The sequence below is a fragment of the Watersipora subatra genome, chromosome 1 (genome assembly GCF_963576615.1).
Source record: "Watersipora subatra chromosome 1, tzWatSuba1.1, whole genome shotgun sequence".
In the NCBI taxonomy this organism is placed as follows: domain Eukaryota; kingdom Metazoa; phylum Bryozoa; class Gymnolaemata; order Cheilostomatida; family Watersiporidae; genus Watersipora; species Watersipora subatra.
The window spans coordinates 28,577,851-28,720,895 of NC_088708.1; the positions used below are offsets into that span (position 1 = coordinate 28,577,851).

A 143,045-nucleotide genomic window follows, 5' to 3' on the forward strand; every position below is an offset into this window, starting at 1 on the left:
GGTTGCACTGGGGCACTTTTATTAAAGCTTTTTATTCTCATTTATACATGTTGCTCAGTTGATTATGTCATCGCATGATTTTGGTCTATGCCAACAGTGTCAATAATGGCATGACATTCCAAGCCTATCTTTTTTCTTTGGAATATACAACTAGTTCTACAATTTTAATATTCAATTTTTTTTCGTCTGTGGAGCTCTCCTAGCATCGTTTGTTTTTACTAATCAATTTTGAAGGTCTTAGTTTACCTCGAGATGCTGTGAATTGTTCAAAATGGATTTATTGATCAATTGCTATTTTGATGACGAGTTGAATTACAGAGAAACCATAATAAGAGGAAATAGGAACATGAAGAGCTTCTGCTAATAAAATTAACAAGCTAGAAATATAGTGGGAAAGATGAAAAGTTATGATTAGGTATTCAAATAATCATGAAAAACTAGCTTCCAGCTTGTAATATTGGCATACCTGATCATTCAACGATTGACTTATTGCAAAAACCCGTTTTCAACTCCTATGTAAAGATAAATCCTCTGGAATATACTGTTTTCATATCAAATGCTTATAAAATTTGAAAAATGCCTGTTCCACTTAAGAAAATTAAAATGCTAGTATAGTTTTTTAATTAACTCTGATGTAATCAATTTTACTAAGTCGTCGTTATTTGCCGTATGTAGTGGGTAGAGTTAATTGACTTAATACACCAATATAGACTGTAAAGAATCGAGCAAAAGGTCTTGGTACTTGGTAAGTTTAGAAAGTCAGTTGATACGAATTATTTTCTATGAATGCCTTTTGCATGATATATTTTAAAGGCCTTAATCTACAACTTTCATGGCTTAGGTGTTTATGACTGATTATTTGTGCATGCTATGAATTTGTGTTATGCTGTAGTTTGTGCAAATGCATATCTGTCAGTTTCTTCTGTTTAGGCGCATTCCAGCAGTTTTTAGGGCATTTAGCGACAGTGGCTACTCTCTTCATTCACTCAATCATCTGGATGGTCAATCTATTAATATTCAATAAGAGTTTCTAAAATGGGCTTAGTTGCTATTCTTCATCTTACTAAGCCACTTAAACCCTTCATCAGGTTTAAAGTTTTTTGCCTGCTGTCATGTACATTGGGCACGTTTAACTACGCTAGCTTAAACCGGTAAGAAAATCTAGTCTGCTCTACAATCTATAGACTGTTTAGTTGGCTTTATTTATCGGTTTGTCGGAGTTGAGTCGTGCATTTAAAAGTAACAATACTCAAACAGATTTTTGTATGTTGTTTTCTGCATCTGCTGTGATATTTCTATGCTGTCATATAATGCATTGTCAATGGCCCTTCCTCATACACGAGCTGCCATAATCCTTCTTTATTGCAGATGTGCCAACACTATTTTGTTTTCCCTCCTGTCTACGTATGACTGATCCCGACGCTAAACTAATGGAAGGAAATAAAGAAGTCAGTAAAAAGTTTTTTGTTTTTGCTAGCGCAATGCAACACAGGCATGTTTGGGTGTCAAATATATATTGTTATATATATTTAAAATATATATAACAATTGTTATATATATTTGAACTATATATAATAATTTCAGAATATAACAATATATGCAGAATTTCATGTATAGTCCTCACTAAGCATTTTATATGATGAGTGTTACACACCTTTTGTGTAATATGAAACTTTTGGTAATTTTTATGTTTGGTCAAGTTTTAATAAATTTACAAAATTTATTATAAAGGTATATAGATATATTAAATTCTGTATTATTCTTTATCAACATGTTGTTATAGGACAATCAGTCAGTGGCGACAACACAGTCCAGACAATCACAATGTTTATCAACATCGTCATCTCTCTCCGCTTGCCAACCTCTCAATACCCTGGCTGCCTCGTCGGCGCTTACAAAGATAAAATGGCATATTCCTACGCCGAAGCAAGTCGGACATATTCCGGAAGCATTAAACCGACATAATGCTGTGTCGACTTTAGATTTTGATAATAGAAAACCTGTTTCTTCAACAAGTCAAGTCTCTACAGCTAGTCCCAGCCCTGCAGTCGCCTCAACAATCTCTACAGGTATATTTGACTTTGTGCAATTTTGGTACAGCTATTTTGTCATTTATGTGTTTATCATTCTGTTTTTAGTGATGTCGCCAACTTCAACTGGAATATATACGTATTTTTAGTCTGCGCTCCCTCGACAAAGGTTGCTGCCAGTGTGATGAGTACAAGTACCTGTTCGACGATGTCTGGAGCAGCCAAGATAGGTGCTTCATACGGTTATTCAAGCAGCAGCTCTAGCGATTCATCGGACGATTCTAGCAGTGATGATGGACAACCTACAGCACGCAATTCTGGCAAACTTGTCATCAATCTTGATGGAGGATCGGTAATTTCTTTCATATTATTTAATTGCTTTTTAAACCGGTCATAGAAATGCAAAATTTATGGTTATACCATTAGTTACATGTATTGGGAATTTACATTAGGTGTCATAATTTTACGATTACAAAAGAGGCCGTTTGTATGCTCACAGGAGCTCAGATATAATGCATATTCCTTATTCTTTCAGCTACCAAAGCAACTGATGATGCGATGCAGAGTACGGCTCACACATTTGACGTATGCGACTATCGTCAAACTGGTATCTAGTCAATCGATCGAGGAGTACTTATGCGATCACTCTGGCTCTTTTACAAACTACCCATTGACAACTAACACTGTAAAGGAGTCACATGCTCGCCCATGTTCTAAAAGGCGGCTGAATGTGTTTTTCTCGAAACCAGCCAATAAGCACCACAACAGTAATTTAATCATGGGTACCTTACAGAGGTATAGAAACTGTAGAGTGCTTTTGTCCGACTGCTGGAAGGGCAAGCCATTGCCTTCGTATCTGAATACATTTACTGACACTTCTCACGAAGAAGAATTAGACTCTAAGTCTAAGAAATCAAAAAAGAAGAAGAAAAAGATGACCAAGGTACGCTCAAAGACAATACTTCGCATTAAGTGTTCAATGATGCCTCCATATACTGTTAACTGATGTCTTTGCATGCCAGTGCATTTTGATTGGTTTTTCTCATTTTGCAGGTAAAAGTTGAGGTTGATGATGAGAGTTCAAAATTGAGTCAAGTGAAAAGTCGAAGATCAAAGCCTAAAGAAGAGAGAAAACGAATTATAATGGAGGATTCATCAGACGAAGATGAAGTTTTATTTCCATCACCTCGGAAAGGGTTGAAACGATCATCAGAGGAGAGAAATCTGAATAGACATTCCCGTCATGACAAGGTACTCTTGGAATCATTCATACTGGCATGCCAGTCTGAATTTACTGTAGTATTTCTAACATCATTTTATTAAAAGTATGACTCGAGGTAGCTAGCCTATAAGGAGGTGACAACTAGATTGGCAAGAGGGTATGACTAACCTAGCAGGAGGTGACAACTAGTCTAGTGAGAGGTGATAACTAGATTAGCACTAGGTGATACTACATTAACAAGAGGTGACGACTAGCATAGCAAAACGTGATAACGCTTTGCAAGAGTTATGTTCTCAATATCATGGAGAGGGACAATTTGTATATTTCTCGGGAAGCAGAAAAATAACTGCTGAAGTTGTCAACCAACTGAATAGTAACCTTATGGCATATTACTGTTATGCTTTTTTGGCAACTTACCGGTTTCAGAAAGCATTTATAGAGTCTTTGATATGTATTCTTTACTATTATAATGCAAACACTGATCATCTGTCGATGTTGCAGTTATGTATGTTGCATTGTGGGAAACTCTCCGTTTACTGTTCTTGTAGTCAAAGTATGACAGGAGAATTATAACAATTTCATAGAGTAATAGCTTTTTCATGCTTAAACTCATGTCAAATACAATTATAGATTTGTCTCCTTTGGTTCGTTCCATATGCGATGAAGTGTTGACAAGCTGATGACTACATACAGTGGTGTGCATAAACTTGGAATCACGTTGTTTTGTTCACTCTATATCGAATGGATCTTCCATTTGCTTTCTATTTTCCCGCCAATTATGATGCCATGCCAGATATTATATATCAATCTGATCAGCAGAAGATGTGCTTTCAAACAATGCATTGATTGATTCAACACAATCATTTCTGAGTGATTTATATTAATCCTATTAAACAGATCAGCAATTTTATTTGCTCAGAAAGTTGGTAAACAGCATGCCTCGACGGTGTCAAATGGTGATCAAGAACAAGGGCTGGCCAATAAAATACTAATGCTCAGCTCAAGACACCTTACTAGTCCTTCTGAAGACCAACAATAACCCAACGGCCCTTTTCAGGGCCACCAATTTGTATAAAAGAGTTTGTTTGTATCCTATTTTATCAATTTTCACTAACAACATTCATAGCCTTGCAATAAGTCTGCCTTTCGGTAGATCCACCCCCAGCGATAAAAATCTGAGAATATTTTTGAATATTTAGCATCATCTTGTTCTTCAGAATTTTCCCTTTCAAATGATATATATATTGATGGGGTTGAGGCACTTAACTCCAAAGAATTTCTTAGACAACAGCATATAAACATACATATTTGAAGATTTAACTGGTGATTCCAAGTTTATGCACACCACTGTATCTAATTTGTAATACACAATGTATATGTCGGTATATCACGAAAGTTTGAAAATTTGGGCTGCTATCCTAGTGTTAATGCAGTGAAAAGTAGGCGGCTCTACGTGTGCTGTTTTTATTGTACCTGAATAGGCTTTAATTAACAAAACAAAAATCTAATGAGCATTTAGCTCTACTGATTTTGAGCTATTGCAATAGCAATATGATATATATATTTATCAATATTCATAATAATAAACAGTAGACTTAGGCATGCAATAGACCTAAATTCCCCAGCAGTACAAAATTAAAAAATTGAGTCTGGATAACATAGCCCCTATTATATCAGTCGTAAAAGCTCATTTCCCACTTGAACAAGATCGGTTCAGCCAGGATTTTGAAAAATCCCTGACCAAAATACTAATGGTGTAACGTTTTCATTGTTGTAGTCAGTAAAAGTATTTAGATCATCCATACTCTAACCATATAAATTGACAGTTGGCTACATAACGATAACAAAAACAATTTGTGTTTGCCATCAATCTACCCAATTGTTCAAGCAACAACATTTCATGAAACACTTAACCCCGAATTTAAACGAAGCTGCCAAACCCATGATTAGCTTGGCAAAAATAGTCCAGTGTCACACCTCATTTCATGAACAAACATGCTTAATTCAACAAACTCAAATTAAGTGAATTTTTTTCTACCACAAAATGCTAGTTCAATTTTACTTAAAAAATAATCCGTTTAGTAAAGGATCGAAATCGGTAAGGCCATGTCAGCATTTATCATAATATTAATAATCTTCATAATAATACTGGTTTAAAAATTTTCCTTTATAATTGCAAAGGTTTGATAATAAGTGAAGTTACAGAAGCTACATAATAACTTGAAATATAAACTAAAGACTTTCTGCTAATGCAATTAACAGGCTAGAGATATAGCAGGAGAGATGGAACGTATTTAAATACCCAAGCAAAATGTAACTCCAAATTTGTAATACTGGTAGACTTTGCCATTCAGAGATTTAATCCCTGCAAAAGCGCTAATTTTCAAATCCTGATTAAGGATAAATCCTCTTGGATGTACTGTTTTTATATAAAATGATTCTAAAATTTGACAAATACTTCTTCTATTTGGGTCGGTGCAATCAGTTTTAAATTTTATGAGTTTGCTAGGGAGGATTATAATCAGCTTCGCAATCTCAATACAATCTTATGCACAAACAGTTTTTTTATTGTGAAAGGATACAAATACGGTAAATACATGCACATATATAATAAATTGTGAGTTTTTATCTGTGTGATAATCTCTGGCGATTAATTACTGCTAGAATGAAACAACGTTCTGTGACTTGACCTATCACAGCTTTCATATTTATACATTGAGTTTCACATGTTTTCATTTGTGTTATCATACAATGATTTTTGTTTGAGCACGACTTTTCTTTTCTCTGAATATAAAAAAATATATATGGCAAGCATTGAAAAAGCGTTTTAGACACTTCATAATATGCTGATTTTATATCCTGATTTAGATTTTCTGCTCATAGACCACTTTTGAGCCATGATTTATGTGAACACTGCAAACTACATTTTCAAGGCTGAGTACACAATATTTCATGTCAGCGTTTGCAAAAACGAGTTGTTCATAGTTTCAGCTTGAGTTTGTTTTTGTAATAGTTAAATCATATATATACTTTTATTGGGCAGCTTATAATATTTTTTATAGAAATAATGTTTTACTTAGGGTCTTACACCAAACACTAAATAACTAAGAAGGTAATGTCGTGTCCCGCCATCAACGCAAAAAAAACAAAAATTTATACGAGGAAGACTTCAAACTACTCAGCTTCTGTATAACAATAAATTTTGCTGACTTTTTGATACTGTGATAGGATATAATATACTTTGTAATTGTAAACAGCGGCATATAACATTCTTCAATTGCATATTAATGTTGGCTAAGGAAGTAAGGATTTTTTTAAAACTAATTTGGGGTTTATCATAAACAATGTTCTAAAAGTACTAGCGAGGATGAATAAACTGTGTGGCAAAACTGCTAGTTGATTGTTGATTTACATAGCAATAATAATAACAGTAATGATAATAATCCTCATCAGTCATTGAACTATGTTATTTCTCACGCTCAAAAATCCCAAATGATTTAAAAATTACCTCATAACAATTTGCTCGGGATTAAAACATTTGTCCTGTACCACATTTCACAAAATACATAGACTTTGCCAGTAGGGTAAAAGTCATCTCCTTTCAGGTTTGATAAGTGTTAAATAAATCTTGTGTTGTGAGACATAGCAGGCGAGTCATCCCATGCGAGTCATCGCATAGACACGCATATATGCATTACCGATTATTTTATTTGTTTTGTTTTAATTTCCACCTTGCGTAAATACTAAATAGTGTAAGTTTGAAAGTTGGCTTTGTCCCACCAAATATTTGTCTGCTTTCTGTAGCTCTTTAACGATTTGTGTATGTGTTTTCTATATTATGACTATATATGTATATTATTAATATACATTTTGTTTATTCATAATGTTAAGTTTTTTAATATTGATACACATTTTAATTGTTTACTTTGACCTCAATAGGTTAAAGAATTGGCTGACAAAAAAGGCAAGTCAAATATTGATGTGCCGAAGGAGGAGTCCAAATCCAAGAGCATTTCCAGTGTATACCCTTGGACAGAAGCAATCATGACAGCCGGTTTGCCTAAAATTCCCAAAATCAAAAAGGTAATTTCATGTAGAATAGTATTCTCTTTATATTTTTGTTAAAGCTTACCAAGATGTTTAGCTAATTTAAATTTTAACATTGTTACTTACTCAAGCCATTTTATCTATGGGTTGTCTGCAAATCGTTTGAATAGCATTTGTAGTTATTTTGCTAGTGAATTTATTGAACACCTTTATAGGTAAAAAAAGTCGTTTTTTAAAGTCAATTTTTAAAGTTTGCTTGCTCTTAAATATTTGTTTAAAACTCGCTATTGTAAAATAAGTTTTCTTAATTTTGATTAGGCAACAGCAGGAGGTTATGTACCTCCATCACCGCAGCAAATGGACTCAAATTTCAGACAGGTTGAAAACCCTTACCAAAGACTGCAAAAACGAGAAGCGCGTCGAAGAGAATTTGAAAAGATGGCAGCTATGAAATATGGTGTTCAAAGCAGCCAAGACTCAGCTGGCGTTCCAACTTCTGTTGATGGAACTTCTCATCCCGTTTCAACTTCACTCAACAGTAGTGTAGAATCACATAATGCTCAAGTAGCCCAGGTGGTTCAAGCTCCGTCTAATGTTCATCCTTCGCATAATCAATTTTCACATGGTAATTCCCAAGTTTCACATGGAGTAAATCCATCAGTTAGTATTCACTCACGACATGGCCATCAGCCAAACCTGACTACTCAAGTTGCGCCCAGTGAAAGCATAGCTCACACCAATGTACACAACAATAAACTAACTTCTCAAGAACCTGAACAGTTGTCTAGTAGTATGAGCTCGGTTGCCAGTCAGGTTCATCCGCCAAATGCACAGCTACATTCTGGATACCCTCCAACGAAGCTTGGTCAGAACACTCAAACCCTGGGCATTGATACATCTCTTTCCACACAGAACTACCAGATACCTGAACCACCCATTCCGAAACAGGCTCATGACATGTGCCAAGCAGATGTCGCAACACGCGCGCCGCTTCTTCCAGAACCTCCCATAGATCCTAGGGCATTACTTCCTCATCCTAATATGCCTGGTCACATGCCATCACCAGTCATACCACTTAGCAAAGCAGGAAATGCGCTTTTGGCTGCACCTACTTCAACTATTTCCAATGTTGTTAAAATGAGTCCTGACTGCAGTTCAACTGAAGCAGACGTTAATGCGGGCAGGTTGCGTCATCGTTACAACTCACCAGCTGTTGCTCCCGCGTTACTTCCAGAACCTGATAGTCTTCTCCCATCACCAGGTGGCCTGCTGCCAGTACCCAATAGCCTGTTGCCAGATCCGCCCGATACTTTTAATAGCCTTATCCAGAGAAATTCATTCAACTCTGCTCACGAAGATGGGGAATGGCAGTCTGTTCGAAATATTAGGTTACACAATGAAATGGATACAACAAAAAATGAGGACATAGTCTCAGAATGGAACCGTTCTCAAACAGAATCATCTCATAACCAAAGAGAATCTGAGGCTTCACACCAGACAATGGCAGCTGATAGTACCAGCAATGATGGTAAGTGGTAAATTATAGTGTAACTCTTGATGTTTACTTCCCATGGTTTTGTTTAACAACGCATCACTAAACAAACATAGTTTGTTTTACAGATTTACCAGTCAATCAGCAAGTGATGGATGAGATATGTCGGTTGTCGTTGGAGATATCCAAACGCATTGCCCGGAAATCAGCTCATCGTTAGTATTCACTTTCAATTCTGTTTTTTCAATGAGTATGGAAATAAATCATACAATTTGAGCTTCTATAAACAGTCGAATCGTGAAACATGTGATGTCACTTACTCTAACTTGCGCTAGACATTGTTTAATCAGGCCTTTTATATTTTTACTAGCGAAATGTCCGGCATTTCACGGGAATTAAAAATCAGCTTATAAACAATGAGAGGTTATGTAGTTGCCTGTCACTTGCTATTAGCCTGGCACATTATCTATGACTAATTTGAGTAAGCTTACTAATAATTACTTGCTTCCACGGGAGAACAAGAATTACGTTGCGCCGTAACAGAGAGCGGTAGCGTATTTTCACCTGCATAGCGACATATAACGCCCATTGAATCCATCAATCTCTCATAGCTAAATTGGTAAGGCGTATGCCTATTGAATGATAGGTTTCGAGATTAAATCTTCTGCGATATGGATTTTTCATTCCAATATTTTAATAGCTATGATAGCCGGACTTACCAAATGACATATACACACACAAACACACAAACTTTGAAATTTATATATATACAGTAAAACTCGGATAACTCAAACTTCAAGGGACCGAGCAAAAGTGTTCGAATTATCAGAGCGTTCAAGTTATCAGAGCACTGTCACAAGTCCATGTTTTTACTTATTTATTAGTAGATACATGTACATATACAATCTATAATATAAATCAAAAGCACAAATGGCTTGTTTCAAATTAAATGCTTCTAATGTAAAGTTTAAAACGTTTTTATCAATAAGTATAGAGATTTTTCTATCACTTGAGATTGGTTTGTTGTTTGAGGTGATGTTATTGCCAGGACGTTTTTTAGATTGACATTGGCAAAACTTGATCGTTGTTGAAATGCTCAAAAGAAAAGACATCAGTACATATACAAACTATAATATAAAGCAAAAGCACAAATGGCTTGTTTCAAATTAAATGCTTCTAATGTAAAGTTTAAAACGTTTTTATCAAAAAGTATAGAGATTTTTCTATCACTTGAGATTGGTTTGTTGTTTGAGGTGATGTTATTGCTAGGACGTTTTTTAGATTGACATTGGCAAAACTTGATCATTGTTGAAATGCTCAAAAGAAAAGACATCTTTTTCGTTTGAGCGTTTTACCTACGATCAATTTTGCCGATTTTTCTTGAAGTTTATGCAAAGATTACCTCACTTTACCTCGCTTCCGAAGGGCGATTGCTACGCGGATGTTTGGTATAAATCAAATTTCACCAAACCTTTAGAAAAGTCGTTGACAAAAATATTTTGCCGATGGTGGTAATAACGACGCTTATGAATTACGAAAAGTTGAGGTTTACCTCTATGGCTTGGAATAAAGTGATTTTCTAAAGCGATAGCAACCGTTTCGGTAGCCGTTGGGCAAAAAACAATTCGAATTAACAGTGTTGAGTTCGAGTTATATAGAGCCATTTATCATTGCGTGGGAACGGACCAAGCAAATCCATTCGAGTTAACCATGTGTTCGATATATCCGAGGGCGAGTTATCCATGTTTCACTGTATATATATAGATTATTTTACATTATATTTTCAATCTCAAGCTGTTCAGTACCTTTGCTTACAAAGCTGTAATATTTCAAATAATTTCAGATGTTGTATGTAGGAAATTACCTGGTATGTCGAGACAAATATTTGCTCTAGTTTTATGATTTTATAAAAAGTTCATATATAAATAGAGGTGATTGATTGTAAGCTGATGTATGACTGCATTTGCTAAATAGTTAATGTCAATTGTTTATGTTGAAGAAGATGACACAGACCCTCCGATCATTCCTTTAGAGCCAAATGAGCACACGGAGTCACAAAGTCAAGAACCTGCAGAAATTCCTTTCAGTCTCGGTATGTCTGGTTTTGTGATGCTTTTTAAAAAACTTTTAGTTTATGAGTTCTAAATACTAGCGACTAGTATTATTTGTTATTCTCTATTATTTGTGATTCTATGTCTATTATTTGTGATTCTATGTCTATTATTTGTGATTCTATGTCTATTATTTGTGATTCTATGTCTATTATTTGTGATTCTATGTCTATTATTTGTGATTCTATGTCTATTATTTGTGATTCTATGTCTATTATTTGCTCCCATCATTTAAATGATGAAGAATGATTAGCCAAAGATAAAATTCATGCAACAAGACTTATTGAAGCATTTACAGATATGCATGAAATATGTCTTATTTACATAATTCAACGTTAGATTAATTAAAAATCCTAGTTTCAGGATCTCAGACAATCTGATTTCATTTTTAAAAGTAATATCGAGAAAATAAAGTTTCTGAGATTTAAATCTGTAATTGTTTTTTAAGGATTACTCAATTTTGTGCTGGTAAGTTTTATTGGAAGTTACTGGATTTTAGATGAGTCTGATATGATCTGTTATGATTATGGCCATACTCGGCCACCATTGCCTAAAGAAGATGGCTCTCTGCCTACAGCCCCGGTTCCAAGAGGACCGACTCCCCCTCCTGCATTGGCACCTCCGCCGAGCTTACCAAAATCTTTACAATCTTCTCGCATAAAACCGTTACTAGATCATCAGGCTGATGGTATACAGCTGTCTCTTTTCTATTATCAAGTTATTTTGGGATAAATGTTTTAAAAGGCAAGTCTGCCAAAGTTAGTTTTAACTGTTGGTAATGTGCCAGTGCGAAGTCTTTTTTGCAATACAGTCTACGCTCCTACAACGTAAATACATTCCAGGAATGTTTACGTAATAGGGAATTTTTTTTTAATGAACATTAAAATACATAAAAATTGCCTAATCCGTTTTGAGATCTTTTCAAACTCACCCCTTTTCGCCATATAAAAAGAAAAAGCCAGACTTAATTTTGTAATTTTTTGGCAGTATCGCAACTGTAATATTATTAGTTTGCATTGACAACTCGTCTGTTTTTTCTGACCAATTTCACTGGTTTTATAGACAATGATTGCGGTAATTTTACAATAAATGGATGGGGAACGCTCATCTTCAATGTTCATTTACATGTACAACGAACGATTCACTCATTTGTTCTAGCAATGTTTATTGTGGAAAGTAAAACTAATAACAAATATGTTATATGTCTACAATAAAGCAAAGCAAAAATATATTTTACTATAAAAAGAGTGGTGTCTACCTGTTCGTCGTCTATCTGTATCCATGGGTCAAGGTTGGGATAAAAGATAACTTTCGGCGATACTCCCAACTTGCTACGTTAAGATCGGTAGACCTACACTGTAACACTTGCACTAATCTATCGCCTTTAAGTGTTTATTAACAATTTCGCAGCTAAATTTTCTCTGTTCTGTCGACACATATGACGATCTATCGCGACGAACTAAAATGTCATGGAAGTGATGTAGATATAACGCTATATGCACGTCGTTTTTCTCACAAGTGTGGTGAGATATGTTACCAACCAAATCGAAATTGAAAATTTGCCCCTACTTGACACTACATTATAAGGAATTTTTTACATAGTACAAAGCAAAAACTTTGCTTAATGTTTTTACGTTAACTGGAATTTACGTTATAGGAGGTATACTTTATAGGAGCGTCTACTGTACATCTTTATTTGGTAAGGTAGAGTTATGTATGGTGTTTATATGTTACATTGTTGTTAATATACATGTGTGTAATGTTAATAAAATATGGTTTATAGCATATGAGGAGCATTACGAGCCTGCCCAAGAGTACGATGAGGACCATGAATGCAACGAAGACCAGGCTGATGCAGATCATCATCCTATTTCATCACGCCATTTTGAAGAACCTCAACATGCTGAAGAGTCATATGATGACATAGTAAGTTATTTCATGTTCACTGAACTTGTTATGCAGCTGTTATGAATTGTTTCAGGTGGTTATGTAGACCTGCATAACTTTTTGTTCTTTTGTCAGTTGGCCATCGAACAAGAAAGAACTCGCCGTGAGCTGTACTATGAAGATTTGCGTCGCTCTGCTAAAAGTGGTAAACGAGATCGCTACCAACGAGGCAGCAATGAAGATAGCTATAGCAGTCGTGGAAGTCAAGATTATGACTCCCATCAGTATGAGAAAAGACGAGCAAATGTTCGATCTGAACTCGGCACGAGCCGAGTTTATGAGTCTGATATAGATTATAGTGAGCGATTTGAATCAACGCACTATAATAGCGGTTATGGTGAAAGTATCAGTCAAAGTAGCTATGAGGCTAATACAAGCCACCATTATGACTCTAGACGGGATAGTAACCGGCATTATGAATCACAAACATTCACCTCCTGGGACTCACACAAGCAGGAATTACCATACGAAAGGGGAGCGAGTGCATACCAAAGGAGTAATTATCAGGATGATATTCGGTACACTGACGACAATTTGGAAGGCATGTGCTTATCTTTATTATGATCTGTTGAAGTTGACTATTTCTCAGTACTCTTTCTGTGCTAGCTAATGCTTTGTTTAATTTTAATCAAAACCCAACTTTTTTGCTTTTCTTATATGCATTTTAGAAACTCTCAAATACTCATTAGAAGTGATCGGATCAATATGAAATCTTGGTTTACCATTAGGTTCTATCAATGCATATTCTATTCCATCTAGATCCTTACTACACTGATGATAGAAACCAAAGTCATAGAATTCATCCAGGGTTTCAGAGATCAGATGTCATAACTAAAGACAGATATGGGCCGCCAGTTGTTAACAGTAAGTATACATTTTGTCTACCGCTATTCGTTCTTTTTAATGAGATTGAACTCGTTGCCCTGAAAGATTGTTCCGTTGTTAATTGCATTCGATATAGCTCTAATAGCATTCAACCTGGCCATGACAGATGGTTTTGGTTCTTTGCAGCACGGCCCTATTATTAAGACAAGTTACAACAAACACTGGTGATGCTGGTGTTATAGGTGATGATGAGCAAAAGAGTGGTAGATCGATTCAAAAGGCAAGCTCTAGTGATGTCATTCCTGGTACAGAAATTCTTTCACGGGGGCAAGTAGAGGAAGTCGCACCCTTTACGCTTTCTGAAGAGTCAATACAGAAATCAGGTCTCAATGCAGATACTACACCAAAATATGTGGTATCTAGCTCCCCTCAGAGTTCAGACACAGATCTGGGTGAAGTGCCAATGGACTTAGATGACAGCGGTGAAGAGTTACAACCTGCAGGCAAAAGAGTTCCAAAAACAGCAGTGACTGTCTCTAGTAGAACTAATTCCACTGGAGCATCATACCATGAGCATAATAATTTAATCTCAACTCCCTTTACTGGTAATACAAAGAAGATTTGTGCAGAAGTGTCGAGCAATATTTCATCAGGTTTATTAGAGGTTTCGCCATCTGGGCCAATTGCTATATCTGTATCCGATTGTAACATGTTTTCCAGCGACTCCTCATCTACTTTGACTACTACTGCTCCCTTGCCTTCCACTGTCAACCTTTCATTTCCTAATACTCGAAGAGATCACGTTAGCACTCTGTCGATGCCACCAATGCCGCCTATGTCTGTGTTTTCAAAACTTGATGAAGACCTCTCATCTATTACAACGCATCATGCAGAACCTCACTCATGTGCTAATCCTAATAGTCCTATTACGGGCACATACAAAGAGCAACTGCCTATGGATGCAATTTCTTCTACCTCCTCTGGATGTGCATTAGTGCCAGTGACTGCTGCATCTCCACAAAACGCCGCTACTAGCAAACTTGATTTGCTCACACAGTCTCCACTAAGCAAGCGGTCTAGTCTGCCCAGCTCCATCTCACCTGTAATCTGCCATAAACCAATATCTAATCACGTATCTCAAGGGGATATGCTGTTAGCATCTCCAGTAAAAAAGAATTCAGAATTGTATGCCATTGAAAATCATTCGTTGTCCACGCCTTGTAGTTCTACCAATATAAGTTGTCACACTACTTTATGTTCAGACACAACTGGAATTAATGTTTTATCAAGCAGTGACAAGAAATTTATATCAAGATCTACTTCCTTGCAATCTATCTCGTTTAAACGACCCATATCATCTCCTACATCAAATAACAGTGCAGTCGTAGTACAACCAAAGACAACGCCACCTGTGGGAATAGCATCTGTATTCAGAAGTACAAATGCTTCGGTTTCATCTCTTGGGCCAACCAGTTCTTCAGTAACACTAGCTTCTCTTCCTAACAATAGTACCACAAGCATAACTTCCAAAGCCGCGTTGACAAATGCCATTGTGGACAAAAAGCAGCAACCTTCCGATAGGGTGTTTAAACAGATTACAGGTACACCGAACAGAATAAATCCATTTTGTTCTGGTTCAACGAATGAAAAGCCTGATAATGTGAAGAAAAATGTACAGGGTTGTCCTCATTCAGAAACAGAATCTCATCAGATAACTAACAAGTTTGATCACCAAAGACCTGGTGCAGTCAGCAGTCTTGTTAAAAAGGTTCAGACAGTGGTTAGTGATGCACACGATTCTAGCGCGCCTGAAATTCCCAATACTGAAGGTTTAGTCTTCACCAGCTCACACAAGAAGCTTCCAATAATCAGCAATTCCTTACTAGCCGTAAGCCGAAGTGACTGTAAAAAAGGCAGTGGTTTGCAGAAGTCACTGATGATAAAGGTTCAACAAGATCTCAATTCTTCAGGAAAAGCTGACTCGCAGTATCGGACTAGTCCTAGTAGTAGACTGGCTTCTCCCTTGGCTGCTAAATGTTTAAAAAGTACTGCTAACCACCTAGCAGAGGCGTTTACTGACATTGAACATGTTTCAACAGAAGATTTGCAAGCTCACTTATTACATCTTCAGAGGCTAGTAGCAAAGCCCTCAGATTCATTGGTTGGAATATCAGAAAAAGGCACAAAAAATGCTCCAAAAACCTCCATTCTGGAAATGTCGTCTCAGGCTGTTGGCTTGCTGCGTCAAGAAACTAAGAAAGGTGCATCTTCTGCAGAGGCACGTGAAAGATCACCTTCAAAACAAGAGCTAACCAAAGATTTCAAAGCGCAAAAGCATGATGAGCATGAAACGGCATCATTCTTCAGTAATATTGCATCAGGATCGCATGGTTGCAACATAAACGATGAAGATGAGCTAGTCATACCAGGTCTTAATGTAGTAAAGGAGAGTAAGTATGATATTGCGCTATACACTTATCCTTACAGCGAATGGTATTGCTTTTAGTTACATGATTTTGTGTGCCATGAGCAGTTTTATTTGATATTTGTAATGCTCGAGTCGTGCCGCACTGTCTGTTAAAGGTATGGATGCTAAAAAGTGGGAGAAGCTTTTAGGTGTTCCAAAATACAAGTATCCATTATCAATTCCAGAACTGAACACTGGTAAGTGAAAACCAACTTTGCCTGCATTTGCTAAAACCTTTTTAATATAAAGTTACATTTACCCTAGAGGTTTTTTAGCATTGGTAATTTGTGGTCACGTAACAATTGGTAAATCACGAGTGACACTGACTGCACTTTCGCTGATTGCCAGCAATAAATCTGTGCTGGGTTAAAGCATTTCATCGCAGCCGATTGACCACATATAGATCTCATTGGTTCACAATGGTTACATATTTCACGTGTGATTGTGGTATGCGTGAAATGTTTGTTGGTATGTATTTAGACTAGTACATAATTATATTAAAAATGGGGCAAGAAAATTTTATAAACTTAATGCAGTGACAACTTGTCATCTAAAGCAACTTTACTACAAGTTTTGTGTTCAAGTCCTGCTGCCTACACATTTCACTACTGTCTATGCAATGCATCATATCTATATATATATATATATATTTCAAAGTTTGTGTGTAGATATGTGTGTGTTTCTGTTTGTCCAGCTATAACTATAAAAATTTAGGAATGAAATATTGTTTCATGCTGGATTTCATCTCGGAACTTCCTGTTAGCTGAGCAAATATCTTACCAATTAAGCTACCTGAGACACATCAAATTCTGAGGCGATATATATCGCTATGTGAATGAAAATACGCATACCGCCCTGCGCGCAACGTCATTTTATGCTTGCTCTCATGGCTCTTAATAATAAGTACTCAAAGTACTAGCTTACTCAAATTAGCCATTGGCAATGTGCCAGGCAAGTGGCAGGCAACTGCATTACCTGCAACTGTTTATAAGCTGATTTTAATTCCCGTGCAATGTCATCTAGTATGTGTATATAACGAAGAGTGAGGCCTTTTTCATATTTCTGTTTCTAGTCAAAATGGAAGATTTTTTGTTTGGTGCTTTTATAAAAAGTATAGAAATTGAATATGATATCTTAAGTTCAGTTGTTAAAAACTCTGCCTACAAAGCGTATGCTTTGATAGTGATATAATATGACTAGCAATAACAGGCAGCAGCGGACATATAGTGTCTCACTCAGTTTTATTAGCTGCGTAATTCAGTGAGTGCCTAGCCTATTCAGCCAAAGGGGAACAAAATAACGTTCGTAGTTTTCATTTGTTATTTCTCCATTGTTTCTTTGTGTACTCGCATGTATACTTTTTCTATTTATTATTCTGTAATCTAATTCTGGCATGTATTTGTTACAAGTTTAGCCATAATTTATCGTTTATACAAATATTTTGTTTGAGTTCTGTGAGGGCTTGAAACAGATTAGGGCATTTTTAAGGTTAAATGCGTTCCTACTCGCAAAATTTTCTGTTATTGAAACAACCCCCTAAATGATTTAACTTCGTAAGTAGAGTTTTTACTGTATTAGTTATGACATATATCTGGCCAGATTAAGCGAGGTTCTACAAAAATCATGGATATAATAACTGATCATACGCATTACCAATAGCCGATTTGACAGTCGGCAGCATAGCAATAATGGCAATAATTTGTCATTGACCAGAGTTTCTGCTCGTGCTCAAGCATGCTGAACAATTAAAATAATTCAACAAGGAAATTCCTCCATACTAAATGAAAATTGTCCCACAACCAGGCTTGCAAAGTGTCTCCCCTGATGCTAAACAAAATAGATTATGTCATGACATATGATTGAAAAAACAATATTTTTACTTCACCTGTATATATATATTTCTCAAAGTTTGTCGCTGTTGTTTATGTCTAGCTATAGCTACATGTATTTAAATATTGGATTAAAGAATCCGTATAAAGAATAATAAAGAATATTTGATCTCGGACCTTCCCATTCACCAGTCCGACGCCCTACTAGTTTAGCCACACGAGCTTTATATATATACGAGCTAAGCGATATATGTCGCAATATGAGAGCAAATACGCTACGCTTTCGGTCGCGACGCAATGTCATGGCGTAAAGTCATGAGAAGCCGTAGCTCTTATTAGTAAGCTTACTCAAATGATCCATTGGCATTGTGCCAGGCTAATAACAAGTGGCGGGCAACTCTCATTACCTCTCATTGTTTATAAGCTGGTTTTTAATACCTACTATTAAATCATTTTTTATAGCCAGCCTTCCTCCACCTAATCATTTTTGTTTCGCCGTGTCTAGCTAGGCATCACATTCCTAACAGTCGCCCTTGTTCTTTTAACTGTAGAATTGGCACATCAGATACAAGTGATACTGGATAACACTTCTAGTGCTGCTGTACTCAAGGCCTTCGTCAGAATCTCTATTCTCCAGCGTATGTTATACTTTAGTAATAACTAATAACTAGCGGTAAGCACGCGATGCTTGGAATTTCTTTCAATTTCAATTAAATATCCCTCAGGTGGGTGTTTAGGAGGCTGATTCTCAGGAAAGTGACCTGGTGAAAAGCACAGGAAATATGCAGTGAGGTTTAGATGAAATCATTCAATGAATGTGTAAATGCAAAGCGTTTATATGGACAAACAGACAGATAATGACGAAGTGGGATTTATTAACATAGATTTCTTTCATTGAGTTACTTTTGTTTACCTTATTGGAGGTCAGAGTGTCAACTAACACAACCAGTATAATTGTCTTATTGCTGACCGCTGCCAAGGTCGGTTTTGTAATAGTTGAGTGTTGGCTGTTTGGATATTTTTAAATCACTGAATATTGTTTTTCAAATTACTACTGAATTCATTGTTAGTCCTTAAAACAGCTCCAAATATCTTACTATTACTTCTGACTTGTTTGACTTGGTGGTCGATGACTCTATATGCGATTATTATTAAAAAAGCTATTAAAAAGTGTCTAACTGGAATGCATACTTCTATATTTTTTAGTTGCCTCAAAATAAATATTTGCTCGAGACTTCGGTACGACGGTTGGTGTGACAGTTGATACAACAGCTAGTACGATAGTTGGTGCGACAGTTAGTGTGACAGTTGGTGCGACGGCTGGTGCGATAGTTAGTGAGACAGCGGGTGCGACAGTTTGTGAGACAGCGGGTGCGACAGCTGGTGCAACAGCTTGTATAACAGTTGGTATGACAGTTGGTACAACAGCATGTGTGGTGGGTGGTTGTATACTAGTAATATTTAGGAATCAACGTTCCTACCAACATTTTATTCACCTCAACAATAAATTGACCTACTGTTTTCTGATTTGTACAGACTTGGATGCATAGCTCCTAGTTTTTGAATGGCTGCTGCATGGTATGTTATGATTGCACAGTAAATGTAATTTTTGTAGATACGGATAAGTTGACTTTCAATATTCTGAAGTCTCGAAACCCTGAGCTAACTGGTGAGTGGAGCTATTAGCTAAGTGCTAATCACTTTCATTCGTACTTGTTCTGTCAAATCTCTCATTCATTCATCATGTAGAATATGACTAATAAATATGATATAATATAATAAATACATGATATAATACAGATAAATTTTTTCATATATTTCTAAATATTTCCAGGATGTGCTTCTAAGATATTCTTCGAAGAACACATTGTTATTCATTTATTTCGTTCCTTAACCTAAAATCTACCACAATTTGTTACTATACATTGGAGGTGTCTACACAAAGCATAGAAACAAATGGATTTTATAAAACTATGTTACAAACTGAATATAAAAACTATATTAATAATTGAATTATCTATAAAAGTCCACCATAGTGCCTTAAGAATACTGCATATACATGTAATTATACATGACAATAAAATGAATAGAGAGATTGTTTGTAAGAATACCCGAATGAACAATCACCAAAAAGAGGGTTGTTATAGTTGCCTCAAACTGTTTTTTTGATTTGATTTGATTTTTATTGCGTAATAATAACATGACAGTATGAGTAAAAAATACACAGAGTAGCAATAGGACATGCCAGATAGCCAGAGGCTAGAGTCAAGGCAGCCCCAGCAAGCAGTAGGAAAAGAAACAGAATCAGCGATAAGCGCACACTCCGGAGCACCAGAGTCAGGAAGGACAGTCCCAGGACGCCCACAGGCGCTCCACCAACTTCGCCTTCAGCTGACCCGGAGCAGAGCCCGCACAATCACTCAAAAATTTATTATATAATTTCATTGCACTAAAAAATATCGATCTCTGTCCCTTAGAAGACAAACACTTTTTCAACTTTAATTGATTTTTACTTTTTAAACGGGTATCTTGACAATGATCTATCATAAAATCTTGCAACTCTTCCATGGGGAAAGAATTTGTTAAAAACATTAGCAGGCGATACTGGAATAAAATTTCAATTGGCATTATTTTTAAAATTTTAAAATTTTTGGAAACTGTTTGATTTGGTTTAAAATTGAGTATTATTCTGATTGCCTTTTTTTGCATGATTAAAAGTTTGTTTAAATCAGTTTTGTTGCCGTGGCCCCAAAACTCGATTCCATAAATTAAAAGAGAATAGAAAAAACTGTAGTACAAATTGATCATGGTTGATTTGTCTAGGTAGGGGCGAATGAAACGTAATATTAGTAATATGTAATTAAGTTTTTTGATGAGACTTTGGATGTGTTTTTTAAAAGTCAAGTTGTTGTCTAACGTGATACCTAAAAATTGAGTCGAATCTTTGATTTGTAGTTGAGAATTGTTTAAAGAAAGGCTTAGATTATAATTTTGAGTGTTTTTAGACGGATTTTTGAAAACTACTTGAAATGTTTTACTGTTGTTTAAAATGAGTCTGTTTGATAGGCACCATTCATTAATAATATTTAATTCCTCTTGGAGTTTAGAATTATCTGTTGAAAATATATTGGTGTCATCTGCGAATAAAATACAATCCAAAGCAGGTGCAGCATTTACTAAGTCATTTATAAAAATTAAAAATAAGAGGGGTCCTAAAATTGATCCTTGTGGAACACCAATCGTAATTGCCCTCATTTGCGAACAATCAGTATCTGTTTTGGTAAATTGAAATCTATTTTGGAGATAACTTTGAATAAGAGAGGAAGACTTTACACTAAAATTGTAGTAAAAAAGTTTGTCAATTAAAATTTTGTGATTAATCGTATCGAATGCCTTTGAAAAATCCAAAAATACGCCCTGAGTTATATTACTTTGATCTAAATTAGTATATAAAAATTCCATTAGACTGTTTATTGCTGTAGTGGTGCTTTTACCTTTTCTAAAACCAAATTGTTTAGGCGACAAGATGTTATTGGTTTCTAAAAAATCACGTATTTGCAAAGACAAACATTTCTCTAAAATTTTTGATAAAGCAGGAAGAATGGAAATGGGCCGGTAATTAGATGGATCTGTTCTATTTCCTTTTTTAAATAATGGAGTTACGCGAGCTATTTTTAAACAATTTGGGAAATTAGATTGTTGTATAACAAGATTTATAAGATGTGTTAAAACTGGAATTAGGACTAGTTTATTTTCTTTTATTGCACGGAGAGAAATCCTATCATAGCCGGTTGCTTTAGGAAGACTGAAAGAATCAATTATTTGCAGTGTTTGGTAGGGGTCAATTATCTGGAAGCTAAAATCAATATCATTTACACAGTTGTCCATAAATTTAGAAAAGTGAATATCGGAAAGTGGCAACTCATTGGCCAGTTTATTACCAACATTTACGAAATGATCATTTAAGGTCTCAGCTATATCTTGCGAGTCTGTTAGGAGTTTTCCATCTTTGTTTATGCATCTATGTTGGAAATGTATGCCTGATGTTATGTAGGCGATAGATATATGGAGGAAAGCCATTATAGTGAGGAAAGGTTTAAGCTAGAGTGACTAGCTATATTTACTCTAATATAATTTATGTTATATTATTGGAACTGTTTTTGGCCTCTTTAAACATTTTACGTGTTGAATCGTTATGCTGCGAAAAAAATATCAAACATTTTGAAAATTACTTTGGACGCTGTCAAATATCTACTATAATTTCACATCATACATCATGTGTTGAAAAATTAACAAATATAGGTTTGATTGTATAGAATACGAATATAATATAGTATATATATAAATAATAATGTAATATAAATATAGTCACTTGAAATGTTGCTGCATTAGTTTGCAGTTTAAAATTTTTTTTGTAAAATAATAGCTTCTATTTTATTAAAATACTATCTACTTTGCAAGCAAATGAACGGTATGGCTGAACCATTAACTTGTAGTAATGGTGACCATTCCTATCTTTTTTTAGTCTTTGGTATAAAGAGAGGATTCATGTAGTTACCACTAGCCTAATCTTTCATTGACAAATATTTTTCTCATTATAAAGGAGTTCATTTAGCTTTAAATTTTTAACCCATGATCATTGGTACCAAATGGTATTGGTGCCGTTTGGTATCAATACCTTTTGGTATTTATGTATAATTTTCTCAATAATTTCTGTTTCCATGCTTTACAAATATCACCACAGGTTTACACATTCTGTAGCTAGTACAGTGTTATGGATTAGATAGGGATATAAATTTGTTTTATGAGATAAGAGATAAAGCTGAAAATTAGAAGCCAAGTCGTGAGAGGTTTGTTAATAATGAGGCTCTTGTTTGCTGTAGATCTGTCCTTGTTTGCTGTAGATCTGTCGAGCATATACAATAAGGTGCTGATTAACCTCATGTTACACGAAGATACATTTAGACTAGTCACTGCTGCCGGAATCAGTAACTGGCTGCCCGAGTTAGAAATTCATCCAATGGTGAGAGGTCAACTGCTTAATGTACTCGAAGAAATGACATCACAGTAATCTTACTCTCTGTTTTCATATTACAAATGAATTATTCTTATGATTACTCCAAGTCTGTTAAACGTCTGTTTTTGGAGTTTTTTATTGACAACCATCATCAGTGTTTGTTGTTTTGTCTTCACAAAGTTGTAAAATACATTATTGATTGGGTGTCACTCTGATGGTGTTATCATACTATAAACAGACCTTCATATTAAAAACTCATTTATAAATTTTTTTTGTAAAAATTATCCTGCTATCATCTTGAGACATAGATATGATAATAGTATATACATTATGTCCCTCATTATCATTTACAATAGCACTTGTGTACAGCTTGTAATTGCTTTTCTTTCATTGAGTCTTTGCTATCATTTGTTTGTAATTATGGTTTATTGGGCCAAAGCCTATCTTTTTTTAAGTCACTTTCATGAAATAAAATGATAGCATAAAGCTCTACTGCACTGTAACAATATTGCCTTCTCTTATTTATCATGAGTGTAAACTATTTTTAAAAGTTGTCTTCTCGTGGCATTTGGCCCAACGCTATGTAAAGCAACTCTTAGTTTGTTCAAATCCAGTCGCATTGTAGTCGAGTTCTACGAAACAAATTGCAGGTTCGTATTTCAATCGGATTGTTTCGACAAAAGAGGCGTCTTATATGACCTTGCGCTCTTTATTGATGAAGTTTTTTGCAGAGTTCCGTTGGAAGTAGGCATTTTTTTGCATATTGACATAAAAATAAACTCATTGAAAACCGTTTCTAAACAATCATTTTATACAACTTCCTATCAAAATTTGAACTTGTGGTGTTGCTTAAGAATGCCGAAAAAATTTCTGTCTAAGCTTGGGTTATCTAGCAGCAAGGATAAAAAAGCTAGTAAACCTCCAAGCCGAAAATCCAGCACTGCTCATGCAACTAGTGACCTTCAAGTAACACACCAAACAGAATATGCTGGAAGCCCTAACGGAGATTTCAACAACACTGAAATGTACAGAACCAGTTTAGCTACTTCTGATGCGAAGGTATTGCGCAGAACTAACTCGCAAACTCCATCCCATAGCTCAGCCACGGCCTCTTTCTCCGACGACTCCAACAAATCATCAAGATTCAACAACTCTTGTATTCATAAAAGTTTAACATGGGCAAACTATTATAGTAGCAAAAACTCAGCGTCTGACGATTCTGTTTGCCAGATTTGCTTAAAGATAAACGCTGATACTTCTTCAATTGAGCCACTAATAGCAGCATCAACGGTAAGTACTTAACTATAGTTTGACGAATTTTGTGTTGCATCTCGGCTGTTTTGGAATGAAAAAAATCCTGCATGCATATTTGTATGTGCTATATTCAATCACCATGTTTTAGTTAACTTTTTTGGTGATATCCTGCTGTAAGAGCACAATTTATATGTATATATATATATAGCCTATATACAAGCCGTGTTATGATTTGAAGTATATTCATTCCTCCATTTGAGTTTGACAAGGTCAGAGCCTTATTGATACATATCTGAAATTATTGCGATTTATAATATTATAGAAGCATCAAACTACATAGATTGGTCAAGCGTGACCTTTGTTTTTTGTTACAGTAACCTACTGTCTACAATTTTTGCATCCTAAATTTTGAGCACGTGATATTTAAACAACTCTAGCTACCTTTGTTGATGGTGTCACCTAACTATTGTATCAGTTTGCATCAGTCCTTTACCTCAAGTTTTTCATCGCATTAGAGTTATCAGTTGATAAAAATTAGATTTTGATGTGTGCCCATGTTTCTTTACTCCGAGAAATGTTGCTGTCTCTTCTTGAGCAGATATTGCTTTTTCAATAAAACTTAGTAAATCCAAAGTTATTGAAGCAACTTTTAGAATATATGTGATAAGCTAACAACGCCTCGGCCAGCAAAATGATGGCTAATAGTTGTTTGCGTTTTAGTCTAATTATTCTCCTGTGTGCCTCTAACGTTATATTCATCATATTCGCTGGCTGCATCACCCCATCAATTCAAAGAAAATACTCAACTTTCATTTTCATTAGTGTAAGTTGCATTAACGCTAATAGAGTTTTGTCTCCGATTGTGTTGGTAAAACAAGAAATATAGTGAGTTTTTCTTACATCAGTTGAACCTTCAGAGTTCTGTCAGCTGATCCTAAAAATGATTGCATGTCGTTGCATTTCCTGAGAATGGCGACACATTTTTGATGGTTGTTCAAGTGGCAAATTTTCAAGTCCTAGACGTCAACTACTAGGGTTTTGATTGTCTGGTTGTCAAGTTGGTCTAGTCAACTTGCAATTGTTTGAGTCAATTTATTATTGTTGCCGCGTTAACTTGTATGCATTTCAGTCTGGAAATAGTTTTACAGTATTGTTCTACAAACATTGTTTTGTAAGTTACTTTCTTAGTAGTTCACTTTTCATTATCATCTGTGACGGTTTGGTAGTCGCGCTACCTCAAGCTTTTCCCTACATGAACTTGCTCAAAATCAAGTTTACTTTTAACACAAATTAAAGATTGTCAAGGATGATTTCAAGAAATCGTACAAAATATTTCACCTAATAATACATATTAATTAATGAGGGCTACGGCTCTATCATTTTAGTTCAAAGAGAAGCTCAAGATGGATAGATAATGGGTATCCAGCATTTACGTGTCTCCATGACAAATTATAGTTATTGCTTCAGAATTAATGTTTTAGTTAAATAATGTTTTATATAACTGCCATTCTGAAATTGAAGTTACCCTCCATCAGTCTTCGTAAAAGGTTGCTTCATTTAATCTTTTTAGCAGCTCGCTATCCATCATATCATATCATGTTGATATTTGTTACACGCTATCAATTATTAGTCAAGAAACAATAAACAGCGTGATAAATGCAATGTAATACTCACAGCGCAACCGTTTCAGTGCCGTCCTGCGTTATTAAACCTTAATGCGCTTGTAATTATGAATAACTAAAAGTCTTTTGTCAACAGATATGTTAAGTACTGACCACTGGACCAAACTAACAATACATAATTGTTCTGTGAATACTTGAGTAGTGATACTTAGTAGTATCCAAGGTGATGGTGATAATAGCCTCGTGTTTGTAATACCAACAGGGTCTGGAGGCTAGTACTATCACTACTGATGCCAGTAAGGTCTCCGAACTTGCCAAGGTAAGCTCTCATTTTTCTACTTCCCAGTTTTTTTTTCATATTGCACCTATTGAAAAGATAACTCTTGCTTTATGTTAAATCAGTTGTGCTGTTTGTTTGATGAAGGGTGACCACGAGACATGCGTTTGTATTTGTAAATTATTGTGCTTAGTCTAATACCTTTTTTAGTCTGTGGAAATCTTAGACTCGCGTCTCACCATGCAAAAACTAAATGGCATCACTCAGATGCATTCAGCAGCAGTCAATGGGGACAAGTCACAACTCAGCAAACTCTTACTGAGTAAGTAAACAATCATTGTTTGTTGGGATCTTATCCCTGAAAGATCCAGTATAGGATCTTTGATGGATGATGGAAAATTAATACCCTATTGTCTGCATTAATACCCTATTGTTTGCGCAGCCTGAATGCTGTGATCTAGTCAGTTAATAGATTGTGGTATCCCCATCGGTGCATTTATTTCCTTGTATCAGTGAGTATCCGTCAGTTCACAAACAATCAGGGAGAAGTAATGTTTGAAAATGTTTTTTGTGGTTTATTATTGTACTTCATTTTATTATAATAACAATAGATGTTGACTGAATATTGCTCTGGAATGAGTGAACCATTCATATGCCATTTTAAAGGTTGACTTGCAACCAAATTCACATTACAGTTATTTGGCATCAAAAGATTCACGTGTCTTACTCGGCTGTGTTGTAGGTACAAAATATGTGGAAATGTGAGTACAAGCTCTTAAAAGCTCAAAACGAACAGTTAATTGCAGCCATCACGAAAACGCTGTAAATTGGAATCCCTTTCCGAAATGGCACAAAGGGGACGTAGTTGAACACGATGGCTTCTGTTTACACTTTCATGCAACCTCATTCGTCGAAATATTTTTACAAATATACTTCATGCATTCAATAAAACCATGTCTATTGTTCTTAAGCATCTATTTCATCATCATTGTAACGCTGTCACTTTGAGCACTGATATCTCAAAACCTACCTTGAAAATTCGTTTAATTTTTCAACTTTAGCTGAAGGAGTGCATATAATCCTTTGATAAATATGAGGCGCCTGTTGGTCACCTGCTATAGCCAAAAAATGCTGCAGAAAAGTCCATACTTCCTCCATTTGGCAGGAAGTATGGGTCACATGATCAGATTACGACTGGATGATTAGATCGAGCTGAAATGAAACTGTAAAGTAGCTAGCATCTATATTTGATGTGCTGAAATACGTCTGCGGTTTAATTATTTGTATGATTTTGTTGGCTAAATAAAAAACTATCTCATCTTTTAGCCAACTCCAAAGATATTGATGCAGGAGATCAATTTGGTCGCACCCCACTCATATTCTGCACGCTTGCTGATAGGTTAGAGTGTGCCGAAATTCTCCTAAAAGCCGGATGCAAAGTTGATAAGAAGGATGAGACAGGTCGGACAGCGCTTCATTGGGCAGCGCATAAGGTAACTAAATCTAATTCTCCGTTTGTCTTTAGGGTGGGCAATATTTGATGTATTCTTTTAACTGCTCATCTAGATGTGCTTTGACTAGCGAGCTATAAATAAAGTATTACCTTTCTCATAGCTGTACTCGTGATGTTAACATTTCAGAAGACTTACATAGTTGATGAATATGACTGCAGAAACGCTATTAAAGCAAAATCCAGTCAATTCGATATCCAAGTCACCGTTTATTTCTTACAAATTATTGAACTATGACTATGTTTCTATGACAACCGATGGCTTCTATGTTAAACGAAGAATCTATTGTTTTCTCCCTAACGTTTGTTTGTCAGTGACCGCACATTAGTTACACAGAGAGGATTGTAAGGTGTAGAATCGTCTCTTACCCTAGCTTGTCATAAACTTAGGAACTGCTTGTTGGTGAGCAGTCAGGTGAAACATCCTGATTCTTCTTCAACTTTACATAGTAGTCATGATAAAGCCCTTCAACTTCTAGGCAAGTTTACATTTCTGTAACAATGCCCTTACAGAGTAAGTTCATCAAACCAACTTAACCACTACCGTGCTAAGAAAATAAACACGTAGTCTGCTCTTGTGATCGCTAAAGTATTCAGGAAATAAACACACAGTCAGCTCTTGTGATGGGCTAAAACTGTTTTTCATCAGTTTTAGCAAGCCAAAAAAATACATTGTATTTACTAGAAATTCCACTGTCATACAGCCCACGACCAAAGTGATATTGGGAAAAAGAAAGGGTACTGATGGTTGAGAAATGCAATATTAGCAGTCAAATGGCACTGCAATGCAATAGGATAACTGCAATGGTAGCTGTAATGTACTGGGTGTGGGTGTTATTATATACAACAAACAGCAATAATGAAAGGAAAAGATTATATGTTTATATCTCTCCCTCTGCAATAGAAGAAATGCAATATTAGAAGTAAAATGCACTGATATTATTAGAATAACCAATATTATTAGAATAACCAATATTATTAATATAGTAATACAGTAATAATAGAAAACCAATGCACAATTTTGTTTACATTTAAAAACGTCATAGCTAACAATATCAAGAAGTATCAAAAAGAATATCCAAACTTAGTAATACAGTAATAATAGAAAACCAATGCACAATTTTGTTTACATTTCAAAACGTCATAGCTAACAATATCAAGAAGTATCAAGAAGAATATCCAAACTTATAATTAAATATTGTAATAATCTCATAAGAATCGTTAGAAAAAATATCATCGTCATTTCCTTTACTTACACTGCGTTGGACATCAGTTAGAATACCCAAGTACTCAAAATTGTCTAAAATGTCAGTTTGAAATCGGCAAAAATGAAATGATTTCAGTACTCCTACGTTAATTACAGAAACCTTCGGCAATTCGACAATGCTATAGACTGGTGAAATGTGCACGTTATTTTTTCGTGAAATGCGCACGCATCGTTCTATTCTCTGTCGCTCGGCGTTTCAATTTCCGGTCTTAACTTTGATAAAAGTGAGGCTTAGCAAGTTTTAATAACGATTTTCGTCCAAATAAATCTGTCTATTTGTGTATAATACGATCAGATGGGTAAGTTTTAAGATAATGCCGACGGTTTACAAAGACTTGGTAACATATTTAAATAGGCTTATATGTGTTTTGTATCGTTATTATACTTTAACGACTCTACAAAACAATGGTTAAATTCGTTGATGAAATTTCGAGACAAGGGTTCGTCTCATTGTTGATGAATAATTTTCGGGAGTTGTGTGCACATGTGCATTTATCATAAATCTCCCAACCAATCGCTTCGCTCGTGTTTGGTCGTGGAAAAATATTTTTATTTGCTCTACTTATCTCAAGTAATCTCATATCATATTGGCTAGTTTATCCCAAAACAAGTTTCATAGTAATACAAAGAAAGATCTTTTGAGAAAAAAATACTTCATTATTGATTAAACTACAACGTCCTCCGATGAATATATGTTGTCATGTCAATACCATTTTATCTTATGTGAACATTTGCTTACCTTGAGACACTGGATTAACCAACTGTGGCAAAGTTGATATGGACTGTACCAATCCTTGCTAGCTATACTGATAGTTTGTCTTTAGCTATTGTTGCATTTGCTACTAAACATGACAATAGGTGTGTTTTGTAGCTTTTGAGATGCTGCAAAGGTTTGTTTTTGTACCGATTTTAGGGTCACTACAAGTGCCTCAAGCTGCTCCTCAGCAAGGGAGCCAACTGGAAAGAGAAGGATAATGAGGGGGAGACAGCTCTCCATCTTTCCACCAGACACAAATCTTCCAAATGTCTCAATCTGCTCAAACTTCACTTGGCTCCGGGAGAGGTTGATGACCAAGACAACAACAAGGTGCGGGAGTTGAGAGGTTTTTAACACATTTCTCAGAGAAATCTGGAAACTTCCTGTTTAGGTCATTGCTACATGTTAAAATTCTAGCAACAACCTGGTATTGTGAAGCATCATTATTCACCCGCCATTGGGATAAAACTTTAATCAGAGTTCAAACTTGAGTAGATAGCCCAATTTATCTCCCCTTACCACAGCAGGTAGAAGGTTGTCCACACTATGCCATAATCTACACTGTTGACTAGCATCCAGACCTTTACCTGGATTAGAATTGTGTTCTTGGACAGGTCTTTTTCACACAAATTGTTGATAAACTCAACAAGTTCCAGTTAGCATAAAAATCTGTGAGTCAGTTTGCATATATTTTTTAAGACGCTTGTTGGTTGGTAGATATCCGCACACATTATCTGCGGGCATACGGGCTTTCGGCGCAATCAGTTTTGGTATTTTCCTTCAGCAAATAATATTCCAGTAAATCATCACAATAGAAGCTTCTATGTATGTTACTAATTCAAGTAACAAGTATATCTCTGCTGTTCTGTGTGTCGCTAATAAGTGCGAGAAGTTATCGTACAACACTTAACTCCTAACTGATTATTATAAAATATGAGTGAATGAAGCACTATGTTTGACCTTGACCCAATTAGTGCCATGGGCTATGCGTGTTATAATGTAAACCAAATGCTATAATGTTGCTCATGTGTTGCTCATATGCACATGGTTACAAATGAGCGAGTTGGGGTAAAAACAAAGAATGCCATGTCTCTAAAACTTACTGTGCATGTATTTTGACTAGAGGAATATAACTCTGCAAATATTTCCATTGTTACTGACTCAACGCAAAACCATTTAACCAGCTATTACATTTTTATGCCAGATACTTGTGCAAAGGCAGGTTTAATATACATGTATTTTATAATTGTTCTTCTCACATTCTTACTGTTATGTCATCAGGCTATTGTATATTGTAAATATATGTAGAGTCAGGCATGTTGTTAGTAGGTTTAGCATTATGGAACACTCTTGAATTTACTAATAAGGTATTGGTAGTCAGAATATTATCTCTTATTACATTAATCCTTATGTTGAGGATTACTGTGGCACTGTTTGCTCATATTGGTCAGCTTTGGCCAATATGACAGCTGATCTGATAGTATCAGCTGGTCTCGCATTGATAAAATCGTTTTGGACTTCAAAGTGGCTGCATTGCTATTTAAAAGTGCTCTGTAAAAATTGGTTTCCTGTTTGATTTATGCTGATTGTTCTACAAACAGAGAACTGCATTGCACTGGGCAGCTTCCTATGGCAGTTTAGAGCATATGAAAGTGCTGATCAGACAGGATTCTAACAGTGGAATTCCTGACAGTGAGGGGAAAACTCCGCTACATTGGGCTACTAGCACTCATGATGGTCAGTTGCCATGAGAACTCATACACAAACATAGCTCTGAGTAGTCTATGTGTCAACATTGCAATGATTTCATTGGATGAGTTGGGTGTCCTTTAGAGAATGCAGTGAGTTGCGTGAAGTTACTGCTGGAGACAACTCCGAGCGTGATGAACTGGCAGGACTTTGAAGGAAGGACACCGCTGCATCTCGCCGTTGAGATCGGAAATAATGCTGTCGTTTCTTTGCTGGTAAGTGTAGTGAAGCTCTGGCCTAACTAGCTTCTTGTTAGCTTTTGCGAGTTGATGGAACGACCTTAACTAAATATTTAAGTATGTAAATGGATATGGATATATTTTAGACCTCGTATCCCACCTGCAACCTGTCAGCATTGGATAATATGTTCAGAACTCCGCTGCACTGGGCATCAGCACTTGGTATGTCTTTAAAATAGTCTGATAACTTCTATTAGATGAGCGGATAGTTTCAATACTGAATTGAAGATTATGGTGCTGGTTTTCTTTCATTTATTACAAGCTAGAAATGTACTGATTTCATTGCGGATAATGATAGCAGGTGTAAACAGGAACTATCTATGTTGTTGTTGTTAGTTTCACACCGTATTATACATGTATGTCATATCTGTCACTCCCCGCTGGTGTTGAGGCGTGCTGCGTAAGACTATGAGTTATCCCACCTTGTGTATGCCAGGGCATTCCAAGATTGTTGGTATGCTGCTCAATGCCAAGGCTGATTTCTCCAGCGCTGACTCCAATGGTGCAACTCCCTTACATTACGCTGCCCAGAACAACCATGCAAAAACTGTTGAGGTGTGTGAAGTTTCTAAACTATTGTTGGGGCTTCATGTTTGGCTCCATTCTTTATAACTACATGTTTCCATTTCTCTGCTTTGGTTCCAGTAATCTGTATGCCATGTTGATACTTTATAAATAAATACCTGGACAGATATTTATTACATGTTATACGGGTAACACATAGACCTTTGTGTTCATCGTAGAGTAGGAATAAGCTCCCATCTGTAATTATGCACGGTTTCAAAGTTACTTTGTCACATCCCGTTTTCATACATCTTTCATACAAACTATGCAAATGGCTTATTGTTTGAGCAAAGCTAACAGAATCTTTTGGTTATGGTCTGGCTGCGCTGTCTGTAAGGCAATGAAGCAAGAGCTGCTTTAATTAAAACACTTCAGATAAGATTCACACTGATTTGAACATGTTGTCATGAGATCAGAATGGTTTTGGTTCACTCTCAGTTCATTGGCAGATTTTTGTAGAATCAAGCTTATGTTCCGTTTTTAAACACTAGTGCAAACTAGCTGTTTTATAACAAAGTAAAAAACATTTGCATAAGCGATTGCGAATAAATAGCTTTTTTGTTTATTGAGAAAACATTTTATGGTTCCATATAGTTTTCGTCTAAGATGTATTTTCCGTCTAAGGTTTTCCCAGCCATTGACGCGGTTAAGCCTTGTTCAGTGTAGCCAAGCCTTTTCAACAAGAAGCATCTCACACTGATCACTGTTCGTTCTATTCTGTTTATCAACTCGCAGGAGTTTTTGACAAGAGCGAGCATTACGGATGAACCAGATCTAGAGGGCCGAACTGCCCTCATGTGGGCGGCGAGCAAGGGTGCTGATGAGGCCATAGCCACATGGGTGCGTCACAGTCCCGACCTTCAACAGACTGACAAGAATGGTGGTACAAGTAAGTTTGTTTTTTATTTGTAGTGAATTATAGAGAGATAATTGGAGTTTTTGTCCTTATATAATGTAGGATAACTCCTATTGTAGCTTGTTCCTTGTGTAGAGCATTTGTTTATTAGAATTCTAAATTTTTATTTCAGTGTAATAATGGGGTGTTTGTTTCATACCAATATTTCTTCTGTAAATGTATCTGTCTTGGCTTTATCGCAAACTGTTTTTGCATAGCTGCATCTACTTTGTACCTTTTACTAAGTGTTTCTGTATAACTATATTTGCATTATTACAAAGTGGCTTGAGTTTTGAACTTGGAAAAAATACTTTATTTACACTTGAAATTTTTTTTTCAAGTGCAAATGTTCATATAGTTTTGTAATAGTATATAATAATAGTGATTAATATTTAGCAGCTACCTGGTTAGTAATAAAAAAAACTTACAACTTGCAAATATGATCAAACCTCGACATATGAGCTCAATGCATTCTGGGACTGAGCTCACATGGCTGTGTTCTCTTATCTCAATTCCATTATTCTTATATAAAATATTTAAATTATACAAATTAATCGGTTCCCATACTATAAAAAAACCACCTAAAAGAGGATATTACAATGTAAATGCATGTTTTAGTTGCTGTAATTCTACGCCCATAATGTAACAAATATCTATTTAGTGGCTATGATCTGCGATAAAATGTAACATTACTATGCACAGTACTGTATGAAGTTCTTACCTTTGAGACAGGCGTAGTGGCTAACGGTGGTTGGAGATATATTTGGCAGCAACACATTCGGTACACTAGATTTTAGTGACGTTACATAATTGAACATAAGCTTTGAATTTAACTTAAATGAATTAAGCTTACTAAATACACACTTGAAGCCAAGTTTTAGTCTTTTACTTAAAAGTTGACTTGCAACAAAGTTCACATTACAGTTATTTGATATGAAAAGATTCACCATGTCTTGCTCTGCTGTGTTGTAGGTGCAAAATATGTGGGAATGTGATTACAAGCTCTTAAAAGCTAAAAAACGAACAGTTAATTGCAGCCACACGAGACCGCTGTAGTTTGGATTCGCTTTCCAAAACGGCTCAAATGGGACGTACTTGTTACAGGATGGTTTCGGTTTACACTTTCATGCAATCTCATTCGTCAAAATATTTTCACAAATATACTTCACGCATGCAATAAAACCATCTCTATTGTTCTTACGTGTCTATTTTATCGTCTTTGTAGTGCTGTCACTTTTAGCAGTGATATCTTATAACTTACCGTAAAAAATCATGAAAATTTTCAACCTTAGCTCGAATGAGTACATATCATTGTCTGATAATCATGACGAGCCTGTTGGTCACCTGTGATAATCGAAAAGTGCTGCAAAAATTATTTTTGAAGTATTGGGTCACATGATCAGATTACGACTTGACGATTAGTTCAAGCCGAAACAAAACTGTAAAGTAGCGAGCATCTATATTTGATACAGGGTCTGCGGTAAAACCCGAAGTGTTTGTCATAAACTAGTGCTACAATAAGTTTTATATTGAGCTTTGTATTGGCCTTTCAATTCACGTGAGGACATCACGGACAAGACGATAACCAAACTGTAATGAATACGTCAAATAAATAAAGAGATTCCAATCTATGGCGGCTTTTCGTTTTTGAGCTTTTAAGAGCTTGTAATAACTTTTCCACATATTTTGCACCTACAACACAGCAGAGTAAGACATGGTGAATCTTTTGATACCAAATAACTGTAATGTGAATTTTGTTGCAAGTCAACCGTTACCTTTAATTTTGTTTTTGTCTTAATTTTATTATCTGTTTCCGGCTTGACACTTGTTCTCGCTTTCACTATAACTTTTAGCTGACCTTTTTAAAACCTTTTCTAAACTGATGCGACGAGAAATACCGAGCGATGCTGCTCTCGAAAACGGCTTCTCGGGTACTTGGCTATTTAGTGGCCCTTGAGAACCGGATCGTTCTCAAGGTAGGAACTTGCTCATTTTTGCTTGTGTTTTAATTTACTCATATGTGGGGCACTCGAGCGTAGAGGAATGACTGTAGTACTGCATTTGGTTGTCATCATTTTCAGTAATGGACATAATATAATTGTCTATGAGTCACATCCACCAAATGTTAACTTTTTACAAAGTGTTTTCACCATTTATAACAGAGAGATGCCATATTATTGACTAGTTTCACTTTCACAAGCTTGGCATTGACTAGTGCTAATCTCACAATCTTTGCGTAATGTGTGAGCTAAGTTTTGCCGAAATCTCGCAAACCATTATGTAAGAATCTACAGATTTTGTGACACAATTGATCAGGCATGAGATCGTTTTACTAGACGAAGAACTGAGTTTGGTTCTCCAATATCTGAGAGTTGTCTCTTGTTCCGCTTGTAAGCTCTGGAGTAACAGGTTTATGGACTAATATATCAGTTGGTGGAACTTGTTGTTGCAGGTCTGCATGCTGCAGCACTTTCTGGCCATGCGAGCACTGTGAGACTCTTGCTGGAACACGGGTCAGATATAGACTGCCAAGACCTCCTAATGCATACACCTCTCTTCGGAGCTTGTGAGATGGGCCACACGGATGTAGTTCAAGCACTGATAGATGGTGGGGCTCAGGTGCTCATTATAGACCAGGATGGAAGGTCACCTCTACACTGGTATGATTTGTCTCATATGTTAAGCTTGTGTACTTGCATGCCTTCGTTATGTATGTAGTGTTGTATGTAGGTATGGGGTGTACATGCGTGGGTGTGCGTGCATGCAAGCATGTAGGCGTATGTTTGTATGCGAGCATGTGCTTGTGTGCGTCTGTATGTGTTGCAGAGTCACGTTAGTTTCGGCTGAGACTTCCCCATCTCAAAGTCACAGAGCATGCAATTGTTTAACTACTACCTGTTTATTAGTATGCCTATGTACTTTTAATCTGTGCTTGTATCACATGCATTTCCAGGGCTGCACTCGGGGGACATGCTTACATTTGCCAAATACTCATCAGATATGGCGTGGAACCCAATGTTAGAGATTTCTCTGGGTGAGTTGTGTTCTCTTGTTTAGCCAACTTATTCTCGTTGGTTTTTATCTTAATTTATCTTTAACTTAATTTATCTTTTAGCTTACAGATCAGAACATTTTTTGTCCTGTATAGCGGGTTGCTTTCATTTGCTGCCCTCTGATTCCCTTACTCGTTAGTCCTTGAGGCTCTATAGTAAGAGAGCATGAGGACACGTGCTTCATATCATACTACTGCAGGAAAACATGCTGCTGATGTTAAAAGTAGTATGAGCTATGTATAAGTATGTAATATCTTAATTAGTCAGTTTTTTATGAAACCTAGTCAACCGTATTTGAAGTTATCTTCTCTATGATTATGGGACTTTACCATGAGCAAGCAACTCTTTAATTACTGCGATATAAATGACAAAAACGGTGTTTAACTGATTTGATGGCAGTTTCTGTGATGTGCTTCTATTTTAAGAACTTGTATAATAAAACTACCAATAGGCATAAAATATGTATAGCAACGTGAGCAGTTCCTGTTGCATGGACCTTATCTGTGTCAGAAGCTCATTAGCATGCTCTTTGCTTTAAATGACTGCCAATGATTTCATTATCATGGATAGGAATGGTAAAAAGTATGCAGATGATTATAATGATAAACAAGGCTTTTTCTTTATCTTTTGCTGTATTTAAGGTATTCTAGGGAAGATTTGACATTAGATTGGTGTGTTATGTTACAGTCGCACACCCCTTCAGTGCGCTGCATATGGCGGTTATGTTAACTGCATGTCTGTGCTGATTGAGAACAAAGCTAACACAAACACGCAGGACAAAGAGGGAATGACAGCGCTGCATTGGGCATGCAGCATGGGTCACCTCGATGCTGTCAAACTGCTCATTGAGTTTCGAGCTTTTCCTAACCACATGGAATCTACAGAAGATAGGTACACACCCCTCGGTAAGTAATTTGGGCCTTAGTCTAAAGAGTGCTAGTTATCTCTATGTATTTTTTAACTACAATACGTGTCATACTATGAGTATTAGATTGGTGTCTCCAGTTAGACTGCATGAGATGGACTTTGAGTAGCTGTATTCATTGTTGATTCCCATCAATCATTCGCGATGTCAGCTTGTGATGTATTTAAGATTATTTTGGGGTTGTGTAGTGGTAGGAAGGTAACAATTTGTATAATGGTGTGACAGTCAGCTTTGTACATTCTGTGGAAGACGAGCAATAGGCTTCTGGGTATTTAGATAGTTGCTGTAGAATTTACATCGGTTGCTCTAACCCAGACCTGTTAGGCTAATCTGTTGTTACTCTATGGTTGCTACTCTATGGTTGTTACGCTGTTGTTAATCTGTTGGTACTCCATGGTGTCAAACCTAACCGAACAGGTCTTGAATGTCAGAGGGCGAAAAAATTAGTGATATTATTGTTTTGAGTTTACACTCATGTAGTAGTTGACGTTTGTCACCCTAAAGAGTTATGTTTCTGAACATTTAGACTATGCTTTGATGGGTGAGCACCACGATGTTGCGCAGTTTATCATCGACCAGGGAGGTCTCAGTATCACAGGTATACAGGACATTGCAGCGAGTAAAGTTCAGGTGAGTCTCGGTTTTGTGCACTTTAGTAGAAGTTGTTTATTCGTATGTTAGTAGGAGTTATTTATTGATATGTTAGTAGGAGTTATTTATTGATATGTTAGTAGGAGTTATTTATTCGTATGTTAGTAGAAGTTATTCATTCGTATGTTAGTAGTTGTTATTTATTCGTATGTTAGTAGAAGTTATTTATTTGTATGTTAGTAGAAGTTATTTATTCATATGTTAGTAGATGTTATTTATTCGTATGTTAGTAGAAGTTATTCATTCGTATGTTAGTAGATGTTATTTATTCGTATGTTAGTAGATGTTATTTATTCATATGTTAGTGGAAGTTATTCATTCGTATGTTAGTAGAAGTTATTTATTCGTATGTTAGTAGATGTTATTTATTCATATGTTAGTAGAAGTTATTTATTCGTATGTTAGTAGAAGTTGTTTATTCGTATGTTAGTAGAAGTTATTTATTGATATGTTAGTAGAAGTTATTTATTCATATGTTAGTAGAAGTTATTTATTGATATGTTAGTAGAAGTTATTTATTGATATGTTAGTAGAAGTTGTTTATTCGTATGTTAGTAGAAGTTATTTATTCATATGTTAGTAGAAGCTGTTTATTCATATGTTAGTAGGAGTTGTTTATTTGTATGTTAGTAGAAGTTATTTATTCGTATGTTAGTAGAAGTTATTTATTGATATGTTAGTAGAAGTTATTTATTGATATGTTAGTAGAAGTTATTTATTCATATGTTAGTAGAAGTTATTTATTCGTATGTTAGTAGAAGTTATTTATTCGTATGTTAGTAGAAGTTATTTATTCATATGTTAGTAGAAGTTGTTTATTCATATGTTAGTAGAAGTTATTCATTCGTATGTTAGTAGAAGTTATTTATTGATATGTTAGTAGAAGTTATTTATTTGTATGTTAGTAGAAGTTATTTATTCGTATGTTAGTAGAAGTGATTTATTGATATGTTAGTAGAAGTTATTTATTCATATGTTAGTAGAAGTTATTTATTCGTATGTTAGTAGAAGTTATTTATTCATATGTTAGTAGAAGTTGTTTATTCATATGTTAGTAGAAGTTATTCATTCGTATGTTAGTAGAAGTTATTTATTGATATGTTAGTAGAAGTTGTTTATTCGTATGTTAGTAGAAGTTATTTATTCATATGTTGTTAAAAGTTATTTATTTGTTAGTTGGTAGAAATTATTTTTTGTGAGTTGGTTAAAATCATTTTCCAACTGTCAGTAGTTTCTCATTTCTCCAACCTATGAAAGTTTTGTACAGTAATCAAAAGATATTTATAGATGACTTCAATATTAGTTTAATATTTTTTTTAATAATATTTTAATAATGACCAATAATATTGTTGGTTTGTATGATCAGAGTCGTCTCCCCACTTCCTTGTTTCTTGATTGTCTTTTTATTTCTGTTATTCATATTAGTAGGATAGATAGTAGGTGTTAACCTCTGTTAGGTGTTAACATCTGTGCCTTGACACCTCTTGATGATGCTTCGCTATTAAAAACTTATGATAAAGCCCTTCATGTTTGTGCTAGGCCTTATACCAATGTTGCTAGATACTCTTCAAATAGTGCTACAATATTTTGTATCGTTTCTTCATCCAGATTAGCTTAAAAAATACGTCAATGATAATGTTCATCAACCTCACTAATCACCATAAGTTGGATTCATTTTGATACTGGGTAGCGCCTCATGTATGTCAACTATGTATCTGCTCCTAGATTGGCCGACTTACTGTCTTAATCCAGGCATAGAGAGGTTAGCTCCTCTCTATGCCTGGATTCGTCAGTTGTGCTCAAGTAACTTTATAGTTTAGTGCTTTTCCTAGTACATCCATAGTTGGTTGTTAATAAAACACATGTTCACAGCTGCTGGGTACTTTACTCTATATACATTAATAGAGTACTGAATGCCTCAGGTATTGAATGCCTGGTGTTGCACGAGTAATAAAACAGTTACCCAATGAATTTGAGTAACTTACTTGGTAAGCCAGTAAAGGTAAGCTTACCTTTGCTAAAACAATTATTGCGTTTGCAGATAGCTTAATAATCGAACCTAACTATCAACCGTGCTAGTTAATGATCCCAAGAGCTACAAGCGTCATTATTTTAACTGACGTAATGAATGATGGTTATTGTAGCAGATTAGATCGCCAGTCTACCGACCAGGAGGTTCCCAGATCGAATCATCTGCGATGCAGACTTTTTATTCCTAGATTTTAATCGCTGTAACTGGACAGATTACAAACTTTGAGATTTATATAGATTTAAGATTTATGTTACATGCCTCTGGACTGCCTAGTCATAAAATAGCTGACTTGTATATCAGTATAATGTTGATATTGAGCTAACATCAGTTCATCAATATTTTTGACCTGCAGGCTGCTTTCCGTGGCTACCGAGTGCGCAAGGGTTTCCTTGAGAGGAAGGAACTAATGATGAGGCACGAACAGCTGAGGAAGGACGCTGCCAGGTCAGTTGATGTCACTATTTTCTATTGCGAGTCAACAAGTCTGATATTATATAGGATATGATGAAGATGTTGCTGCTATCAATCCCCAAACCCTCTATGGTACTGGAGGGTTTTGGATTGCTGGCAAATCTTTAAACCTTGTTTTTTACAGACAGTTCTTGAAATCTTGCGTTTGTCCAAGCTTCGGGTTAATGTAGCTCAGTGGTCAGAAAACACATAACTTTATTTGCAACTTGGAGAAATCCTTGCTGCAGTTAGTCATTTGCTCGCAAGTAATTTCATCTATCAATGTATGTGAACTGCTGTATGTTGTAGTACTGTAAAATCTTGAAGCAGGCTCGACTAGTTGAGACACGAAAAAAGTTTGGGTTTCAAGCTATTTTAGTAGAGGTTTTTAATTTCTCTCAACTGATCTGGATTGGTAGGATGTTGTGTAGACCAGCTTTCTAGCTGTGCTTTAGCATTCATCCTGGGGTCTCTTGTCTATCTAGAAAACGGGCGGGAGATGACTACAAAAGGAAGGAAGATGTTAGGAACAAGAAGGAGGTAGAAGAGAGGTACAAGACTCCTGTAGCTGACACATCAGACAGCGCCTCTGACTCCCGACCTTTCTCCAAGAGGTCAGGCTTTTGGCTTACTTTCAACCTCTCTGGCATCTTCTCATGTCGTGTAGTTTTTTGGATTTGCACCTGTAATGAAGCGCCAGTAGAGGTCCACACGGATGTAAATCCTCTGGTGTAAATGTATCCATAGAAATTCGCGAGTAGAAATTGGCTAGGCATCTTTTTGTGTCTCGCTGAAATGTGTCAACAGGTCCCAGCAGACTCGCTTTTTCACCTGCAACCTGTCTCTATCTCGCTGATAATTTCACGAAGCAGATAGATTATTTCATGCAGTTGCTGTCATAGCATATTTGTTAAAGCAAGATGTGGTTCTGTGTGAATGAGTAATGGCCGGTAACCTTGTATATATTTATCATGCTCACCTACTCAATACTAGTTGTACTACTTGTACTAGTTGTACTGGTTGTACTAGTTGTACCGGTTGTACTGGTTGTACTAGTTGTACTGGTTGCACTACTTGTACCGGTTGTACTGGTTGTACCGGTTGTACTGGTTGTACTATCTGTACTGGTTGTACTATCTCTACTAGTTGTACTGGTTGCACTACTTGTACCGGTTGTACTATCTGTACTATCTGTACTAGTTGTACTGGTTGTACTGGTTGTACTAGTTGTACTGGTTGCACTACTTGTACCGGTTGTACTATCTGTACCGGTTGTACTGGTTGTACCGGTTGTACTGGTTGTACTATCTGTACTAGTTGTACTGGTTGTACTGGTTGTACTGGTTGTACTAGTTGTACTATCTGTACCGGTTGTACTAGTTGTACCGGTTGTACTGGTTGTACTATCTGTACTAGTTGTACTGGTTGTACTGGTTGCACTACTTGTACCGGTTGTACTATCTGTACTATCTGTACCGGTTGTACTATCTGTACTAGTTGTACTGGTTGCACTACTTGTACCGGTTGTACTATCTGTACTATCTGTGCCGGTTGTACTGGTTGTACTAGTTGTACTGGTTGCACTACTTGTACCGGTTGTACTATCTGTACTATCTGTACCGGTTGTACTGGTTGTACCGGTTGTACTGGTTGTACTATCTGTACTAGTTGTACTGGTTGTACTGGTTGTACTGGTTGTACTGGTTGTACTAGTTGTACTGGTTGTACTATCTGTACTGGTTGTACTGGTTGTACTGGTTGTACTATCTGTACTGGTTGTACTAGTTGTACTGATTGTACTGGTTGTACTGGTTGTACTGGTTGTACTAGTTGTCTTGTGGCTGCTGAAAGTCATGTTACTTTAAATACTACTTTTTGTGAATAGATTACAATCGGAAAAATCTTTCCAAAAACTGCTAATAAATTGAAGCATGAAAGGTCAAAAGTTATTCATTCTCTAATCAATGAGCTTGTAATATATTTTCAGCTTTTAAAAAAGCCCTTTTTATTTACATCACGTTATTTCTATAAAATTACAGTCATCCGTATCAGTCGCAAGGATAGCATCTTGACTAAAAGTCTTGTTTTTTATCAAGATGACTTGACTTTTCCTTTAAGTAGGCCGTAGAGCATTTGACATCCTTTCACATCCGTTACATCCCTTTCACACCCGTTACATCCCTTTCACACCCGTTACATCCCTTTCACACCCGTTACATCCCTTTCACACCGGTTACATCCCTTTTACACCCGTTCCCTTTCACACCTGTTACATCCTTTTCACACCCGTTACATCCCTTTCACACCTGTTACATCCTTTTCACACCCGTTACATCCCTTTCACACCCGTTACATCCCTTTCACACCGGTTACATCCCTTTCACACCGGTTACATCCCTTTCACACCGGTTACATCCCTTTCACACCCGTTACATCCCTTTCACACCCGTTACATCCCTTTCACACCCGTTATATCCCTTTCACACCCGTTACATCCCTTTCACACCCGTTACACCCCTTTTTTCACCCGTTACTTCCCTTTCACACTTGTTATCCATCTCAGCATGATCACAACTTAACTCTAAAATGATTTTTAAATAATTAATTATCGTTACGGATCATCTATAAAACAATATATTGCGTCTGTTGTCTTACTTATTTGATTTGGGTGAAGTTGTATTTGTTGTTATTGTAAGCAGCATACTGGTGAAGACCAGTGATTTGACAGTCAGCTGTCATGTTACTATAACCATTGGCTATTGTAGATCAGTCTTATTTGAAACAAGTAGAGGTGGATGAGCAGTTCAATAACATTCCTTACCAGTTTATCTACACTCATATATTATTTATTGTTGTTTTTCAAGTCAGCTGAAGGAATGATCAAATTTGGCCTGGAACAAATTATTCAATTCAAATGATTGAAATTTTCAGTTGCAATTTGATAGCAGATCAGACTATTTCTGCTCAGTCAATTGATATATTGTGATATATTGTGATATATTGCCTCTTTACCAGTTGGCTCATGATTTACTCAGATATAACCTGTTCTCCACAGCTCTGTTTGCAGCAAAGTTTCTTTCTTAGGCACATCTCTAATTGCTTAGCCATTCATGTGCATGTATTTAGGCCATATGCACCTGATTTTCATTCTCGTTTTCACCTGTTCAAGCTCCTCCTCCTGTTCAAGCAGGCACTTTAAGCCTGTCGAAAGTCATGAAAACACTCATGATGATGGCTGTAGCATCAGTTGCCATTGTGTCAAGCACCTCCTTCATTACGCTCTCCTGTTGGCATGCATCAGCGATAACTCGCTATTGCGTTTTGGCTTGATCAGACTGAATGCTTCTTATCAAAGGCACGATTGTTACCCGCTACAATTACAATGTTCGTATTTGATTATAAAAAGAGCTTTGAAGGGCACTAAGCAGGAGAGAGAATTTGTCCACTTGGTCACAAAGGTTAATTGTTTAGGTTGCTAAGTGTTACCCATACATGACGTTAGTCTATTTTTTCTTTACTCTCCTGTGCAGTCATGTTGTTATCTAGAAAGTATGTCTATCTCGACTGGTAAGTTTATAGTGTAGCGAGTAGTATTCTACTAGCCTCTCACCATTACTATGCTGACTTCTAGCCGTTACTCTGTCTCTCTTATTATATAGTTAACCACCATATGGATCGACAGTGGCTCTAGCATTGCCTCGGACCTACCATGCTAGAAAGGTAACACTACCGCTTTGTGCCTGCTGCTCTGCTTTTTGCTATGCTAGCTATGTAGCTCTGTAGCTATGTAGCACCTGCTTGCTTTGTTTTGTGCGCTGCATGGGCTCTTAGCTAAATGTGTCATACGTGTAAATGTTATTATTTTGGTTGATAAGTTTGTGTGCATGAAGAATAGGTGTGCTGAATGTACTCATTAGTAGCTTTTTGTTCGTTGGAGGTAATCATAAGCTGATTACAAATTCATTTTAGCTCATTTTGAATTCTCCAAACTCTGTTGTTGTCTCAGCCAGTGAAGTGATGAAGATATTTGTGTTTAGTGAAGGTGGCTTCATTCTCAGCCAATTTAAGAGAATTGTATTATGCGTGTTATATATTGTCTTTGTTTCACAGGTTAGTTTGAAGCATTTACTATTTCAGCTCTCAAAAATATTCTGTTAGCCGTGACTGTCTTATATGCAATCGCAGTTTGGTCATTTATTTTTCTGCATTCTTCGCTTGGACTTGATATATAATTTAACAAGCTAAACCATAGATCTACCAATATTTTTAAGAGAGCCATTTATTGCGAGCAGTAATCTACTTTTCACATCAAACAAGTCATGACGTATTACCATTTGACTTAGTTATGCTTGTTGTGGCAATTTCCGCACAATACCTAATGAATGACATTCCTCTATAGCATGTAAATATTTGTCAATGTTTGTAATTATTTTTAAGTATCACAAAGCTGTTGACATGATTTTTCCTCGAAGCTCAGCAATAAAGCGTGGTTCCCATATCGGCTGCGAGGCACCGGCGGTAATCTCACAGCAGCAAAACACTTGTGGGCTAGGCTTGGTGGCTTATGTTCACATAAAGCTGCGTCGCTGGTGATCGCATAAAAATAGCCATTTGCTATGCTGTTTCGAAAGAGTTGACCTTCACCTGTACAGTGTATTTGCAAGGTTTTAGGAAGGTCTTACCGGCGGCTCCTTGCAAGAGTTGAACAGCGCTGAACTCTTGCTTTGACACCGGCAACTAGCGGCGGTATTCGGCCCATAGGTTCCCACTTCACCACCCATAACCCTGTGATCTTGTCCCCAGCGCCCGCAGCGTATATGGAAACCAGACTTTAGCCTGAACTAGGCTTTAGCCTGAACCAGGCTTTAGCCTGAATGTTACAGCCTCGTGACAAATGATTTAAAATAAGATGCATACTATGATTGGCACCTGTTGTTCAAGCAAATGAGTAGCTATTGTCTTCTCCCACTATCAACACAACTTACAAAGATATCCTTTTATTCAAGAGAATTTCTTTCCAATTGTGAATTATTTCTAATTGAATTTATTTTAGCAGCAAAACACTGCTCTGCTTTGTTTGCAAATATTGTGTAAATAATACAATAGTATTACATGATGTAATCACCAATGAAAATGGAAGCTTTAGTTGGAGGGTCTGAGTGTCGTCTCTAATTTGTTTCGGTGTAAGGCAATAGAATGTGTGACAATTCTCAGGTAAAGTTTGTCATTATTTTATTGTAACTTAGATATGTCAGCCACTGAGCTGAAGGAAGGTAAAGGATGTTCTATGTAGAGAAACTAAATGCTGTAGTTTTATCGTTTCTTTTCAAGTAGCCACATGCATGTAGGTAGGCCAACCACCCCTGCATTTTGTGTACCTGTAATAATATAACATTGAATTTGTTGATTCTAATACTTCTATTCATAAACATATTCTAAAAATTCAGCGGTGCATTAAATTCCATGATCAGCCTACTTTCAGCATGCCTAAAATGCTACTACATAGCTATCGCTGAACCGTCGATGACCATGCGAAGAGAGGGTCAAGGACAGAGCTCAGCCCATTTCTCATGGTCCTTTTTTGTATCCTTCTTTGAACACACGAACATAAAGCCTCAATACTGGCTGTATCCTGGAACTAATTCAGGCTATACTGACTAACTCTGGTGTTCTGCTGCTGAGCGTCTGAAGGCTTCTGTCATTTCATTACAATGTGCAATGGTATCTCGTTCCAAAATAAAGGCCTGGCTCATCTCATTATATGGTGCAATTATATCTCGTTCCATGAATTCTCCCATTACTCACCATACATTGCTACTGGTATGCTCTGCCTACTATTTTGGCATTTGGACAGCACCTGCCAGCATGTATAATCAAGTCTTCTGTCATATTTTGAGAGCACTTGGACACACCTTGTTATTGCTAGAACGCTTATACAACACATCTTTTTAATAAAATTGCAAGAGAAAGTCCTTAAAATTTACTGACAAAAATGTAACTATTAGATTCCTTGGGATTCCGCGCTGCTGGCAGCCTAGCTGACCTCAGTGTCCCCCCTCAGTCACGATATAAAGTTTCTAATTTGGCTTCCTCAGTATTTCCTTCATTTGTGTCGGTACTATTCAATACTAGGTTTGCTTTTTTGTTTTTCAAAATTTACTGACATGAAGTAATTATATTATTTTTACTTGCTTGCAGAAGTCAAACTCCACACATGGTGCCTGTATCTAGATCGTAAGGAGATTGATTATTCATGCGTTTGTGTGATTAGTTGAGATTGGCCTTTCATCCAATCATTTTTATCCTGCTGCTCATCACGATATACGCTTTTATTACACGCTTTTGGCTTGATGCTCCCACTCTAACAGCCTGCTTTCTCTACCATTGAAACTTCAGTAGCTGTTAAAAGTGTCTAGCATGTATCTACCAGTAATATAATGTCTTTTTATAGCAAGCAGCTTCATTTGGCTAAATACTTGAGTGGTCCGACTACTTCACGACGACTTGATGGATATGTAATGTTTTGTTAAGCTGGAGGATCTTGCAGTTTATTTCAGCATCGGAAAGTTGAAAAGAAGAATATATCTTGGTTACCCAACAGTGCTTACTCTCTAAGTTGTTAATAATACTTCTATACCTGTATATAACTAGTGCCATTGTCACAACTCAAGGTGGGGCGCATGACGAACCCCTTTAGCATGAAACGTACACATGTGCACGTGAATTTTAAGGGTTTTTGCGAGTGGTAAACAATATCTGTAATCACAAACTGATCTGTAATCCTTTTGCTTGTTATACATCAGGAAGAAGAAGGATGAGTTATCGGAGGAAGAAAGAATACTAAAAGATGCAAAACACAAGCAAGCCATAGTTGCTGCTGAGAGGACTCGAGTCAATTATTTTAGGAAGAGAAACAATGCTGCCATCACCATTCAGAAGGCATGGAAAATGTGAGTCTCATCCACCCCCTCACAGACTTGGCTACTATATTTGGATATTTTCATCTAGAATGCATATTTATCAGATAGCAATTTAAAAGAAATCTTTTAATGATGTTGTCATCATTTAGCTCTGTGGTCATCTCTTGTTGGTATCATCAGTAATTTGGTCAAAATTTTTGTTACATGATGTTACGCCTTATCGATTTGGGACACATTTTCAGTTTGTTTGTTTCTTCATGTGTTCATAATTCCACCATCTGCAAGGCTTCCTGTACATTCTTATTTTACTGTTAACTGGTAGTTTTAGGATTTTCTTTGATTTGGCAGGTTCAAGTTTCGCACGCAGGGACTTATGAAGAATGCCAGAGATGCCATAAAGCTCAAAAGGCTAGATGCTGGCGAGCTTGAGTGGAAGAAGCAAATAGCTGCTTGCACAATTCAGTTAGCCTGGCGAAAATTCTTCAGGAGGAGGCTTCTGTCTACCCTGAATAGAAGCAACAATGCCGCGATGCATATGTGGGATCCAGAGATGCTGGCAGCCCGCCAGAGATCTCTCGTCGAGCAGATATATAGTAAGCATGACTCCTGGATGTAGAAAACCTGATGAAGGATAGGCATGTAGATATTTGAAATGAAATACATGTGTCTCATCATTTATACAGTAGACGCTCCTATAACGTATACCTCCTATTACGTATTAATTTATATAAAGAATTTATATAAAGTTTTTGCTTCGTACAGCGTAAAGAATTCTATATTATGTAAAAAGTGTCAAGTCGGTGCGAATTCTCAAATTCGATTTCAATAACGAGAATCTCGTAGTTAATCATAAAAAGAGAAGATGGTGTTCATATAAGGAACTCTCAGATATATATACCCTGACAATCTAGCTCACCGTTATTAGCTGCGCAATAATTCTAAAATACTAAAAGGCCATCTATTGGTGCAGGCGATGGAGTGTCGATATATCAAGCTTAATCGATATATCAAGCTGACTGTCACGGGCTTTAGTCTTGTCGAAAGCAATCTTTTCTTAGTCTCAAACCCTCTTAATGACACACCGCTCCTAATACGTATAGTAAAACTATATTTTTTGGTTTTTTTTTATTTTAGACATAAAATATTTTTTATAATATTTTTCCTTTGCAGAATAGATCTCGCTGTCTAAAACTGAGAAGCAACTGTGTAAGTTGATATTGAAGGTGTGCGCTCCCCTTATTGTAAAATTGCCGTAATTGTGAACCATAAACTGACTGAACTTGATAAAAAAAGTAAAAAACTTGTCGATACAAACTATTACTACTACAGTTACTGTACAGCCTTTAAATTAAAACAGTTAACTCTCATTTTATCCATCGTTTTTTTGACGTCATCAAGCCGTTTGCACATGCGCTCGTTCACGAAAAAAGTTGCCATATTTGTAGAAAACGATCATTTTTCTTTTATTTAATAGTACTTTTTGGTGTTGTTTTGATACTATAATAAAAAAATTGCAAACAAAAGCATCGTTTTCAAACATTTATTGCAAAAGCTTCATGTTTTTAACGATAAAATTGTCTATAAATTGGCCGACAACGATAAAATAGCGTCACGAAAAAACGAAGGATTCCTTTTGGAAAGGCCAAAGGATTGAGTTTGGTAACATCTTAGAGCGGATCAGGCAATTTAGGTGTATTTTACTGTTCGTATAATGTAAAATCCCTATAACATAAACATTCCCGGAACAAATTATTTATGTTATAGGAGTGCCTTCAGTACTCGATAATTTAGATGGTTTTGCTAATTCGCCTCTCATTATTATATATCTAGATGAGACTGCTACCGATGAAAGCTAATCTGGCCCTGAAATATGGGTCTGAAAAAGAATTTATTTCTTAGATAGTTGAACCAAAGAGGTTCTCTAGATGATGTTAGATGCCACTCATTACAGATGAGCAGTTGTACGCTCCTCACTGGCATCCTACTCTGACTGCTCCGTACAGGCCATATTGGACTCGCTGTCTCCCATCCTCGGCTGCTCTATCTTTCAACTTTGCCATTGAGCAATATTCTCACCCGAGGGAAATTTATGATCTCGGTAGTAAGATGTATATGGATGAACTTGACATGGAAATAGAGGGTTAGTATATTCCAACAGTATTTCCATTCAGCTTTTCAACCATCTGATAAATTGTTGTAAACTCAGGTTCCATATTTTATTCAATCTAGATATATCTAGAGATATTCAATCTAGATTGTGATTTATTGTGAATAGTTATCAGGAAGACGACTCCCATCATGTTATCTAGCGTAAGTACGCGCTTCTATTCGTTTGCTCCCATACTCCGTCTAGTAATATAGAGCTGCCTACCATAACCAGAAATATTTATTTTGTTTACTATGTTGAAAGTTGAATGATCTTACACTTCAAGAGAGATGAACCCTTATGAGCTATGGACGTTATTGTTATTGGGTGTAAGGCATTGTTCGTTGATTCTATACTCTACATTTACCATTAATCTCTAATTTATCTCTGAATGACCATATTGAACCATAAAGAAAATGAAAAGCTTGTAGTTTATTACTTTGATTACATTAATTATTTTTTAAGCAAAGATTGTATTAAAATATATTTTAATATTTAATGCATGTTTCCACAAATACATGATTTGATTAAAACCATATCCTTCGCCAATATTTTTGCTAGTTCAAAACAATAATAATACAGTGACACTGGTAATGGTGGTTGGAGTTGTCTCCATAGTAGTACTGTGATACTGGTAAGTTGGAGTTATCTTCCATTGTAGCACAGTGACACTGGTAAGTTGGGGTTATTCTCCATAGTAGTACAGTGACACTAGCAAGTTGAAGTTATTCTCCATATTAGTACAGTGACACTAGTAAGTTGGAGTTATCCTCCATCGTAGTACAGTGACACTAGTAAGTTGGAGTTATCCTTCATAGTAGTACAGTGACACTAGTAGTTAGAGTTATCCTCCATAGTAGTAGTGACAATGGTAAGTTGGAGTTATTCTCCATAGTAGTACAGTGTCACTGGTAAGTTGGAGTTATTTTCCATAGTAGTACAGTGACACTGGTAAGTTGGAGTTATTTTCCATATTAGTACAGTGACACTGGTAAGTTGGATTTATCCTCCATGGTAGTAGTGACACTAGTAAGTTGGAGTTATACTCTATAGTAGTACTGTGATACTGGTAAGTTGGAGTGATCTTTCATAGTAGCACAGTGACACCGGTAAGTTGGAGTTATTCTCCATAGTAGTACAGTGACGCCGGTAAGTTGGAGTTATTCTCTATAGTAGTACAGTGACATTGGTAAGTTGGAGTTGTTCTTCATGGTGAGTAAATATGCATGAAAAGTGAAGAATAATAAAATATTCAGCTTGTTAAATATCATTGTCAGTCAATGAAGCACCATCTTACATGAACAGATGCATTGAGTACCCTTGACCTCAGTAGGGGTGGTGATTGGTAACATTTACTTCTCTGCGGGATTTGAACTATCAATTCACCGAATGTATCGATATAAGCCATTATATTTTATTATAAGCGATGATCTAGTTAGGTAGACTATTAAAAATTTTCTCTCCTCTGCATGTGCAAGTTTTGTAGCAAGTTCCTATATTATAGGAGATCTGGCAAGATTGAAGATGACAGAGCGGGCAAGTGTAACACCAACTCACTACTCTTATAATATGAATGGCTGATACGGCACTATGTTTGGACCACAAAGACAAGTGCATTAAACGCATTGATTACTTCTATTATTCTCTAACAGTCTCTTTCTGGATATAAAACATTTAGGTTGATTCTTCGGCAACGGCCGACTTGCATTATGTTTTATTTATTAGTATTCTTGGAGGTCTTCCAGCCACTGCGCCACTGATGAAATTATGTAGGTGCCTTTTTTGTTCATAGTATTTCTAAACCTTTATTTTAGAAAGTCTATTTATTATATGTCCTATTCTATGTACATCTGACATGCAGCTTTATCAATCAATGACAATTCCGTCCAGTTTGTAACTGATATTATTGTATTGTACAATATTGACTATCTGTAAAATATATAGTTTCAGGCGACACACTACTGGTAATGATTATTCAGAGAAAAATGCACTTGAATTCAGGAGTTATGATGTTTGATATGATGATTCACGTTTGGCAGTAGGGAAGATTAGTAAACAGAACGTACATGACATCTAAAAATCTCTACTAGACAAGCGACAGTTGATGAAAAGTTATTGATCAAAAATATTGATCCATATTAAATTGTGAAGATAATAAATTATGATTCAAGAAACTAATGTCTGTCTAATGTAGGAATGTGAAGTAAGATGCAACGACCATAAATATTGGTAAATTCATCAGATGCCTTAGACAAGCAGATGGAGCTGTCAGCAGGTGCAGCGCACAAATAGACCACACAACTGGTGAAACCATCTAAACGGCTGCTAAACATACAAGATGATTAAAACAGTTGCTTGGCTCTCTTCATCTGCTGTTGCTTCCATACAGGTTTAGACATGAATTCTTCGTATGAGCATTCAAATAGATTCTGGAAATCTTCAGCGCTCAGGTACACCTGCAATTAATTTCAATGTAATAATCACAGTCAGATACACCTGCAAACAATGTCAATGCAGCAGTCAATTTTAAAAGGCAGACAAATTTCTTAAGATTTATAATCTAACATGTATTAAGACTAAAAGCCCTTGTGTCAGATAGTAACAAACCTGAGAACTTTGAAAACTAAAGTGAGCATTTGATAACATTTAGCTCGAGATATCTGAAACATCTATCATATAATGGCTTATGTTAAGTGAAAATGAATGGTGAAAAAACAGCATACCTCTCTCTGCGTTGCATCAACGCCTTCTGGCAACTCATCTGGAGATTTAATCAATTGCTCATATGGATATTTAGCGACCTTTGAAAAGCTTATCTCCTGCCCCTCATTTCCATTGAGGTCGATTTTGGCAACACCCATGTTAGCCTCACCCAGTTCTTTCTTGAGCTCCTCGTATGTTTTACCTCTCTAAATAATGGAAGGAACAACTTTAGAGATACATGTCTATTATTTGTCTCAGAATAGCGTTTCACTAGCAACATACCGGCGACCTGGAAAGCAGTTAGGAACCAATACCATTGCCCAGCTAACCCCATTCCAGATTGAACATAATTGAAATGTTTTGCATTGCTATCAACGAGCAACCATTGAAATGAGAGCTTCGGTAGAGCAAGCCCGTGGCATGGAGTTGAAGTCTATTAAAAAGCCTGCAAACTTCAAGCTTCACCCGACAATACCTTGATGAAATACCAACAAGAATTGGAAGCTTCGACAATGTTGTGAGTGTACAAGAAATAAGACTGGTACCATATGGAATAAAAGTTGTTAAAGCTTGACCTTAGCGGTGAACCTTTACCAGTTTATGCTGCCACATATTAGCTAACACTGCCACAGATAGCATGCATGTCCTTGACCTACCCACTCAGCCTTCGTCTGCAATGTGCAAGTTCAAAGCAACATCAGTAAATATGTAGGAACAGTGATGGATAACAGATATCCTTCAATAAACCCTAGTACAGTCATACCTAGACATACGAGCGTAATGTGTTCTGGGACTGAGCTCGTATGTCAATTTACTCATGTCTCAGGGCACTATTTTCTATATAAAATAAATAGATAGAAATTAATCCGTCACCATACTATGAAAAAACCATATAAAACAGAATATTACGATGGAAAAACGTGTTTTTATTTGTTGTTAATTCAGTACCTACGCTAACAAAGTAACAAATTCATATTTAGCTGTTAAACTATGCAATAAAAAATAACGTTACTATGTACACTATTGTAAGTTTTTACCTTTGAGACAAACATAGTGGCTAACGATCTTATTTTTCTTTAACTCCTTTGTTTAAAAAATCTCGTGTTATGCCTACACAACAACTTAACCAACTAAGATATGTATTTTAGCCTTCGCACAATAAAATCTCAAACTAACTTGTCAACACATTACAACACTCGTCATTCCTTATTTTCATTATCTCTTACACTCTCCTATTCTACTGGTGGCCATAGACGGGTTGCCTATCCGTGTGTCATCAGCGTGGAATTCCTTGCCAATTTGGCGAAGGAAAATTGATAGTCATGATGGTTTTAAGGCTGCTTTGAAGCTGTACTAGCTGGACTCTCTGGATAAGATTTGTTCTGATTTCTTCTGCTTAGACAACTATGTTTTCTTCATTAACAATTCATCTATTAACTCGGGCTCTGCATCTCGAATAGCCATGCTACTGCGCATATGGGCTCTCATTGCACGTTACTTTTTTATCATCTTGTTATGTTATGATTCAATGTAAATCAAACAAACAAACGATGGTCTAAGAGACACTTGACAGCAAAGCGTTCGGAACACTAAACGTTTGTGAGGTTATGTAACAGAAACTTTGAATTTAATTTAAATAAATTTAGCTTACTAAACACACATTAAAGGTTTTAATATTTTACTAAACTTACTTAATTTGTATTGTTTTAATTTTTTATTAGCAGTTATCAGTTTGGTGTTTTTTGCATCGGGTTCACTGTAACTTTTAGCCAATCTTCAAGAACTTTTTTGAAAGTGATTTGAGGAAAATGATTGTGAGCGATGTTGCTTTCGAGGACGGCCTCTTACATACTTGGCCATGTAGTGGCCATCGGAAACCGGCTCGTATCTCAAAGATTACTCGTATCTCAAGGAAGATACTCGCTCGAAAGTCTGCTCGTATCACGATTTTCTTGTATGTGGGGGCACTCAAGTGTTGAGGTATGACTGTATTAGTGTACCATACAATCAGCAATTTTATTTGTTTATTGATTAGTGCACGGGAGGACAACTGACGAAGGTGCCCAAAAGTTGATAGTCACAAAAACCACAATCATTTACAATTACAAGCTAACCTGGTAGATATCTCTATCCCAAAATCCAAAGTACCCTGTAAAGTTCGGAGGCTCAAAACCTTGTTTAATACGTATTATTGCAGTGTCTGTATCTCGCCCTGATGGATCTGTTCGCATATATTCCTAAAAAACAATGAAAAGTGATTTTGAGCAAAACATCAACCATAACACAAAATTGACATGGTATTTAGTTAGGAAGAGAATTGTGGAACCAATGAGAGATTATGCAGACTTGTGAACTGACAACTCTAAAATAATGTAATGAAAGAGACACCCTGACAACGAAAGTCAGTAGTAGGAAAACAATCATTGAGACACATTGGAGGCATTCCATATTTTGATAATTAATTAAACCAAACTCGCAGAACTTCAGCAACAACTACTAATTATATTTTTGACGCATCCTTATGTCAGTGCTAAGATCGAAATATGGAGAAATGGTAGCTATTCAACATGAACATGTGAGAGAAATTCCAAAGGGCACAGCCTTGAAAGAAAGGACACTCAAATCTTTGGGTTTAAATTCATAGATATTATTGCCCTCTTTGTATCACTATGAGACAACACAGTACTCGACCATGAAGTTTCCTGCGGCTTATCATTTTTAGTACAAACTATTAATTGACAGGGAATAGACAACTACCTATAGCCTATTATACTCCTACGAGCAACATGACTAGTACAGGACCAGCATCTCAAACTTAGCCCTATACATTGTGATCACCATTCGATGAGTAAAGATACTACCATGAGTGAGCATAGACATAAGGTTGTACACCTGTCACCAACTGTCACTAGAAGCCATTGTGAGCAGTTAAGATTCTGATTGGATAACATAATAGGCACAAAGTCTCATCTGATTAAAATAGTGCCTGTTTATAGCCTTCAAATTAAAGCAGCAAAAGGTAGGATCGTCAGCCCATCCTACCAGACCCTACCAGTGTCTGTGATTAATTGTTCCAATCATCAATCATAGTACATACTTACAATAGCTACACGCTCAGCATTCTCTTTCTCTGTTTTATTTGCCCCTTCACCAATCCATATGAAGATTTGATCCCAGGCATCCAACAGCATCACATCGTCGGTACAGAGGTCCACCTGTGTGTTAGTAGCAAGCAGTCTTGGAATTTATAGGTTTCAGCAATCGTCTTTTTGAGGAAAGCTTATGATACGTAACAACATACAAAAGTTCAAATGGTGTAACAGCCGAAAATTTAAACACCTGGCTGACAGAGCAGCAACGTAGACAGATAACGTAGCAGATAACGTAGACAATGACAAATGTCTAGCAAACACAAAATCATAGGAGTGTGGCTGACCAAGTTGAATTCGGAGGATTCTTCGAATATCATTAGTTTAATCCCATCAGCTATAGTGAGACTATAAATTACCTGACCAAAGTCTGGTATTTCCTCGACATCAAAGTTACCAGAAGCATTTGAGCACTGAAAAAGACGAACTGGGTGGTCACTGTCATCCTCTTGTAAGCGCTTGTCACTCGCATACTCTTCCTTCCCTCCCAGCGCCGCCCAAAACTCGGGCTTTTCCTGGCCTTCAAAGATCATCTGTGGCTCTCTGCAAGTAACAAACACCACTCTTAAATACCAATCAGATTGTCCATAAGTCAAATATACCCTGAATTGAGTATCATCAAGATAATGGATATCTACAGACCAGGGAGGAGCTCTAAGAGTAACCATATGAAATATGGTCAACACAAACCATGAACCAGAGGAAATCAGAGACATGAAGCAGCAGTTACAAATATATGGTCATATCAACCCAAAATTGTGTTACCGCGTGTACCAGTCACAATATAAGCTGTGGCAACATGGATTAGACCAATGGGAAGGGATCGTACTGCTAAATAGCGACCGCTGGAAATGAAGACATATTTACGATATGTACCTTTAAGCGGATGAAATGAAAACAGCCCCATAACCTTCGTAATCAAGTACCCATGCACTAAACTGTCCTAATATGCACCAATGTCCAGAAGAAAAAATGTGATCACTTGAAAGGTAAGTATTTTAGAGGTGACCATATGCACTTGTAACCATGCTAGATGCGAGCACCGTTAGCCATACAAAATGTGATCACACATATATGCTGCCAAAGTAACAGTCCTGACACAAATATGTGGTCATCCTACCATCATACACCGGGTTGAGCTCACCTTAGTGCCTCGTCATCATGGCTAAACAATAAGATAGAGTATGAAATATGAACATCTGCCATTAATATCATATCATGTCTGTGATTGCAGACGATAACGAAACACTGAAACATTTACAAACAAAGAATTTTTGTCTCTAGTGATACTTGTTGGAGCTGACTCAAAGCAGCAGAAAAGGCATAAAGTTCACAAGTGCTGGTGTCTATCTGACAGGCCTGCTAGGAAAGTTGTCTTAAGTTAAGTGTTACCACAATCGTAAGTGTCGTAAGTTGTGTTAGTTGAGTGTTACATATAAGTTGTCTTACCTTGGTGAGTGTTTGGCTATAAGCTTGGCCATCTCCCTCTCATCTCCCGTTGAGCCCTTGCCACTCCAGATAGATACGCTGCTCTTGGTGAAGAGCACAAAGACATCATTAGAATTAAGTGAGGCAGCCCGGCATGGCACCTGCAGACAAAGAGACATGATGCAAACCGTTTGAATCTACAAAGGAGCAACTTCACACCATCATCCAGATGCAATTAACGATCAACAAATACCTGTATTGCCTTGCTATTAAGGGCGCTGGTGCCTCTCACTTGCAGCATGTATTTCTCTCCTGGCCCTTCATCGTTGCTGTGCTGAGACTGGTTCCAGCCAGCCTTTCCTCCAGAGTAGATGATCATCTTGCCCCCAAATATAGCCATGAAATGTGGTGGCTCTTTGCCCTGTACGACACGCACCTGCACCGGTGATCCTCCCATCTTGTCATCGAGTTGAACAGCGTGCATTGCTGAGGCACCCTTCTCATCCTGGCTAGACTTACTGCCCTGTAGAGAGCGGAAATGAGTAATCGTAAAACTGCGATAATATTCTTGTGAATATTTGAGCAATTTAAAAAGTAGAACTTTTATCACATATTTATAGAGCAGAGGGTGGCTAACAAATGAACCACATCATGGAGAGTATAAATCACTATGTCACATATAAAGGGATAAACAAGCATGAGACAGATATCTTACCTGCCAGTAGTAGATAATAGAGTTATCTTTGTTGCGGACTTGGTAAGTATAGAGAATGATGTAACAATCGCCACCAAAGAATTGTCCTATCATGTTTCGTTCAACGGGCACCATGTCAAAGTCAACAATCCTCCATACCTGCAAAAATGCAGTCATGTTTGCACATTCTATGTCACAACTTGACACGCGCTATAAAATCATATGTGTTAGTCATGTTACATATCCCTACGACATATAGAGAGCAGCAACGTCTGCACATCACTAAGATAAACTAGAATGCCTGCAATAACAGCATGGTACACTCAATGCATGACAAACATGCATCAAGAGCTATTGTTAAAACTGGCTAGAGAGTAAAGACCTAGAAAAATACTAGGAATTATCTCTCCACTGTAAGCAATAAACTCACATATTAAATGTGCTTTCTATCAAAGTTAACAAGAGAAATTCTTAGCACATATATAATATTGTCCCACGACCAAAAGAGCGGAGCGAAGTTTGAGAGTTTTTATGATAAATGCATGTGCACACAACTTACGAAAATTATTCATCAACAACGTCGCAAACCCTTGTTTCAAAATCTCATCAACAAATTTAACCATCATTTTGTAGAGTTGTTAAAGCATAATAACGATACAAAACACATATAAGCCTATTTAAATATGTTACCAAGTTTTTGTAAATTGTCGACAGTCTCTTAAAATTTACCCATCTGATCGGGTTATACACAAATAGACAGATTAATTTGGCCGCAAATCGTCACAAAACGCTTGAAAAGCTTGGTTTAATAAAAGTTAAGACCGGTAAACGAAACACTGAGCGACAGAGAATAGAGTTTGTAAGTCGTGCGCATTTCACGAAAAAATAACGTGCACATTTCACCAGTCTATACCATTGTCGAACTGCCGAAGGTTTCTGTAATTAACGTAGAAGTACAGAAATCGTTTTTTTTTTTGCCGATTTCAAAGTAACTGACATTTTGGAAACTTTTGAGTACTTTGGTATTCTAACTGATGTCCAAAGCAGTGAAAGTAAAGGAAATGACGATGATATATGATTCTTATGAGATTATTACAATATTTAATTATAAGTTTGGATGACTATTGAAGTGTTATAGTCACACTAACAACATCGATGATGGGCAATATGTTACTGTTATTATTTTTTCTAAATAGTTTTGTCAAATAGATTTTTTTTAAATCTATATAAATATCACAACTTCTTGATATTGTTAGCTATGACGTTTTGAAATGTAAACAAAATTGTGCATTGGTTTTCTATTATTTCTGTATTACTATACTAATAATATTGGTTATTCTAATAATATCAGTGCATTTTACTTCTAATATTGGCCAATATTGCATTTCTCCTATTGCAGGGGGAAAAATATAAACATATAACCTTTTCTTTTCATTATTGCTATTTGTTGTATATAATAACACCCACACCCAGTACATTACAGCTACCATTGCAGTTATCCTATTGTGCTGCAGTGCCATTTGACAATATTGCATTTCTCAACTATCAGTACCCTTTCTTTTTTCCAATATCACTTTGGTCGTGGGCTGTATGACAGGAGAATTTCTAGTTTTATTAAATAACAACATATGTATAGTTATTTTATAATATAAAGCCATATATAAACTACGAACAGAGTTTGTCAAGTTGGAGACCCAAACAGGTTTCAACATTGGCATATATTATAACGTATACATACAATTCAAGTATAAGCCAGTTACTTGAGCACTCTCAGACAACTCAATGACAATTGTACAAACACGATAAACTTTGCGATGCGAAACCCTGAAATCAAACACAAGAAATATTTGATAGAGAAGTTAACAGACCTGTGTGGTACCAGAACCATCATCAACCATCTGAGTCTGAGCGGCCAATGGTTGGTTCGAGTGCAGGGCAGAGGCATCAAACTTGGTCTGCACTGTCTTAGCTAAAGAATGATGAATACATTTGAAACTCGGCGCAAGAATAAATTTGATGTACTCATCAATTCATTACATATGAGAGAGAGAGAGAGGCAAAACACGAGTCCACCCACCTATCTTGCCACCGGCGACATAAGCCTTGCCAGATGCCTGCGGCATAGGCCACGTCTTGAAAAGGTTCTTAAACTCTGTTGGTTCACCACCATCTGCCACCTTTGTTACGCTAGTCTTGTTAGCATAACCCTTTTTCTTGCAGAAGCCCTGTGAGATAAGTGGTAGTAAGCGCATGCACAAAGTGATAGCAGTGTTAGCAGAGCCGACAGCAGAGCCGGCAGCAAGGCATGCACATGCTAAAACATGCTCTTAAGATCTCATGCTATCAAGGCATCTAATGCTCACCCCCTACCTCATCCAGCACCCCTCAGACCCGGCTACAATTCATAAATACATTGTTGCAACAGTAAAGCTATAAGATGTTTTCAGATGATATATTCAATAAAACCAACCCATACTTAATTGGAGTTACTATCCCCTAACTTACTAAATAAAACTGACATAAGCGGGCACATCGGTTAGAGAAATGCTTCTCGTTAGGAGAATACTCACCACTGCGTTTCTCATCGCTTCACTTCTCTCCTGTTTGCTCGCTTGCTTACCATTCCAAACCCAGACGCCTGCCTCGCCATTGTCCACGATAAAAGAGTCCTGTAAAGGGGAGTAGAAAGACTCACTGAACAAAGACAGCAACTCTAGAAGGTCATACAGATACTGACTTGGGTAATACGGCAGCGCAGACGATAAGAAATAACTGGTTCAAACAAACACATTTACTATTATGATTTAGTGAACATAGCTTAAAAATAAAAAAACAGATGAAGGAAAGATCTTTCATGCAAGACTAGCAACTAGTAAAACAATATCATGTCTAGACCAATGAAGAGAGGGAGAGCATACGCGTACAACCAACTTGCAACATCTGGGAGCTGATAGCTTATAAATTATCTGAAGGGTAAATTTTTTGCTGTAGTATCTAGCAATAACAAATGTCTACCTTGACTAGCAATAGGATAGCAAACACCACTGCAAACTTCACATAAGCGAAGGAAGCTTTTACAAAAAATCCTTTAGCTACTGTGGCGAAAGCGATAATCATTTGCTTCGAAATATTTAACCAAATAAGTTCTGAAAGTTTTGTCTTCAAATCACTCCAAATATAAAAACTGTTTTTCCAGGAAATTATGCGGCAAGAATTTCATCTAAGTCTAATATGAAAATGAAACAGATGGACCCCCATCAAATACAGACAACAATAAACAATCAATGAAAGAGAACACAACTACGTGTACAGCGTGCATGCTAATTCATTACAAGTGCCATAAACAGTGTGCTAGGTCTAAAGAATAGCCACTATGGCTAACAGATATTATCAGGTAATAGCTAGCAAAGAATTGATACTTTACCTTCTATCACCAGCAGCGTAGACAAGAAATTTAAACAGGTTTACAACATGTACAGTAGCACAACACAGAACAGGCAAGTCAGCAATTTAAATACTTCCGACACCTTAATAATACTGTATTAGCGCATGTATGTACAGCAGCCAGTTCCAACATCTCAACAATACAGTATCAGCAAAAGCCCATAGACTTATAAATGGCCAGCATCCCCTCACACAAAATAGCAGAATGCCAAAGACATATATACATTTGGAAAACAACCTCAAAACAGTGTAACGCATAAATGAGAAGTTGCCTTATCATGACAGCCCACTCTAAACCTCCAACCCAAAACATTGTGTTGCATTATTCAAATATTACTGTTGACTCATGTACCTTTGAATCGAGGTCAGACTTGTGAAGTGGTCCAGTCTTCACTTCCTCTATCTTCAGAGTGCCACCCTCGTCTGACACAAGGAACAGTTTTATTTCACTCGATTTGATCCTCTCCACCTTTTCATCCGAACCTCCTTCCCTGGATGCCTTCACTTTTCGCTCTGATATGCGCAAGTGATCATTCCATAGCTAAGAGTAAATCATTGCTAAATTTGCAAGACAAACAGCGATACATACAATACTGGAATACAATACAAACATCCCTTAATAAAAATCTTCAAAATTTTATATACATGTACGTACAGTAGGCCTACATATTAAAAATTAGTAACAAAATAGTACAGTAACCTTAGTAACTATAGTTACCTATTCAGTAATTATGATCTGCAATAAGATGCCACATTACTACACTACACTGTACAGTACTGTACAGTAAGGAGTTTTCACCATCGAGACAGACGTAGTGGCTAACCACGAAGTGACTTAGACAGCATTGCGTTTGGTACACTAGACTTTTGTGACGTAACATAACATAAACTTTGAACTTACCTTACATGAATTTAGCGCATTAAACACACGCTTGAAGCTAAGTTTAAATATTTTATTAAATTTGCGTTTAATTTTGTCGCCTTAATTTTTTTATTACCTGTTTCTGGCTTGGCGTTTTTTGCCTCGCTTCTATTATAACTTTTAGCGAACCTTATTAAAAAATTTTTTCAAACTAATTCGACAAAAAAGACCGAGCGACGCTGTTCAAATTTGAATTTCAGAAAAACATGTTGGTGCCATTTATTGGGGAAAATGCTATAATGAGGGATGAGAAGAACTTCGTGTTCCACATTATAAGGCAAAAAACACCATACGACATGGATGCCATAACCCGGGGTGCGCTGTATAACAATTTCACTTGTCTTGAGCTGTTGCATCTGCTATCATAGATATTCCACACCAACTTTGCTGCTTGGCATGTTGTGGAGAATTGTCTCCACCTTCTTACACTCATACATCTCATACTATTTAGTTTCATAGCATTTGTACCTACATAGTGTTTTTCCAACAGACCTTCCACGCAACCAAATAAACATCAAGCATTTTATCTGAACCACAAAGAATAGTTTTTTTTAAAGTTGATAATGCACCTTTTTTTCTGAGGGGTGCATAGAATCCTCCTCTCCGCTGTCGACAGCTATGATGTCACCGCCTCCCCTCTCATCTCTCAGACTCCTGGCTATCTCCATGCCCTAAAAATACATTTTGTCCTAAACTCTGTATGGGTGGCATGCGGAATTAGCTGAGTAACCCCACAAGACGGTCACTGCTAATTGCCATATTAGTTCCTATCTTATCATTGCTGGCACAAGCAAACAGGTTTTTACTGTTTAAAATTGGGCTGCCCAAATCAGTGCAAACAGTGTAATCATCCGCATCAAACATCCCATAGGTTCAGTGAGTTGGTCGATGCACCTCCAGCCTTTGCAATGGTTAGGCAATGCCCAAGTGTTATCTCTAGGCTAACCAATCATGAATAGTCATTCGATCACCAAACTCCCATCACTCACCTAGTTTCACCTTTTCGATATTGTGTTTTCACATGCATTTGACAGTTAGCAACTATAAAGGAGACATTCTATAACACACAAATTTCTCATCCTATGTCGGCTTTCTACGTCTAAAGCTCTCACACCTAGCTGCCATTCACACAAAAGTGCTATTTTTGTCCCAGACAAGCGAGCAGTGGATGAAACAAAAGCTCACAGCAAGACAGGCAGGGTTGACTGACCCACCTTGATGCGCTCAGTTCTGCTCGATTCTTTGCCCATCCAAACGTATTGCACTTTGCCCAAGTCTAATATAAACACATCGCCGTCATTAAAGGAATTCCACGACTTGTCAACCTCCTCACAGCGCACATGGTGGCGCCCTTTAACTTGCAGGAGTCGCTGTGTGACTTTCTGTTCTACATGGTTGAACCCAGAGGCAACACCACCCTTCATATACCTGTAAGATGCAGGCAAAGTAACTTACATAATACAACGATCTTACATTGGCACCTCCATTGGTCAGAAACAGCATCTAGCACACACACATATGGGAGAGAGCATGCAAGTTACCACTATATATGTATATAGTGTTAATGACACTCACTCGAATCAGAGTGAGAGACGAGATTCTAGAATATTCCGCAAACGTGATAATTGAAGTTGAGGGCTATTTTAATTCGCCACACTGCACACTCAAGAGCAATCGTTTTTTATAAGAATTTCCAGACATCATCGCTGAGCATTATGGGTACTCACTTTATTCCTCCTTTAGCTTTGAAGTAGTTCATGAATCTCGTAGACTCAGAACCCTGAGTTTCTCGGTGCTGCACAGGTGCACCCCCTAAATAGTCGTCCAGTTCAACAGTCTTGAAAGCGGCAACGCCTTCCTCATCCTATGACATCATCATATTATCACGTTCTAACCACCAACAATCTTGTGTGGGTGGTACGGGTCTTAGAGCCATACAACTATTACATTGGCCTGTTGATAAGGCATTGAATAGGGGACATAGAGTCTGGAAGACCATGATTAATGGAAGCACACGGCAAACATAGTCATTGCTAAAAAATGACAGGTTATGTTTGCTGGTTCAAATTATCATAAAACATGCTTCCGCAGTAAAAGATACACTAGGTAAGTATGCGTCGGCTAGAATAAAAAACCGAGACACGTTTCCCGTGGAGAGGCAAGATCACACATGCGAGGTCGTGCTGAATATTCAATAACCAAGTGAATAATCACAGAATTAATGCACAAATCATATTGAGTAATCACTAGATAGATGCACCAATCATTCGATCTGGGACCGCACCAGCGGTGAATGACTTGAGGAGTATTGAATATCACGCACCTGCGAGCTCTCTTTACCAAGCCAGAAGTGAATATGCATGTCTAGAGCCCCCTTCATATCCTGCACCTACAACACACAGCATATCTCTCCTAGTTCAAATTTGTTGTTTTTGATAACTTGTAATCGGTTGTTCGAGATTTGAGACACGAGTTACTAGATGGGGTCGAAATGTAAAGTCAGGTGGTCAAGCTAGATGACCAAATCGAAAGATTGGTGAAAATGGGAATGGAGAGAGATGTAACAGATGAAGAAAAGATTTTGCTAGACTCTGTTATAGCCGATATTTAGCAGTAAGGGACAAGCTTTGGTGTATCATAACTTAATGACCACCAGCTGATACGCAATTATAGAGGGTGGAGCTGAGACAGTGGCTCGTGAGCAATGATCTGCAAGGATGCGTGGCAGCTGGTCAGGATGCCTTTGTGCCAGCATAAGCCAGGATCTTCTGATTCTACTCAGAAATGCCACAAATATTTACGAGGATGATGCCTCCCAAATAGCAGGGACCCAGCTGCTCTATCCCTAGCATTTTTGGTATGAAGGCGTGTTATATAACTATCTGTACAATTATTATTTTCTCTGCCAATTCATGAAACAAGCAGTGTTTTATGGAGTATTGGCTATGTCAACCAATGTAACCATACAGTTGATACTAAGAAACTGCCTAATATTAGAGAGGTAACAGAAAAGAATGTTATCCTTATAGTCAAATAAACTGTACACATACACACACACGCATTTGACCAAAGCATTGAATTACATCTATCAATAGAGTACGCTATTTAGCTGATCAAGACTCATTCATTCAATAGACCTTAAGTAAATATTCCTGTTCTAAATGCAGAGTGAAAGGTAGAGAGGTAGAGATTCGTCAGAAATGCCGAATTGAACAAACAAGCCATTTAGTAATAGGGTGAACATGTAGTACTTTTGATACCGAGCCTGCACGGCTAGTAGTGTTTAAGATTGATGAACGGAAGTTTACTTTTCGTTAAAATTTGTGAAATCCAATCAAAACTTAAAAACAATAGTTACTTATTCAAAGAGTAACCAAGTTTCCAGCTTTACATAACAAGACAGCCTGTGAATTCCCCTACTACCCACACTCAGACATACTGGTTGAGCGTTTATATAGCTTACGATCAACACACCCTAACCAGCAATGATTCATACAAAATGACAACAAGACAAATACAAACAGAGACAAGAGTCGGGCCAACCCTCCGAGCATGTTTCAAAAAAGCACCAAAGGAAGGGTAATATTACAGTGAACCGAGATGCCTTCACCAACCCCAGCATAAGAGAATACAACGAGTGAGCCATAGGGCAAGCACTCTAGAGAGATGTTAATGACTACAATAGCAATACCTGATTCCAACAATTCTGATATCGATCCTGCATTACAATAGTCGCTCTTAGTAGAATCATCTAGCTAGTGAAAGGAGTGTCACTGAATATAGCTACTTGCTTAGAAATATACTTACATTGAGGACAATGTAAGAGTCCCCTGAATAGAATGACCCATAATGATCTTTGGGAACCGGGACTACCTTTAATTTCTGAAAATAAATTATGTGTTTATACATTAGTTAGATAGTATCTGTAGTATGTAAAAGGTGGCTTTACATAACTGCAAGTTAAGAAATATGGCAATATACCCATCATTTCTACAGCGTACCTCAATTCTCCAGATAATAAAACATGGCTTTCCTTTGGGAACAGCTTTCCACGCAGGATCTGACTCAGCAGGCATCTTAGTGATTATTCTTGAAAAGTAAATAATAATAATAATAATGCCCAGTGCTGGTAGGCTTTAGAGGCAAAACATTAAAAGTAACCGCTTATGAGTCATAGCCAACGCAAAGACACGCAAAGTAACTCATCAATCTATACCGCAGATGCCACAATTGTTGATCAAAGTTTGGCCTAAAAAACCAAAGTCTCGAAAGTGAATTGAAACCAGAATCACCCTTATATGCTTTTACAAAGCAACTTTGCGCTTTGTTTTTTGCTTTATCTATGGCTACTATTCATGACGCGCAATCTTCTCTTATTGATACAACTATAGTGTTAGATTTTTCTGCCTATAAATCATGATACTACACAGTTGTGTTGCACGTATTTATAGATTTAAGTTTGCAATTCAAAATTCTCAAAACATTAATTTTTAAAAGAAAGTTTTAAATATTCCTAGATAGTAAATTTGGTGAAACCCATGATATACAACTCTGTAGGGTTGTATATCATTGGTGAAACTATAACAATACTGTGATATTTAGTTGAGCATAAACACAAATTTGTCAAAGAAAATAAAACAAATGAAGCATTAAAATATGCATATGATATTCATCAGCTTAATTTGAACATACATACAGCATCAAAGCGCTAATTTGATACTCTAGATTCCTTTTGTTGTGGTCATAAACCGTTTCTCATCTCAAAGTTTGAAGGCAATATTCTTCAAAAAACAAGCCAGATGTGACTGCACGATAATTTTCACTGCTAAACATTGATTCCAGTTCCAATTTTAAGCAAAATACAGAGTGTTGGTGGTGCTGATCACCCAGTTTAGACTTTAGGACAACATGATAAGGTTCAATGAGCAACATATCGTCAAAAATCACATCACTGTAAGCTTTATAGCTAAAAATTCCTTGTAAAAAACAAGTTATAACATCTACAGTATTCAAACGTTGTTATGCATATCTATACAAGTCTTATGCACTTATATGAAGACGTTGTACACGTTGTAAAGACAACTAAATTGACTAATTGGTACAAAAATTATCTAGATGTGATCAAACATACCTATTCAGCACCAACGATGTACTGTAAGTATAGATTATGCCAATCCTTCTGTTTATATCAGACTTCAGTTACGCTTCATTAGTTTGCTGAACGAATTGGTGTCCAGGTCTTTGAAAACGCAGCTTGGAAATGTTCGAAACGATTCATACAAACCGGCTTGCGCTATATTTGTAGCCTGCGATCATACATTCACTCGCTACTACGTAGAACTATACAGCGACTCGCTAGATTTTTGCTATTTTGTCATAACACGACGCTAGATTTTTCTTTTGTGGCTTTCGTTAGTAGAGATGAATACGCCCAAGAGAATGTTTTAACACAAATGTTCTGCACGTGAGATAGGTGCAATCTACAATTCTGTCAACACTTTAAGTTGTTACCAACTTTAAGCATACTACGAACGCAAATAACGAAATTTGATGATCGCATGGATGAAACTACTTCGGACAAGACACGCAGCAATGAGTAAATAATTAAGTAGGGTGTGGCACTTTTGTAGTGTGAGACAACTCCAATGCTTTTGCGTCTCTCCCGCAATCACTGATTGTGCAGTGTTTCTGCAAGCATCAAAATATATGCGATTAACAATTCTTTGCAGATTCGATACATTACATATAGATGGATACGTTTGTTAGTCGCTACTCGCTACTAAGTTTTAATCAAATGATCTGTTGATGTTTATTTTTCCAAATATGCAAGTTCGTAATCTTCATTGCAACATCAATTGACAAGTCAACCACCAATTGGCACTTTTGAGGTAGAGGTGTCCTTTATGGAATGGTGATACGCACTCATGAGCACCTATACCAGATGCAACTTATCACATTTGCTAGTCCAACAAAACGTTAAATGCCTTCACTTGACAAAATGTCAGAAGATAGAAAGGACAACTCTTAATGATGTAAAGATTTAGATACCTAGTAGAATAATATCAAATTAATGTTATTAAGTTTTTAATTAACTCATTTAGAAATATTAATAGTGCCTACCACTTGATCACTTTATTTGTTAATGCCCAAAACTTAGTAGATAGTATCAATGTATATCTCAAAACTTATACATCTCAAAACTTCTCACTTATACACAAAATAGTGACTGTATTTTATGTTGTAGGCCTACATCATCAACAAGATACTAGAAGTACAATTGTTATTTTTTATTAAATTGAGAAGTTTAAAATGTTGATTAACTCGACCAGTTTCTTTTAAGGAAAATTGACTTCCTGTGCTGAAATACGAGGATGCATGAAGTTAAGTGGCTGTAGGGGTAGTTGCATTTTGCAATTTTGTACCGAATTATTTGTAAGATAATAGGACCAGAAAATTGTCATAAAAATTAACAGTAAAAATTTTTCAACATGCTGGGTCAACAGGAAGCAGTGAACATTTTGTCTCATTGCATTTAACAGAACTTTCATCTTTATGCATCAGTTTCATTTTATTTGGAAAGTAAGCTGACATTCTTCATCTATTGCTGACTTGTTTTATCTCATCTGCTGCTTTATTTTGCCAAATCAATGTAGGGCCCTGACAGCTTTGTTATCAGCATCAGCTGTTTCATTCAGTATCTTCATCATTGACTGCATATTCCTTTGAACTTGTCTAGTCTTGTTGTCGTTGTCCGAAAATTAAAAAATCTTGTTGTATTTTAAGCGTGTATTTGTCAAGTGACAAATGTTGCAGAACTTAATAAACTTGAAGACGCTCTGGTTTCATTATCTTGTTGAAGTCTTATCGGCTTAGAACACTTAATACTTTAATTGTGTGAAAGCTCCTTCAAAGAACTCCATATTTCGAATTCTCAGTGAGCATCAAACAACACTCTATTGCGACTGAGCTACTGTTTTTGTGATGTTATGTGTTACATGAATGCATTCAAATAACCGAATCAAACCTATAGCTTATATAAAAACAGTTTGGTTTGAAGACATAAAACAATATAGTTGAATATAGGATAAAAACATCAACATTTACCCAAACAACTAGTATTATAACAATAATTAATTAAAAAATATGTATTACAGGATAAAATATGGTATCAACACCTACACATATATAAATGTACCAGATGCTAAACAATTCCAACTAGTCAAATTAGGTATTTGAAGGTCAGATAATCTAAACCAACTTCATATCATGTGAAGAGACTATTAAGGGACCTCAAGACCTCCACCCTCAGGACTAAAATACAGTGTCAAATGTATACTATCCAAGATATAAATTGTTTGTGTTAAAATAGGCTATTTATATAATATTTGTTATTTTCTATATAATTGGTTGAACAATTGCTTTGGGGTGCATAGTTGTGAACCAATCAGCAAGCAGGAATGAATCGACCAATCAGAATAGTGAATTTTAACCATCTCTGAGCTATGGGTGTTACATACCCTAATAAGACCAGTTTTAGCAGAGGAAAGGAAGTTGAATTTTTGTCTAGTAGTCAGCCTCTTTCAAACTACACTAAGTTTTGCAAGATATGTAAACAGCACAAATACACAGAATAAAGTTTCATCACGCTAATAATCAGTGTCTGAAGTGGAGAGAGATTCTTGGGGGTACTCTCTGTCATGCCAGGAGGGTGGTATCTAGGGCCAAAGGCCCTGCTCGCCGCTCACAGGGTGAGTCTGAGAGGGGCTCTGTGCCCTCTCAGTAGAGGGGGGTCCGGGGGTACTCCCCCGGAGATTTTTAGCATGAATGCTCCTAAATTATGCTGTTTTCCATAACTTAAAACCCTGTGTTGTGTCCAGTAAGAAATTAAAAGTGGGCTTAGCTGCACAACCTGTGTGCTCTATGACTATGGAGACTCCAGGTTGTAGCATGAGTGAGTCAAAAAACCTTATGGACAGTCCACACAGACCCCAGACACAAGACAGTCTCATCTCCAACCCACCATGAATATTATTATATAAGCTCAGTCATTCACTATTTTTTTAAATGCAGACTCTAAATTCATGACAGTCACTAATTCTTACTCACCTTTAAAGAAGTTATCTATTGGCCCATGCCGTTTCATTATGAATTGAAAGAAACGAAAAAACTAATAATAATAAGCAAGAATTTATTCAAAACTACCATCCAAAACACAAGAGAAGAATCCAAGCAATGATTAATCTTAAGCTATTCGAGGATTCCACAGGGCGGCCGACACAGGGTCCCGTCAATTGTGTCGGTTGATAGAAAACTGATCGGTTCTCAGGTTTTCAACAAAACAATCTAGTTGATCCGCTATAATAGCAACAAACTAACTGAAGAAATTAAAGATCAGTAGCATAATTCTCTCGTCTCGAAAACGCGCACTGTTGTCGGTGTAATGAACTCGAACTAATATAAGTTCGGGAAGAAAAGGAAAAAAACGTTGTGTGAATATTTCACTTCATTCCGATTTTACCGCATTTAATTAGATATGAGTAACCTTATATGAGGGGGTACGCCTCCTAGGGAGTACCCCCACTAATCTTTCTTAGGGGTACGCCGTACCCCTGCGTACTCCCCCATTTCGAACACTGCTAATAATAATCAAGGGAACTCTCTATTCAGAAGATGTTCTGGTTGTATAGAAAGAGTATTTATAGATTGAGATGATACAAAACTATTTGCATCTAGAGAAATCTATAGTAAGTATAGAATGTAAGTATCTTCAAGTAAGTAGTCTAAGTAAAGAATGTACCCACTCTTGACGTTAATATTCTGACTTTTGTTTATAAAAGGTGCATCAATATATGGATGTTTCAACATTAGCATACAAAATGGAGAACCATGAAAGCTTGAAAGTAGAAACATAAACACAAGACTTGGCAGCTATGAAGTCGGTGTATATGGGAAAGGTTTTCTTTATGATTAAATAGGTAACCAATGTAATACAAAAATGGCTGCTTGTATAAGTATTGTTAAAGAAAAGCATATTTTGGAGAAAATTACTTTATATTATCATAGTTAAAAGGTAATTATATGAAGTACTGGGTTTTAGTTGAGACGCACTCACATGCAGCAGTTTTACATCGAAAATTGGCCAATGATCACTATTATTATTGTGTTGAATATTTTAGTAATATAGATTTTAACCAATACCACTTTGTCATTGTGTGTGTTTGTTAGTCTGCATAAATGCTATCTGTTTCCATGTTTTTGGCCAATTTCATCCAAAATTCACATGTGTTCTGTGCCTGTTGCGAGGTTGCTTGAATATTTGGATTCAAAACTCGGTCTATTTCCTGAGAACCAGCCTCTTATACACCCACCTGCAAGTTTTCTGACTTGAAATGAAAGAAATCTCAGGCACCGTCAGTATCCAATAATATCCACTTGGCCATAAGATTGTTTCAAGCTATAAACAGGTTAGTCTTAGTTTATGAATGCTTCAAAATTACTACAATTTTGGATTTTAATAACCAGGCTGATAGGAGCATGCAGGCGTATGAAATGAAAGATTTAATTATTTTAGATCATTAAACAAGGTTTGAAATTTTTAGACAAGCAATGGTTAGAAAACTTACATACACATACACACTCTTATGTAGAATGTAACTAATCAGACAATAGAGAGAAGATAACTTTTCACAAGAGGGAACTATAAGAATTGGTCAAGTGGCACTGACATTTGTTTCTGTGACCGTCAAAATAGAAACAACATAAACTAAGCATCATTGAAAACTGTCAAATCACTAGAATCCGTCGTTTAAAGGTTTGATGAAAGTTTTGGGAACATTCCACCTTTATCTAGATCAAATATGATTGATCCTCATCAAGTTGTTTGTTCACGGCAACCAGGTCAGACGACTCTTAAAACTATGTGAATGAGACAAATATGATGCACCGATAGGTAATACCAGCATGTATGGAAGTGCATAGTGCAATATAACAAAGAGTTTTTGATTAAATATTTTATTTGTTAAAAATGGTCAGTCAATAGAAAAACAAAATTAAAATGACCCTTGTATATGCCTGGAGGTATATATATATAGCGGCATGAAAGTAGTACAAGCCATAAAATCCTATTGACCTTATTATGTACATAGTTACAGATGGCATAGCATAATAATAACTCATGGTAAATTTATGTACAGAGATATGAAAATAGGCAACATCATGGGTAAAAAAATAAGCAGTAAATCTCTTTTGTGAATTACCAAATCTGAGGTAATAAACCAAAAACGAATTTACGAAAATAACCGTAATGTTAACAGTGTGAGTTATCCGTGAACACAAAATTGAGGCTGCTATGTATCAAAAATATGTAGCTACTCGTGAACATTCAAAACAGATGAACCGGAAATGATGCTATCGCAATGAAAAATTGCTGCCAAGCAATAAGATATTTTAGAACAGCTCGCGAAAGCAGAATAATTGAGCATATATAAGAGAACTGACACAGCTGTATCTCATACTGTGTGCAAACACTTCACAATTCAAAACATCAGCAAATATGTGGTTAACCTACATATTTATCATTTTTCTGACTTTTGTTTTTAAAGATTTTAAACAAAAATAACAATGAATGTAGGTTAGCATATAATAGCAATCACTGAAAAGACTCTCATCGACACCGCAAGCGTTGTCTTACCAGTCACGGACCTAATGGTCAAAATATCTAGAAATAGTACGATTACTTCGGATGTACACCCGGCATTCACGTAGGTTAGACAATATCACAGCTACAATACCATTCAACCTCCAAAATTAAGTAGGTTTTGATTCCTAAAAAACCAATGGCATCATCTTTTAAGAATAGCATATGCTTGTTTCTTGCCTGCATATGCTATGATTAGCTCTAGACATCCACCTACTAACGGCGCACTGACTTTTCAGTAACTTCAAAATATTTACAATCTCATCAAATCTTCATAGAAAGTGCATAGAATGTCGTGTGAATGTAGATAAGTAGAAAATAGCACAAGTGTGAGCTTTTACGAAGTTATGTCCCCATAGTGGAAACAACTACTAGCCTCCTTGATGACTTAGCATTGCGTATACATCTTTTTCTGTGCTGAGTTGTTGAAGGAAGGGGATCAAGTCTAGCAATTCTCGGTCAGCCATATCTTCGAACCAGGAAGTTACAGGCACCTATTAATAATAAAGAACACTTCAAGTGTTGACAATGATAAACTACAGGGGAGAGAATGACAAAATACAAAGCTAACTGACAATCGATTTCTCCAAATGTTGGACCTCATGTCCTGTTAGTAACAGTGACTATTATTCATAGTCAACTTATAACTAAATTTGAGAACCCCCAGAGCTGACACTGAAGCGATCAATAGAAAACTTTGAACACAATATTGTAAACATACATGTTAGTTAGATGAATAAATCAGCCATTTTTAAAACAAAACATAAATATTTTATTGTAATTTACAAAAAAATTCGGTAATTATCTTGAAAAAAAATCGTATTCAAAGTATATTCCAGTAGAGACAAACATTTTCCAAAGCCTTGGGTTTTTGCCGCACTACATTGAAATTGTATATACTATAGATATCACATGACTATATCAGATGATCACATTTCACTTTAGAGATAAATATGTTGGCTGGTTGTCAAACACTTGCTACTCTTGATACAACACATGTATCACCGCATGCCAAATACAACTAACCTAAAGTATTTAGTAAATTAGTTTATGTTTGACAAAGAATACTTGTTTTTGATCATGGCAAGGCGAGTTGCTATTAGAAACTACATTCACATGCAGTAACTTTGTCTAAATAAATGCGCAAGTAGAGAGAATTGCATACATTACTGCAAACATATACAAATGATAAACATAAAAATAAACTGTTTTAAAACAGAACAATGTTCTACTTTGAAAATAGTATACATATTTCATTAATTCAATTTCAGCATTTGTTTTAAGAATCATTCTAGAATTTCTCAAAAGTTCTCAAAGACAGAACTGTGATGTATACTTCTTTAAAGGTTGACTTGCAACAAAATTCATATTACAGTTATTTGGTATCAAAAGATTCGCCATGTCTTACTCTGTTGTGTTGTAGGTGCCAAATACGTGGAAATGTGATTACAAGCTCTTAAAAGCTCAAAAGCAAAAAGCCGCCGTAGATTGGAATCTCTTTATTTATCTGACGTATTCAGTACAGTTTGGTTATTGTCTTGTCACGTGATGTTCTCACGTGAATTGAAAGACCAATAAAAAGCTCAATATAAACTTATCGTAGCACTAGTTTATGACAAACACTTCTGGTTTTACCGAAGACCCCGTATCAAATATAGATGCTCGCTACTTTACAGTTTTGTTTCGGCTTGGTCTAATCGGCAAGTCGTAATCTGATCATGTGACCCAGTACTTTGCAAATACTTTCTGCAGGACTTTTCGAGTATCACAGGTGACCAACAGGCTCGTCATGATTATCAGACAATGATATGCACTCCTTCGAGCTCAGGTTAAAAAGTTTAACGATTTTTTACGGTAAGTTAAAAGATATCGGTGCTAAAGGTGACAGCATTACAATGACGATAAAACAGACGCGTAAGAACAATAGACATGGTTTTATTGAATGCGTGAAGTATATTTGTGAAAATATTTCGACGAATGAGATTGCATGAAAGTGTAAACAGAAACCATCCTGTAACAACTATGTCCCATTTGAGCCGTTTTGGAAAGCAAATCCAAACTACGGGGGGGGGGGGGGGGTCTCGTGTGGTTGCGATTAACTGTTCGTTTTTTAGCTTTTAAGAGCTTGTAATCACATTCCCATATATTTTGCACCTACAACACAACAGAGTAAGGAAAGGTGAATCTTTTGATACCAAATAACTGTAATGTGAATTTTATTGCAAGTCAACCTTTAAATATCGTCTGATGGCTCATCACAAGATGATGCAAAAAAACGCTAGAACTTGGAAATAAATGGAAGAGATACAACTTCTTTCTAAAACGATACGGCTAAACCAATCAACACTTCAAATCCACCAAGGTTATGCTCAAAATTCAAATGTTTTTCCACAAGGTTGCAGATGTATCATATAATCTAAGCAAATGATCCATGCATGATGGCACTGTTAAGTATCTATAAGGTGAGGTTGCAGCACTATAACATACTTATTAATAATAATTTACCATCACGGAGAGTGAGAGTTTAAGATTAAAAAACTGATTTCACCAAAAACATTCTTTTTTCTTACCTTAGAACAAGTATTAAAGCATACATTTTAGGCCAGTTGCAAACTGTTTCGGCATATTCAAAGAACGACGCACAAATCGTAAGACTCAGTCAGAAGAAACAGATAAGACTTAAAAAGCCCTTTAAAGACAATGTACAGTCAAGCATCGACTTATGATCGCTTCTACATATGAATTAAGTCGACATATACGCACAATTTGAGCAAATATGTGTGTCGACATTCGAAGTAATTTACAAAATAAGACAGTCAAAAATTTATGAAAACAACAGTCATAAATCAGTCCATATGAACACAGTTATTTTTCACATTTGTTGGTTCTATCTTTCTTAACTAATACTGCAGCAAAGCTACTAAACAGCTTCATACCTTTCTAGCTCAATGAATTTACAGGAGAGTGCAAGTGGTAAAAATTGTGAAAAGAATTTCTTAGAATTGAACCAGCGAGTAATTGACAAGCGTACAGACACATCTGCAAATCAATTCCTTAAAGTATCTCAAAACCATCTAGTAGTTATCATAAGGAAGAAAGTGAAAGTGGCGCCAAGAAATTAAAGTCAAAACCAGTGAAATTGGAAAGGCTGGCAGGTAACACTTGAAAATGAATGTCCAAATATCAAAATAAAAACGCAAATATATAAGTATGTTAATAAATGAAATCTACGTAGTTTAAAAGTTAGACTAGCTCGGCATCTCTGTCGTGACCTTTACCTGTACACAAACTATTTTTGTATCACGAAGGTTACAGCAATACTCATCTGTCTTCAACGTCAAAGCGATATGACGATAAAAGCTTCTCTTTATTTATTGTTTTATTTATTCCACTTTTTACTAATAATTCAGATTTTTAAATTCAATTTCCAAATAGTTTTACATCATATGATACATTTGATTTAATGCTATATCTATTTACTTGATATATTTATCATTAAGGTTTTCAGACTGCGAAACGAATTAAATAAAATGCATTATAATAATTTTTGTTGCGATATACGAAGCAAATATCATTACAGATTACCTCATATGGCAAGGTTTGACTATGAATGGATAAGCTAGTCGTGAAAAGGCTAGTAACCATATTTGTCTCCATACTCAAAGTTATAAACTTTTCTTATGTTATGAATTGTATTTTGTTTCTAAAAAAAACCGACTAGTTCAGTAAAAACAGCCCACCATTTCGAGTTGAACCGACTTTAACTATTTTTCTAAAGACAGGTGAAGTCTATTATCGAACCCTATTTTTTGCACGGGTAATAAAATTCACATTGTGGTTAAACATATCTGTGCGTGCTCTCCTGTTGTTTTATCTGATCTCATGGCAATAGTTGAAAGAGAATGTATTAAGCTAAAAGTGCAGTATGCTTTTTTTAACTAAATATTCTTGCAAAAGTTCTCAAATGGCTCTAATATAAATTTATCAACACATTTTTACAGCTTTAAAGGTCAGGTTGAGATTTATTAGCTATGAGCTTTGATTTATCTGTCTTCAATGAAAATCAACAAATGGCATTTATAGCACTTTGATTTTTTTTTCGATAAGATACCAAAAGAGTAAAGACTTTAGGCTCCCACCCATTATATCATTAACTCTCCGTGATTTGTAGAAAATTAGTTAGTATCCTCAAACGATTCCATTAAATAAATTGCTTGCTAAATCACTGAGTTTCTATGCTTCGAATGGATTAGGAGTTGACTTCTGCCAACGAACTCACCCCCTACCGTTTCAACTATTCGGAGTTGCATTTTATCGATTTTTCCAAGACGAGCGGTGTACTTCTCAAAACGTAACTTGTTAAAGTGGACTCGCTTTCAGGTCACAGCCACTTTTCAATTCCTGCTTCGTACACTTGTAACAGTTGCACTAACTCAGCCAGGATACCTGATCAGAATTTTTTTTTATTATTAATAATATTATTCCTCTATATTACAAAACAGCACGAGAACTCGCTACTTGCTATACAACGATTACTTCAAAGGTTGCATGAACGACAATCACTTTTAATAAAACACTTTTTCTATGTTAGAAGATTTAAGCCTAGGAAGAGGTTAGCACCAGTGAAGTGGGCATCTATACAATCGGTAGGTTCAGTTATTTAATGAATAAGGTAATAAAATAAATAACAAAGTAATTATCTCATCATCGGTGTATGCGCAACCTATCGTTGGTAATAATGGTGAGAATATATCCGCGCCATAGTGTGATAAAATGAGCTGAATTTTTGTACCTCTACTGCTGAGAGCGTAACTGGGTTTTATCGATTCGAATTCATTCACAATGAGTGTTTCTATGACATCGAATAGTAGTCTCAATGCGAATGCCTTCGCACAAATTTAGTGAAGCGAAATGGAGTTGATCTGTTCGGATTTTACCATTTCTATGATTTGGAGTGGAAGCAACTCCAAATCCATTTGAAGCATGGAAACACGGTGATTAAGTCTTTTTTGTAAATCCCATTCTATGGCAACAATAAAACAGCACAGTACACGCAAATTTAAATTCTAAAAAGTATCTTGGCTTGTAGGCTGCCATGTCGCAATAAATTTCAAAACAGAATCGCCACTCAATTGAAAAAACAACCATAACAGAGAGTATCACTCTAATTTAGATCAGCACTTCACTAGAGTAACTATCATCCCCGAGTGAGTAGTGATTGGTGAGTGAAACGATATTCAAGATATTTAATCAAATCACTTAGGCACATTGGAATGAGTCACAAATGGTCTGTAAAGTACAATTTGAGGTTAGCAAGCTTTGATTGATGGTAAATCCACGTAACCACTAGGAAAAAAACAAGCGAGGATACTTCTACGCTCACAAATCATTCAAACAGGCCTTACATTCTCTTATTTGACAAACAACGCATTTTGCTATATATACCTAAGGTGGGAATGATATAGATTAAGATAAGAAGCTATGATGTAAACGCAAATAAAATATTTATTTATATAATTTCCCAGAGTTGTCTCAGCAAGGTGCGTGTAGGAAAGCTATTTATATCTCAACTAATTTCCGTGTATTGGATAGATTAATCTTGTATTGAAATGTTCATGTCAAACATATTTCTTTTGATGTAACTAAATTGGTTATTTCTATGAGTAATTCAAACGAAAATGAAAGACAACACCAAGCAAACTTTATCACACATTTTGCTGTTTATAAGCTAGTTTTATGGTATTAAATTCTGGCATGAGCTTGGTACAGTAAGCAGACGCATTTTGTCTACCAACATTTGTCTTGGAGGTTACTAAGTCGAATCTCAAAGAGAGCAAGATTGCCGCCGAGTTGAGCCGCTACTAGATAATTATGGCGGATTTAATGTAGCCATGGAGTTGTCGGCCCAATACTATACAGAAATATTCAAGAGAAAAGCGATGCTATGTTTAGCTACCGTCATTCTTTTCGCATACAAACCTTAACTATTCCATTTTATTTCTATTTTGTTTCAATAACATTGTTAGAGAAAATATTTTATTAAAATTCTATCTATGCCCACCTCTATATATTATGTGTGGCTATGTCCCTATTCTATGTGCCTACCTCTATTATATATGTTTGCCTACGGCTAACATGCGCTAAGGTCTATTTGTCTCTCCGTCCACGACTTATATACAGAAAGCTATGGCAAATAACGGTATTCAATATTTTTTAATAACTCACTATTGCAAGTAGAAAGAACAGATTTGTTTTATTCTAATCATCGGCCTTGTGACATTAGCTACGTTAGTAATTGCTAGAATAATGACCAGACTGTCGGGAAATTTTTAAGATCCATCTTGAGTAATACGCCAGATATCTGTAATACACCAGATATCTGCTAGATATTTGCGTATCATCCGGTACAAGTTTGACCACACGGAAACTTCAAAAGCAGACGGTTATGCTGAAAAATGAACTATATATTATAAAGACGTCCAAATGGGATATAGGCGAGTAACACTAACTTATTCAGAGCAAACGAGACTGCAGCTGGTTTTTCTTGAGCTGCGAGTCAAAAATCTTAAAAACCGCAATTCCTAAAAAAAAGAGCACTTAAAAAGGCTTTTTTACACCAACAGAAGGCATCGATATCACAGCTGACAAGTCCTACACGATGATGTTCAGGATATACCACTCACATCTTGGACTATATGCGTATAAATTAGCTAGGAAAAAAGCTAGTAAACAAATTTGTTAACCCTCCATACTTAAAGCGTTAATTGAACTGATTTTTATCTCTGAAAAACCGGTCAACTTTGTTGAAGTCCCCATGATCATTCAAAAAAAATTTTCAGTTTCCCTTTGATTTGCATTTAGTAGAAGTCTTTAGGCTAGTACTACTAACAAAATGGGAGTTTCAGAAGTTGATCCATGCTTATATTACAATTTCACTAGTTGCTAGCTACCTGATCGCTAGCGCAGAATACATCCGCAGAATACATTCGTCAATTTATTATTGAAATAACACCTTTAACACTGACTGGTTAATTCTGTTAGAGACACGGACACATTAATATTTGCAAAAAGTAACTGAAAATGATAACATTACCATGTTGCAATAGATTGGCTGATACGACTAACCAGACGAGAGTTTCAGCATTTGAGGTGTTCTTATATTATGGTTCTATTAGGGCTTGAAGACAAACGCGATCCCGAGCATGCGGGACATGCATCAATTCCCTGTTGACATCACAACCTTATTTTGAAATATGGGCTCAGCATTCCTGCCATTCTTTAAAACATACATGAGTTTGATGTATGTGTGTAGCTAACCGTGTAGGAGACTTGATAAATTAGCTACACTTTCAAAGCGTTAGTCATGTTAGTAGAACGCCAGTAAAGCTGTTGTGATTGACTCGAGAGATTTGAGTGTTGAAGTAAACCCGACTTCCCAGAGGTATTGAAAAATCTTCCCAGTGGTATTGGAAAAGGGTGTGACAAAACTCCACACAGAAAACTAATTGTGCATTCACACTAGTTGAAGTCTGGCAACTGCAAAATTACGACAATAAAAATCACACTGACACAAGCCTAGCTTTATGTTTACTAAAATTACCATCTGTCGAAAACATGCTTTACATTACTAATGGCATAACTAGCAAGGGTGTATCATGATTCCACAGAGTATCAAACAAGGAAATAAAAGACATTTTGGACACCCCTAAACACGCAGAAGTGGATGGCTACGACTATAAAGTTCCCCGATTATCTCTTCAAATTCAAGTAAAGATAAATCAACGCCATGTTTATCTAATCGGGAAAGATAAAGCCGACACCAAAGCAAAACGGCTGGTCAAGAGTAGGATTAAGGTTACATACAGCATTGTCGGGGTGAAATATGTACGAGGCTGGAGAGTTGTCGACTATGAGAATCTGAGAGAGGTCACGGCCGAGCTTACTCAGGTCCTGTCAAAAGAACAGACAAAGGTTACGAAGTAGCCTAATTATCTTCTCAATTACCTTGGCATGCAGCCGCAAGCAGACCCACGCAATGCACTGCGGTGACCTTAGCGTTAATGCTAACCACTGAGCTAAACGCAGTGTTGATAACATATAACGTAATATATATATAACAAGCATTCCATGCAGGCAGAGCAGATGCTAAAGAAGGCATTACTTAGACTACCCTGGCCTGAAGCAGCATTACTGGCTTAATATGATTATGTAAAGATGCATAACAGCTCTGCAATCACTGATCCTACAGGATATGACTAGCGAGCAGTGAAGTTATGGACAACCAATACATGTCTTGTCTTTCACTAATTTTTCTATTGCTTAGAAATGCAGTTCCATGAGAGTAGTGTTGGCTGTTTGTGAGACTTTTCAGGATAAGCTTAAACAAAATTTGAGTGGATTTTATCAGAAAGTGTCAGTATTTTTCTATTATTTGCGATTGTTTTTGATGTTTGCGGTGATCTGACTGCCTAGATGTTTCAAGATTCAAAACTTGATTACGGTTTAAATTGCTTAAATGAAAAATACATGCGAAATGATGTCACTAGTTGCTCTCGCTGCTGTAGTCGATATCGGCTGTTTCATTGAAGTTGCAGCATTACGCGTTTGTATTCTGTCAGTCTCTTTGCAACTATAGACGTCATAATTACACTTTCGATTGATTTGAGCGTTTTAACAGCGACCAAGTTTTGTTGATTTCAATCATGAAACATACTGGCAATTAGATCAACTCAAACATGAAAAACAATCGCAAATGATAGAAAAATACCGACACTTTCTTATAAAATCTACTAAAATTTTGTGTAAGTTGATCTCTATGACCAATCATGATTGAAAAATAGAGCTAGCAGTTGGCACCTGCCCAGGTACAAAATAGATTTCCTGTGTTACTATAAAATAGTTGTCCGATAAGTCATTTTACTAAAAATTAACCAAAAAACGCCACATGATTATACTTGACCAATCATGATCATCAGCTATCAATCTAGCTTGAGTTCAAGTGATTTGTTTTCTCCAATTGACCAATAAGAAGTCACGAATGTATTTCAGTGATTCAACATTTCTCATCTACTAGTTTTACTGCATATTATTTTTTTACCAGCATGTTAGATGGTAAATAATCAATATTACAAAGTTAACATTATTTGCTATTACCAATAGCCCATCTAGCAATGCATTCTAATGGTCGAGAATGAAGGCAAACCAATAGCGCTATAAAAATTCTTGATGTAATTACTCGAATTACACGTCAACATGCATTACTATTCTGTTTCAAGATCTGATTGCAAATTTGCCGATTGCAATCATTTCGTGTGAATGTGACTTGAAAAAAAATTTGAATTGAAGCAAAAACAGGTTATAGAAGGTTATATGAAAGGTTATAGCACTAGCAAGAACTTCCTTCTTCACAAAAGTAGAAAATTAAAAAAATTTTCAGGAAAAATTAGCCATTCTTGGAAGTCTTGTTTAAAGGATATTAACGCCTGCTCTGCTTTCATAAGTAAGGATTTTGAATGGACAATTTTCAGATAACCTAGATAAAACCTAGCAATTTAATATTACAGTTAGCTGGTTCAGGTGGATATTTTTCAAATATCTCGAATTTTTCAGTCCATCTTCACGACCTGAAAATATTGATAAAACCTGGTATTTGGTTGAAATCAACCAAAAATATTTCTTAAACCTCAATCTGCAATATTATTTGTTGCTATTAATGCAATAATACTTCGGTCGTCCGTTAACCTTTAACATGGGCAGTAATTTCCCAACGTGACAATAATGATGCAATCCAAAACCACCCAACCAACAAATAGCTAAAGTGGGCTCTTGCATATTTGTGATTTTTCATCACAAATCTAGGAATGCTGTGACAATTTATGATTTAAACTTGAAAGCATTTCCTGATCATTTTGCTATTTATTTGAACAGAACACCAAACTCAACTGCGTCAAATTCTATGCTTCAGAGAATCACAGCACTTCAGTCGAAGTACAAAATTATAAATTTAAGCTATTGAGGCTAAAATTTAAAAACGCTGCTACAGTTTATTATTTATACCTAAACTATCATACCTTAGCAAAAATTCCCATAACTACCATATTGAATTATTAAGAACAGATAAACAGACAAAATTTTCCAATGAAAAGTGCTTTGATTAGAATTAAAACAAAACCAACACTTAATGATAAATCCTAAACATGATAATTCCTACATCGTTTGCATGAAATTCAGATGAAAATGTGCAACAGAATTGTTTTATCAAATTGAATCGCTATCGCAAAACTAATATGAGTGCACCATTCCGTGTTGTTTTGTCACGATCTATCTCATATTCCCACACCACATTTTATTCATATCATTAGGTGAACATCGAAACAGAAAAGGACAGCAATTATCAAAACCTACCTTCACATAATTGCCTCTATGAAACACGCATGACTCTCTGAATAGCCTCATACGAAAGACTCCCCATTTATCTAGAAGATCAGCGACTGGATCAGCATACTGCAAGAGAGAATAAGGGAAGATGAGAGCAGCAGTACAAGACGACTAATTGCCTTACGACAGTAAAGAACATGAGGAGGGAACCAGTAAGAGGCTTAGAACTATTGAGACAATATGCGTTTATAAGTAGGGTCAATGCACTAGACGCTGGGACATAATTATATGGTTTGGCTCTATGAAGATGTCAGATGAGATCAAATGATCTAAACTAACTGGCTAGCTGCTAAAGACAATGTGATCACAAACACTGTCACCTATCCTGGAGAAAACTTACGTGACTACCGGAAAGCACTGCTAGCATTTACTGGAGGCGTCGCTCACAGCGCTCCAGGGATGTACATAATACAGTTTAGCAAATATGCCCATGGCGCTACCAGGGCACACCAATTGGCACTGGTTTGCCTACATCATCATTATTTGACCAATAGGCATGTGAAGAGCTGAGTGATTCATAGCGGGTATTCTACAGCGTATTGCCAACAATGTTAGCTGAAGATTTCATAGTATCCAACAGGGACAAATTGTCTGGTTTTACTTCAAATATTTGCTGGGTCATGTCCACGTGAAACAATCTATCAACCCAGAGTTGTTAAGCTGAGTCTTATGTAGAATCAGAAAATGTTAGGTTATTTGAATCAGTATTCTTCTAATTGGCTAAGACAAAACGAACACGCATATTTAGTAACAACTCTAATACTAGCTACAACTTGGACCAGTCATTTAATACCGTACAAAAGGAATTACATATTATTATTTAGGGCGGCTGGCTAATGAATTAACGGCGTTCGAACCTTACATATACAACAATGTTGCAAAAACTGGTGGCTGAATTTTTCAGTTATCATGGCATAACAGGACCTTTTAAGGCAAATTCCTTATTATTTTAGAAATGAGCAGTATCCCAAAGTAATCATATGTCAATTAGCAACACCCAACTGATAGGATGTTTCTAGTTTTTTCTCTCTCTCTGTTTCAGTAAATGACTTCTCATGTCATCTATAATCGAGTCATAACTATGCACACTGTTCTGATAAAACCTCACGTAAAAATATTTTGAATAATTCAATAGAGTATTTAAGATACCCACAGCGTTCAGTGTCAGATCTACCAGAATTGTAAGTCACATTTACAGAGATGATGTTAGCTGATAAAAAATTTCATTTGGTTTTTTGCTTCTCAGATAATATAGAAAATATATCCCCAACTTAATACACGGCTACAAACTTTGAGAACAGACGGCTAAAACCAAAACATTGAAAGATTTGGTCAAGCAGTGATGAAAGAGATACACTGTGTGTCAACTGTGCAGGTGAAGCGGGGTTAGAATTGTGCGCACGAGTGTTGAGTGTTTCAATAGACATTTGCACGTTGCAGATTAATGCGGCGCTTTGCTGAAAATAAAAAACAAGAAATTCTACGCTAGAGGTCATAGCAGCGGACTATTGTCCTACTTAGCATCACGCACTCGAAATAAGATCGACAGAAGCGTGAAAAATGCTTAAAATGGAATAGCTTGCACAAAAATTTTTTGCGCATCATTCGAAAGTGCTGTTTCTACCTTTCGCAAGCAGGAAACATTCGATAGAAATTTGGAGATAACAAAACGCGCTTAACTTGCGGATTTTTGTCGTTTCCATCTTGCTTATGACATAAATTTGCGGATTAACCGTGTCATGAAAACATAGCGATAGAAATACATATAAATTAGGAGTAAAATATACGGTACTCCACAAGAAAACTAGTCACAGTGATCACCAGAATTTACTAAAAAAAGGTGCAAGATTAAATCTGTAACCTAAGGAAGTATCTACTGAACAGCTTCGTATAAAATAACGTTCAACTAAATTCTGCTCGAAGGAATGTTGCTATAAGAAATGCTCATTCAGTGATGATATGTCAGCTCTCTACGCTGTCTGATGAAAGTCCCTCGTTTCTGTGTGCCATTAGTAATTCTCTGGATGACATGCACCCACCCAGCCTCCTGTTGCAGACTGGTTAGAATTTCATGCTCCTGTTGTCCATTAGCTTGGCTTGCATGTTCCTCAAAGGTTAAAGAACGCACTGAAGGCAAGACGAGAGGCATTACGAAACCCTAGAACCCGTCTCATCTTGCAATGGCCATTCTGCAAAGCCCACGGGTTTCGAACACACAAGGGAAATATTGTGTTCTGTACATTTTAATGTACCGATTTCTATAATCGAACTTGTACGATAAACAATTATTTTACATAGATTTTTAATAATTCTACTTTTCAAACCATTTTTATTTCAAGCTGCTTTTTATCAGACTTTACGAGAAACTCAGAGTTTAATTGAAATGCAATTACCGTATTTCAGTAGATAGTCATTGACAATCTGTGAGCCATTGATGACAACAGCGATAGGCGTGCATATCAACCTCTAATTAAGACATACAGATTCATTGTCATTTGCCACAATGTTTGTCACGAGTGTCATTGCCCGCGAAATCGTCAGTGAACTCAAGCAATGTTTCGCTGACATGTTGCGACCTTTATGCTAATAAGCACCATCAGTTTGAAAATTAAGCTTTTCACTAAGAATAGCATATCTTTTAGACATTCAAATTGAATCGTCCTTGTTAAAAATCATGGTTCTCTTTCTTGACAGCATATTAAGAATACGCTTTCGACTAAAGCCTGTTAATCTAATCAAACATAGGAGACATTTTTGGGGCTTTTAATGATAACACCAGCTGTAACTAGATAAGTTTTTTTAATGTTTTTTACAACTAATACGTTGTTTACAGTAGAAACGAAATCTATCGTGACTATAAAATTACACTGATTTAAACTGCATAGCAATGTGAGATTTTTATGATTATTTTGGAGACATTTGGTGGCAAATGCAAATGTAGAAATCCTATTTTATTAAACCCACTCTTTAATGATCTACAGAAGCATGGAGTATTAACGACAGTGCTTTTGAGAAGCCCAATATAAGATGAGAGATGACAACCCTAATAAAAACCTTGCTCTTTATCAACTATGGGAGAAAGGGTGTTAACAAAACATTTTAACAACAATTCAGCAAAGCCATAATATATTACTAATTATGAACTTTCGGTTATATCAGAGGTTAACAGCTTCCAGTAAAAAGTTAAGTTAGATCGAATTCACCAGAAGCAATGGCGTAGCCCACCACAACCGATGCTCTCCCTTATTAAAATCAATGACATCTTGATTGCAAAATACCAAATGGTACAGGCTCACACCCTCAGTTCAGCCCAAATAATGAACAGAATAGTATGATCACAATATAAGTAAAACTTGTATCGCGGTAGGTACTACTCTACTTCCAATCAACAGGTGGCTATGACGCAAGCTGTCATAACTAGCGCGGTTACGAGTAGCAATTATTTTTGGCTGGTAGCCAACAACTGATTCCACAAAGCATTGCCTACTAATAATGAAAACAGGCGCCAACTAGAATAACAAAATGGAAAACCTTTGCTATATAATAGACAACGATAGGAGACACTAGGTCAACATACATAGAAAGCGTGTTGAAGTAACAGGAACTAGGACAAACGCCAACGGCGAGAAAAAGGGAATAACAAAATCATCTCAAGGCTAATTGCTATTATGTCCAACAAGCCACCATTTTCTAGCAACAATTAACATAGTAAATCATGCGTGTTAAAAAGCTGCTGGATGAACTGTCATGAATGGTGGTGATTTAGTTAAATGGAACGCATCATTGATACATATTCAATAGAAAATACTAGCGAGCCATACAACTGTATTATGATTAATTACCAGAGTGAAGATTATTTCAAATAAACTACGGCTAAGCCTTGGCAGAGGTAACCAAACGTTAGTTGAACTTGCCACTCCATTCACCATGCTTTCTAGTTTCCATATTGTTCTTCTGTTTTACTTATTATATCTAATCTACTGCGGACAATGCAACCAACCATGAGTTTGGAATACACACCTCTGATTGCAATGATAAGGCCAAGTTTAGTTTGTTTCACGATAGAAAAACCACCTTCAAATCATTTTTGTTAAAATGTGCTTGCATGAATGAAACTTTTTTTTAATTTCCCGATTTTCATTTCTGCTGAAAAGCTCCAAGACGTTCATGATTTGGCATGAGCGACAAGCCTTTTATCCTGAACTGACTATCTTGGCGTTTTAAACTCCATAAATGATTTACTAACTTCAAATCGACAGCAATGACTTAACTATTTACTAGTTGACCGTTGCTTCTGGTAAACTAACATAGTGCACATAGAACTTTCTGAGAGTTTGTTTCGACTATTTAAGATGCAGCTGGTTAGCGCTGCTTTTGTTAAACCATATCATTGTTGATGGGTTTTCTTTGCTTTTCCATTTTGCAAAATTTTGAAAAATCTGCCTTTCTTTTACAAAAAAATCAAAGAACCATCATGATCTGCCTGCTGCCACATGCTAACCAGCAGCTTCAAAAAAGAGTATAAACTGGCATGCTGTGGTGTGATGATGCCTGTAGAACCGCCCGTTGTTAAGATACTGTTGAAGTCACCCATAGCTTGTGATAGCTGAACGGTCACCCAAGACAACATCGTAGTAAAGCTGATAGTGATTGACAAAAGGAGAGACTTTTCAAAGAGAACAGAGCGTGTTTACAGTTAGATGTGTTTATCAAAGTATTTACGACGCAATATTATAGCCCTAGGCATCTTCATATACAACGCCTCAGAGATGATACGCCCCACTTGATCAACAAAAATATCAAATGACATTTTTATTGCATAAATTTGGCAGAATTGAAACTTGAGACAAGGAGAGCTGACAACATTGAGAGCTGACAACGCTGAGAGCTGACAGCGTGAGCGTTGACAATGCTTAGAGTTGACAACGCTGAGAGCTGACAACGTTGAGGGCTGACAACGCTGAGAGCTGATAACGCTGAACGGCCATACTATACCTTTGACAGGCTCGCTGTGAATAGGATGCATTCATATAGTTCTCCCATTCTTTGTAAATATTCGTCCACGTGTGGCCTCTTCAGCACGTAAACCTACGAATAGTCCGAGCATTGATGTACACACTCAGTAGGGATTGAGTAGGGAACTGGGCTGATGCAAACAATAAAGAGAATGTAACACCCTCCAGCCTCAGATATATTGCTTGTGAGAGGCATGTGGGTTCTGAGATGAATGCGGAATATATATATATATAGGACATTATATGGAGTGTACTGTCATTATATGGAGTGTACAAACAGTAGGCCTAGACTAGCCCTTTTCCTTTCCAGGAACACATTGGATATCAGATCAGTAGGTAATTAAACTAGTGTCAACTATGTGGTTTGGTGTGTGTATAGAAGGAACATCTTGGCTTACATCCATTCAGTTGCCAAGAAAACAAGTCAAGGCATACAGGGTTCATCAAAACACTGATCACAAACTTATACCCGTTACTTTCATTGCTAGATGGCTCAGTTAGAGGAGGATAAGGGGGTTGGGGGGGAAGATAAGGGGGTTGGGGGTAAGCGGGTTCGGATTAAGGAGAGTAGGAGATTAAGGGGGTTGGAGGAGAGTAAGGGAGTTGGAGATGGGTAGGGGGGGTTGGAGAATGAGTAGGGAAGAGGGTGGGTTGTAGGAGCCAAAAGGGTTTTAAGGAGCTCCCTGGCCATCTGGTTGTGTCAGAACTAGTGATTTGCTAGTGAGCAACACCATGTGTGAAATTAAAAGTGGCAGTCACCAGTATTTTTAGCTCATAAGTCAGTTTTGTGGACTACTACATACCAGTTTCTGTTCAGAATCAATTTCGAAAAACCTGACTGCCAATATGGAAAACAGACGAATCCAATAGACAAAACAGTGAAGCAGCTTTATTACAATGAAAACAAGCTTTGACATAGCAACTCAGTGTTCCACCTTTAGTATTAGGAATAGCTCTATGTCACTCACACAGTGCGCTTAACATCTAACTGTGTAAGAGTGCCATATAAGATTTTAGTAATTAATCGCATAGCTAAAGATCTGCGAGGCAGAGTACAACCAGGCATTTTTTTGCAACAATGGTAGAACAGAAATAGTCGCGCGCTGGTCTGAGACCAACATTAGAGCGAGATCTTCGACCGAAATTTCCTTTGAATAGAATAGACTGAAGCATGCGTGTTTAACCAAAAGAAACACATTACTCAGAGGTAATTTGGTATATAAATATCATTATTTAAATGTATTGACATAACAAAACATTGATCGCATAGAATTAGGCTACATATTTGAGGATCAGATCGCGTGGTTTGGTTGATATAATATAGTGATATATTTGCAGTCCTCCTAAGAGAGAGGAGCATTCAACAGATAGCACTGCCTTAGAAGGATTTGGATAATCATGTTCCCACAAAAGCTGATATGGAAAATTACTAACCCGGAAAAATATTAAAAAATTCTAATTCATGGAAACCTGATGATACAGGAAATTTGGAGTTGATGAGGCTGTCAGCAGTACAACATTTGATGAGTAAAACTGAATCTCTCAACAACTAATACAAAATATTGATTCAACATACATTGCTCATGTCATAATTACAAACCTCTCAACTGGAGTAGCTAATATTCGCAGTGGCTAGTGAAACACACCCAAATACAAAATCCTGTATTTAGTCATGTTTCAACTGCGCCTGAAGTTCAATGTACCTTGATCGTAAACTATCGCATGTATGTATATGCAATACTTTACTGCGGCCTTCCTAATCCTTATATTAGCAGTATCACTACCTTCCATACTGCTGCCGCGATGAATGAACAGGCAGCAAACTGAACTTTCATGAGTGATTGCATATGATTTCTACCCTAGTTCAACATTGCTTCTGAATAAAAACAGTATTGTACATTCCGCAAGCCATACATAAGTACGACTGCAATGCAAACATCCTTCTTACCTTTAACAATCATCTGACTTGCAGCTATAATTCATTATAACCTATTATCAATTGTCCAATTACAATTGCATTCCGAATGCAGTGGCTATGACCAAGGTTGATTTTCACTAAAAAGCCACACCAATGTATAAATGGTAGCTTGCTTTGCCACTTTATTTAGCAGCCAAAATTTTAAAGAATTGATTCGGAAAAATCCTTACACGGTTACTTTATACGAAAATATAACGTTTTAGCTGTTGCCTCACAATAGGAAAATTTTTAGACAAATCTGAATGATCGATAGAGGTATGAAAGCGTTATTTGTCCGCCATATTGATATTAATGCATACGTCTCAAACTTCATAAAACTCGTTTGATATGAAATACGCAAGAGTCTTGAATTTAACATCAACCATGTGTTGTGAAAGCTTTAGATAAGGAATTTTTGAAAGACAGAAGTTGACTGGACCATCAATATTGAATGAAGGGGAGTGATTAGAGCCTCCACATTAAGCTTCAAGAGAGACGAAGGTTTGTTACGCAATATTCGTACGGTCCTTTATCGATTCACGTGTGCCTACCAAAAATCAACTATAGACAATTGTGGTAATTAAATGAAAGGTCTCACGCGGCATAAAAATAGTTGAATATTATTTTTAATGAGAAAAATCGAAGTCGCGAACCTTAAATTTCTTTTACCCATATAAAAAAGCCTGGACATACATTTCATACTATGGAGACTCAGCTGAATTATTGTGTACAGGCAGTACAGCTGTAGGAAAAATCATAACTAGCAACATTTTGACATGCCAGGTCAGGGAAGCTAAATCAACCTTAGATTCAGGATCAATCAGAAGAGAGAGATGCAGTTAAATGAGGCTAAGCACAGAGATGTCCTGTCATAGTCAAATTTGATTAACGAGTCAGAGACGCTTGTACTTGTATACCCCTTTCATTTTTCAACACGGCCAATTTTCATTCGATGTTCATTTATGTGAAATACTGTCCAAACCCTACAGATAGAGGGAGATGCCACATACCTGATGCACTGTTCCATCTATCTCCACGGGAACTATGAAGTCTGCGTTTGATATGGGCTAAAAGAAAAGTAGAGACTGCGTCAGGGTCAGTGTGAGTCAACAGAGAGGGCTACTTCATATATAACACATCACCATTAAGCACTTGACACAAGCGACGAGGCTGATAAGGGTTAGTACTGGTGATAACTTATAACTTATGTAACAGCAGCAGGGCCAGGCAGCAAGGCCAGGCAGCGTAAGTGGACTGCAACCAGTCCAACGCACTATGTTTCCATGACATGCATTATGTGGATTTGTGTGCAAGTTGCGCGATAATGTGAATTAAGTATTTCTATGGACTTTGGCATGATGCGGATTGACCCCGGCGTCTTGTTAAAAAAAGGTAAGGAATTGTACGCTATAAGTTAATAATTAATTAGCGACGCAATTAGTGAAGGAAACACGTGAAACTCGATCGAGAAAGGATGAACGGAAGTAAAGAAAGTGTTTAAACTTGAATAGCTGACGTGGTATTTTGATGCGCATCATTCGCATCAGTACTGTTTCCATAATCCGCGAGCATGATGGATTCGAGAAAGTTTTGAGAATCGCAAAACTCGCTTAGCTTGCGGATTTATGCCATTTTCATGATGCGGATAACTTGCGGATTGGCTCAAATTTGCGCATCATAGTGATAACATAGTGATTGGCACCATTATATCGTACAAAGTTGCCGCAGCCACTATGTTTCCATGATATGGATTGGGAGTTATGCACACATTGAGTTACCATGCCATAAGTGTTTCAATGGACATTCGCATGATGCGGAGTAACGCGGGCTCTTTGTTAAAAAAGATAAGAAGTTTCACACCAGACGTCATAGCAGTGCATTTGGAACTGCTCAAATTAAAATAAAAATGACTGAAGTACAGAAATGTTTAAAATGGAATAGCTGCCGTGGTATTTTCTAGAATCATCCGCAAGTGATGTTTCCACCGTTCGCAAGCAGGAAACATTTAGTACAAATTTGGGACTAACAAAACTTGCTTAACTTGCGGATTTTGACATTTTAATCTTGCGGATGGTACAAACTTGGAGATCAACCGAGTCATGGAAACATAGTTGGTAACTCTTGGTCATAGACCTATTAATGTATAGTCCATTAAAGTATAGTTAATAGGTCTATGCTTTTGGTACTCAAGGTATGCCGACTCGCTTAGCCTACATCTGCGGAGACAAACCTTGAATGAGCTGTGAACCAAAGTTTCGTCTAAGTCAATAACCATGCACTTCCTGCCTACGTCTGATGGCAGAATCTCTGGAAGAAGATGTTTTGACTCAGTCCTCTGAAACAAGGCAAATCATATTCGTAAAAGGGAGAGCAGCAACTGTACAACCTATGCAACATTCATTCAAGCCTATCACAAGGTCACTAGATTGCGAGGTGATATCGTGTGTATTGAACCTATATGAACGATATTGAGCTATATTGAACAATGTTTGTTTGCCAAAGAATGTCAACAGCCATGTAAGGTGAGTCACACAAGGAAAGGAGAAATCGCACGAGTGAAAGGAACCCTTGCACTGGTTGATTGCAATAAGAGCTTTTTACTGGATTAGGCTGGTCACGTTGGCATAGATTCACGTGTTTAGACAACATGCATCGGATTGATCAGTTCCCTTTGGTCTTGACGTTGACCAATAGTGGAACCACCAAGGGCAATAACAAATTAATTCTTGACAGTGGTTCCCTTTAAAATATATTATTAGTGAACGAAAAGCATTCATGTGAAATGGCCATGTCAGAGCATTAACTAATGATAAATGTGTAATAACTGAAAAAACAATCATTCATGCCTATTATCCAATCGGCTGTAACAAATCTATTAAACTTAACACAGAAAGAAGTAGTCAGTGATGTTGCAGGTATAGCCAGTTAACTCACAATGCACTGGCTGCATATATACATGTGATTACTACTAGCACCACGGCAGTCTTGTGTCTGTAAGAGGTCGTCAGGTGTAATAGCTATCTGTACATTTATTCCAAAATATGGCAAAACATTCGATTAGCACAGGTGAAAGTGTCGGTCTACGAAGCCGAAAGTTACAAGTTCAAATCCCCTTGGAAGTGATTGTTTTCCCAACCTCTAAGAATGGTTTCGGACAAACACGACTCTTATTATAGCAAAGATTGTAGGGGCTTGAAACCACAGTCGTATATTGTATTTTTAAATTTTTTTCAAACCAGGCACAAATTTTAGCCTTAAGCAACCAATAAAAGACAGTGACATAGCGAGTAAGGTATTGTAACGATGGAATTGGCAAACCAGTTAAATTAATCTTTTGAGAAAGAGCGATGCGTGTGATGGATATGAATGACATACACATATTAATATCATACCATAGCACAACAATCAAAAACCATTTAAAACAGCATTTAAACTGCTGGTTGGCTTCAAATTACTGGGCAGTTTTGATATGAACTCAATAATATTGATTCTCTTGTTGAAACTTTTTTAACTTTCTACTTCTGTAGTTAGAGTGTTGAATTCCTACGGTTTCGCTTTGACATTCTCAAATATATCTACTGCTATTTTGGTACGTATATTCACTATTCTATTTTGTACAAAAGTAAGTTTGTACAATACCTTGACACCCACATCATATGGAATAATAGCGAGATGTAAAAATCTAGATTCAACATCAACTCCCTTGTTATTAGGCTAGTCGACAGATCTCGACCTCTACACAAATATTAACTGAAGGAAATTAGTAATTTCAGGATAGCACAAGAGATGTAGAAGCGACGCATAACGTTTGTGCAGTATAAGCGATTCGTGTGAATAGTGCGATCTTGAAGGGTCGAAGCATCACTTGCCGTCACAAGAAAGTTTTGCAAGAATAGAGGTGTGGCACTATCAAAACCGCTCTAGGGTGCTTTAGGATTCGTATGAACAAAATAATATTTCCTGCTGTCTCTATAACTAATCCAGGGGCACAATTGTGGTACACCAACCGCTAGATGGTTAGTGTATTCCACCGCCGCCGAGCTGTCAAATATGTGTTTGCCAGACTTCAGACGCATCATCCATGTTGTAACCAATAGATAAGTTTAAATCCTTACAAAACACGAAGCTTTGGAAGTAATACAAAACAAGTTATGCTAACCCGCCCACCCCACCACGTGCAATGTTGAGTCAGACACTCAACATGAACGACTGGTTACAATTCTGCATTTCATCTCTTCGTCAATGATGACCTACTGATTACCATGTATTTCAGCCAAAAGCAAACGTCCGTGGAGAGTGCAATTATTACCAAGTGTGTGAGGAGTTAACCATCTGAGTAGGCCATCTGCGGCCACTGTGACGCTATGACTACACCGCAGTGCCCGAGTGCAATGTATGGAACTAATGGCTATTACATGGGCCACATCAGTTACAGTCATTCCAACCTGAAAGTCCAAATAGAATCATAGGTCTACCGAATTCCAGCTGTGCTCAACACGACAGCAATAGCGCCACTGTTGCTGAAGACATAACTACCCCGCTAGTGTTGTTAAAACAATCACTGCTGAAGCAGAGCTGACAGATTAACGAGGCAACAGATATGCCACCACCCACAAGCATTTTTTTTCATTGACGTTATTACAAACCTAATAAAACTCCTATATACCCAGTTACTACACTGATTACAGCAGCACACAGCATTACCAGAGAATGCTAACACACGCACACTAAATCCTAAACATCTACAGGATTATAACCCAGCAAAATCGACTGATAACGGCTTTTAGAAAAAACATTCCACGAATTATGCTTGCACGCCAATCAATCAGGAAGTTTATATATTGAAGAAGGGATAAAATGGATATATAATTAGACAGAAATATTTAACAGGTTTTTGTCAATCATATTAATGGAGCTGGTATGGAGCAATGCATGAAACATCTGACTCCCATGTGGAGACGGGTGGTTGAATATACAGCGACTACCGGGTCACAAAAAGAGCGGTTTAAAGATCGTGACAATGCAAAAAGACACTTGACCAAGCCACTGGTTAGGGTATCTTACACACTCCCCTACCATCAAATTTTAAGCTTGCTGTGTGAATGACATAGGGCTATCCTTATGGCGGGTCGAACCACACACATAATTTTGCTTTTTATCATAATAACTTTGTTATTTCTACTAATTCTTTCAGCGAATAAAAATTCGATTTTTGTTATCTTAGTAAGCAACGAAAATGGCATACAGTCGTCAACATTATTAGAACTCAACGACCAGATGTGTACCTCCCTTTTTGACCTGGAGCTGCACTAGTGATGCTCTGTTTGGATATGAACCAGACAGCCGATTCGCTCCAAAAGCGTTGCAGAAGTTTGTTTTTTCGCATGACACGCTCGATGGTTTGTGCCAATGGACACGCTCGACGGTTCGTACCAATGTGGCTCACTCCCAAGCAGACGTCGCAGCAACGATAATTTTCCAGCTCTAAACAGGAGTTGGAGTGCCTACCGATCCTCAAGGCTACGAGCCATCAGAGAAAGACCTCAGCACACGATAAGCTAACAGACTTACAGTACAGTCATACCTCAACATACGAGCGTAATGCGTTCTATAACTGAGCTCGGATGTCAATTTACTCGTGTCTCAAGGTGCTATTTCCTACATAAAATAACTAAATACAAATTAATTCGTCATCATACTATGAAAAAAACCATATAAAACAGGATATTATGGTGGAAAAACGCGTTTTAATTGTTGCAATTCACTACCTATACAAACAAAGTAACAAATACCTATTTAGTTGTTAAAAACTGCAATAAAATGTAATATTTCTATCTACCAAGACAAACGCAGTAGCTAACAGAGAGGTCTAAGAGACACTTGACAGCAAAGCGTTCGAAACACTAAACGTTTGTGAGGCTGCGTAACAGAAACTTTGAATTTAACTTCAATGAATTTAGCTTACTAAACACACATTAAGGCTAGGTTTTAATATTTTATTAAATTTACTTTAATTTTGCCATCTTACTGTTTTATTATCTGTTTCCAGTTTGGCGCTTTTTTGCCTTGCGTTCGCTATAACCTTTAGCCAACCTTTTAAAAACTTTTATTCAAACAGATTCGAGAAGACCGAACGATGATGTTCTCGAAAGCAGTCTCCCGCATACTTGGCCATAAAGTGGCCATCGAGAATCAGCCACGATCTTAAATATTACTCGTATCTCAAAGAAGAAACCTGCTCAAAATGCTGTTCTTATCTTGATTTTCTCGTATGTTGGAGCAATCGGATGTCGAGGTATGATGGTAGATCATACAGTTAAAGCTCAATACAAAGTTATGCTGGTCCGGTATAGTTGCTTCAGTTCAAAACTGTCGTTAAGTTAACGAAAAATCTTTAAAAAGTAATTATAAAACTTTGGTAAAAATCTTATATTTAGTTCAATTTGTGCTAAAAACACTAATAAATGTATACTTAATATACAATATATTATAATGAGTTTATTTTAGAAAGCTATGTTATAAATTAAATGTAAAAACATACCTAATGTGAAAACAAAATAAAATAAATCGACAGGAAAGATGGTTGTTATTGCTACTTTACTTTGAGACCCGTGAATAGAGGTTTAGGCTCCATAGGGCTTAAGTTTGGTGGTATAGCGTCTAAATTCATTCTAACTTACACTAAATATAATTTAAATTATTTATGTACTGCATTTTTACTATTTATGATTATTTTTAATTACTGTCAGCTTTTGGGTTTTTACTTAAAAATAGGTAATGTTTTTCAACATGTTGAAAAAACGGATTTAACGTGTTGAAAAATACTTCACATGCTGAGACGAATATTTGGCCAAATTTCCTTCCAAAGTTGAAAGATCTGTACGTAGAAGCGATCAAAAATCAAAGTATGACTTTGCTTAAAACGATGAGAGACTGCAGACGGGGAGAGCAAGATATGAACATGACTAGTAAATAAGCTTTGTACTAATGAACGAAAACCATGAACAAGTATTTATAGAGTTGGTTTGAAACCCAACAATCCTTCATTTTTTTCGTGATGTCATTTTATTGTTGTCGGCCATCTTTATAGACAACTTTTATCGTTAAAAACACGAAGCTTTTGAAGTGAATTTTTGAAAACGATGCTTTTGTTTGCATTTTTGTTATAATAGTATCAAAGGAACACCAAAAATTACTATTAGATAAAAGAATACCAATCGTTTTCTACAAATATAGCGGCTTTTTCGTGAACGAGCGCGTGTGAAAACGGTTTGATAACGTAAAAAAAAACAACGATGAATTGCATGACTTGAAACCAAGAATGTTTCATCAAAGATAAAGAGAGAAGACTGGCCTCACCTGGGGTATGTGATTGTGGTTAGGCTCGAAGGGCAGATTTCCATTTTCCTGCGCCTTCTCAGTCGTAGGAGTAAGGCTTGGTGAAGGAGGCGGTGTCCCAGGCTCCTGCAAACAAAAACCATCAGATAATTCCCTCTACAATTTAGACAAGGCGACAAGAACCAGGACACAATTGTTGCTCAATAGCCAGACGGCTCTGAATTTGAACTCTATATAATAAACAGCGCATCAGTAGAGACGTATGAGCGTCATTCTGATAAGACGACATCCCTTTCACACATACTGTTGGAGGATAAGCAAATACAGATATAGATTTGTTGTAATTATTAGGCAATATAATCCAGTGGAGAGTTGACCATACGTATCCTGTTGCCTTCAACAGTAGAGGCGATATGCATACAACTATTGTACTATCTCTTGGTAATTACCCTATCATTGGTATGCATATGAGTTACAGGTTACAGGAGCTTGCTTAAATTTTACAAATTACGGTTGAGCTGTGGGCAGAATATTCCTTGCAATGTTTAAAGATAATCTTCCATAAGTTTTAGTAGATTTTATCAGAAAGTATCAGCATTTTTCCATCTTTTCTATTTTCAAGTGTCGGCATCACGTGTTTTTATTCTGTCAGTTTTTTTTACAAATATAGACATCGTAGTCACACTTTTGCTTGATCTGAGTGTTTTAACCGCGATCAAGTTTTGTCAATTTTAATCTTGAAACATCCTGGCAGTCAGATTACCTCAAACATCAAAAACAATCGCAAATAATAGAAAAATATTGATACTTTCTGATTAAATCAACTAAAATTTCGTGTCAAGTTCATCTTTAAAGCTCAGACGTAATGGCTAAAGGGTATCTATGATGATAACAGTGAGTGAGGCCACAACTAAACAAGCACGCATGGCCTGGCTAGTAATTGACTACTAGCTGCTTTCAAGCCAACAATTAGCTGCTAATCGTTATCGACAGCAGCAGTGCTGCCTGAATTCCTTTAATAACACACTGACTCCCGCAGCCAAAGATTGTCACCGACATGCTCTGCGCATCCTTCCAATAGCATTGGTACTAGGACCTGCGTGTTACTTGTTCAAAATACTTTTGTACAAGTCAGGTAGCATTGGTTAATTGTGACAGCAATGAGCACTGTTAAAATTCTAAAAAGTTACAGCAAATTATAATGCTGCCAATTCTGCAATTAATTTCTAGGCATATGCCATACCACCTGCATGTGGCATAATTTCAGGGCAATTTTCAGGGCGTATGCAAGTAATTTAAAATAGTAAATATAGGTATTATAAAAACGAGAGAACAAAAGAGAGTGATGAGGGCAAACATTGTAGGTAGGCTTTCAGATGCCCATGTGTAGGGTGTATACGTAGGGACTATGTCTATAATGTTCAGATTCCTATCATGTCCCCTCAAAATTGAGTTTAGTAGTTTATGAACGTATCAAGAGGGCTGAAGGGTGGGGTGGGTAAAGGGGTGCGTGCTGGGGAAGGGTAAACGCTAATATCTCAGTATGAAAGCCTCATTGTCAATGGACAACCATTTACCTTTAGATGGATCATTAAAAACCATAGCCTGAGATCCTTAAAGATCATTTGTTTAAAGGCTATGATAATCGCTTGTACCGTAATAAACATGTTCAGTAAATGTTAAAAATATTTTTATGAGGTTCATGCGAGGGTCATCTTCTAAACAATAGAGTGATTATCATATAAATTACATGTAGTTGAAAATGGATAGAGCGGAATAGCGGAAAACTCCATGTTTATGGGTATGTTTTTTAAAGAGAAGGGGACGTATCAAAAATCTGGAAGCACCAAAAAGCTCCCAAAGCAAAATACTTAACCGAATACGAGTACCATAAAACCTTAGCTTTCCACAAACAGCTTCAATTACTATGAAAAAATTTGCACCAATTAGAGGTTTACAACCTTCAGGCCCTTCGATAGCAAATCAAACTATTGTTAGCTTGGAATGTCCATTGCTACTCATTACACAAGCTATTCATGCATTTTATATATAAAAAGGCGACAGCATCCCAAATCTTATCGGAGGTACAAAAAAGTGACACAGTAAGATGTTAAAACTAGCACCATCTTTGTAGCGACCTGCCAGTACCTGCCAGCGACCTGCCTGTACCTGCCAGCGAAGGATTTTAGAGAAATGAGATTGTTAAGGATGAACTCAGACAAAATTTTGGTGAAGTTTATCAGAAAGTCTCAGTATTTTTCTATCTTTTGTGTTTGTTTTTTGTGTTTGAGGCGATCTGACTGCCAGGATGTTTCAAGATTAAAATCGACAAAACTTGATTGCCATTAAAACGATCAGTGAAGCGAAAGTGTGATTATGACATTTATAGTTGCACAAAAACTGACAGAATAGAAACGCGCCGCGTTGCAACTTGAAAGCAATAGCCAATATCAACTAGAGCAAGAATAGCAACTAGTGATGTCATTTTGGCACATATTTATCTTTCGAGCGTTTTAACAGCGATCAAGGTTTTTGATTTTAATTGTGAAACATCCTGGCAGTCAGATCATCAACAACAATTGCAAATGATAGAAGAATGTCGATATTTTCTGATAAAATCTCCTAAAATGCTGTGCCAATTCATCTTTAAGGGCAGCTGGGTTTAAGGGATTTCATTTCTGTATCTTAGCTTCAGCAGAAGTTATCAACAAATATCTCTTCACTGATTGAATGATAATATCCAAGCTAGCTTCAGAGACCTCAATGTACAGGAATATACATTTTATGAATTCTCGCTATCACATTTCCATGATAGGTAAGGGAATAAATCTACCAAGTGCTGCATTTCAAACAAGCTGTTATTAGAGAAGGTCAAAGCTGAATCGAAACGGGATACTAGCCATCCATCGCTTAGTGACCTGTAGATAACTGAAGGACTTACGGGATCACTGACTTTCACACTTTCTCTAGAGGCATTGCATGATGGGTTAGCGCTATTCTTTAAATGATGAGCCTTGGCTCCAAAGCAGCAAAAAAAACTTCCATAGAAGCGTTTCCGTCTTTTCACCACAGCTACAACAAAGACCAAGTCATGGGCACAATACATATATTATTGTAATGCATCTATGGATTTAGTAAACTACAGTAAGTCAATATATAGCGTTAGGTAGACACTAATGTGCGAATATTTGATTGCCCTGTTCATGCAGCGTAATAATCATAAACGCAATGGGCTGGAATGTCGAATGGCAGCGCTCGCAATGAATGGAAATCAATGACCAGGTGAAGCTGAAGGACAAGAGATAATATGGGCGCTGATCAGCCATATGGCACACTGCCAATACTTGGTCAGGTGTTTGTAGATTGCGCTGCCTGATTAACAATAATACACTTCAGCTGATATTTCGGCACACATCCTTACAGCTATCGGGTATCAGAGGGTTCCATAGAGAAATGGTGTTGTATAATTGTCCTTCGAATCCATAGCTGATACATTCAAAGCTCAATTTCCCACAACTATTTCAGAAATTTATGTGTCACATTGCAATAGCGTCAAATATTGTCCATTAACAGGTGTTCATACATATGGCCTACCCAATCACTTGCAACTGTGAAATGTTTTAGCTGTCAAGCCATTCCAATGTTCTACATCAGCGTAATCGCCTTCATTTCAAATGATGTGACAGTTGGGTGCAAGCTTGTGCCTCAGATAAATCTAAGATATTTGAACTGTTTTTCGCTGCACAGGGTCTACGATGTAATATCATAACAGAGTAATCCATCATTGGCTTCACAGTCCGCTAGGCTGATTAACATGACCTCTCCGGTGTATGAGCGAGGCCATAAATTCTTGCATTTAGAAAGTACAATTAGAAAGTATTTCAAAAAATATTTCTTGTGCAAAGGCTTGTTCAAAAAACAGCGAAGAAAATTGACACCCGGCTCTTGCTGTGCACACACTATGTGAAGAAGCAGTCATTTTGTACTAGCTAACTACCAGTGGATCTTCATGCCAATAGGAATGCCACATGGCCTTGAACATTTGTATCAGCTTATCACAAACATCCTGCACTCTATATCTAGCTGTCAAAAAGCATTGGCACATCTTCCAGCATCTTATCCTCAGCTTATACTGCATTGATCCCATCAATCGCATCGTTGATCCCATGATAAACTACTTCTACATAATGAAAAATGAATATTGGAACATTAATCGAAGTTATGACTAATTTATACAGACAATTGTGAAAGATAATGACGGTCCGTGCTAGCAACCGTCAACATCATTCATGCACTTCTTTATTCTCAACTTGCAGCGCAGTAGGTAAAAATTTTAAAGATGCAGTTGCATTCACTACCCAAATGCAAAAATCCGTGGAAGAGATTCAGTCAAGATAACATGATAAGACTCACACCTCAAATTTTGCTGATAACAGAGTAAACAAACACATGAACCTGGGTAAAAAGCTACTAGGTTTGCAACGAGTAGGCCTACTCGTTTGTTACCGCAACCTATGTATACCTGTCTTGCATTTAGACTTAAACTAATAATAGGGTTCAAATATACTAATAATGGTTCAAAAATCTACAAAAGCTCTAAAGCAAATGGTTACTAGAAACCAGAAACCAAAACAACAGCAAGAAAAAAAACATATCTAATTAAATGGTTGCACTACATGTGATGAGCTAGACGTTTCGATTACAATGAAACTGGAAACATTCGTCGATTTAAGCTATGTACCGAGTAACTTAACGAAGATATAACAAGAACTTTTCAATAATGATTCACTGTTTTGCTCGATGTATGTAAAGTGCTTAATTTGCAATTTTATAATCATAAAAAGAGTGTTTGTTAAAGTTTTTTATATTTGAAAAGCATTGCTATTTGATGAAAGCGTTATTAACAAAACTACTCTTCACACAACTATTTTCCATTGAAATGACAAGCTCGTTGTAGTTTTTACAAAATTTCACCGCATATCTATATAACACTAAATTATATAAACAAAATATGTATAACTAAACTTACCTGCTTGCGTTGTTAAGCAGATATTGTTAGTTGTGCTACTATGGTTTTGGCAGTCCGTAGGAGCAACGGAGACTTGCTCTCCATTCGCGTTGACTTGAGTTATTAAAGATGAAGGGGGTGGATACGTATCCATTTGTGATTTCACCTTTTTAAAAACGGCATGCAATTTCGACTTAACTTAAGGCAGTTTAAAAGTCGCGTGGGATTTCGAAATATTTCATAACAATTATGAAAAACGTAAACAAACTCTGCGTGATGTAGCTAAAGTGATGGAGAAATACTTCAGTGCTATGCTGTGATTGGATCAACGGTAATGCACTACAACTTAATTCATCGGAAATTATTTCTATTATCCGATACTGTAGTGGAAACTATTTTGCGCTAAGAAAATTTGTTCAACGACACGTTCTCTATTTTTGAACTCAGCTTATGATTTTACGTACATATGTACGTTATAGCCTGTTTGCATCTATGGATAAATTATTTTTGCAAACTAATGTGGGTATTGAAACTATATAACTGTGAGAAGTTGTTTCCCCGATAAATAATTTTTAATTTTGCAGGGAAAGACAAATTACAAAGCACCCAACTTCCAATATTTATACATCAGGGTCTGCACACAAAGCTCTGACGTCAATATATAAAAGTTTTTGCTAAGGTTTGAATGTAATATATTTTGAAGAGCTGGTATTACTTGCAACTGAAGCTATGAAAAACACTTTATTACTTGACTCGATCTTGGGTTGTGCGCACAACAGTAAGGTAAATGATGCATGACATGAAAGACAACCCATATTTTGTGTGGTTCATTATGTTTATTTTTTAAATTGGTCTAATGAGGAAGATTTGGAGACATACAACTTTTTTTAGAATTGAAAGCTAACAACTAAAAATAATTTGTGAAAGTTTGGACAATCATACAAAACATTTGTTCAGCTTTCTTTTGAGATTTCACAAAATAAATTGATAGCAATTACGATAAAGATTTTTGTACAAAATTTTCTCTAATTGCTTATTTTGTCCCATCAGATATCTTTTCAACATACTATATATAATTGCAGCTATGAACGGTTAGTCAATGCCAGAGCGTGTTCTACCATGTGAATGCATTTATACTGACACACTCACAGAATCGCAAACTAATCTATTATCTCTGTAGATGCAACTAAAAGTATGCTGGATTGCACAGAGCTAATGTGTCAAAAAATGTAGTAGGGTAATTTTTTAATGTGTAATTAAAAAAGAGCCATAAAGTTTTTAACATCACAAAGGCAATAGTTGAAATATATTATCAATGATAATTTGTGCAACAATTATCACTGAAATATGAGCCTAATGGCAAATAATAATACACGCTATTAACTTGCACAATTATCTAAATCAACAAAATATTGGAACTACAAAAACAACCAGTAATTAGTTTGTAACCAGTTTAATATCTAGCCAATAAGTTTGCATTGGGTATAAGCCATAACCGATTTCCGGTATCTAAAAATAGCACGAACACTTGTCATGCACCAATCTAACAGAAAACAGAGCTTAAGTTATTGTCCTATCATTTAGTTAGTGGAAAGTTAAGATATGGCATTGAAACGGCTTTGTCTCTATTATGTCATAAAAAATCTGCTACCTAATATGAAAGTTTACAGCTTTATAGGATGTTACGACTTTTCATAAACACAAAAGAGGCAATTGCTAAATATGTGATTCTTCCATAATAGCAGGGTTTACACATTGTCATTTTAAACACGTTTTTCATATAGAAAAAAGGCGTTGGCATTCTATAGACGTCTCTCGCTGTTCTGTGCACCAATAGGCTATTACCACATTGTCCTTGAAGCTACATTCCTCCAAGCGTAAAGATTTTGAATTGGCTACCATGTTAACATCAGAGAACTCTACATTATTTAGTATACAGTTTAGTATATCATGTGAACAATTTAGCTACCTAATAATTACACCTGGTAATGATTAACACTTCATGTGATCACATAAATTTGAGGATCAGTCTGTTTTTGGCAAGTCACAATTGCACAACCGCTGTAAGATGCGTAAATATCAAATAATGCAAATCTTTGTAGTAAGATTGGTTTAGCACGGCCACTAGGCTAGATGCGTTCGATAGATATTTTCATTCAGTCATTAACAATCTCGTGTTGTTCTGCCCGGAAGCGAGAGAGCATGATATATTTTTCCACATAACCTAATATATAATCCTACTGCGATAATGCGGATACAATACACGTATATATGTGAACGAGAGAAGACAACTACTACAACATCTCCCTTAATACAAAATAAGAAGTAGGTAAGGCATATGTGGATTGGGCATACAGAAAGAAGGCATTACAAACTATGCTGAACAGCAAACATATAAGCCGTAAACTGAGAATAACAAGAGTGAGTATAATATGTACAAGACCTAGCAACGAATGAATGCAAAGGCTGCTCACAGATCCATGCGCTTTACAGGTCTACGTATGCGAGTGCTGCGGCGTAGTACTGGTGGCTGATTGTCAGAAATTGACATAGGTTGTCGTACTGCAGCAGTGTTGGATCCGGCCTCACGCTCGACTAGTGGGAGAGTGCTCGGTTCGACAGTGTCCTGATTGTTCGGTGACAATCGGCAGAGGGCTTGACGATTGCGACGTACGCTGCCGTTCGGAGTGTGTACTTCATGCGAGCGTCCTGGAAGGTTTTTGGTAACAACGCCTTCTCTGTCGAGATCCCTAATATACACGTCGTCACCTCGCGATAACGGAGATAACTCTTTCGCTCTGTGGCGGCTGTCGAAGTTTCTTTTCATGCAGTATTTGTAGTCCTGTTCTTTCGACCTGACTATCTCTATGTCAGGAGAATTCGGTAGGAGTGACTTCGGATCAACGGGTATGTCCGATCTTAAACGGCGTCCCATAAGTAGTTCAGCAGGAGAATAACCGTTCTGTATGGGCGTGTTCCTATACGCTAGTAGCGCTCTATACGGGTCGGATGATTTGTGTAGCAGATTCTTAACTGTGCGCACGGCACGCTCTGCTTCCCCATTAGCTTGTGGAAATCTCGGTGAGCTGGTTATGCTGAGGAAATTGTACTCTTCAGCAAACCTCTTGAACTGTTGGCTAGCGTACTGTGGGCCATTGTCAGATATAACAGACTGCGGAATACCGTGACGAGCGAATACGGACTTCAGTGCGTTGATCACGGAGTCGCTATCGGTTCGATCTAGCTTTATCACTTCTATGTACCTAGAATAATAGTCTATAACTAGTACATAGTCTTTGCTTTGCCAATGAAACATGTCGGTCGCTACACGCTGCCATGGGTGGTCGGGGAAGATTGACGGTTGCAACGGTTCAGTCTTTTTGCTAGAGTATGTTTGGCATGTTCTACATGACTTTATCATTTCGGAAATCTCGGAAGAAATGCCTGGCCACCAGACTGACTGGCGGGCTCTCTCTCTGCATTTTGTGATGCCCTGATGGCCGCAATGCAATCTAAAAAGAATGTCTGCGCGCATCGGAAGAGGTATTACCAAACGGTCCATATACATGAGAACATTGTCCACCAGACTCAGATCTCCTTGAACTTGCCAATATGGCTTCAGGTTCGTCTGCAAGTCTGATAAGTAAAATGGCCAACCATGTTGCACGTATTGTCTGATTTGCCTACATGTTGTATCCTCCAGCTGTGCGTGTTTAATCTTGTTAAGCCTACGGTCCGTCGCTGGTAGTTGCGATAGAGACGATATAGTGTACACCTCAATTTCATCGGCGAGCTTCTTGTCCTCGACGTCTGGTCTACCTACTGGTCGGCGTGAAAGCAGATCTGCCACATAATTTGACTTTCCCGGTACGTGTTTAGTTACAAAAGTGTACTTCATTGCACGTAACCTTTGTCTTTGAATGCGAATCGTAAGATCGTTTACCGCCTTCGAATTAAATATGGGCACCAGCGGCTTGTGATCAGTTTCGACTGTCACGTCCTGATGGCCAAGAATGTACCTATCGAACTTAGCACATGACCACGCTATACCTAGTGCCTCTTTCTCTATAGATGACCAACGCTGTTCTGTTTCGGTTAGGGATCGGGATTTACATGCTACTAGCCTTCGGGAGCCATCGGATTGCACTTGTAGCAAAACTGCTCCTAGACCCTGATTGGAAGCGTCACACATTATGATTATTGGTTTGTCGATGCTGTACCATGCTAAACATGGAGCCTTCGACAATTCACACTTAATGTCAGACACGGCTTGTTTTTGGGCAACATCCCAGACCCAATGTGGCGACTTGAGGACAGCGCGAAGCGGTATCGTCAATTCAGTGATGTGTGGCGAGAACTTTCCCAACTGATTCACGGTACCTAAGAGTGATTGTAGTTCAGTTATATTTGTCGGGTCAGCGAGATTTTGAATATCTCTGATACGATCGGGATCAGGTCTCACGCCTTCTGCATCTACTAAATGACCTAAAAATTTCGTGGAGCGTTGGCTGAAGCAACATTTCTCCGCATTAAGTGTCATGCCGGCCGCCCTCAGGCGTTGGAGCACTTTGCGAACACGATCATCATGCTCCTGTTCGCTGACAGAGCTGTATACTAATAAGTCGTCCATGTGACAGACAACACCGTCAAGACCTTCGAGAATGTTATATATACACCGTTGAAAGATGTCGCCGGCGCTGACTAGTCCGAATGGAACCCTATTGTAGCAATAACGCCCAAAAGGAGTCACGAATGTCGTGAGTAGCCGGGATTCGTCGGATAGCGGAATTTGATAATAGCCCGAGTTTGCATCAAGCTTGCTCATAAATTTTGCACCTGATATCTTAGCAAGCGAGCTATCGACCGACGTACTTGGATATGTGTCACGCCGTACGGCCTTGTTTAAATTTGTAAGGTCGGCGCAAATTCGGATCTGATTTTGGTCTGCCTTCGGAACCTGGACCATACCCGCACACCAGTCTGTAGGTACGGTTACCTTTGAAATGACCTCCTTTCGTTCCATATCGTCCAGCTGTCTCTTTACGATCTGCAAACGGGGCATCGATACTTCGTACGGGATATGCAACGCTACTGGTTTCGCATCGTCTCGTATCTGTATCGTGTATGGATCTGCGAGCTTGCCTAAACCACAAAAAACATCAGGGTATTCAGATTTAAAATCATGTTTCCCTACAACATCACCAGAAACAGTGTTAACATTGAATACATGATTTACATCACAAGTAACCAATCCTAAAGAAATACAGGCATCCTTGCTTAACAGGTTAGTGTTCTGATCAAAAACTATATAAACTTTCTCAACAATGTGTCGGTTGTCAATGCGCATCTTAGCATTGGCATAACCTAGTACAGGTAAGTGAGTGTTACCGGGTCCTACAAGTTGCTTGTCGGGTTTAGACAGTTTAAGAATGTTACCTCCAAAAGTATCTACACTGCATACAGATACAGCAGCACCTGTATCGAGTTTGAACACACTTACGACCTCGGGACAGTTGTGGAAAGTGATATTTATTCTCACCGACCAGCTACGATTGTCTACTTTGAGCGGCTTGACCTCGCCTAGGAAATGTGGTGTCGAGATATTTTCAGCTACTTGAACTTCTGAAACCTTAGATAATTGTCTGCATACCGATTTCCAATGTCCGATCTTCCGGCAGTGGTTACATACAGATTTGATAGCTGGACATGACGATTTCGGGTGGAAGCCTTTTCCACACCTGTGACAGGCTTTCGGTTTACTGGCTGGATTAGGGTTATAACTAGCAGCACCAGTCGTTATGGGCCTAGCATTCTTGGCGGTCGCTTTCATAGATCTACGGTTTTTCAAATGTTTAACGCTGTCTACTGACGCCGACGAACCTTCAATGCCAGGTCTCACAACCGTCTGTGCCTGCTTTGCTGATTCATATCTTCTGCAAATGTCTACAGCAGTGTTGAGAGTCAAATCTAATTCTGATTGTAGTTTGTTGCTCAGCGAATCATCAGTAACGCCAACAACCAATCTATCGCGGATGAGTTCTTCTCTCAATGTACCATAGTTGCAATATTCAGCTTGCCTATACAGTTTATTAATAAATACGTCCATGCCATCGTTGCCTTGAGCGAGCTTGTTGAATTTTGCGCGTTCTACTATCGTATTAGTGCGAACACCAAAATATGTATCGAAAGCATTAATTAGATTGTCGTGCGTATCCTCCGGGATAGCTTTGGCTAAGATGATATCTTCTGCTTGAGGGCCTAACGTATAAACAAGGGTGTTAATCTGTTCTCGGTCCCTTTGCTCACATAATCTACTTGCCTCCCGATACCTGAGCCATCTGGCTTTCCACCTAGTCCATTGTCCTGGGTCACTGAAGTCAAATTTGTCCGGTGGATTCAGTCTTGGAATCGAGTAATGTTTATGTACCACAGGAGCGGCATCTTCTTCTTCGCTATGCTCACTGTCTCCCATAACATTGCTGAAGACCTCCTCTCGCTGCCACCATGTAGTAAGATTGGTTTAGCACGGCCACTAGGCTAGATGCGTTCGATAGATATTTTCATTCAGTCATTAACAATCTCGTGTTGTTCTGCCCGGAAGCGAGAGAGCATGATATATTTTTCCACATAACCTAATATATAATCCTACTGCGATAATGCGGATACAATACACGTATATATGTGAACGAGAGAAGACAACTACTACAACAATCTTAAAATAAATTTCTCACAGCAAATATGCCTACATTCAAAATTTTATTATTAAAAGAAAACAAGCTTTGACAACTTGCAATCACCGGTGTATAAAGTGATTCTAATTACATGTACCGCATTTAAAGTTTTAGTAATAAAGCATCGTATCTGTAAGCTAAATTCTAAATCGTATCTGATTAGTTATTCTATGCGGCCTGCCGAAGTGAATGTGACTATTCTTGAGTGTTTTACATAATATGTAAAACACTCAAGAATAGTCACTAGGCACGACCTGCCAAGTGTATATTATACACTTGGCAGGTCGTGCAGTAACTAATTTCAGAGTGCCATTGTCTTCTCATATATTTATGGCACCGCCAACCGTAGCTCCAATATTTTACTTTCTAACTTTATAGTTGTAGCCTGAGATTGTAAAACTTGACAAACGCAAACACCGAAATACCGTTTCAATTACCACTACGCTTAACTAGAAGTTTAGTTTCTAGGGTTATATGTCATTCGACTTCCTGAATCACGAAGTTGTCTACGCTTCGCCGTGCCTTCCTGGTGGATTTTGTCCTATTTCGCTTTAAACTTTCTAATGGTTATGCATATTTTTGTGTAAACTTCTTACTCTATAGATTGCTTTAATATATTGGACTTACTGGTTTATAACATTAATTTTATGCTCGGTAAGATTAGATAAGCGCTACTAAGCAAAGCCGGCTTTATTATTTTTAGACTAATCTATTCCGTGAATTGTTGTAATGAATGGTATGAAAACACTCAGGTATGCGCCAAATACAATTTTGTAACAGAGTTATTGTTTTTGTGTGAACAGTTAACGCGCTGTTTATATGCATTATAATATTTTTGATCACTCGAATCTTTGAGAAAACCTACCTCAATACTCTAGTGCTATTTTCTTAGAAACATCCAGCTCCAACACATAGACTGCGTGCTGCATTTTATTATCGTTTTTAACTTACTTTTGTAATTAAACGACACACTTGAGGTTACTTGTACAAGTTATTTTTGTTGAACTCAAGGTACTAGGCAGTCCGAAGGTGTTCTTTTTAACAAGCTTAGATGTATTTGCATTAAGTTAAGGTAGAATGTGCAAAAACTCTTTCTGTCCTAAGCAGAAGCAGAGCTTGCATCTGATAATAGATTTTTTGTTGATGTTAAGGAGCAATTCTATGAGCACACTGCTTTCAGTCTGCCTTCAGCATTTTCTGCAATTGACATCAAGCTGGGTATTCATTAATACAATTTTTGAAAATTTTCGGACAATACTACAGTAAATTTATTAAGCATTTGTTAGTGCAAGACGAATTAATTATCATTCAGATGACTAGCAACTTGCAGGTTAATTGGTTATGTACAAGACCCATTCTGTTGTTTTGTCATTGAATGTAGTATACATTTTTTGTAACCAGTTTAATATCTAGCCAATAAGTTTGCATTGGGTATAAGCCATAACCGATTCCCGGTATCTAAAAATAGCACCAACATTTGTCATGCAAACACTTAGTATAAATGTAAATTGGTCATTGTTGAAATAGAAGTTTATTAAACTATGAAGGAAATTAATTTCGGGTGTTCTGAAAGTTACTATATTGAATTTCAACGCTTGATTATTGTGAGAGTTCAAGCCAATTCTCTCAAAAGTTGACTCGATTTTGTTTGAATCCGCTTGGGTTTTTAGCTATGAGTTTCTTGCTTGGGTTTCTAGCTATGAGTTTCTAGCTCAAATCAAATTATTTTGATTTTTATTTGGCTTCCATCTCTGTCACATTTCAAAGTCACTCAAATTGAGTTCAAAGTATTCATTGTATAATTTAAAATCTTTCCAAATTACAAATAACAATAGTTGTCAAGTTATCCTAACTGCTTGAAAATATGCCATTTCAGAACACTCACTGTGACAAAAACAGACCAGTCTCACACATGTTCTTTTCAATAGTGTGTAGCACTTCAAAAATGTTTTTGTACTGCTTATACCATCATTCTAAAAGGTCTCATTTGATGGTCTAAAAATGTTTTCACTTAAAGTTGAGTTACTTGTTATGCGTTAGTGGTTTTACTTGAAAGGTTCTATGGTCATTTCTAGGGCATCAGACAGACTCATTGCTAAACATCTTGTTTTATTCTCATAACATACAAGGGAATGTATCATTTGTATGATCGACACCATGAGAGCGCAACAAGTCTCAGCTTTGTACTTTTAAATGAAAATATTTGCCCTCTAACTTAGAGATTTACAGTAGGTTACTCATTTAAAAACCCTTTTGAATTAAGATCAAACCAAGTCATTAGTTTGGATGGATTCAATCTTTTAATCATCAACACAAAAATATTTTTTAATGATTCGCATTTTAAACCATTTAAATTTGAGATATGAGGCCTAAGCATTGCTAGCTATATGTGGAAAAGCTACTAACCTGATGCACATGTTTCTGTGTGTTTTTGTGAAAATAATGCATTACACCAGACAATTGTCGCATTGAACAGATTGAAATTGAACCAATTGTGGCGTAACTTTCACACATTTTAACTATTTAACCAGCAATTAATATTGCGCAAATTATTACTGTCAGAATTGATCAATAACAATAAAACAGCTAATAGCAACAAAATAATTCGTGGCGTGTCTGTCTTGTTATAATTTTCAAAAAGCCTGATATTTATGTACAACATTCGTTTCGCAGCAAATGCCCTGTCAGTCACTTGTTATTCAGTGACACTAAACAAGGTGTGGAGATTGCTGTAAGTAATTGGGAGCCACTAAATGGAACTAAATTAAAACCAGCAGTTCAGCTGTCAGCTGAGTAGTGAACATAAAACTTTGGCCACATTATTCAACGGGTGCAAGTTTTGGGTTATTCCTATATTGTTTCAGATAATAATTGTTTCATATATTGTTTTTAATTTTTGTAAATAGAATCATATCTATTATTTGTCTATTAAATTATCTATTGTATTTGTTGTTCTTAAATTATGTATTTTGTAGTGTACCTCTAAGGTACTGTGGTTGTTATTATCACGGCTCGCAGTCTATGATATTGACTGGTTGGGAAAGCAGCCAATGATTCCATTCCTCACTTAGGCTTTTCTGCTCTTCACTTGACATAATTAACTTGTCACAACTTCTCATTTAAGAATCTTGTTTTTTTCCTTGTTCAACTCTGCAAATGTGTGACCAGGTTTTTTGTATTCTCAAATGAAAAATTATCTTCTGTCAAATCACACAAATTCTTTACTAGCGAATATGCTCTTTGTTGGTTGCAATGCATGAATTGTTGCTCATTTATTTGTACAAACTTGAATGTACAAGATGTGCCTAAACATACTGCTGCAGAAAATGATAAGCTACATAATAAGTATAGACAGTATGGTCAAATATTTTCAGTAAAAAGGAAAATTTTGGATTCGAAAATCATTCAAACAAAAATATTTTACCTAGTTAAACTCACGTTATATGTGAGTAACCTTTAGTCTAATATTGCTTGAACCTTTTTATCTAATAAAAGATAAACTGCTAGAGCTAACACTGCTTTTGAGAATTAGTAATTTTTGAAACGCACTTAAAACAAAAAGCATTTTGTGAAGTTAATTATTGCAATATTTATATTTACTGAAGCAGTGCTTTAGCACCAGATGTAGGGTAAAACTTAACTTTTTACAAGATTTTTAAATAGTTATTTTTGTTATTATTATTATGCTTGTTTTGTAATTATTTTATTTAGCATCTCGTTCGCAGCTCTTTGGTCTTAACTTTGTCACTAGCAAATATTTCTTTTGAACAAGTTATTCTTTAGTACTTATATGAGGATTAATATGATGTATTAATTTAATTATATAATGTATTAATTAACTCTGAATAATTATGTTGGAATGATGCAAAAGGTTCTTCAAGCTTATGATAGTAAGGACATGCATTGTAAGTGTTAATTAAATAAAATATGTAAAATATAACAACAAATTTTCACTCTTTCAAACAGATTAGCTGGCACGACCTCATTTCTAATGTATTTTGTCCTTAATCGGTAACTGATTCTGTTCTTCTGGTCAGTTATAAGCAGGTAAAAATACTTATAGAGCTAACCTAAAGGCAAATAGATATTGTACAAGTTGTTCATGATAAACTCAGGTGTTTCGGTAAATGTTTGCTACAGATCATCGGTCTTGTATAACAGATATCTTAGTGTTGTATGGTTTAATTATTTTAAATCTAAAATTTAAAAGTGGCCAGCCATAAAATTAATATATTGCTAACTCAGGTCTGTTGTGTTTTGTTGTGGCAGCTGCAAAGCATTCTATATAGCTGTTGGGGTCTGCAGCAGCTAGAATGTGTCAAAAGTTTACAAACATTGAAACCGGGTTTTTTTGTTTATTATTGTTTTCTGAAATATTTTAATATAGGCCTATCGACGAAAAAGCTAAAATTTCCCATCTTAGTTTAGAATGTATCAGCCAATTTATCAATTTACGTACTATTTTTGGCTTCAGAAACTTTATTAATGGAAATTGTAAAATTCTAGTTGCCAGCAGTTCACTTTTGTCATGCATTAATTACTGTAAAACCTGTTTGAACATCACCTTTATTTGAACGATGCTTCTAATGGAATGCTATTATAAAAGAAGGGTTGAAAAATACAGTGCCACCCTTTAATTGAACTTCACCTCTATTAGATCGCTACTTTGACATTCACTATGATTGATCTTTAGTAACCCATAATGGGAAGTGATCAGTAGAAAAGTGCCCACAGTGTGGCATTAATAATGACTCGGTTACATCAATAATAACTAATTATTTTGTTGTTGTTTCAATTTTGCCATGGTTTTAGTGGCTATGTATCTGAGAAGATTGATCGTCACAATCATCAGAACTACTTCAAGATTCGAAGTCATTAAGGTCTCAATCCGATTCATTGTCTTCAAATTCCTCCATAATGTGGTTTACAACTTGATCTGAAAATTTACCTCATTTTGATGAGCATTTTGACTGTTATGGCGTATTGAAGTCCGTTCTCCAACCCCAAAACTTTACGATTTCTCTTCAAAACTTTTAAAACGATACCATCGAAATAATTAACAATTTTCTCCATCTAAGGCTTTTTTTCAGAGTAGTTCCTCGTTCAACTCGGTCTGATACATCGACGTGAAGTTGCTCCGCCCAAAGGAGAAGGCAAAATATAGGTGACATTAGCATTGTTTCGCCCTTGAAAGGGTTAAATTTATCTTCCCAAAATTCTGACAAGCTAGCCAAAAAAATAAAGTGCCACTCTTGATTTGAATGTCACCTCCGATACAACGGCACTATAAGGGAAGGGTTGAAGAATACAGCACCATCGCGCTCAATTAAAGGTTTTACGGTAAATGGTCAAACTGTTGCTTAATAAGAATTCAAGCACCTGACTCTAACTTCTTTTGAAAAGAGTCTCTAAACTAGAGACTCGTAGTGCACTGATCGTATCATTGTAAGCCATTCACTGACGCCTCCCTGTTTCTTGCATCGCCTACTAAATTTACCTTATCATAGATATATCCTTATATAGTCATTGGCCGAAGGAAAAGGGGTAACCTCGCATGATTCACTCGACTGGCTATAAATAACCAGCCTTTCACCGTTAGCATTGTCATTTCATCATATTAACGCTCATTAGCAGTCTCACTGCATTGTGTCTGATTATTACTAGTTATGTGTACAACTTATTAGTTTTATGATGGATGTGATATTTACTATCGTACTCACTTCATCCGTCTGAGTGTTTATCTATCAAGAGATTACGTGCATTTTTGTCTTATTTGGGGCTATTGCTAATTATATACGGTCGATATGCTAGTTAGTCACCTTACTGGTGCTCAGCAACTATGCAATGGGCATTGACCAAGGAGCCAGTCGGAGTGTGATTATCAGATATGTACATACTTGACCAGGCGAGTTAGCTGTATCATGAGTCAACATTGGGTAAGGCAGATAATCGCACACCTCTCGGTGTTCAGGTCGCTCTGGGGACCATATGTAACATATCTGAAATTGATGGCTGATCAGGGATCAGTCATTCGTTGAGGAACTGCCAACTTGGATTTGTCAACGAGGAAGTGTTGTCATGTCATGCTTGTTCTGCTGTTTCAGAACTCGCAACATGTCGGCTCAAGAATTGTCCAAGTTGGTGGAGCGGCTAGAGAAAGTTACGAGCAGGCTAGAAAAAGTTCCCTCGTCAGCGCCTGCTCCTGCTCCTACTGGTAAGTGTTTCGACAGTTCTTGCTGCTAGTAAAACCAGCTAGTTTTTGTCTGCTGCCTTCTTATATTGTGGTTATATTTTAGAATTGGGTTTATTTGGATTCACACCCACTGTATTCTTATGTACAACTTTTATAGTTCTACATAATTCAGACAGTATAACATTGTATTGTTATGTACAGCTTATGTAGTTCTACATAATTCAGACAGTATAACATTGTATTGTTATGTACAGCTTATGTAGTTCTACATAATTCAGACAGTATAACACTGTATTGTTATGTACAGCTCAAATACTGTAGTTCTGCATAGTTCAGACAGTATAACATTGTATTGTTATGTACAGCTTATATAGTTCTACATAGTTCAGACAGTATAACTCGGTCATGCATTTTCTTGGCAAAACAAAATTTTAAAAACTTGTTAGTTTGTTTATTGTAAATCATCTGTGTGGTTGATATGGCTAAGTTTTGTTATCGCTCGTGTACTACATTTAAAAGGATAGATTGCAACTTTAGCATAAAAATTTTGCATACTCTGTATTTTTCTTTGTGTGCCGTTTTGAAACTCAGCGTTAAGGATTTTTGTTTAAGGATTTTTGTTATACGGGTATTTCCTTATAGGTAGGTTTGGTTTGTTTTTATAAAGTATAGTGAAGATGCATGAAATGCTTACCTGTACGTTGACAGTACACCCCAAGGCTAAGCATTCACTACTTTACAAACTGCAGAGATTGCTGTTGCACTCATATTACCTAGTGAATTATATCAAGGAAATTGGGGCAAAAATTGTACTTACCTTTTTATTATGTTCAAGTATGCTCATTTAAAACTATTTATATGCATGCTAAGTAACTTAAGTCGGAAATATTTAACTTGATAGCGTGCGACAATTAAGTAAATTACCAGTGTCTCATTGCCTAAATTACCAATGAAGCTTCTATCTCATTGGCTAAATTACCAATGAAGCTTCTACCTCATTGGCTAAATTACCAGTAAAGCTTCTGTCCTTACAGAGCTCATAAACTTCTTAATGTTTTTGTTTGTGCTTGTATTGCTGGGATCTCATGCTAAATAGAGGTTAGCTGAAAGTTTTATTCGCTCTAGCAACCATTAAGATTTCTATTCTGTTATTTGACTAACACTTTACACTGGCGGACTTGCTACTCGCTTTAACTGTGTTAAATAGTGTCTTAAATTCTTCGTCCATTATATTAGAACAGCGCTTCTTTATTCATTTCTATCACCAAACTCCCTACGATTGAGGTAGACAATCTCCTACCCCCTTTTTAAAATAAAACAAAAAGTGCTCAAAACATAATGAAAAGCAGATATAGTCGGAATATATAAAAACAATATGTTATTGATTGGTCATTCTAATAAGAGTCTAACATTTTCACACAGCAGCTACATGTAAAAAGCAACTCACTTTATGAGCTGCCTCTTCTCTCCTATTATTTGATGGCAACTGGTTCTTTGGGAGTAAGCAAAAGGCATAGATCACTTTCAGTATTGATGGCTTTACGATATGCGTTTTTGATATACGAAAAATATGAAAATCCTCATTCACAAAGGCAAGTTTATGTGATGAAAAATACACTTTCTTCACGATTGATTCATACACCCCCCCCCCTCAGAACAACGGCTCACTCTCCTTAGGGAAGCCCTGTTTTAGAACTATACGTATGCTCAGGAATCTGCATATCCATATTTTAAGTTACATTATCTGCAGCTTTTCATGCTGTTCATATCATAAAACTGTGTTTGTTAATAAGATACTACCTCAATATTTTGTTTGAATTCAAACTTTAGTCTGATATTCTCACTCAAAGTCAGTGTATGTATTGGTGGATGGCAATACTCTGTGTACAATAACGACTCCTACCCTCCATTGTTTGACTTCATTCTGATTATAGCTGCTGATACAAGTGCTATGGTGAAGGACTATGAAGCTATCTTATCTGGAGCTCTATCTGGTTTCCTAGAGTCAAGCGGTAAAGTTGGCGGTCTTGTCAAGAAGCAGGTAGAGCCTCTGTTTTAGTACCTCCCTGCTGACTTATGACAGCTTGTGTATTGAATGTCATGTGGTGCAGTAGCATTAGGTAAAGGATAGTTGTTTCTCTCAGATTAGCTTTTTTAGGTTTGTTGGGTTCACTAACACATACATAAGAACATTTTTTTTGTCTAATGTGCACCATTTATCATTACATATCTGTTTTCAGCAGGCTGTGTGTGACAGTGAAGAGATATTATAACACACGATCTCTGCTCTCTGGTGAAAAGATCTATTATAACGCACACCATCTCTGCTCTTTAGTAAAAATAGATAGAACACATACTATCTCTGCTCTTTAGTAAAAATAGATATAACACATACTATCTCTGCTCTCTAGTATAAAGAGATATAGTAACACACGCTATCTCCGCTCTCTAGTGAAAATAGATATTATAACACATACTGTCTCTGCTCTCTAGTGAAAATAGATATAATAACACACGCTATCTCCGCTCTCTAGTGAAAAGAAATATTAAACCAGCACCCATTTCTATTCACTTTCAAGTTGGTTTAGTAAATGAAGAGATGTGAACATACATTAGTTTGAAATACTGTGCTAACTGGGGGTTCTGTCATGCTATCCAGCATAGTTTAGTAACAAAATTTTTCTCGTCTTGCAGGCTGAGCTGCTAAAAGAGGCCATGGAAGCTCAAAAAGCCTATCTTGTGATTGCAGCAACAAGCAAGAAGCCAACTCAGGTAAATCCTTCTCATGTTTTTATACAAGTGCAGATGACGTTCTCAGTACTAATGAGAGCCTACAGGGCAATGAGTGCTGAGACTCTTGGTCATCTATATTGTTTGTAACTAAGTATGGATAGGAGGCTAATCATTGCAATACTCTCACCCTTATCATTAAGTTGTCTGTCTGGTAAACCTTGTCAGTCACTTGTTCGTTATCAACTGTATTGATGTGTGCGCTTGTCTTATTGACATCACTGGTGGACGAAGTGTAGCTGTTAGATGTTTAGATGGAAGTGTATAGCGAGTGTGGAAACATAGCTACATTTCCATCACAATGTACATGTAGCTGTGTTCCATCACAGCCACATTGTGATGGAAATGTAGCTGTTAGATGTTTAGATGGAAGTGTTTAGCAAGTGTAGAAACACAGCTACATTTCCATCACAATGTACATGTAGCTGTGTTCCATCACAGCCGCATTGTGATGGAAATGTAGCTGTTAGATGTTTAGATGGAAGTGTATAGCGAGTGTGGAAACATAGCTACATTTCCATCACAATGTACATGTAGCTGTGTTCCATCACAGCCACATTGTGATGGAAATGTAGCTGTTAGATGTTTAGATGGAAGTGTTTAGCAAGTGTAGAAACACAGCTACATTTCCATCACAATGTACATGTAGCTGTGTTCCATCACAGCCGCATTGTGATGGAAATGTAGCTGTTAGATGTTTAGATGGAAGTGTTTAGCAAGTGTAGAAACACAGCTACATTTCCATCACAGTGTAGCTGTGTTCCATCACAGCCACACTGTGATGGAAATGTAGCTGTTAGATGTTTAGATGGAAGTGTTTAGCAAGTGTAGAAACACAGCTACATTTCCATCACAATGTACATGTAGCTGTGTTCCATCACAGCCACATTGTGATGGAAATGTAGCTGTTAGATGGAAACATATTTAAAACCGTTAGTAGACTAACCTATTCGCCAGATAGACTTTTAGCTATGCTGTTACAGTGCATCATGCGTATGCTGAGCACCAGTTCATTTCTTAACCAACAAATAAAGTGTTTGTACATATTTGGCTTTTATGACTCTGAAGTGATAGATTTCACCGTTACGAGTTTATAGATGGCTATAAACTATTTGTGCATTCTAGACTGGAAACAAGTACACAAACAGCCTGAGCGCAATGGGTTTAGGACAGTACATCTCTATGGAAACAAGTACACACACAGCCTGAGTGCAATAGGTTTAAGACTGTTACATCTCTATGGAAAAAAATACACAAACAGCCTGAGTGCAATAGGTTTAGGACAGTACATCTCTATAGAAACAAGTACACAAACAGCCTGAGTGCAATAGGTTTAAGGCAGTACATCTCTATGGAAACAAGTACACAAACAGCCTGAGCGCAATAGGTTTAAGACGGTACAACTCTATGGAAACAAGTACACAAACAGCTTGAGTGCAATAGATTTAGGACAGTACATCGCTATGGAAACAAGTACACAAACAGCCTGAGCGCAATGGGTTTAAGACAATACAGAGTATTGTCTTAAACCCATTGCTCTCAGGCTCTCAGTCTCTTGAGTATACAGAGTATGAGGGAGTCAAACCATGAATATTGATCCTCTCTCATTTGTACTCGTATTGAATACTGGTCAATAATTGGATACTTGTCAAGACTGCTTTGTCTAAATGCAGGACTTAGAACAATGTGTTTCACGATAAAAACTTATTTTGCCATGTAGGAGATATTTCTGCTGAATATATCCGCTCAATTGTGTACAACTACAGTATTAGTTGAAAATGTACAGTTTTTATGTTATTTCGCTATATCCTTTTCATTAAAAATGTTATTAATTTTGCTGAAAAGCAGTGTGCTGGCATGATTTCTGTTATTATGACTTCATGGAACTTAAGTCACATTTATTCAGATTTTTCTGGAGTAGTCTTTCTGGTATTTCATAAAGTACAAGAATGTGCTGCCTGCAGTAATATATCCGTAGTGTTTCAATACAAAGGTAGTTTATTATTTAAATTGGCATTCAACAATATTAGTACATTCCCATTCAACAATACTAGTACAGTCCATTAGCTATTCTGTTTCTGCTGCAGGGGGATATTGTAACACTTCTCCAGCCAACATCTGAAAAGATTACTGCTATAGTTGTGAGTATTTAACTTACCCCTCTCATTACAACCAGGTATTTGATTACTGCTATAGCTGTGAGTATTTGACTTACTCCTTTCTTGACAACCAGGTATTTGATTACTGCTATAGCTGTGAGTATTTGACTTACCCCTCTCTTTGTGATTGTGGTTGTGATTTATTTTCATCAACAAAAGTAGTTAAACAAAAGAAAAAAGCCAACCAGGTCTTTACAACCAGGTCTTTGATTACTGCTATAGTTGAGAGTATTTGACTTATCCCTCTCTTTACAGCCAGGTCTTTTAATCCCTGTACAACTAGTCATTTGAGTTGAGTTTTGTGCAATAGGTGCCCACCATCATTTCATTAGAAGGTCTCACAATTGCATTATTGTTGTCAATATTACTACATGTACAGATATCTAGTTTCTGAATGTAAGGATTTTCTCGCTAGCAGCAGACTTGCATACTTGAAAGTTGGAGACATACTAAAAACTGACAAAAAAATAACGAAAAACTTCAATATTTGATATCGTAATAGTCATGTATCATTCATAGAATAGATTATTTGACTGAATGCAAAGGACCACACTTGAACTCTATAATATTTTGTTTATCCATGGCATGGAAATAAAACACATAATGTGGTTGTTCTTTATTATGTTGATATCATAAAAATCTTTCTAATTTATGCTTTATTTGTAAAAAAAAATGAATCTATAAAAATGAGCATTTTCAGGGTATAGATTTTCCAGCTTTAAATATTGTTGAATAACTTTATTCTGGTGGAGCATAAAAATAAGCGTGAATAATCACTAAACTGTTTAAAAATTAGCAAATCTATAGAAAAAACCATTAGTTGTCAATTATATTAATAACCATTAGAATGTGTTGGTTACGTACTCCATGACAGTCCAGTCATTTATGACTATTTACGAATTAAGTTCAGGAAAAATAAACTGAACATGCACCTTAGTATTCAAAAGGCTACTTTATAACACTAATCATTAAATTTGAAAATATTCAACCCCATGTCCTTTGTACCCTGAAATACCGCATTCGTCGTTATTCAAATACACGAACCATATTTTCGGCTTACATACATTGACGTAACTTTCGTTAAATTTCGTCCGTCATTGAGTAAACTTTTCATCGTTTGAAATTCAATACAAAGGAGATAAATCTTCTTTACTATAATAAGAGCCGTGTCCATCCATTTGTCTGAAGCTACAGTGGGAGGTTGAGACAACAGACTGCATCGTACGGGGTTCGAACTTGTGCCAATCATTTGGCTCGGTTGACCGACACTCAGCCACCTTTAGGCATGTCATAATAGTTGTGCACATAATTATTACACCTGATGATCTCTCACAACGCTCGAGACTGCCAGGGTACCAGTAGTGATAAGGGGCAGGCAATTCTCACATTTATTGGGAGACAATTTCTAGCCTTTGTTCACGTCTGCAAGCTCTGCATTAATATTTGCCTTTGGATCATACACAGAACATTACAAGCTCAGTGCTAATTTTGTACCTCATCCGAATAGAGCACACAATTGCTCTTCGTTTATAATGATCTGGCACGCTTGTTACAACGGTCCTTTTAGGACAGCTTTTTAAATTATTTTAATAGATTTTTAAAATATTTAAAAATGAATGTTTAAAATACTCTAAAAGCCTTTTCCTCACTGAGTGATTCACGGTAAACGTCATATCTTTGATATTAATCTTAGTTTATTAACAGACACAAGATATGATTGTTGTCATTTGAAGAAGTTAACTCTGCTTACTCAGACTGTTGCGCTGTCTTGACAGGACATCAAGGAGAAGAATAGAAGGTCTGAGCTTTTCAACCATTTGGCTGCTTTGGGTGAAGGCGTCGCAGCCCTTGCCTGGGTTACTGTGGTGAGTGATTCATTATAGTTCATCGTTCTTTACAGTTGAACACTTTGTTTACAACAGGAACAGTTTGTTGAAAGTATTTTAATAGTTCTATTTGACATGTAGGACGTGATAGTCTGTCATCTAGGTCAAAGGTAATTATTGCTGCCCTGCATCTCGTTGCTGCTAAAACTGTTGTCTCGTTTTAGAATGCTACCGTTTGCATAGTTGGTAATGTTTGGAGTGACAAACAGTGTGTCATTGTACTATGCACTTTGAGGTGACTCGTGTCATAAACTGGGGGAGGGCGATATAGCGATTCATTGTATCGTTTGGCAGTGCTTGAAAGTAAATAATTGTGACATCTCATAGTGAGGCATAGTGACTCATTGTGGGACATTATAGTGAGGCATAGTGACTCATTGTGAGACATTGTAGTGAGGCATGGTGACTCATTATGAGACATTAAAGTGAGGTATAGTGACTTATTGTGAGACATTGTAGTGAGGCATGGTGACTCATTATGAGACATTAAAGTGAGGTATGGTGACTCATTGTAAGACATTATAGTAAGACATAGTGACTCATTGTGGGACATTATAGTGAGGCATAGTGACTCATTGTGAGACATTATAGTGAGGAATAGTGACTCATTGTGAGACATTATGAGGCATGGTGACTCATTGTGAGACATTATAGTGAGGTATAGTGACTTATTGTGACTCTATGAAGAGAATCGATGACCTATGAAGCCACTGCCCAATACAATATAATACAAATTTGACCAATATTCTAAAAGATTGTTCTTGTAAAAATTTAAACCTGTGTGTTTTGTGGTCGGTCCATTACGCTTCGCAAGATCGATATTTTTTAAATTATACCATGACATCACATTCTGTGTGTACATAAACATGAAAGTAACAACGGTGGTGGTCATGCAATTGGTGTGGCAAAGTTGGTAGAGGCAATAGATGACTCAGCCACATTCCTGCAAATTGTCGGCCATATCTATTGCTTTACGATGTTAGAGCTACTTTTGGCATGATAGGTCAGTCCTTCAGGGCCGACATTTTTCCATGAACAACATCTTCATGATAGGATCGATTGGTTAAATTGGGTCGATTTAATCGTATTGATGCAACTGATGTTAATCTTTGCTGTGATTTTATCAATCCTTCAATTGGTAAAAAGTTGATTAACTTCAAGGTTAGTAAAATATAACTATAGACTGATGTAATGTCAGCAAGGATTAATAACAATTATTTTGACACGATCTTATAAATCGATTCTGTCAGACAAGTATTGTTCGGTGCAGAAAGTCAGCCTAGAAGCATTCATCTTATGGTTGACACAAATGGGACGTAGCATTGCAAAGCAATAAATATGGTGCGCAAGAATTTTATTCAAAGTATTTCAAAAAATGATAGAGCGACAGAATTTGGGAGCAAAACAAACACCCATTTTTTGAATTCATATCACCAATCTTGAGACAGCTCTACCATGACCACTATAGTTGTCGCTTTAGCGTTCATCAGCACTTTTTACATAAATGTCATAGAACCGATTACAAAAGGTAAATTGTGACAAGACTTGCTATTATCACCCCAACTGACAATTATACTTTTTAGCATGTTTGATATATTAGAAATTTGACCTAATTTTGGTCATGGACAGTCATTAATTATGACATTTGAAAGTGAGGCACAGTGCTTCATGCGGACACAGACACTATTGAGTAAGACGTGTCACACATGAGAAGGGTTAATGATAACCTTTGTGGTATACTTGTGCATACATGTTGTAGGAGCCGACTCCAGCTCCCTATGTAAAGGAAATGGCAGATGCTGGAATGTTTTACGTGAACAGAGTGCTCAAGGAGTACAAGGACAAGTGAGTGTCAGATTTAGCAGCATAGAATTGAGTAGTTCAGTTTCCGCTAGTATACAGGCTAATTCATTATTAATTTTGATATAACATAATTGTCAGCCACAATAACAGTCCATGCAGCTGTTGGCTGGTCTGTGTACGTATCCTTTGAATTAGTCTGTTACTTATTCTGTCAAACCCTTCATATGAAGTTAGGTCAATCCAAGATTTGCTTCTTATGTCAAAACCAACGTATGTTGAAACATATTCCTATAATGACACACTGTATTTCGTTTAATTCATTTTAAGGCTTTTTATTTCATTTAAAGATAAATTCCCCAGAGCTAACAAAATGTTGAACCATGATATACATTATATAAAACTATGTAAAAAGCTAAATTTCAAAAATGAAATTTTAACTAAAAAACAGCATAATAAAAAAATAATAATATGCTGAACTCAACAAAAGAGATTTTTATTATTGCTTCTCCATGAAGACAGGCGCATAGGCTTTGCAATGCTTAAGTTCCCCAGTAGAGATATTGATAGAGCTAGACCACACATAGACACATCACATAGACACATAGACACATCACATAGACACATAGACACATAGACACATCACATAGACACATCACATAGACACATAGACACATCACATAGACACATAGACACATCACATAGACACATCACATAGACACATCACATAGACACATCACATAACTTACTTTAACTTCAACTAGTCTGAACTAAATCATCTTATATATATTTTTTACTATTTATTATATTTTTTACACTTTGTTTTTACCAATCTTAACTTTCCAAACTGCGAGACTTCAAGAAAATTTGAGCTTCGTAGTTTAGGTGTAAAATAAAATATTTGTGCAACTTTTAATTTGTATAATGAGGTGGCCGCAAGGAGATGCTTGGCTGTACAATACTATTTGGCCTATTTATTTCACTCAAGTTTTTCTCCACTTCTAAAGACTCATTGAAGGATTGTTATGGTTTAAAGTCTGGTCAGGAAGTGCTCTGGTTGCATTGTAGAGGTAATACACATACTGAGTGGACGGCAGCGTTGCGCATCGTTTGGAATGATCTGCATGCATTTGTTAAACAGCACCATCTCACCGGACTCGTCTGGAATGCTTCCGTTAGTATTCATATCATTCATTCATTTGGTAAACATAGCCTAATCTCACTTCTTAATTTTGTTGATGTTGAGAATATAACAAAAATTTGCAAGTTTTAATTTTGGGAGTACTCCAGGATATGGCATTAATCCGTTCCGCGGTTGGGATCGCAAGGTGAAGTCGTCATATGGTAGGGCCTTTAGCACCTATGCTTTCTGTCATTTTTACTTTGGAAAAATATCTATGCAAAGAAGCCAGTTTCTGTCGACTTCTCGAGATATTTATGAAAAACCATCCACCTGTCATTAACACTGTCCATAAGATCACTTGTATGAATGTTTCTGGATGTTTTTGTGCAATAAATCTAGCAAGGTTTTAAAACCAGCCAATAGCTTTTTATATTTTTTTCGAAGACGTTTGTTCGGTCTTCTCTTCTTCAAATATCATTATTATTATCAGCTCCATCTCCATCGTAACCTTATTTCTGCCTCTCCCTTTATTATCACCAGCAACTTTGTGACCCGTTGAAGTTTAATATAAGCAATAAAAAGCTCATTGTAAACACGATATCATAAAAACTGTCACAAGACAAACTTCATGCATTCTTCTCCGATGAATCTTCACTTAGCCATAAACAACAGATCGCGTCTCAGATCGCTCTTAAGCATTATGGTAGATTTTGGCCAATAGCGTATCGGCATCTTAATAATTTTTTGGCTACACCATAAGGCGAGGAAAATGCTGTATTCTGGGCTAAAAATCTTGGTATTCCGCATCGCAACCTGAAAAACCATATCCTAGGATCGCCATATTCTGGTGTTACATCATATTTGACCAGCTTGCTAATGGGCTATACAGTCTTTTTTTGTTTTCTTATCTTACCAGACAGAAGTAACAGTGTTTTGAATTACTTTCTGTCTACATTGCCTAAATTCTTGCATAAAGGCACTTTATGATCCCGCAGTGTCAAACTAATTGTTCACTTCCCAGGGAGGTGACCCAATGAAGGCATCTGCTTCTGCTGCCCCTGCACCACCTGCGGGTGGTCCACCTCCACCACCTGCGGGTGGTCCACCTCCACCAGGGCCACCACCGCCAGCTTCTGAAGGACCTGATAGCGTATCTATCAACACTGGCGCTTTGTTTGCTGACCTAAACAAAGGAGCAGACATAACTAAGGGTTAGTATGAGTCTGTTAGAGTCAGATCTTTAGTACTAGTATTAATCGGACTGCGGGTGTTTGTTGGTACTCTGAATTATTTTGCCCAAATTGATTGTCAGTACTAATAATATTTGTGTCTAGTGACACTATGAGTGTTTATGTTGGTACGAGATTTGTCAGTTTTGTTGTTAGTTGAACTGTGTATGTAGTTCATGCTAAGCTATCCTTTGGTCAAACAATTATATTTAGGGTTGTCTCCTCGTGTTTTGATTAGCATCATCCCTCATGCGTGGACACTTCCTTTACTTTATATCTAGGCTTACGGAAGGTTACAGCTGACATGCAGACACATAAGAATCCTGGTATGAAGAGGGAGATTACTCCTTCCTAACCAAATGCTTTTTACACTTTAAATAATACCGCACTCTTCTCCCTCAATAGCCCTGCATCCTTGACAATAGCCAAATCATCAAATCTGTTATGTTTGTAGTTATTAAATAACTGTGAACAGATTACCTCTCTGTTAGTGCTGATACTTTGTTGGCTCCATGGTTGTACGCTCGGGCTCAATTCTCTTTAAGCTCTGCTGGTCTGCTGCCTATAAAGTATTGTTGAGGCTTTTAGCAGCGCAGCGCTAGTCACTTTGTTATTGCATCCCCTGTACCTCCTTGCTAGCAATATCTGATAGTTGGAGGGACTTACTGCTCTGTTTTGTTTGGTCACTATAGGTGTACTTTTACACCGGTGTCAATTTGCAACCAGTGCAATTAATAACTTCGTATGACAAAGAGTAAAACATGAACAATGATGCAGAGCATTTTAGGAGGAGGCAAAAACTAGGTCCAAACTCTAATGAAGAGATGTAGGCTAGCAGTAAAAGTCATGTCGGATACAAAGAAAAACATTAACAGTTCTAGTGAATTATGCATAATTATTAACACTTCATATCAAACAATTTTAATTTAAGTTGTATATACAGACTAATAGACAAATACAAGTGTAAAATGTGCAGTTGATCACATCATGATTTATGTCTTTAGAAGCTTCAAATTGTAGGCCTTCAAATTGGCAAAGATGTTTTGGTTTAAACTATATTAAAGAGAATTCAACACGAACTTATAGAATTCTATTTGAAGACGTGTTTTTATGCTTTCAGCACTAAAAATGTTTCCAACCAATAATAGAATGAATACTTTGTCATGCAACAAAATTTATAAATGAGAGAAATGGTTTTCACCATGTGTACAGGTTTATGTAGGACTACATACATGGAATTCATCTCTCGCCATATTATTTTTGTGTGAAATTATTTGCTTAGAATCAAGATCCGCCGCTAGGCCTTCTGGTTATAGGGAGCTTGACTGGTGGATAAGTAAGATGGAAGTATTTGGTTACCTGATGCATAATGTAAGGCCTCTATGTAAATCGTGTTACTGCCTCTCCTAATGCACAGCATTTCTTTCTTTTGCTCTGTTTGGTCTGATCATTTTTACAGTTTCTTGACCTTAGTGGTGCTTTTCATACTAAAGACGTAATTAGTTGCAACAGTACAGCATTCGAAACAGATGGTTTTAGAAAGATTTCTTAGAAATAATTATTTATAGTTATGAAATGTAACAGACAACATAGCACGTTTAACGTTTCTTAGTTTTATATCGAACTTTTAATTAAACATTTGTACATGTATTGAGGTTGGCCATCAGGCATGCCGCTCTCTTTTTGTAATAAGATTATGGCAGTGTCTCATAGCTGTTGAGTCATTCTTGAGTGACAGCCATAAAGTATTAGGCTGGAATTTCTGATATTTCAGGAGTGTTTATAGATTGATTGAGGAATGCTATTTTATAAGTGTATACCTTGCTTTTACCTCGGCGGTTAGGAAGGCTGCTGGTGTGTTCTATCGGATATCAGGCTGTCTGCTTGTGCGGGTGATACCTAAACAGCCTTGCATGATACTGTATCCAATACTAACCTTGTAAGTACTTTGTGTTCTCAGTCTTTTTAACATTTTAATGGAGTCGTCTCCTCTGCTCAGGTCTGAAAAAGGTCACTAATGATATGAAGACGCACAAAAATCCAGCATTGAGATCAGGACCAGCTCCTTTCAAGGCAGCAGGGTCGGCTAAGCCCGTGGTCGCTGCCAAGCCGAAACCAGCTGCTGCTGCCCCTGTCGCTAAACCTCCCCTTGTGGAGCAGCAGGGCAAGAAATGGGTTGTGGTAGGTGACATTAACAATAGCTTTGTCAGGATGTGAGTGTTGCTTGGCATGGAATTCCTCATCCAGCCAATTGTTTGGATTAAGGGCACTTCATCTAACACATTGCAATGAAAAGCTCTACATGCAGTCTGAAGTGAACTGTTCAATATTTAGGGTGCGCTCCAGATTGCCGTATGACTTCGCACCTTCCTTTCTGCTGTGCCAATTAAAACCAAAGTTTTTGTAATAGAAATAGTTTTTGTAATTTTTGCAGTGAAACAAAACAAAAAGAGGCACAAAAAAAGAATTTTCTGATGTTCATCGATTAAAATTTTTTTTACTTTGGTTTAGGCTGAAACTAAATCTCAATTTGCCTCTTGTAGCCTCCTATTAATTCAAAGGTATGTACAAGTGATGACAACTCCTCATTTTTAATGCAGCCTCTCCGATGCTTCTTGTAAGCTTACATAGCAAAAAATGAGCTCATTTTGCATTAGTAGGGTAATTAAAATGGTAGTTTTTACTCTTGGTTAACAAAACATTGGAGTTTGTTTAATGAGAAAGTTAAAAACAGTCTGCTCTATTATATATATTATTATAGAGATTTGCTATTCAAAATTTATAGATGTATCACTATAGCAACAGATTATTTGTTCAGAGTAGGTAACATATGATTACATTTTTAGCAGTTATTAACTCTGCTCTGCAGCGGTTACCTGCATTCTGATCAATGTTAGTAGTGAGTTGTTCCTTTTGGCCAGTGTTTTATATTTGTTGACAAAAATAAGGTTTAATGATGGTATCATATCGATAATGAAAAGTAACAGCTTTAATGCAAACAAGTAAAAATTTTAAAAATAAAGCTGTGTTTCTGATATTTGCTTCCGCAATACTTTGGCATTGTTGCATCTCTTTTTAAAATTAACAGTTGTAATTCTATCACATTTGTATATCAACCGTTATTTTAAAAATTTGTGCAATGATTTACCAATTTTGAAAATAAAAACATATCATCAAAGTAAATTAAAAGTATTCCATGTCACTATGGAAGAGTTATGATTTTTCTAAGTGCTTGTATTATCAACGACATGTTTTCTCAATCGTTGTTATTATTTGCTAATTATAAATAGATAACAGTTAATACAACAAATGTTTTTTACCATATATTATAAAAATGTATAATTAGCCTGCATTGTCAGTAAAGGCTGCTTCACACTCTGTCACTGTATGTTGGTGCAAATCCCACAATACTTTGATGATCGTCTGTAATAACAATGTTCACACTATCACAAACCTATCCATGATTACATCAGCGAATAGTCCGTGACATAGCATTTTAGCAGCAACTGTCATAAAAGAAAATGTGGATTGGGCAATCCATGATGGCCAATCATCATCGCCGAAGTGGTACATATTGCACAGGCTGTCGTGGATGCTCGTCAAACTATCAGGAAAGTTGGACAGTTCCAAACTTTACCGGAATAGCTACGTTGCCTCGACAATGCCTTCGGTTTATGGTACACACGATCGATAAATAGTCGTTGAGAGGACACCGCTGACAGGGCAACATCGTGTGAACCAGCCCTTCTGACGAAAAAGCTATTTGTTGACCTCATGCTTATTTATGCACTGTCTTATATAATATGCAATTATTTGCCAGGAATATTTGGTGGACAGTATCAGTACAGTAATTGAGGACACAAACAACAGGCAGACAGTCTACATATACAAGTGCACTGGCTCAACCATTCAGGTCAAGGGCAAAGTCAACTCTATTATTCTAGATAGTTGCAAGAAGACATCGGTGTTGTTCGAGGATGCCATTTCTATGGTGGAGTTTGTCAACTGTCAGAGTGTCAAGTGCCAGGTAATGTCATTGAATACGGTGTTGGGCAGGTGGGTGCTTGATGGGGAAGTTAAGTGGACTGTCCGCGGTTTGACAACATCGTCTATGTACCCGTGTTCAAAGTAGGAAGGAGTTTTAACAGTGCGATGAAGTTATTTCTTATAGGCCTCATTCACATAAAAATGAGCATGACACCAACATTACTGTACTGTGCCCATAAAAATGTCATCGATCAGTTTTATGGAGTTGTCTTTTCAAGAATAAAAAAGTAAGATAATTCAAGTTTTTTCAATGCGAGATGCACATGCATGACACAGTATCATTAAATTTTACAATGATTTATTAGCTCTGCCTTACCGCACGATCACACTATCTATGCATAGCATTGTATCTCTTCTCTCTTTGTATTGAGCAGATTTGTGTATACATGTAACAGAGTAAGAATAGCTCCAATATATCATCACTGGGTTTTCAGTATGGGCAGGCCTGAGAAGTATCTTTGGGCAGATGAATAGCAGTAGCAGGGGGACACAACTGCACATATACCCACAGCTAGTGTACATTATGCTGATGTGTTACAGGTGCTGAATAAAGTTCCAACTGTAAGCATAGACAAGACTGATGGGTGTCAGGTTTTCCTCTCTAAGGATTCTCTAGATACCAACTTTATTTCTGCGAAGTCATCTGAGATGAATGTAGTTATTCCCAAGGATGATGGTGACTACGTAAGTAGCTACATGTATTTAGGCGTGTGTACACTCGCTCAAATCAATGTTTAGCTGTGCGATGGACCGCAACGATTAACTGTTTTTACGTCATCACCAACGATAAGGTGTACACACTATGAGCGATTAGCTGTCGGTGGCAGCTAACCCACAACCCATAGACTTTACGAATTTGCATTTCTGGTATTGCGAGTACTTTTGTTATCTTTACATGGATCTTCACGACATCACAGAAACAGCATGGTTCGTAGTTCTTCGCCATGTTTGCCGAATGGCATTGACATTGATTTTCACTACTTGAAATTGAATTCGATGTCGTCAGCAAACAGCCAATCAAGATGCTAACAGTCGCGTTCATCTGTGTCAAAGTTCAACACATTCAAAGTCCACCACATCGTGATTACGTTGGGCGCTCATCGCAAAATGACATGATAGCAGCTAATCGTTGCGGTCCATCGCGCAGATTAATGTTGATTTGAGTGACAAGTAGTGTCGAGATTAGCTATAATGTGCACAGTTTTGATAAGTGTAATCTACAGTAAAAACGAATAGGTTATTACTGACTGTAAATGTAATGTTTACTATAATAAGAGCCATGTCCAGTCATTTGTTCAAAGCTGTGTTAAGAAAAATGATTGCACCTGAATATGTGGGTTTGAAGCCATGCTGGCTACCACTGCACCACTCGATCACCTTTCCCTATCTCAAGTCTCAGTCTATCTCAAGTCTCAGTCTATCTCAAGTCTCAGTCTATCTCAAGTCTCAGTTTATCGCAAGTCTCAGTTTATCTCAAGTCTCAGTCTATTTTAAGCCTCATTCTATCTCAAGCCTCAGTCTATTTCAAGCCTCAGTCTATCTCAAGTCTCAGTCTATTTTAAGCCTCAGTCTATTTTAAGCCTCAGTCTATCTCAAGCCTCAGTCTATTTTAAGCCTCAAGCCATGGTTGGAGGTGGGGAACAAATACTAAATTGTACAGAACTCGTACTTGTGACATTCAGTTTAGTAGTCCAAAAATCTCACATCTCTGCCAATCAACCACCTTCCAATTTTTTCTGAATAATTGTGCACATACTTAATCTCTGCTTTTATCAGCACACCAGATGATCTCTGACATCACACCGGTCTGCCAGGGCACTAGTACGTTATAATAATAGATTATTAAGATTGTTATCAATCTGCTAAAGTACAGCTGGTGTGTGACAATTGGATTTATTCAACATGCAAAAGCAAATTATTTAGCAAGATATGAAATATAACGTATAGTTTAATGCGATGAATTAGTATTATTAGTTACTAGTTTTTTAAGTGGTGCACTTAGGGCACCCTTAATGTTACTAAATATAGCATTCCATCTGGCTGTAGGCTTCTAACACTGTATACATTGATCGGTGACACACTCCTACACCAACACTCAGGTATTGATGGCTGTTTTAAGAGTAGCACTCATTTATTTAGTCGGCATCATCGGCTTTAAAAAGAAATCTTGGATTATCATTATTATTCTAATTGAAATTTTTTTTATTTCTTTGTGGACAAACATTTAGCCTTTGTACTTCACTGTATTTTCATGCTTTGAATGGGTTCGGAGTTGTCCGCTGCCGATGAACTCACATCCTGTTTCAACGAATTAGAGTTACGCTATAGATTTTTTCAAGATTTGTGATGTATCACTCAAAACTTGCCATGGTTTGCTCAAGACTTGCCAAAACTTGCTCAAGACTCACTTTCAGGTCATGGTCACTTCTCAATTTATGCTAGTCAACTAGTTTGCACTAAATATGCCAGGATGCCTGATTGCAATTTATTTTGATGTTCCTTATTGTTGTGCTTTATATAACAAGATATCAACAGAATTTACTTTTTAGTATACAGGTCTCACTTCAGAGGTCACAAATAGTCAAGCAGAAACAGTAGTGAGTAGCATTAGAAGGTGGTATCAGAGACCCGTGTGGTTGTGCGCTCAAGTGTACTGAACTTTGGTTTACCTCTGTTGGGAGGGTCTTAGTGGAAGAGCTTACAGCATACACTCTGAATCGAGTATTATCAATTTGGATCCATCAGCAGTGAGCGTTTCTGTGATGTTACATAGTACTCTTACAGCGAATGTTTTTCCTCAAATTTCGCGAAACGAAATGAAGTTGAACGCATTCCGATTTTACTGTTTCTATGATTTTAAGTGGAGGTAACTCTAAACCCATTTGAAGCATGGAATTGCATTGTTTGCTAATATTTGTAAGCAATATAATCAGAATTTTCCTTTTTTCTGCAGTCTGAATACGCTATTGCTGAGCAGTTCAGAACCGTATTCAATGGAAAGACATTGGTTACAGAAGTGAATGACATCGCTGCCTAGAGGACCACCTCGGACTGCTGCTGTGCAATTGTATTAAATTACATTGTGGACATTTAAAGTTCTTTTACTAATTAGATCATGGTATTATTCTACCACGTTTTGAATGTTTCGAGGAAATAGTTCATGCAAAATTTAGTTACAGCGCATGATTGATTACTGATTTACCTATCGAACATTTTTGTTACCGAAGTTTACATTAACCGATCTTCTTGACAGATGTTGGTACGTCTCGATCCAGCATGAGTCGAGATGTATAGAGGCAGCTATGTTTCTATCTCTGACTAAAGTTATAATTATGCCATCAACGTTTTGCTTTTGATGAAAATATAATCGGTATTTCTTATTTTTGTGTCTCGTTGCTGCCTTTTGGACTGAAGCTGACTCCTGAATCTGTAAATTCTAGCAGCAGCTGGTCTAGTTGTAGACACAGAGGTTATGGTAGTTAATACCATGAAAATACTATGATCATACAATGGTGTTTATACTATACATACAGTATTTGCCTCCAAGTGAATAGTATGGGAGTGTATCGGGGACTTTGCTTAGAAAAGTTGAAGTTCTCAAAGATATGCCTTTGGTTACCAGAAAGCTAATAACTTGAAAGCTGTAATGATATACAACATTTGTTGATCATCAGCCGTATCTATAATGGTAACAGCCAATTGGAGCGCAAACTATAAACTCTGGTCAACTTTGATCAGAACTTGAACAAGTTCATCAACTTTGTATCATGTTTCAAGACATGAGTAGCATCATAACTTACCTTAAATGAATACACTCTGTTAGATGTCATTGCCAGGTTGCATGCGGTGCTTTGATCTTCATAATCTCTATCAAAAGCAGCATCGTATCTGCTGTTCATGCCACATCATGACAAGAATGCAAGTTCAATGATGACTATATGGTGTAAGAGCATGGAAGATTTGAATAGCGAAGAGTCATACCGATTGTTAACAAATATCTTGCTACTTGGCTAGTAGTCGGTGCATGAACAAGTAGTAAGTGCGCAAGATTAGTGGTGAAATGGTGGTAGGAGTAGGGTAAGTCATAAACTAGGGGTAAGAGTACAAAGTGATACAGTAAAAGTAAGTGTACAAGTCCAGTGATGGTAAATATACCAACAAGTATATGAACAAATAATAAAATACAGGTAAGTGTACAAGATTTGGCATCTAATGGATGCAAGATAGATGAAATAGTTGTAAGAACAAGGCATGTGCTAAACTGGTGACAAGAGAAAAAGGTAATTGATAAACTGGTGGCAACTGTGCAAGGTAAGTGATAATCTGGTAGTAAGTATACAAGGTAAGTGATAATCTGGTAGTAAGTATACAAGGTAAGTGATAATCTGGTAGTAAGTATGCAAGGTAAGTGATAATCTGGTAATAAGTATACAAGGTAAGTGATAATCTGGTAGTAAGTATACAAGGTAAGTGATAATCTGGTAGTAAGTATACAAGGTAAGTGATAATCTGGTAGTAAGTATACAAGGTAAGTGATAATCTGGTAGTAAGTATACAAGGTAAGTGATAATCTGTTAGAAAGTATACAAGGTAAGTGATAATTTGGTAATAACACACAAGAGAAACTACCTAAACCTAAACTACTAAACCGAAACCCTACCTATTGCATCCATCGTTTGCTAATCATCATCAAATGGTCTGTTTGTTCAAACTGCTGTCCTTCAGTCAGGACATTTACTGTGTATCAGTAATCTCCACAGCCCTCTATTCTGTGTGATGTTTTAAGCATTGGCAGTGTCTAGGCCTAGTTTTTCAATGTCTTGTTTTATGTTTTTCTCCAAGTGCCTCCCACATAATTTTTTCAATAATGGGGCTGAACTGGAGCATTAGTCTGAAATTAGCATATTAGTTGCTATTGCCCAAATGACATGCTCAGTCGTAAACCTTTCATGGAGCACGTGCTATCCCATATATTGAAGAAATATATGGGATTTGAAATTGAAGCAGAAGTTATCATTACAACTATACATACTGAAGCAGTGTTTTGCAACGTACTATCATGGTTTTACAAAAGCTTCTGTGTCAGCCAAGTGAAATGTAAAATGTATAAATAACTGCACTTGTAGCTTTTTGTATAAGATCAAAACATGGCCAGCCTTGAAAACACAAGTTAAAATTTACAAGTCATGTGATAAGACAACTTCACTCAATCTTGGTCAAACAAGGTTATCTACCTCGGAGTCTTTACAAAAACTGACATAACTTCAATAGGAAACATTCTTGTCTCTATGAACTTGAGATAGCTAAGTCACCAGCAACAGTCAAGGGCAGGCTCCTTACACAGAGGTGATTTGAGATGTCTTACATACATACGATGAATAGAAAGAACACTCTGACAAATACTGGCTATACCCAGCCTCCTCTCTATGAAATAGGTCAAAAATGGTGAAAATATAACACTGATTTCTATAATAATGAAAACAGGCACTTACTGTAGAAGCCAATATCCAGCGCATGAGGTGAATGTCACATGTATAAATATGGCATGGCATTAAGAGAACAGAAAATTATTGAAATTTAAAGGGCTTTGGCTCCGATGCTATTATGTAAGGTTTGATTTTCATGAATAAAGAAGTTTACTGAACTCGCTAAGAAGTGCAAGTAAATTGAGATCTCAACAAGGAGAAAACAAGTTATTCAGATATACTGTGTGCTTGTGTTGCGTCCGTCAGCGAAGATAACTAATAAGCAGAGCAGCACACAAGAACACATCGTTGGTAAGTAACTGGTTCTCGTTGCTGTAATGTGTTTAGCAGATAAATATTAATAAAGAGCGTACATGAAGCTTCCTTGTAAGTTGGTTATAATGGGAATTAAGTTTTTACTGGTTGGTACTTCATGATAGTCATAAATGCTAAAGAACTCAAATACTGAAGTATTCTAAATGGGTAAAAAAATAGCCTGAATTAAATTAAATATGCTTTTATAATCAAAATAAAATCCAAATACATTCTATTTATACATAGTAGACTGATCCGCTCCACCTTACCAGAGTTTTGTCTTTATGATCTGAACGTTCGGCCTGTGTGACTTGTGATTAAGTTTTAAACTTCAATTTACAGTTTGACCTTTGCTGTCATTCAGTTTTCATCACTCACTATTTTATAGCTTTCAATAAAAAAATGTTGTGGCTAACAGCTAATATATTACAGAGCAAGCCGGTTTTAATATTAGAGTCATAGAAGAGAGTTGAGATACATGGGGCACGAAATGTATCGTATTTTATTTGTAGCAATATTTTTAAAAATTTGCCAGATATCCAAGCAAGCTGGTAGGTTTTTATGAAGCATACGTACTCTTTTCAAGAATCAAATTTTATATTGCTGAGAAAACCAATGTACTGAATGAAGACACAACTTTAAACCACTGGTCCAAGTATCCCGGCCACTAAGAGACTTGGACCAATTGTGGTACATGGAGCGACTACTGCCATGTCATTTTGATATCATTGCTTATACCGCCAGTTGTTTTACATTACTACTAGTTGAATGTCAAATGTTGCCCGAATATTAAAAAAAGTATTTGCGTAGAAAACTTATTTTTATTTATATATACAGCATTTACCATTTTAACTTTTAAACTTCATACCATGAGAAAAGTTTTTTGTGCAGTTCAAATAAATTTTCAAGAAAACAATGTGTACATGTATATAAAGAATGTTACTATTGCAGCAGAACCTCGTTGTATTCAAAGTTTTGATGGACGATACTGGTACAAACATAAAAATAAGATATCAAACATTCTTGGTCTAATACTTTGTCTGACCGAGTAGAGAGATAATGTAAAGGCAATTTCTACTCCAGATAATTAATACAATTGTCCATGTGAAAAGCATTTAGTTTTTACAGATTTACCAAAACTGGCAAGATGGGTGTAATGGCACATTTGAAACTGAAACAGCACATTTGAAAATTACAATTTAAAAATAGGTAATGGTAAAAAAAATCAGCTTTTAAAAATATTTCAAAAAGTAACAAACGCAAAAGGTAATGTTAATCAATAATAAAAAGTGCCCATTTAGCAGGTGCAATCGCTAAATGGATATACAGTATGTGGTAAGAGTGCTGGGAATGTCAAGAATGGCTTAGCCTTGTGGTTATGCGAGTGTGTTGGCAAACTTGCATTTGTGATCTTTGGGAGATCAAATCCAGCAAGAAGGTGATTTTTGTTGCTAAAACTTTATTGCTATAACTAGAGAGACTAATGACAGACAGAGAAACTTTGAGGTTTACTTACATAGATTAGGGATTATAAGGAAAAAAAGATGAAAATAACAAATATAATGATAGTAAGATAATAAAAAGGGTGATAGGATACATGGGTCAATGGTGAAATAGATGCATTCTTGGCCCGTGTGTCCTATGAAGTACACGTTTACACAACTGAACTTTTTCTCAAAACTAAAATCATTATTTTTTTTCATGCTTTGCTGCAAAAGGAGAGTAACCTTGAAGCAATTCAATAACACAACAAATTGGCTGCCTGATATTTACTAAGTAATTATGCTGCAGAAAGCTTTTGGTAAAATTTCATTTAATTGTTTGAGAAAAAGGTTTTTACTTACCTTTCTTTTTAAACTCTTTTCAAAATGGTGGTTTTGGTGTCAAGGCCACAAGTACCTGAAAGATTATTGGATGGTAGGATATAAGCAATGAGGATTTAGCTCAAACCTTTTCATGAGTGTTGGCACAGATATCCTACTAGCTCACCTATCCCATAGACCTATTAACTATACTTAGTATAGTTACTTAGTATAGTTAATAGGTCTATGACCTATCCCAACTCTACCCTGTTTTCAAACATTAAAAGCTGAGATAGAAACAAAACTAGTTTTTTGCTACTACTGACTGATTGAGCGTGTTGCAGTTAATAAAATAATAATTATACTGAATTTTTCACAAATTATTTTAACTTCATTTCGTGTTTCAAGTAACAGTAATTTATTTTGATAGCTAATTTAACTGGCTGCTTTTTAAACGAGTTGTAAGACCTAGTTAATAACTCTATGATTGATAACTTTATAAATGATAAATCTATAGCTAGTAACTCTATGATTAACAACTCTATGGTTAATAGCTGTAAGTAAAATTAAACTTAGTTAATAGTTTGATAGATTTGCTATCACGTCAATATAGACTTGTTCAAAACAGCAAATTTGTAAGCGTTTTTCAAATGTTTTTGCACGTAGGCCTACTCACGCTAAACACTTTGGTGGAGTAAAATGCGGTTTTAAATTTTCTTATACACAAAAACATTATCTTCTCTTCGTATTTTTTGAGAATTAGAGAAAGCAATCCCAACTAAGTATTTAATAAATTGCAATACATGTAGGTTATCTGTTCCACAAACATTAATATCTATTACAATTGTTTTGTGATTTAGGTTTACTCATGAAGTGTTGACGCCTTGAGGACTGAAGGTAAAAACGCATTATGAGTGTAGAAAAGTGTTTGTGCATGAAACACGAGAGGAAACTGTATGTCTGTTTGGGATCTACTCGCAGTCAGCCAACAGCAACGGTCAATTGTCCACCCAAGTCGACAGTTGTACTGGACATACCCACAGTACGAATAACTAATTCTACCCAACCGTCAGTCAATAAAAACTTATACTTATTCAAGTCAGCAATTGAGCTGCCACCCAGAAAGGTATTCGCAGTCCTTCAAGATGTCTCAACTCAAACAGAGAGCCTGAAACAAGAGTTAACTGAAAATGAGATTTTAGAGGAAAGATTAGCCAATAGGAGGAAACTTACGCAGAGTCTGCGCAAAAAATATTTGTCCTTGTCTGATACAGACCACACAAGTAGCATACATCCTTGGGAGCTTCAGCATCTCACAAATTTATCACTGGGATGACCCACAACACGATGTGTGCCGATAACAACTCCTTAACTTGAGCTGTTTTTTCTCTTTGCATTTAATTAAATCGATAAATAGAACAGTGTTATTTTAAGGTTTCATATATCGCAATTCTTTGGAAATGTTTGATACCAACAGGTTGTACATACGTAAGAAACTCTCTGCTACCTCCTAATGTTCGCAACCGCAACCATGCTTCTATAACCTCTTGACCTGTCTGTTTTAATGCTTATTAACATCTTACTAACAAGTGTGCTTACAGTGCATCATGTCAAGTGTGCTTACAGTGCATGCTTACAAGTGTGCTTACAGTGCATCATGTCGAGTGTGCTTACAGTGCATGCTTACAAGTGTGCTTACAGTGCATCTTGTCGAGTGTGCTTACAGTGCATCATGTCGAGTGTGCTTACAGTGCATGCTTACAAGTGTGCTTACAGTGCATCATGTCGAGTGTGCTTACAGTGCATCATGTCGAGTGTGCTTACAGTGCATCATGTCGAGTGTGCTTACAGTGCATCATGTCGAGTGTGCTTACAGTGCATCATGTCAAGTGTATGCAGGTCATCAGTTCATCTAGTGATTGATAAATTCCATGTTTTTGCATACTGTTATAATTCAATGTTGATAGATTGCACGGTGTACCGAGTTTATAGATGGATAGAAAATAATTCATGTATTCTAAGCTAAGAATGAGATTTCCAACAAAATGAATTTAAATGCCAAGCCAGTCACATGTTCAAACATTTTTAATATTTTATATTTATAACACTTTTATGTGAAGTGAAAAACAAAATTGTTTGTACTTATAAAAGAGACAAACTACCAACCTTTACAGTATTCTGTCACTAAACATAGACATAACGTAACACGTAACACTTTCAATAGCTCTATCAAACTAGATTCACATACCATATCTGTTAACACCTTCAATAGAGACAAAATGATTCTATCAAAAGAGATTCACATGCAATATCTGTTAACACATTCAGTGGGGATTACATGGTTTCGTTAGAAGAGGTTCATATACAATATCTGTTAACAATTTTGGTGGAGACAACATTGTTCTGTTAAAAGAGGCTCACACGCAATATCTGTTAAAACTTTCAGTGAAGATGACATGGTTTTGTTAGAATAGGTTCACATACAATATCTGTTAACATTTTTAGTGGAGATAACATGGTTCTGTTAAAAGAGGCTCACATACAATACCTGTTAACATTTTCAGTGGAGATAACATGGTTCTATTAAAAGATGTTCACATACAATATCTGTTAACATTTTTAGTGGAGATAACATGGTTCTGTTAGAAGAGGTTCACACGCAATATCTGTTAAAACTTTCAGTGAAGAGGACATGGTTTTGTCAAAAGAGGTTCATATACAATATCTGTTAACACTTTCAGGTGAGACACTGTCAGTAACGTTTTCAAATAATTAGGAGGCCCGAGCCTTCAACCAGAATCTACCAAGTTATGGTTTTTTGGTGGTGTCAAGAGAACCATAATATGTCAAAAGCTGTTTTATCTTTCACTGCAATATGAACATAAACTAACAAAAATAATATAAAAACTTAGCAGTTTGCAACAATATATTATCAATTGTTTTTAATTTTTATTACCTGTAGTAAATAAATTGAAATAAAGAAGCTGTGCCAGATGAACATGGTTACTTGGTTACTAGGTTGCCTGGTTGCTAGGTTACCTGGTTACTAGTTTGCCTTACACAAAAATGAATAGTTATCCATGCCTTGATGGGCTGATGATGATCAGGACAGCTGCTTTTAACATGTTTTTAAAGATATATATGATAATATTATACATTTCTTATAATAATCAAGCAGTCATATATATACATATATATGACTGCTTGATTATTATAAGAAATCCAAAGTAGCGTTGTTATTACTGTGGTATAAACTATGGTTATTCTCACCAGCGTAGCTTTTCTAGTTATCCCATTCTTGTTTTCTCTGTCCAAATACAACAATAACAAGCTAAGACAATCAATTAAGGAATTTATAATATGTAATAAAGCTTGTTCAATTCATGTGTTAGTTGAAGTAGCTTCACCTAGTAGGATATTACGTGTTAGATGGATACGATAACGCGCTACCCTGTATCTATATTGCTTGCACACTCAGGCTAATCTATATGTAAGACTTTAATCACTGAGAAACAAATGCTGCAGGAAGCGTTTAAAATAATAATAATATAATAATATTAATAACTAAATGAAGAATCAAAAACAAAAGAAAGGTAAATAAAACACCAGTCATAACTATAGTGAGTCTGGTTTGACTACAACAGTCATAGAACTGCTGAATGATTGTCTCAAATAAACAAAAAATATAAAAAATATGAAGTGGTATATAACAAACATAATATTATTAATTGTAATATTTAAGAAGGCAAAAGCTGCTTTAAATGTAAAAAATCTAAACCGTAGTTATAAATATTACTTTGGGTTTGAGTTTCGCTAGAATCGTTAAAATTCACAAATATAAACTGTAATTTATCGTAAGTTGTTTTATAGGGAAAGTTGTACAAACCCAATTTGTGTACTACAGCATAACTTAGGGGAGTTGTTCTCTCTGTGAACTAGGAAAAAGAAAGTGGTCACCATTTTGATTTTTGTGTTGTGTCCATCACAATGGTGATAAGTTTTATTAAATCGATAATATTTAGCTATAAGACTAAATTCTAAGTTTCAATTTGAACTGATATGCTGTTCCTCCTAGAGTAATTTGACAACTTAACCTGACAATAGTGAATAGGCAACTACTCTTTTTGCGCACAGGACAAAAGTTTGTTTAATTTTTATGGTAATAACAGCAGTGTCCATTAGTCTGTCTGTCCGTGTGTTTGTTTGTCTAAAGCCACACTAAAAGCATTAGGAAAGAACTACCTCGCACAGGATTCGAACCCCCACACTCCACTTTACAAACTGGCGCTCTAACCACTACACTACTCAGCTGCTTAAGCACTTCATGAATTATGCATATAGTGATTACACATGACGATCTCTCATGGTGCACAGGACTGCCAAGCATGCTAGTAATGATAAAAATGAAAGTTACTGATTTATTAGCTAGCCAAAAAATCATAAATACATAAATTATATGGTAAACATGATAAATAATTTAAAAAGTTAATAATTGACTTTTAAACCAGATACATATATTGCAGCAGTAAAGTTGTTTGTAAAGCCTTTGCGCAAAGCTCATCACTTTTGTGATTTGAGCACTCTGGTGCCAGCACATTGACTTTTTTAAAGTCTGTGAAGCAACTTTGTTGTTTCATGGCAGGAAGTCAACTCTCATTGGTAATGGGATTTGTGTCCCTTGCCTAAGCTCTGAGCTGCACTGATGAGGCTTCAATAGCCGAAACAGTACTGTCTGTAGCATGAGTATTATGCTCCCTCACTTCGGTTTGGTTGAGCGCTCTGTGAGAGGTGCGGCACTACTAGCCTTTGCGCAAAGCTCATCACTTTTGTGATTTGAGCACTCTGGTGCCAGCACATTGACTTTCTTAAAGTCTGTGAAGCAACTTTGTTGTTTCATGGCAGGAAGTCAACTCTCATTGGTAATGGGATTTGTGTCCCTTGCCTAAGCTCTGAGCTGCACTGATGAGGCTTCAATAGCCAAACAGTACTGTCTGTAGCATGAGTATTATGCTCCCTCACTTCGGTTTGGTTGAGCGCTCTGTGAGAGGTGCGGCACTACTAGCCTTTGCGCAAAGCTCATCACTTTTGTGATTTGAGCACTCTGGTGCCAGCACATTGACTTTCTTAAAGTCTGTGAAGCAACTTTGTTGTTTCATGGCAGGAAGTCAACTCTCATTGGTAATGGGATTTGTGTCCCTTGCCTAAGCTCTGAGCTGCACTGATGAGGCTTCAATAGCCGAAACAGTACTGTCTGTAGCATGAGTAATATATATATATATATATATATATATTATATTATATATATGGAGTGCAGCAAGAGAGAGAATGATACTTTAAAGGCTCATTATGGAACTCTCAATATTCAAATCAAATTTGAGAACTTGCACAGACTTGACTCTGCACATTATATAGAATT

General features: G+C 36.7%; 5 protein-coding genes across 13 annotated transcripts; 3 read left to right on the top strand and 2 right to left on the bottom strand.

Annotated features, from left to right (window-relative positions):
* Positions 1-1,406: 1,406 nt before the first annotated feature.
* On the top strand, positions 1,407-23,473 carry LOC137385842 (serine-rich adhesin for platelets-like). The gene is made up of 18 exons (XM_068072419.1): positions 1,407-1,448; positions 1,784-2,069; positions 2,180-2,382; positions 2,566-2,973; positions 3,084-3,281; positions 7,192-7,335; positions 7,618-8,827; positions 8,920-9,006; positions 10,791-10,883; positions 11,402-11,590; positions 12,686-12,828; positions 12,925-13,390; positions 13,609-13,713; positions 13,917-16,124; positions 16,258-16,338; positions 18,522-18,608; positions 19,586-19,639; positions 22,875-23,473. Exons 1-18 carry the CDS (start codon positions 1,407-1,409, stop codon positions 23,039-23,041), a joined length of 6,171 nt encoding a protein of 2,056 aa, XP_067928520.1. The 3' UTR covers positions 23,042-23,473.
* A 267-nt stretch (positions 23,474-23,740) lies between these two features.
* Positions 23,741-47,113, top strand: LOC137400849 (inversin-like). 3 transcript variants are annotated; one of them, XM_068087194.1, is made up of 19 exons: positions 23,741-24,277; positions 26,126-26,182; positions 26,351-26,462; positions 27,467-27,633; positions 29,831-30,004; positions 31,276-31,411; positions 31,508-31,638; positions 31,749-31,824; positions 32,099-32,217; positions 32,962-33,115; positions 35,574-35,781; positions 36,075-36,155; positions 36,862-37,079; positions 37,626-37,729; positions 40,135-40,226; positions 40,718-40,846; positions 43,892-43,952; positions 46,431-46,466; positions 47,036-47,061. In XM_068087194.1, exons 1-17 carry the CDS (start codon positions 23,843-23,845, stop codon positions 43,893-43,895), a joined length of 2,397 nt encoding a protein of 798 aa, XP_067943295.1. In that variant the 5' UTR covers positions 23,741-23,842; the 3' UTR covers positions 43,896-43,952; positions 46,431-46,466; positions 47,036-47,061. The 3 variants fall into 3 exon arrangements, with proteins under 3 accessions (XP_067943295.1, XP_067943300.1, XP_067943306.1); XM_068087199.1 differs by lacking the exon at positions 46,431-46,466 and having other exon boundaries at positions 47,036-47,113; XM_068087205.1 differs by lacking the exon at positions 36,075-36,155.
* Positions 47,114-50,885: 3,772 nt separating this feature from the next.
* On the bottom strand, positions 50,886-66,884 carry LOC137400813 (advillin-like). Of its 6 annotated transcripts, XM_068087154.1 has the most exons (22): positions 66,770-66,884; positions 65,640-65,727; positions 65,446-65,520; positions 65,330-65,356; positions 63,962-64,027; positions 63,366-63,502; positions 62,853-63,066; positions 62,208-62,309; positions 61,069-61,257; positions 59,843-59,941; positions 59,350-59,497; positions 59,141-59,241; positions 57,294-57,431; positions 56,832-57,101; positions 56,600-56,739; positions 56,295-56,315; positions 55,510-55,693; positions 55,103-55,216; positions 54,116-54,238; positions 52,658-52,672; positions 52,022-52,207; positions 50,886-51,754 (listed from the first exon to the last, which is right to left on the bottom strand). In XM_068087154.1, the coding sequence occupies exons 2-22, from the start codon at positions 65,712-65,714 to the stop codon at positions 51,641-51,643; spliced, it is 2,538 nt and encodes an 845-aa protein (XP_067943255.1). In that variant the 5' UTR covers positions 65,715-65,727; positions 66,770-66,884; the 3' UTR covers positions 50,886-51,640. The 6 variants fall into 6 exon arrangements, with proteins under 6 accessions (XP_067943255.1, XP_067943274.1, XP_067943268.1 ...); XM_068087173.1 differs by lacking the exon at positions 65,330-65,356 and having other exon boundaries at positions 66,770-66,883; XM_068087167.1 differs by lacking the exon at positions 56,295-56,315 and having other exon boundaries at positions 66,770-66,883.
* A 4,756-nt stretch (positions 66,885-71,640) lies between these two features.
* LOC137385790 (CTD small phosphatase-like protein) lies at positions 71,641-102,359 on the bottom strand. Its single transcript, XM_068072351.1, has 9 exons — positions 102,111-102,359; positions 100,023-100,153; positions 97,103-97,207; positions 91,974-92,078; positions 90,754-90,810; positions 87,767-87,859; positions 82,739-82,837; positions 80,198-80,284; positions 71,641-72,828 (listed from the first exon to the last, which is right to left on the bottom strand). The coding sequence occupies exons 1-9, from the start codon at positions 102,241-102,243 to the stop codon at positions 72,706-72,708; spliced, it is 933 nt and encodes a 310-aa protein (XP_067928452.1). The 5' UTR covers positions 102,244-102,359; the 3' UTR covers positions 71,641-72,705.
* Positions 102,360-114,877: 12,518 nt separating this feature from the next.
* Positions 114,878-133,427, top strand: LOC137393156 (adenylyl cyclase-associated protein 1-like). 2 transcript variants are annotated; one of them, XM_068079587.1, is made up of 13 exons: positions 114,878-115,034; positions 116,948-117,054; positions 117,708-117,785; positions 119,891-119,944; positions 121,738-121,827; positions 123,608-123,693; positions 124,717-124,822; positions 125,793-125,982; positions 126,282-126,326; positions 128,000-128,181; positions 129,821-130,027; positions 130,588-130,731; positions 133,001-133,427. In XM_068079587.1, the coding sequence occupies exons 1-13, from the start codon at positions 114,899-114,901 to the stop codon at positions 133,082-133,084; spliced, it is 1,509 nt and encodes a 502-aa protein (XP_067935688.1). In that variant the 5' UTR covers positions 114,878-114,898; the 3' UTR covers positions 133,085-133,427. The 2 variants fall into 2 exon arrangements, with proteins under 2 accessions (XP_067935688.1, XP_067935695.1); XM_068079594.1 differs by lacking the exon at positions 126,282-126,326.
* The last annotated feature ends 9,618 nt before the right edge of the window (positions 133,428-143,045 follow it).

What these genes read in the sequence shown, in the direction of transcription:
- LOC137385842 (XM_068072419.1), top strand. Translation starts at nt 1,407, where the DNA reads ATGACTGATCCCGACGCTAAACTAATGGAAGGAAATAAAGAA. An exon ending in GACATTCCCGTCATGACAAG is followed by an intron (nt 3,282 to 7,191) that starts GTACTCTTGGAA and finishes TGACCTCAATAG; the next exon opens with GTTAAAGAATTGGCTGACAA. An exon ending in TCGAAACCCTGAGCTAACTG is followed by an intron (nt 19,640 to 22,874) that starts GTGAGTGGAGCT and finishes TGTTTGCTGTAG; the next exon opens with ATCTGTCGAGCATATACAAT.
- LOC137400849 (XM_068087199.1), top strand. Translation starts at nt 23,843, where the DNA reads ATGCCGAAAAAATTTCTGTCTAAGCTTGGGTTATCTAGCAGCAAGGAT. An exon ending in ATGACCAAGACAACAACAAG is followed by an intron (nt 30,005 to 31,275) that starts GTGCGGGAGTTG and finishes TTCTACAAACAG; the next exon opens with AGAACTGCATTGCACTGGGC. An exon ending in AATGTTAGAGATTTCTCTGG is followed by an intron (nt 36,156 to 36,861) that starts GTGAGTTGTGTT and finishes GTTATGTTACAG; the next exon opens with TCGCACACCCCTTCAGTGCG.
- LOC137400813 (XM_068087154.1), bottom strand. Translation starts at nt 65,714, where the DNA reads ATGCCTGCTGAGTCAGATCCTGCGTGGAAAGCTGTTCCCAAAGGAAAG. An exon ending in ACTCTTACATTGTCCTCAAT is followed by an intron (nt 65,357 to 65,445) that starts GTAAGTATATTT and finishes ATTGTAATGCAG; the next exon opens with GATCGATATCAGAATTGTTG. An exon ending in TTAATAGCAAGGCAATACAG is followed by an intron (nt 56,740 to 56,831) that starts GTATTTGTTGAT and finishes CTTTGTCTGCAG; the next exon opens with GTGCCATGCCGGGCTGCCTC.
- LOC137385790 (XM_068072351.1), bottom strand. Translation starts at nt 102,243, where the DNA reads ATGGATACGTATCCACCCCCTTCATCTTTAATAACTCAAGTCAACGCG. An exon ending in ACCACAATCACATACCCCAG is followed by an intron (nt 92,079 to 97,102) that starts GTGAGGCCAGTC and finishes GCCTTGTTTCAG; the next exon opens with AGGACTGAGTCAAAACATCT. An exon ending in TAGATGGAACAGTGCATCAG is followed by an intron (nt 87,860 to 90,753) that starts GTATGTGGCATC and finishes GACTATTCGTAG; the next exon opens with GTTTACGTGCTGAAGAGGCC.
- LOC137393156 (XM_068079587.1), top strand. Translation starts at nt 114,899, where the DNA reads ATGTCATGCTTGTTCTGCTGTTTCAGAACTCGCAACATGTCGGCTCAA. An exon ending in GCAGACACATAAGAATCCTG is followed by an intron (nt 126,327 to 127,999) that starts GTATGAAGAGGG and finishes TCCTCTGCTCAG; the next exon opens with GTCTGAAAAAGGTCACTAAT. An exon ending in GTCAGAGTGTCAAGTGCCAG is followed by an intron (nt 130,028 to 130,587) that starts GTAATGTCATTG and finishes GATGTGTTACAG; the next exon opens with GTGCTGAATAAAGTTCCAAC.